The sequence below is a fragment of the Python bivittatus genome, unplaced genomic scaffold (genome assembly GCF_059951505.1).
Source record: "Python bivittatus isolate LINGU-HERP-01145 unplaced genomic scaffold, Pbiv_v1 ctg000850_np1212, whole genome shotgun sequence".
NCBI lineage: Eukaryota > Metazoa > Chordata > Lepidosauria > Squamata > Pythonidae > Python > Python bivittatus.
Genome location: NW_028277112.1, coordinates 50,981,133 through 51,125,311, shown reverse-complemented (window position 1 = coordinate 51,125,311; position 144,179 = coordinate 50,981,133). Strand labels below are relative to the sequence as shown.

General features: G+C 40.7%; 3 protein-coding genes and 1 long non-coding RNA gene across 18 annotated transcripts; 2 read left to right on the top strand and 2 right to left on the bottom strand.

Annotated features, from left to right (window-relative positions):
• The first annotated feature begins 52,977 nt into the window (after nt 1-52,977).
• LOC103066227 (cyclin-dependent kinase 4 inhibitor B) lies at nt 52,978-64,396 on the top strand. Of its 2 annotated transcripts, none has more exons than XM_025170928.2 (3): nt 52,978-53,253; nt 53,936-54,980; nt 62,952-64,396. In XM_025170928.2, exons 2-3 carry the CDS (start codon nt 54,840-54,842, stop codon nt 63,207-63,209), a joined length of 399 nt encoding a protein of 132 aa, XP_025026696.1. In that variant the 5' UTR covers nt 52,978-53,253; nt 53,936-54,839; the 3' UTR covers nt 63,210-64,396. The 2 variants fall into 2 exon arrangements, with proteins under 2 accessions (XP_025026696.1, XP_007434878.1); XM_007434816.4 differs by having other exon boundaries at nt 53,242-53,357.
• LOC112541437 (uncharacterized) lies at nt 61,580-77,207 on the bottom strand. 12 transcript variants are annotated; one of them, XR_015793685.1, is made up of 9 exons: nt 76,989-77,207; nt 73,869-73,983; nt 70,533-70,756; nt 67,087-68,496; nt 66,720-66,794; nt 63,571-63,641; nt 62,805-63,149; nt 61,940-62,178; nt 61,580-61,807 (listed from the first exon to the last, which is right to left on the bottom strand). It is a non-coding gene; the product is annotated as an uncharacterized LOC112541437 (long non-coding RNA). The 12 variants fall into 12 exon arrangements; XR_015793690.1 differs by having other exon boundaries at nt 73,919-73,983; XR_015793681.1 differs by lacking the exon at nt 76,989-77,207 and adding an exon at nt 76,205-76,974.
• Nucleotides 77,208-77,398: 191 nt separating this feature from the next.
• LOC148213839 (cyclin-dependent kinase 4 inhibitor B-like) lies at nt 77,399-94,585 on the top strand. Of its 3 annotated transcripts, none has more exons than XM_088129822.1 (3): nt 77,399-77,842; nt 84,055-84,220; nt 92,336-94,585. In XM_088129822.1, the coding sequence occupies exons 2-3, from the start codon at nt 84,056-84,058 to the stop codon at nt 92,600-92,602; spliced, it is 432 nt and encodes a 143-aa protein (XP_087985948.1). In that variant the 5' UTR covers nt 77,399-77,842; nt 84,055; the 3' UTR covers nt 92,603-94,585. The 3 variants fall into 3 exon arrangements, with proteins under 3 accessions (XP_087985948.1, XP_087985947.1, XP_087985949.1); XM_088129821.1 differs by having other exon boundaries at nt 84,055-84,223; XM_088129823.1 differs by lacking the exons at nt 77,399-77,842; nt 84,055-84,220 and adding an exon at nt 88,790-88,930.
• Nucleotides 94,586-110,460: 15,875 nt separating this feature from the next.
• On the bottom strand, nt 110,461-134,585 carry MTAP (methylthioadenosine phosphorylase). The gene is made up of 8 exons (XM_088130512.1): nt 134,413-134,585; nt 130,960-131,046; nt 129,724-129,782; nt 128,310-128,477; nt 124,201-124,303; nt 122,447-122,686; nt 113,570-113,692; nt 110,461-111,783 (listed from the first exon to the last, which is right to left on the bottom strand). The coding sequence occupies exons 1-8, from the start codon at nt 134,443-134,445 to the stop codon at nt 111,745-111,747; spliced, it is 852 nt and encodes a 283-aa protein (XP_087986638.1). The 5' UTR covers nt 134,446-134,585; the 3' UTR covers nt 110,461-111,744.
• Between the last annotated feature and the right edge of the window lie 9,594 nt (nt 134,586-144,179).

Here is a 144,179-nt window from a genome sequence, read left to right as displayed (position 1 = left end):
CATCAACCTGTTCTGCTAACCCACTGATCTCTTTCCTTCTGACCTTGGAAAATCCAACACTGGAAAGAAAGAAAAGTTGGCACAGCAGAAGTTGGAAAAAGGAGCATGTTAGGAGAAGTGTTAGCCCTACTGAATTAAAAACAACTTTTAGTTTACACAAGGTGGGAAACCTCTTGGCCTTCTTCATATTACTCAACCTCTTGGAAGTCCAACATGCTTCTAAACCAATGTAGCCAGTATCCATCCTGGAGCTGTAAAAAAAAATTCTCTCTCATTGCTTTCAATGGAAAGAAATTCCTTTAAGAAAAATATGCACAGACAGTCAGGAAGAAATGGAAGAAATGCAAGTACTCAGTCTAAAAAGGAGGGGGTGTACTCAGAAGCTCCAGCATTGGAACTTTCTAAGACTGAAAGTAGAATTGCTCTGACAGAGAGTCAGTGGTGTCTAGTTCAAGAATAAGTACTTAACAGATATTCAAGTACAGAATGCAGATGTGAATATACAGCCCTTCAGATATTGCTGAACAATAATTACCAATATGACTCACTTTGGGCTTCCAAGAGGTTGAGTAATATGAAGAAGGCCAAGAGGTTTCCCACCTTGTGTAAGCTAAAAGTGAAGAGGGAAAGACTCCATCCCCAAAACAGTGTTTGAAACATATCTTCTGAGTACACACTGTGTGGCATATCTGTGAACCCTTATCTCCTGTCCATGTTTGTTTTCAAAACATTCTTGAATTCCAGCCCCAGCCTCATTTTTAACATTGCATTCTTTCACGCATATGCCTTCCAATTATTGCAGCAAGCAATAATAAGCCTCATTAAAGAATAATTAGGTTCTAATACTTTCCAATATTTTAAAAACTGTTCCTCTCCTTCCCTGAAACAAAACATTCTTCAAAATCATTGCTCAGTTTCAATGAATAGTAACCACTAGGATTGATTGTTGTTGTTGTTCAGTCGTTAAGTCGTGTCCGACTCTTCGTGACCCCATGAACCATATTGCGCCAGGCCTTCCTGTCCTTCACTGCCTTCCTGAGTTTGCTCAGTTTCATGCTCATTGCTTCAGTGATGCTATCTAACCATCTCATCCTCTGCCGTCCTCTTCTCCTTTTGCCTTCAATCTTTCCCAGCATCAGGTCTTTTCCAAAGACTCCTCTCTTCGCATTAGGTGACCAAAGTATCTGAGCTTGAGCTTCATTATCAGTCCTTCCAATGAGCAATCAGGGTTGATTTCCTTTAAGATTGACTGGTTTGACCTCCTAGCAGTCCAGGGGACTCTTAAGAGTCTTCTCCAGCACCACAGTTCAAAGGCATCAATTCTTCGGCGCTCAGCCTTCTTTATGGTCCAGCTCACAGCCATACATTCCTACTGGAAAAACCATAGCTTTGACTATGCGGATCTTTGTCGGCAAGGTGACATCTTGCTTTTTAATATGCTATCTAGAGGATTGATATATAGGCATTATTTGCTCTTTATGGCCTGGATTTTAAACAATTGAAATGAAGCTGCATTCCTACTCCCTTTGCCCTTGGAATAAACCCTACTCTCTGGGACTGAATTCTGAACATAAACATATAGGATTGTGTTTTAAACAGCTTTTGTTTGCAGGAAGTTCAAGTCCTCTCTTGAAGCCTTAATTCCTAGAAACAGCACCACAGGAGGCCCTTAGTATATTGCTGTGGTTTCAGTAATTACACTAACAGACTTCCGGAATGCATGAAACAAAACTTTATCTTTAAGAAATGCAAAGTTATTTTTTGACCTGCTTTTTAAGTGCAGGTGTGGACAGTACAGCCCTTCAGATGTTATGTATTAGACTGTATGCTCTTTCAGCATTGACCATACTAAGTCTGATAGGAGGAAAAGTTTCATGACACTTGGAGGAACATACTTCAGGAACCAGCCCACACAATACTGTAGAAGGTTTAACTTGAATGCTACCATATATCTGAGACCATCTGTATGCAAAGCAGGTGATCTAACATTCAGCTACTATCTTTCCTTTACAGATTTTAGCTGTAAAGTACCTTATTTTGTATTTCCAGCTCTAACATATAAGTGCTTGAATCCTCTTTTCTCCAATTGTGTAGACTGTGAAAGACTGGTAGCACTCAGCTATATTCAATCCTGTTCATCTGAGACCTGATCCACTAACTGTACACAATCCTTTTACTCAGATGAATCTCCAACAGTAGACTTTAGTAAATCAGCTAAACCTAGGAAACTTTCAGCTTCTGTTTCTTATTGCTTTGAGTATCCTTTTTTTTTTTTTACTTTGTGCAATTCACTCTATTGTTTGTTTGTTTTGGCTCAGTTCTTTTACACATTCTCTCTGTGGCCCTCAACCCTTCCCTATTTTCTACAGCAAAAGTATTGAATATGTACTTCCTAGATGAACCACAATTCCCACTTACTCTAGCCAGCACTCAGTAGTGAGGGCTTTTGGGAGCTGCAATGCAGAAGTATCTGGAGAGTTCCCCATCAACCCATTTAACTTTCTGATGATGTAAGGATGGTCAGTCTTCCCCATTTAAAGTCTACAAAGGACTGGTTCATTTCACATGTCACCCAAGTGTGCAAGCCAGGATTAGGATATTTTTTGTATGCTGGAGACAAAAGTTGGGCTTCTTATTTTGTTTCCTTTTTTAGGGATGTTAAGTCCATCTGGCAACTTATATATTTCCTCCATCCCCTGGCTTTCTTTTGAACAAAACTGCACTTTGGTGATTCAGCCATTTGTCATTAAATTTGAGTAGCCCTAGAATGGCTTTGGAAGCACGGGTGGATCAGGGACCAGGGTTGGCCACACCTACCATATGACATTAAAACTGTGTCACAATTTGTGAAATACACTGATTTGGAAGGTGGGGGAAAGTGTCATTCTATAACCAAATCTTGGCCTCCAAATTCCAGAAATCTGGTAGTTGACTGCAATTACTGGTAAGGGAAGCTACGTCTCTAATTGAGTATTGGCCCAAAATAATCATGTATGTTCCCATGTGCCTCACCAAGACAAGGAAAATAATTGTCCAGATTATAGGAAAAGGAACACAATGAATCCCATGCAGTTGAGAACTGCCAACTAATACCAGATCTTTGTAAAATTCCATACATTAACTGTGAAATGGTTAAAAAAAACAATAAAAATGAATAATTTCTCTCTCCACAAGTAAAGTATTGATTGAGTTGTAATAATATAGCAACATCTAACGAAACTAATTGTTCATAAGCAGAAGAGTTCTCCAGTTCTCCAGCCCTTGCTACTCTTCTATACTGCATTTGTTAAATAAATGTTTTAATGATCAAAATACATATAGCTTCTTCATCTTTCAGCAGCAGAAGGGCATCAATAGTTGCTGGAAAAATTCCAGATCTCATCACGGTCACCAAACACCTGAAATTATACATGCCACATTACACTGATGTCCACATGCCACAGATTTCCATTTTTAAAAAATCAGTAATAATCATCTACTGTTACATACATTATGGTAATTCATATGCTGAGAGTAACTGAGCAGCTGCATCAGAAAAGGAAGCATTAGAGACAGACACAAGAATAACAGATCATTTGGTTTAATCTGTGTCCTTCTGTGGGGTTTTTTTTTTTTTTTTTTTTTGGCATATGCTGGAATGTTCAGGAAGTAAAAACATGTACTTCATTCTAGCTCATTTATTTGCTAGAATGATTAAAGGAGATTAAAGGAGAAATAATTTCATTTTCCAGATAGTATCTATTTAGGCTTGAACCTGATTTCTGAACATTTCTGAACATCTGTGTCAGATGCACTGTTTCATATTTACCATAAAAGGTAAAAATGGTTGTTGGGTGTTGATTCTTGCTGGGAATATTTCATAATTTTAGAACAAAAACTAGACCATGCACACATACATTCACAGAGCAATCTACAACTGTTATTTGTAAATTATTTTCCCATTCTGACTATTCTCTCTGAAAATCATTTGACTCAGGTGTAACAGTGTAGTTGGTATGTAACTGTGGCTGAGCAGAGAAAAGAAAAATAGTTTTTAATGGCAATCTCATATTTTGCTTAATTGCAGAAATTAATTTAGAAATTTTTAGAAAGTCTTTAGAAAGTCTTTAGAAAGTCTTTAAGATTTGCCAAACTAAATTCAGATTTTAAAATCATCCTCTAACGTGAGATTCAATATTCCTTCTGTCTTAATCCAAACTGAAATGCCATACATACTCCTTGAAACATAGGTGCCACAGAATGTTCCCAAGAATTCTCTTATCTAAGATCCAATTTATCTGTAATAACCAAATGCTAATAAACAGGACAGCATTTACAAAAAAGGGAAATGTAACTTTCAATGAAAAAACCTTGTTCAAGGAACTAGAAACTAGGAACATGATGATTATTTTATATCAAGGCCATATCAGTATTACAGGTTTTCGCATATTCTTTCCATGTTTGTTTTATTTAAAAAAAAAAAATCATTGGAAAATTCACCTGTTTTTCTTGTTCACAACTTTCCATCATTTATGTAGTCTTATATACAACACTGGATTTTGAAGAAGCAGGATAGAAAGAATACTAACACTTTCAAACTTTGGTGTTGGAGAAGACTCCTGAGGAAACCATGAATAGCCAAGCAAATGAACAAATGGATCATCAGAGAAACCAACACAGAGTTCTCACCTGAGGCACAAATGATCAGGTTCAAATAACCATACTTTGGACACATTATGCGAAGACCTAGCTCTCTGAAGAAGGCTGTAATGCTGGGAAGGGTGGAAGGAAACAGAAGAGGAAGCAAGGTGGATGGAGTCAATTACAGAAATGCGGGGTACACAATGTACCCTAAAAGACCAGGTTGGAAACAGAACTTCCTCCATCTATGTGGTTGTTCAGAGATGACACCAACTTGATGGCACATAATCAATCCTAGTCTTAATGTATTTCCTTTCCCTCCCTCAGTTTAATGTGCCTGTTTTTCTCCATTTCAGTCTGCTTTACTTTCTGAGCTGTGAACTATTTCCTCCCTTGAATTCAGCAAGAAAAATATCAAATTATTTTCACACTGATGTAAGCTTCATAGAGTAGTCTGTATTGGAACGTGTCCTCTCTTCCAATTATTAGCCAGCGTTATTACTTCTTTTCCTTTGTTTATATAGGGCTTATTGGTTTTTTTTAATTAAAGTTTCCTTCTGTTTTCATACTGTATGCTATGTGGTCTCATATATTTCAATAATAATATACCGGGTCTTGTGTGTGTATATGTGTGTACTTCACACAATCACCATCATCCTTATTTGGGTACACATACCCACAACATTAATATTAAACCATGCATGGATTTAGTTTACCACCTATACTGAGCACTGCTCCATTTAAGAAACTTTGGGGATACATTCACTGTTTTGGGGATACTTCCATCATGATCACAGCACCATAATCAGTAACTCTACTACTTCTGTCTCAGCCACTAATTAATTAGTGCCATTTCTTATGAACACTCCTTCCCTTTGCACAAAAATCCTCCCCTTACTGTCTGAAATTTAGCATGGGTGTTCCTGATTGTAACTATTACCGTGACTGAAAAGTTTTGTTTTAAAAAATTATAATAGCTCAAATCACTATTTTATGAGCTGCTATCAAATTCTTCCAGCTTCAACCTCTCATAAAGCTTTTAATTTCCTGCACATTTTATTTAATTCTGCTAGAAAACAAATAACATACGAGTTGTATTTCTCCCATGCTAACCAATGGAACAAAGTAAGTTCTTTTACAATAAATCTCACCCCAGATCCAGACAAGTATCAAAATGGAAAAAAGCTGTATTTCAGTCCACAACATTTTGGATCATTCCCAAAGCTTTAGATTCAGTCCTCAGCCAATTCTTCTGGCTCACACAACAAACACCTAATATCCATTTTACTTCACACAATGTTCCCATATTTATGCATATTCTTGGATGTATCTTTCCCAGCTATATTCTTATTTGTGAATTGTTAAGCACAGAATGACAGAATATAACAGACTTTGTGCCATGAAGGAACCTGTTTGAGTATACTGCATCGTACTACTCCCACTGAAATCTGGGTGGATTTCTTATATCTGGAGAAAACAACACGTAGTCCAGCCCTGCAAACGTTCATGAGAATATTTATTTAATACTCTTTGCATTGTCTGATGTCTATTTGTCTACAGTAACTTAGGCAGTGTACACCACAAATTCATAATTAAGACACTTGGGCAACCATATGCATGGGTAACACCCGGCACAACAAACACACTGATCAAACAGTGATCTTACTCCAGTGTGGTACCCCGTCTGCTTCATAATGTCACTGTTCTCTAGAAGGGAGCCAGCTCTGAGAGTTTTAATAAAAGTGCCTTTTGTAAGAATACAATGCACTGGCTACTGAAACATGAAAATGAAGAGCAAGCAGAGAGAAAAGAACTTCAATGGGAAGCCAAAACTCAAGCAAATATTTGCCTGTTAAACAAAATTTCTTATATAAACGCTGTTCACTTTTTAGAAAGAAAAGTTCTTCTTTTGGAAGGGTCATAAATGGGGGGAGGGATTTGGCAGGAACTGGCATCCATGGGAGGCAAGGAACCAAACATACCTCATGACGCAAACAAAATTGTTTGGGCTGATTTTCTCACGTTCCCAAACACATATACCTGTCATCTGATGCTGAATATAACTGACCACAATAGCTACAGACCAGGAAAGTTCACCTTCAGGCATTTACTACAATTGTAAGTAATATCTGATAGAGATTGATTTTTCCCAGCAAAAAAAAGGGAGGGAGGAATTGGTTGAGAATCTGTGTTTACTTTTTCCCAATGTATGCTGTGGATGAAGGATCATTCCCCTTCCCTCTTTTTTTTTTTTAAGTTTTAAAAAGTTTCAGAGCAGTGTTTCTCAACTTTGGCAACTTTAAGATGTGTGGACTTCAACCCCAGCATGGCTGGCTGGGGAATTCTGGGAGTTGAAGTCCATACATCTTAAAGTAGCCAAGGGTGAGACACACTGTTTTAGAGCATGCCCCGCAGCAGTGATGAGTTCTTGCAAGCAAAATATTTGCCCCTGCTCCTCAGCAGGTGCCTGCAATAATCCTACGACATGAATCACCTGATGTTTTCCAAAACTAGTGGAAGAACAAATAAAAGTATCTCGACCTACAATAACTCACAGGCTGCTGCTGAGAGAGTGCCGGGATGTTAGTAACAAACAAAAGCTGCAAATGATTCTTCGGTCCCCAAGTACATAAGAAAGAAGTATCCAGTCTGATCTGAGAAATATTTTTTTTCACCTTGCAAAAAACTGCATTCCTGCAGATAACATGGTTAAGCTTAAAAAGCTCTGAACTTTTACAATCTTTATTCCTAACTAGGATTGTGAGAGCAAAGTTATTTTCTAGTGGCAAAAAATAGTGGTCCAATCTATTCAGCTTGATAATGATACATGAACAGCTTTATCTGAACTTCCACACATTTGATTACCTCATCTAACACTTAACAGGTGTTCTTTATGGTGATAGCCTTTGCATAAACATTAACTCTTCTATTTTGTGGTATGCGTATGTTTTCGGCTCCTGGCTCAGGTTAGGAGCACTTTAGATCTTGCTTTTCAGTTCAGAAATTTGAGGAGGTGGAGGCTTATCTAGCTCTGCCTTGAAACTGGCAAGTTACCACACTCTCTCTCCTGCCTACCTTCCAGCTGTCACCAGCAGGCAAAGCAAAGGTAGCAAACATTGGCAGCATTTGGGGTGGGTGTGCTTATTTGTAATTTTGTGGAAACTCTCTCAAAATGTCTGCCATGGAGCTGTTGGCCAGTTCACAAAATGGCTCCCATGGTGGGCGTGGCCAGACACAAAATACCCATTTGTCAGATTGGTGACAGATGGCTTTCCTTTACCCCAACTTACTTTTTGTCTTAGATCTTATCTTAGGTCCAAAGGTATTGTTGAAATAAAGATGATGCTGGAGACTGGAAACTTCCTTTGCAACATATTGAATTGCAAAACATTTAAAAAATAAAGTTGGACACCCCAGGAGCTGTGTAGGGAGTAAGGAAGATGTCCCTGATGGAGAAAGTTGCCTAGGCAAAAGGGTTAAAGCATTGTTTAAGTCCAGAAAATCCATATAATGTTGGGAAGTATCTCAGGCAGACACCTTCCTAATTCACTGAACTATAAGGAGGAGGATGTATAGTACAACTAGACTTGCAACATATTATTATTATAGCCAGTCTCAATAAAACTCCTTCCTGTGGAATTGATTTCTTGGTCTACCTTGTGGGGCCGGCAGGCACCCTGTTGCTTCCCCTGATATTTATCAGCTGTTCTCAAGTTTAACAGTGATTTAATTTCATCCTCATACAACTAGCATACAGGTATGGATTACCTAAGACAACTTCTTACTATCTCTTGCATCTTCGCTCCTTACCTCTCCAAAATAAAGGCTAATTGTACCAATGTTTGTATTATAATACTGGCTTACCTTTCAGGGTTGTCAGAATAACAGCTAGATAGTGTTATGAAACCCTTTGAAGTTCTAGATCAGTGTTTCTCAACCTTGGCAACTTTAAGATGTGTAGACTTCAATTCTCAGAATTCCCCAGCCAGCATGCTGGCTGGGGAATTTTGGGAATTGAAGTACACACATCTTAAAGTTCCCATTAGCAGTGGTCAATATTAAGAATGATGACAATTTCACTGAATCCTGATGACACGTTTGTACCCATGTAAACCACTGACAGGTACTGTAATTAGCAAGTGATGAGTAATCAAGACTAAAACATCTCTCAGTTCAATAGTCTGATTGTATGGCTGTCAGCTTTTTTTAATCATTGTAGATAACAACTGAAAGTGATTTTATTCTGATTTCCCTTTTCGTTCACTTTCTTTCACACAAAATATTCTCCCTTTTCGTTTACTTTCTTTCACACAAAGTGATTGTAACGGACAAAGAAAACTATTGATTGGGTTCATCAAACACCAAAGGCATTATTATGCTCATGGATACCAACTTGGCTGCAGAATCTCTCTTGAGCCTGCTGTACTCCTTTGCCCCACCTGACTTAACAACCACCACCACCACAAAAATAATAATATGATAGCAAAACTCCTGCCTATGGCATCACCCCAGTATACAAGAGAGCTTCTGAATCCTGGAGGCATTCTTAGAACTTTTCCAACTCATACATTCTATGGGGTTAATTTAGTGGATTCTTATAAGCAGTGGGTTAGAAAAGATTATATATAAATATATAGATATACTGATATTTTTGCCTTCCAGTCAGTGTTGATTCCTGGCAACTGCCTGGACTAGTCCGTGCAGTTTTCTTGGCAAGATTTTTTGGAAGTGGCTTGCCATTGCCTCCTTCCTAGGGCTGAAAGAGAGTGACTGGCCCAAGGTCACCCAGCTGGCTTTGTGCCTAAAGCAGGACTAGAACTTACAATCTTCCATTTTCTAGCCTGATGCCTTAACCACAACACCAAACTGGCCTTCTTCATAATCCATACAGAGATCCATATGGCTCCCCCCCGATGATATTCCAAGAGCCACTGAAAACTGGCTGCCTCTCCAAGTCCTGGGGTGGTTGTTGAGCCTGTGTAGGATGTTTTGCTTGTTATGCATGGTTTGTCTTCTGGACGTATATGATCTATATACTGTATTTTTCCGTGTATAAGATGATACTTTTTTCTAAAATCGTTACACTAAAAATTGAAGGTCGTCTTATGCAAGGAAGTAAGCCGAGGAGAGAACTGCACGGTTTCAAAACTGCCCATACTTTGTCTCTGCCAACAGGCTTCCTCCAATCACGAGCCTTATGTAACTGACATCAGCTGATGCTGAACAAACCAAATGGAACACATCCCGTTGGAGGTAGAAAACATGTAGGCAGTGCACAGATGCAACGGATCGGTAATGTCAGAGCATTCTGAGCCCGTAAAGATGTCGGAAAATAAAAAAATAAATAAGCAAATGTCTTACTCTGCAAAATTCAAACTGAATGTAATCAGTTATGCAAAAGAGCATGGAAATAGAGCTGCAGTGAGACAGTTTGGACCTCCTCCCACTGAGTGTATCATGTAAATGTTATCTAATTACTAAATAAAAATGTGTTCTGTTTTATCTTTAAAATATTAATTTCTTAAATTTAGGTTGGAAAAGTGGGGGTCATCTTGTACATGGGGGCATCTTATTCACGGAAAAATACGGTATTTGCTTTGATTGTTTCCTGCTTTTAAACTGTAACCTGCCCAGAGTTGTTTAGAGTGGAGCAGCCTCTAAATCATATAATAAATAAATACATAGATACATAAATTCAAATGATTTAGTGAAATTAAAAATGGTGTCTGGATTCAGCCTAGTACTTTGTTAGAAAGAGTTTCCCTTTGCCTGGATGTGGGCAAGGACAAAAATAAACTTGGGTAATAGAAGCATCTAGATGTTAGTCAGGTTGGTAAAGATCTACTGCATCAGTTTTCCCTCTGGTAAATGTCTGTTTTGTGCTCTGTAGCCCCAAGCAAGTTAACCATTTTTAAAATTCCCACCAGAATTGCTGATTAGTAATTCTTGGAACAGTAGTGTAACACATCTAGAGGGCAGTAGGCTGAGGAGAGCTGAGTTTCAGGTGAGGGATCAGAGGTAAGAACTTTGACATTCACACCAGGAATGGAATAAAACAAAAACATTCAAAATTCTAGTAAGCAATAAAAGATATGCACTTTAGTAAGCAATTAAAGATGTTTTGTGTGTTATGTCATCACATAACATTTTTTTTCCTCCAGTATGTTTCCTGGTTTGGTTAAAAATATCTGTCAGGTGACAGTGTTATCAGCTCAAGGTGGGGAGATCAGAATTCCGAGTTCTTGTTGCCTTTTCTTCTTTTTATTTTTTTTCTCATAGGTACTTTCTAACATGAAAGAGCCCAAAGAATATTGATAGTGCATATGATTTTCTTATCTATCTTGGCATACAAACTTGGTGTTGCTGTTTGCATTACACCCAATTCTATTTGTCTACAATGTAGTACTGTCTTTTTAAATGGCTTTTAAAGCCACCTGTTTGAACAGAGAACACGTTGCCCTTTTGGCTACTGTTTATACCCCCAACATCCTGCAGTGAAGACTGAGCACACCACACTATGGTCATGCCATTTCTGCCCTGAGACCAATTTCTAAAACTAGCAATGCTTGGCCCAGCAACACAGGTCCTATGATAGGTAGCCAGACTCCACCAGTCACTTGATGAATGTAGGAATACTACAGGTCTTCTAATTGAAGAAAACCCTGTTCTGCAAGCCCTTAACATCTTAGCTCCCATGTTCTGGGGTGATTTGTTGTTGTTGGGGTTTTTGGGGGGGAGCTCGAGGAAAAATGGTTATATTGCTGGGGAATGGATACCAAGTGATGGCTGAATCTGAATCAATGCCTAGAGCAGTTTCTCAACCTTGGCAGCTTTAAGATGTGTGGATTTCAACTCGCAGAATTCCCCAGCCAGGAGTTGAAGTTCACGCATCTTAAAGTTGCCAAGGTTGAGAAACACTGGCCTAGAGTGATAACAGAGTGGAGAGGACCAGTAACTTGAAATCCAGTCCACAAAAAATGGCAATTCTATTGGTGGATACTGCATCTGCATGAGGAGATGGACTTTAATTGGTTTTGGAGAGAAGATCCCTCCCCTGAATGAGTAGGTTCAAATGGTGGTGGTGGTGGCTTCAGATCTGATATTATCATTGGAAGAATAAATGTTTCTGTATTCCACTTTCTACTGCTGCGCTAAGTTTAAGAGTAGAGGTAGCTGTGTAAAATGTTAAAAAAAAAAAAAAGTTAAAAACTTTTTCCCCACCTTTCCCCTTAAATCCTTCTTTGGAAAAACAAAACAAGATCTACCTCCTTTCAGTTCTAATAATTCTGCCTCCTGGTTTTGCATCTCCAGATAACTGGAATGCTGGTCAGAACCCGTCTTTCTCGAGGTTTATCTAGAAAGGGAATGAAAACCATGGCCCACAAGCCATATACATCTCTCAAACCAGGCCAGAATTGTGGCTCCATCCAATGCAGTCAGGACATTGCTAGCTACATCCTCTGCAGCCTTTGGAAGACAAACAAATTAAAATGTGCAGCTCCTGGCTGCAAGAAAGTTGCTGATCTCGATCTCGAATTAATATTAATCTCCAGTGAGGATACGACTTCCCTTCTTTGTGTTCTTTCTGCTTCCAGGCAAATTAGCATATTAATTACCTAATTAATATGCTAGAGGTCCATTTGACTGACTAGCAGATAGCACCATTAGGGTTTGGGGTTTTGTTTGTTTCTTTGGCACAGGTGTTCCACACTGACAACCAGTTTACACGTGATGCTGGATATATTGGAAAATATCACTACTTAAGGCATTCATCAGCTGGCATCTTGCATAAATCAGATAAAATAGAAGCATCAAAGCCGCAGATCCTTTTACACAAATGCTACTCATATTGGTTCCACTGTCCTAATTTTTAAATACAATGTTGAGCCTATGCAAGCCTGAATAAATTCTTTTCACCAGACTGTTATATTCCACTGAGTCCGAATGAGCTATAAATATATAGTGCTTTGTGGTGAGCTGTAGAACATATATGTAGAATGTACCTCATGTCCTAATCTATCATTTAAAGATATCCAACATTTCCATTGAAATATGATACAGTAAAGGATGAATTAGCTAATACAATTTTAAATAATTGGTTGACTTATCAAGCTTTTTACCCTGTTTGGTTAGTCCTTTGGGAACTGAAAATGACCTAAAAAGAGCTAGGAAGGGTTTCCTTTGGCTAAAAATAGGGGATTTTTTAAAAGACAGAATTAGATTATTGAGCAAACCAACATTCAGGGATGTTGTTGAATTGTCTGGCATCAGCAGTAGAGGTAACAAAGTTATGGGCAGTGGCTGCATCAGTAACCTAAGTGAACTTTTAAGAGTATAGAGAAATGCATGCCCCTTGTTCTTCTGCAGGTTCCAGTAAAACAGGGTGTGTTCTGAAATTCTTTCTGCAAGCTTACAGTTCGCTCACACTAAAATCCACTCACCACTTAATGTCTTAAAATAGATACCGGGGGGGGGGGCTGTTTGGTTTCAGGAAGAGAAGATCATAACAAGAAATTCAGTTATGGTTTTCTCTCTTCAATTCAGCAGGCAGATTGCAGCAGGAGAAGGGGAAAATTAATGAAGCAATGAAAAGCAGGTAATAGAAATCAACAAAAGAAAAATAAAAGCTAAAGTTGTTAAATGTTCTATACATGTACATGTAATATATTAATTCAACATTATTTTTCAACTTCAATTTTTTTTTGTTCCTTCCCCACTTTATTGTCATGATCCCACCTCCTTTTTCTGATTTCCGCCTTCGGTACGCTTCAGTTGTCCTGTTTCTCAATTCTCCTTCTACCAGTAAACACTGACTCTGAGCAACTGACACAGACAGGCAACAGGAACCTCCATATTTCACAGCTACGTAATGTCCTTATTTGGACCAACTAAATTTACAAATAAGAATGTTAAAACTACTGAATTCTCCAGAAGCCTTACCAGGCAAGATGATCCCAAAAGCCAGGACAAAGGAAAAGGCAGATAATTTCAAAACTTATGTCAGATGTTGAGGTCATCTGTTTAGGAACATCTCAATCTACAGGTGTCAAACTAAATCAATGATGTACTACACAGGGGCATCCAAGGGAGGGGGGTTAAAAAAGTCAAGATGGCAGCTTCAACCCCACCATGGAAGCCCCACCCCTTTTTTAATTTACATTGCCTGTAAAAAAAGGCCAGGGCTTGAATTGCACAGTTGGGACTGCCAACTTGACTTTTTGGACTCTCGTCTCACACATAGATGACCCTGGTACCGCATGTGTTCATTGGTTAGTAAGATTAATATTCTAGGTAAAGAAAAAAATCACACAATTATTTAAAATATGATGGTTGGCTTTAATTCAGATTCGGGCTAGTAAAAAGATGTAGCAATATTGCACTATCTACTAATGAAGACATAAAAGTAGCTGCCAGGTTTAGCCAACATGCAAATCAAAGACTACCATATATGGATTTCAAAAATACAGTAGTGGCAGTAGTGTGTGTGTGTGTGTACAGGCAGTCCCTGGGTTAAGAACGCCCAGTTTACAAACAACCCATAGTTAAGAAGAGAGCCTATTATAGCAAAATTCGAGTTAAATATACAATGATTCAAATTAAATACACAATGGTTTGAGTTAATTACCCAATAATACTTGTACAGTATTATACAATAGTACTGTTCCAGCTTATATACAAATCCGACTTAAGGACAGACTTTGGGAACGGAACTTGTTCTTAAACTGGGGACTACCTGTATATGTATATGTAGACTCTCTTTCCCCTTCATGGATCACTACCTTGTCGTGGCGAAGGGGCTTGCGTAACTCAGTGAAGCCATGAGCTATACTGTGCAGGGCCATCCAAGACGAACAGGTCATAACAGAGAGTTCTGACAAAATGTGGTCCACTGGAGAAGGAAATGGCAACCCGCTCCAGTATCCTTGCCAAGAAAACCCCATGGGCAATGTCAAAAGGCTAAAAGATATGACACTGGAAGATGAGCCCCTCAGGTCGGAGGGTGTCCAACATGCTACTGGGGAAGAGCGGAAGGCAATTCCAAGTAGCTCCAGAAAGAGTGAAGCAGCTGGGCCAAAGCCGAAAGGACGTTCAGCTGTGGATGTATCTGGAAGCGAAAAGAAGGTCCGATGCTGTAAAAAACAATATTGTATAGGTACCTGGAATGTAAGATCTATGAACCAAGGCAAGCTGGATGTGGTCAAACATGAGATGACAAGATTGAACATCGACATCTTGGGAGTCAGTGAATTAAAATGGACGGGAATGGGTGAATTTAATTCAGGTGACCATTATATCTACTACTGTGGACAAGAAACTCTTAGAAGAAATGGAGTAGCACTCATAGTCAATAAGAGAGTGGGAAAGACAGTAATGGGGTACAACCTCAAAAACGACAGAATGATCTCAGTGCAAATCCAAGACAAACCATTCAACATCACAGTAATCCAAGTCTATCCCCCAACCACTGATGCCGAAGAAGCTGAAGTTGACCGCTTCTATGAAGACCTACACCACCACCTAGAACTAGCACCAAAAAAAGATGTCCTTTTCATCATAGGGGATTGGAATGCTAAAGTAGGAAGCCAAGGAATAATCGAAATAACAGGCAAGTTTGGCCTTGGAGTACAAAATGAAGCAGGGCAACGGCTAATAGAGTTCTGTCAAGAGAGCAAGCTGGTCACAGCAAACACTCTTTTCCAACAACACAAGAGACGACTCTACACATGGACATCACCAGATGGTCAATACCGAAACCAGATTGATTACATACTTTGCAGCCAAAGATGGAGAAGCTCTATACAGACAGCAAAAACAAGACTAGGAGCTGACTGTGGCTCAGATCATGAGCTGCTTACTGCAAAAGTTAGGCTTAAATTGAAGAACGTAGGGAAAACCACTAGACCACTCCGGTATGACTTAGATCATATTCCTTGTGAGTACAAAGTGAAGGTGATGAATAGATGTAGGGGATTAGATTTGGTAGACAGAGTACCTGAAGAACTATGGACAGAGGTCCGTAACATTGTACAGGAGGCAGCAACTAAAACCATCCCAAAGAAAAAGAAATGCAAGAAAGCAAAACGGCTGTCTGATGAGGCTTTACAAATAGCTGTGGAAAGAAGGAATGCGAAAAGCAAGGGTGAAAGGGAAAGATATAAACAACTGAATGCAGATTTCCAGAGAATAGCAAGGAAAGATAAGAAGATCTTTTTAAATAAACAATGCAAAGAAATTGAGGAAAACAATAGAATGGGGAAGACTAGAGATCTCTTCAAGAAATCTGGAGATATCAAAGCAACGTTTAGTGCAAAGATGGGCATGATAAAGGACAAAAAAGGCAGGGACCTAACAGAAGCAGAAGAGATTAAGAAGATGTGGCAAGAATACACAGAAGAACTATACAAGAAAGATCTTAATGTCCCTGATGTCCATGCTGGTGTGGTCACTGACCTTGAGCCAGACATCCTAGAGATTGAAGTCAAGTGGGCCTTAGGAAGCATTACTAACAACAAAGCTAGCAGAGATGACAGTATTCCAGCTGAGTTATTTAAAATACTAAAAGACGATGGTGTTAAAGTGCTGCACTCAATATGCCGGCAAGTTTGGAAAATGCAACAGTGGCCACGGGATTGGAAAAGGTCAGTTTATGTTCCAATTCCAAAGAAGGGCAATGCCAAAGAATGCTCAAACTATCGCACTATTGCGCTCATTTCACATGCTAGCAAAGTTATGCTCAAAATCCTACAAGCTAGGCTACAGCAGTATATGAACCAAGAACTTCCAGATGTACAAGCTGGGTTTCGAAGAGGCAGAGGAACTAGAGATCAAATCGCCAACATTCGCTGGATCATGGAGAAAGCACGAGAGTTCCAGAAGAACATCTACTTCTGCTTCATTGATTATGCAAAAGCCTTTGATTGTGTGGATCACAACAAACTGTGGCAAATTCTTAAAGAGATGGGGGTATCAGACCATCTTACCTGTCTTCTGAGAAATCTGTATGCCAGCCAAGAAGCAACAGTTAGAACCAGTCATGGAACAACCAATTGATTCAAAATAGGGAAAGGAGTACAACAAGGCTGTATACTGTCACCCTGCTTATTTAACCTATATGCAGAGTACATCATGAGAAATGCCAGGCTGGAAGAATCATAAGCCAGAATTAAGATTGCAGGGAGAAACATCAACAACCTCAGATATGCAGGCGATACCACCCTAATGGCAGAAAGTGAAGAAGAACTAAAGAGGCTCTTGATGAGGGTGAAAGAGGAGAGTGCGAAAGCTGGCTTGAAACTCAACATTAAAAAAACTAAGATCATGGCATCTGGACCCATCAGTTCCTGGCAAATAGAAGGGGTAGAAATGGAAGCAGTAACAGACTTCATTTATTTGGGCTCCGAGATCACTGCAGACAGAGACTGCAGCCATGAAATTAAAAGATGCTTGCTCCTTGGGAGGAAAGCTATGGCAAACCTAGACAGCATATTGAAAAGCAGAGACATAAGCTATGGTTTTCCCAGTAGTAATGCATGGCTGTGAGAGCTGTACCATAAAGAAGGCTGAGCATCGAAGAATTGATGCCTTTGAACTGTGGTACTGGAGAAGACTCTTAAGAGTCCCCTGGACTGCTAGGAGGTCAAACCAGTCAATCTTAAAGGAAATCAACCCTGATTGCTCATTGGAAGGATTGATAATGAAGCTCAAGCTCAGATACTTTGGTCACCTAATGTGAAGGAAAAGACCCTGATGCTGGGAAAGATTGAAGGCAAAAGGAGAAGAGGATGGCAGAGGATGAGATGGTTAGACAGCATCACTGAAGCAATGAGCATGAAACTGAGTAAACTTAGGGAGGCAGTGAAGGACAGGAAGGCCTGGCGTGATATGGTTCATGGAGTCACAAAGAGTCGGACACAACTTAATGACTGAACAACAACAGACTCTCTTTGCTGCCGTCTAGTGTCCCCCAGATTCCTGCAACCCAGATGTTAGTCCTATCAAGTCCCAAGTAAACATGGATGGCTTCAGCTTATATCTTTGGCTCCAGAGCACAAGACAAATCCAACACAGTGAACCAGACTGAACTAGGACTGTCATGAGCAGTGTTTCTCAACCTTGGCAACTTGAAAATCCGTAGACTTCAATTCCCAGAATTCCCCAGTCAGCATGGGTTGGGGCCAGAAAAAAACAGAATTTGAAAGGGGCTAACTCCATAAGCTCTCTGATTATTTCCCTGAAACTGGGCAAGTTTCCTGTGTCAGCAGACTTTATAGCATTGTTTAAAAAAAACTCTTAAAAAATTATAACTGTGGTCTACTTTCCAATTGCCCTCTCTATTAACAAGGAACTTCAATTGCTCAAATCTCACAATTGACTGAGACCTGAGCTGAAGCAACAGCCTTGACTGAGGCTGAACGAAAGTACCAAATGGGGTCTGAAGTTTAGTGCAAGACTTCCTCCTAAGTAGGAACCAGTTATATCCCAGCAGCACAATCCTAGGCAAATTTACCCAGCAGTCATGGTCTTTGAATACAGCAGAAGTAAAATCTGACAAAACAAACATGGGATCGTTCTGTACATGTCGCTGAAACTAATGGAATATGTGTGTAGGTTAACTGTGGATTAGATGAAAGTCCTCTGAATTAAACTTTCTATCTGAGGAGCAGAATGTTAAAGAGAGAATGCTTTCAGAGAAATGTGAACCATATTATTCATTGTTCTTTCAAAATCTTTTCAGCAAGTCTCCTTTAGCTAAACAAATGGATCTTGAATGTCTTCATGAATTGCAAGTACTACAGCTGGGCTGACTGCTACCTTCATGCGTGATTGGATGCAAAGATGTCTGATGATCAGGGCTCGCCCAGTTGTATTTTTATCAGTGACTCAGCAGAGGGCAGCAGCCTTCTAGAAATCACGTAAGGCTGGAAAAATGCAAAGCAGTCGTTTTTGTTTTCTCATTTGCTTTTCAAAAATGCTGGCTAAATAGTTGTCTACCAAGCTCAGCAGCAGACAACACACTGAACACATAATGGTTCCACCAAGCAAAACTATAAAAGCATTGCCACTAAAGAAACAATTACCTGTGGTTAAATGACAATCAGGTTCTGGCTGTCCAACAAGGTCAGCCAGGGACAGAAAACAGTGGTCCATTGACTAGAACAGGTTTCTGAGTTCAAAGTTTTGGTTTGGATACAGCCAGTAGAATTTCTCTCCAAGCCAGTTTTTGGACCTCGGCTGTCATTCCAGCAAACCCTATACCTACCCTTCCGTTTTTGTTGTTTGTCGCCCACGCAAGGACTACATGACTGCACAATCTGGAACTCTGTTTTTGTGGTTGAAATCAAACATGCCTTCAGATTCCTCTGTACAAAAGACTGGAAGATTAGACTGTGCTTCTCTTAGGATACTTTTTTGTTTCAACCTGCATTTATTACTTTTCTGAGTAAGTTTTCATTTACTATCTAACCTTCCCTCCCCTAATTAACCCAGATTGTTGGTTAATTAGCTTTGTTGCCAGAACTGGCTCACTGAGAGGAAGATGCAGAGGTTTCTAGGAATGCAAAAATACTTTCCAAAAATATATGTCAGGAAGCAAAAAAACACATCTATGTGAAGACTGGATGTATGCAGTTGCAGCGCTGAACAGAAAAACAGGAAGAAAAATCAACAATACAATGCAATACTTAAAAAAAAATCCACATGATATTGATAATACTGAGCCAGTTCTTGGTTCCATGTTGACTTTTTTTTTTTGTTTTGCCTTTTTGGGAGGGGCCTCTTTGTTCTTCCAGCTACTGCTCACACTTTCATATACAAGCATTTTGTGTCCTGAGGATTCTTCTTCCAGGAAATGGATCACCTGACTGTACCTTGCATGTTATGACCTAGTAATGGTGTGCAGTATTCAGATCTGAAACGGGCAAATTAACTCCCCTTTAATTTGTCTCCCTCCCCACCTTTTTGAACAGGGCAAATTAAAGGGATTGGACAATTTGGTCTAACACTATTTATAAGAAGCTTCTGTGTGAAAAAATAGACAAGGTAAATAATAATGAACCTTATGTTAAAGTACCAAGAAAAGCTAATGAATATAATGGACTGCCATTTAGCTCTCAAAAAGAATCAGTTGTTCTTAGTCCTGCCTTGAACCTTAAAATGTTAGTAGAGCCTAGAGAACCTACACTTACTGACTTTGACTTCTATGAGAAAGGCTGGCCAGAGCTTCTGTTTGGGTTCTTTGGCTCAATGTTACAAGTTCATGCCTGATCCAGCCAATGCTTTGGTTCAGGTTGCTTTTTCCTCTTCTTTGTCTGGGTCTAGTCTGCTCTTTCTCAAGCACAGCCTTTGCCCCTTTATCCAGCTCTGTTGACACATGTTCCTGACAGCAAATCCTGCCAGATGTTATCTCCCAAATCCCTTAGTCCAACCTACAATCCTATAGCAGCCTGGAAGAATATGTAAGTTGGGAGTGTAAAGAAACAGTGTAATTTGGGGCTTGGTGTACTGGTTGTCATGGAGAATGTTGGCCAGGCTAAACTGTGGCCTGGGATTGTCAGTGGTTGACATCTGGTCTGCAGAAATGGTTGGGAAGTTGCCCTATGGCCACAAAGGCTCCTGGCAAATGGAAGGGTTGGCACGTGTTACAGTTTGCTGCCAGGCCTTGGCGTCACCAAAGACTCACAACCAAGATGAGAGTTGGGAAGTGATGGTAAGTGGGCTCTACTAGAATAAGAGCAGAAAGGGCCTCCTTGCCACATGACTCCAGTGACAGAAGATTCAGTGGGATATGGAATACCAAGTGGTTTGTAATTTTGGCAGATGATGGTGAGGAACAGTAAGTGAGAGATACTTATGAGTGTTGAGGAGGCTGGCAGGCCTGGGGAAGTGGCCTTCATCAGATAGCTGGATGCCAAGGAAAGGCGAGTGTAGTTGAGAGGTATGAATATTGGAAGGCCTGGGATGGGTGGGTGGGTGGCTTGGACTGGGCAGCTCACTTCTGCTGGCCAGGCTGTAGGGGGCATTGTGGGAAGTGGACCAAGGATCGGGGCAGAATGGAGATTAAAATTCAACCTCTGCAGGTGTCCAGCAATCTAGTGCCAGTCCCCTCTTCTGACCCTTCAGCCTTATTCCTGGGCCCCACCAGGCAGGATTGCTGGTGACCTTGACCTAAGGCTACTGCCGGTAAAATCAGGTCCATTTGTAACATACTTGCATTCATCTGTGACTTGGCCATGAATGAGTGAACCTGGCACATATCTCTAAAACCTGGTGAAGTAAGAATAAGGACATGATTATGTGAGATTTGCACTCCTGGCTTTTGGGTTCTTCAGCAGTTGGGATTTCAAAACAGAAGAGGGAAGGTGCCAATGACCCTCTGACACAACGTAGATGTGACCAGAGATGTGAATGCCTGGCATGCTAGGCCCAAGCAAGACGGATTCAGTTCCCCTTGCATTCCCTTGCAATAGAAATATTTTACACTTTTTTCTCCAGTCAATTATTCATTCCCCACATCTTGCAGACCATAAGTTGGGGTGGGTGGGTGTTTGAATAGAAATCTAAATTACCTCATGACCATCTAAAATGGAGCCTTTGGGTGACCAAAAAAGTCAAGATAAAATCCAAGATAATCCAGCCTCACTAAATCTCCACTGAGCTGAACGTTTCTTTGCAAGTGGATTGTTCTGCACAGTCTTGGAGCCTGGTCTAATTAAAGATAAAATATTTCTATGGCATTGTTTCGTTAAGAGTATACTTTAGTGTACCCATGGATATTACAATGTGAGATGAATTCTGTACAAAGGGTTACGAGTGGGAAACAGAACTATATAATGCAGTCTGAAGATTATTAACAGAATAATTTTGTCCAAACATCCTAGTGCAGTGTTTCTCAACCCTGGCCGCTTTAAGCCGTATGAACTTCAACTCCCAGAATTCCCCAGCTAGCATGGCTGGCTGGGGAATTCTGGGAATTGAACTTCACACGCCTTAAAGCGGCCAAGGTTGAGAAGCACTGTCTCAGTGCATGTATCCACTTTTACAGAATGTAAGGAATTACACTCTACACAATATGAATACACCCACATACACAGAGAGATGTGTGTATGTGTGTGTATAAATGAAATCTTCATGAGGAAACTGTGAGTATGTTGCAAATACTGGAAAAGTACTCATCTCCAAAGTTAAGTTACCCAAGTAACAGAAGTATCCTGTCACTGCCAGCTCTTAAGAGAAAAGGTTACATTCCACTTTAGCCTGGCCAGCAACTGACTTCCACTACCAGTCAAAGCAAAAGAATATATTATTCATGTTTGGCTACAGCTGTGTGTCAAAGGGAACATTTAAAAAAAAAAAAATTCAGTATTCCACATTTCTTTGCTAGGATCTCTGGAAACAAACCTGGCATTTTCTTGCCATGGGGCTGCCCGATGGTCAGGCCAATGTTGCCATTCCCCTGCTAGCGCTGCTGTTGTTCCAGCTGATATCCTCAGGATCCCTCCCCAGGCCTCACCCCCCTCCTCTGACAAGCTTTCCTGGTCACATCTGAGCAAAATTAATTTTGCACGTTACTGCACGTGAGCAGAATTAATCCTGACATGGCCTCTGGGGAACCATTGGAAATGGAAAAGACCATTTTTGAACCATTCTGAGCTGCTGCCAAGCACTGCTGAAGTTCGTCTCGGATATTCCGTTCCATTCTCACCCACCCTCGTTATTTATATTTTGCCAGTGTTCTAGGATGTCCTGCTTAGTCCTCCATGAGTCACTCTGGAATCCACCTCCATCTTTGTAGGGAGTGAAATGTCTTGGATATTTAAAAAAAAATCCTCTGCAAATGATTCTGTAATTATTTTCCCTCAAACCAGCTAATACCTTCTTTGTGAGGATGATGCAATACAGGATATTGTATATCCTTTGTGAAAATCCAACATTCAGAAATCTTTTTCTTTCTACATATAAATAAAACTTTTAAATGCTTCTCTATGGCTTCAGAGAAGCAGTAATCCATTAAAATTATTTATGCACCCCCCCAAAAAAGAAGTTATGACACAACTTCCATACTAGTGTCACAAACTTGGTGGCACCCCACTTTGGGATAATGTCTAATTACAACACTGGTATAGAAATGTTATAAATCAATATTTACAATTTGGCTTCTATTCACCTACTCTTTCTTTTGCCTTTCAGCCCCAATTTTTTCCTCTGTGGATCAAGCTATATACCAGCTATCTGGAGAATAGATAGATAATACTCAGAATAGATAAACTCAGATGTGAACTTTTTAAATGGTATGATTTTATTTATTTCAGGATAATTTATTGACCTAACAGGATAATTGACCTAACAAGATATTGACCTAACAGGATAATTCAGGATAATTTATTGATCTAACAGAAAAGTCTATATTACATCACTTAGCTTGCATTTTGCCTACAGGACTGACCTCCATTTCAATATCAAACTATTTTTTAAAAGTAACTCACTTTCTGAGTTACTATAAGCAATGTGCATTCCATTTTAGATTAGTATTATACTAGGTATAGATTAGGATTATTGGGTTACATTTTCTGGCAACATCAAACATGTTCGACATTTATTTATTTATTTGTTTGTTTGTTTGTTTTCTATGGCCGCCCATCTCAACCAAGTGACTCTGGGCGGCAAACAATTCTAAAACAAAACAATTCAAAACAATTCAAAAATACATATATACAGCAGCCAAGAAAATTATCATAATTATCATAATTATCAATATAGCCATGAGACAGGGCCCTTAACACATGCGGGGCCCCAGGCCCAAGCACACAGCCGGGTCTTTAAAGCCCTATGAAAGGCCAACAGGGTCGGGGCCATCCTAATCTCTGAAGGGAGGATGTTCCGAAGGGCAGGGACTACAGTAGAGAAGGCACGTCTCCTGGTCCCCACCAGTTGGCTGATGGAACCCGCAGCATGCCCATCCTGCGGGACCAGATTGGACGGGTAGAAAATACTGGAAAAAGACGGTCCCTCAGGTAACCCGGTCCCAAGCCACGGCTTTAAAGGTGGCAACCAGCACCTTGAATTACACCCGGAAACACACCAGCAACCAATGCAGCTCACACAGTAGTAGTGTTATACATGTCATATATCCGACACCATTTACTACCCGCGCAGCAGCATTCTGTACCAGTTGAAGCTTCCAAATGCTCTTCAAGCATTCTAATTGTGATGTTTTCCTGACTCAGCCGCCTTTTCTTTTAATCCTTCTGTCTTGTACTATCAACATAATTTTACCCGAAAAAGAAATTCTGAACAGAACAACATGGTTATTTATAAGTATGGGGACATATTTATTATATTTTCCTACTCAGGCTTATTGGCCTTTTCCAATAGCCTATATTCAGAGATACATGCATATATTATATGTAAAACAGATTTGCATGGATTTCTTTGAGACTCATTATTGTACTATACTGACCTTTAAGTAAAACTATGTAATTAAAACAGATCTATAATGAGCACATATTGCTAACTATTTAAAATACAAGTAACTATTGTTTGTAAAATGCCAAAGGTATTACAGAGCAAAGAAGTACTTCATGTGATTCCACCAGTGCTCAATTGCGGTCAGTTTCCAAGAAGGTCCAGTGAATTTTATGTTGCTTTTTTTTTATGTTTACTTGGCCGCGCATTGATGAATAATGCTTGGAATCATTAACTGAGGTCTCCTCTGCATTTCCCTCAGGCTATTCACGAGTGGGTTTTTCCACTGGTGATCCACAATACAGAAAAATCCCTTCCCGAGATGGTTGCCTGCCATCCTTTTTATTCTTTCTTGGTGCTAAGAAATGCCTTTCTATTGTTTAATCCCTATTAATTTAATATATACTGCACTGCACAGACTAAACTTATCTTACTATTTTTAATTCCATTTTTAAACAGTCATATTGGCATCTATTGCTTTTGATATCTTAGTCATCACTTTTATTTTCAACTATTTCTCTAGTGCTCTAGGTTTTCATTATAGTAAGCTAGCTTTTATAAATTGTATTCTATTATACACTGAATTTCATCGTCCGGGGCTCTGACTATAAGAAAATTAACAAAGTGGTTGGTTGAATAATCAGGTAAACAGATATAGACCTATGTGATCATGTCAGTCCTGGCTCACACGAAATTGAAAGAATGACAAGACAAAGAAGGAAATTTTAAAATTCTTCTCTATGTATATTCTGAGAGTCACTAAACTGAACTAGATGAGTATTTGGTTGCTCCAGCTTTGCCCCAGACAAAATCCAATTTAAAATAAAGGAACCCTTTATTTTCAACATTCACTGACATCACCAACAGCAGTATAGTATTATGGGTGAGAAATTAATCGGTGTGCTCTGCTCCCCCATTCTGTATATACAGCAAAATGTCTGAAAAAGCCTACACCTGTGCAACTCAAACCATGTCATCACAGGTCCTTGATCTGGAAAAGTCTATAATTCTTATTGAGAAAACTCACACGCAAACGATGTTTGGAGATTCCTTCACATCTTCTATCAAATGCAATTACAAAGTGAAAACAAGGCCAGTAGCCACAGCTGGGCTCAGTCTCACTCCCCCTGCAACTCATGCAGACAACTGAACAATTCCTGTCTTGCGCAAAATCTGATGTTCCTTGAGTGTTGAATCCAGTCAGAACATTCCTGTCCAAGACGTGTCACCCTGACAACACAACCAACGACTAAACAGAATGCGCAACTCATCACCCACAGTCAGTACTGTGTCAATTAACTCAGAGTAGTTATCCCCATGCCATGAAATTCCACTAGGGGTGAACCCTTGGATTGAGGGCTCATTAGACAAAGTACCAGTTTGTCAAGCTATTTGGCTTTTCTAATCCAATAGGGCTCAACACTTAACTCATGGGTTGAAGGCAGCCTTCTGAGGCTTTTGCGAGCCCTAGAACTACTTCCTTATTTGCAGCTAAAAATCAGTGGCGCCACTAAATTTCAACAATACAGTTTGTGGCTGAATCTCAGCAGTGGACTTTTTGCTTCTAAATTCTAACAGCCCATTTAAAGTTGGGCTCGCTAGGGCTTGCTAGGAAGCAAAAACATCCAGGGAGAAGGCCACTGTCTGTTAGGAAAGTGATCCTCAGCTCAGACAAGCCTTAATCCAAAAATGTTGCCTGTCCTGCCCTAAGTAACCATTAATTTTGCTTCCATCTCTCTCTCTCTCTCTCTCTTTTTCTGTCCCTCTCTCCCTCCCTCCCTCCCTCCAAATTGAGGGAAGAGAAAGAGTGAGATAAATAAAGTGTGGCCTGCTAAGTGTTTTTGACAACTTCCCTGTTTTTATTAACCGCCAAGTAAAAGAGTTATTTACCCTTCATACATTGTAACTTGATGCACACAGCCTTGGGGTAAAAAATAAGTTCTTGACATTTGTAGCTACCAGCTTGAAAACTGGTCATGCTCATAACTGTTAGGTAGGAAGTCAGAATTAAATACTGAGTACCCTGAAGCTCCCCAGTCCCTACATCCCATTTTTTCCAGGCACTTGGTCAAGCATACAAGTGAACCAGCATTTAGAATCCACATATTGTGGATACTCATTAGGACTTAAAACTTCCTAATTGAGGATCTATTTTCTTTTTCACACCTTTAAAAGCTAGCATAACATTTGGGGGTCAGGGGAACGGCAGGGACATTGGGACCGGAAAATCTCACGAGACACCTTGGAAAGGATATGAAAGAACCATTAACAAGGATACCATTAAGGAGAGACTTGGAGAAATGATTGCACAGTCCAGAGATAGAAGGAAGTGTGAGAAAGAAACTCAAAATAACCCCGGCTTGATGTGTTCAGTGTAAGAAGAGAGAGAGAAAAACCTGGACAGACTTTCATGATTCTGTTATTATACCTTAGAACAATAAAGTAGCATTCCTAGAATTCCTGCTGTGTCTGTTTCTAAGCCTGGCCTATCATAAAGGCTGACAGAATGCCTTCTTCTCCCCTTACCCTAGCCCCCACCCCCCATATTTTAATATACATTTAATATTAAAAAAATAACATTGCCATTTTACTTGCTCTTATTTTAAGAATTTCTTCTTTTACTTTCACTGTGTTTCATGTGTATCATTTTGAGATGTTTTAATATAAAAATGCTGTACAGCATAGAGATAAGTAATTAGATATAATTAAACTGAACATGCTGAAGGCACAAAAGGAAGGTAGCAAGATTCTCTGGTACTAAATGCATCACTACAATTATTTTGCTTTATCAAGCAACAATATTAAAATGGCCAGCTTCCTTACTTTATTGTTTCAACAGCCATTTTATTGTTTTACCTATAAAGGCACTCTTTTGCACAGCTTTGAATTTTCAGAAGTCATTCCACTCTGCAAAATTTTAAATATGAAATATATAGATGATGATGATGATTCCTTAAAGCTCGCTGTTTTGAATATCTGCTGTTGTATGTTTATCCCAAGGACTCAATCCAAAAATAATTTATTAACATAATGAACTTTGTTTTTTAAAAAGCAAGTCTATAATTCGAAGACCATATTTTGTCAGCTTCTTTCTCCTTTGTACAAACAAAGTTCATCAGAATTGTTCAACAAACTTTGCCTTCTTTCCTGGAAGAATGTCTCTTTTATTTGAGTTACCTTTGCACACAGTTTTCAAACTTCTGTCCGTGAATCTTACTCTAGGATATTATCCTGCATTAAAATATTTGAATTAGATTTAAACAACAGACTATTTTATGGATCAGTCCACACATTTAAGAATACTCATGGGTTCAGAGCTTCAAAGAAGCTACATATGGGCATATTTCAGGAGCACATATTTCATATTTCATTTCCAGCCACATCTGTTCTCCCTACAGCTTCTTTGTATCAATACCAAAGTCTGCAAACAAATCTCAGTAGACACAGTATTAGTTTGCTTTCAGACATTCACATCAATGCTGAGAACATTATAAGGGGTAATACATCTCCTCTCTATGTGTACATTTTTTGAAAACTTGAGAACTTTTATCTCTTGCAAAACAGAGAATGAAATGTAATTTGCACATACAAATGAGGTGGCATTGATCAAATACCACAAATAGTACGTTATATCCATCTCCATGCCTTCTTAAACTTAATGTTTTGGAACGGAATCAGTGATTTTCAGCTGCAAGTGATCAAAAAAAGTACTCCTCCATTCATCTGCAGTAAGACCAATGAAAGGGAATTGTGTTGTTATCAGGAGTCTGGCCTTCCTTTTCCACGGAAAAAATCAACAGCTGATGAATCAGTCTGTGCATCAAAACTAAGTCCTATATTTGTGCGTCACTGGTGATTCAACAATTTGCCAGCTGCTAGGCTTATCTTGGTACAAGATACAAATCTAATATTCAAATATTTCCATTCTATAAAATATGACTATGCATCAGTTTACAAATACAATTACTAAACAGAAGGTCCTTTAAAAAGTATAGTTGTATATTACTCTGTGCTCCAATTTCATTCATTAACATAGGTCATAAATGTCCAAATCTATGTCAAAGGGATTTTGCTTCTTATGCTATTGTTGCAGCAACCAAGAGGAGCATGGCATTAGCAGTCTTCCCCAGAGCTCTGGATCCAGGACAAAAAGCAAGCTGATGAAGAAATATCAACTTTGCAAACTGAATCTTGTGATACAACTAGAGTTGAAACTTGCACTGCTAGATTCAGTTCTAGCAAACTTCAAGTGCGTCCATTTGCAAACTTTCAAAATATTCAGGTTGTACCAAATTACTTCCTCCTTACCAGCTCCATTTCAAAACAGTTAAAAAAAACCTCCATTCCAGCTGTTTTAGCTCTTCCGCTATATTCAACTGTCACCTGCAATGCTTTTCCCCTTTATTTGGTATTTGTATGATCCACAAGCCAGAAAAACACTGATCTAGAATGCGACAACCAACTGACAGTCATATATAGCTGCAAAAATATCAACATGCATTGAAAATCCTGAGTGAGGGAAAACAAAACTGATCACTTCCTTCTACTTCCATGCTTCCATGACTGGCATAGATCCATTTACATCTGTACATCTGTTTTGAGATCCAGGCTCTATTTGGTGTGCAAATGTTTTGAGATCCAAGCATTTGGTGTGCAAATGCTTCTTCCACTCTCTGCCCCACAACTCAGGAAAAAGCTCACTGTCCACTCCCTCCCTCAGTAGCACATCAGAGGATGGGGCTGGTATGCAAAACGAACGTGGCAACTTCATGGCAGTTCAGTATCTGAAAACTAACCTGTTGGCCAGTTATTTCTCAGACATGGCAAAAAAAGAGTCCACCCATCTGGGAAAATAATCTGGGTGTCTATGCCACTTTCACATGTGCACACACACCCTGCTAAAGGGCATCTTTAAAATGGCTTCTCTCCCTAGCACTGAAAAATGCAATAGTGACACCAGCAACTCAAGCTCAAATTGCTATATTAGACTTCCTTGCGAATCTGGACCTTTTCAGCAGCATCCACGGGGGGAGCAAAGGTCAGAAAAGTCAAGAAGGCAGAGTGATTGAAGCCCCATTCCTTTTGTACCTGTGTCAGTGTTGCATGCACATACAAAAGGATGGGGCTTTGAACACACTGCTGTGACCACCATCTTGACTTTTTAAAACCCCAGCCCAGCACCCCATGAATACCACTGGGCCATTTCTTCAACCCAGCCTCCACTGGCAATGCTGGAAATTAAATGACAAAAGCCTCACAACATGTAATGGGCTGTGAAAATAAACTTGGGAGACGGGAGGAGGAGGAGCCACAGCCTAGGCAACAGTCGGAGAAAAGATTTCCACAGAAAGAATGGTGGGGGGGGGGGGAGAAACCGTATCAGAAGGGATCCTCCCTAGTTTTCTGGAAAGTAAAAGTAAAAGAGGGGAGAAATGCTTTCAGACTTGCAAGATTCTGTTACTGTAACCTTACAATAAAGGTAGTGTTAGTACTCATGGTTCTGGTTTCCTGTCTGGACTACCTCGAAGGGCTGACACACTCCACATGTCAAATTCATCAGTATTACACAGATCTACATGTATATTGCATTTTGTAGTGAATCCATTACCTTGTCTTAGAATATACAACATCTGCTTCAATCAACCCTCCTAACATCATTTCTCTTCAATAACGGGGGGGGGGGAGTCCCCCTTGATTACCATTATAAGGCTTCTTTCAGGCAACTGTGGTTTCTGAGCACTGCCAAATACAATGTCTGGCATTCTCATTACATGCACAGGAAAGGTGCACAAATCTTATTATTAATTATTAATGAGGGAGAGTAAGACTGCTTGCTTCCACGCTTACCATCTTTTATATTTTATGTGTTATTGGTTTTACTGTAATTTCTTTCTTTGATTGTTGTAGCCACCCAGAGTTGTTGGGAGTCAGATGGCATACAAGTTTAATAGATGATGATGATGATGATGATGATGATGATGATGATGATGATGATGATGATGATGATGATGGAGGAAGAGAAGGAGAAGGAGAAGGAGGACGAGCAGCAACAGCAGAAGTAGCAGAAGCAGAAGCAGAAGAAGGAGCAGCAGCAGAAGGAGCAGAAGGAGCAGTAGCAGAAGAAGGAGCAGCAGCAGCAGCAGAAGACGCAGATGATGATAATTAAGCTGTTTCTTTACTTTGGGTATTGAGAAACTGACCAGAGGGTTTGTTTTCTAAGATTATGCACTAGAAAATGAGAAACCAAGAGGACAGTGATAAAAAGGGGAAACTCTAATCTCTGTTTCTCATACAGAGCTGATAAACAGGAAATATATATATATATATATATTTTTAAAAAGGGAAGACAAAAAAATCTCTTCAAATTAAGAAACCCAGCCCCATTATCACTTAATTTCAAACCTATTATTCTGGGGACCCCTTCCAAAGCTCTATACTGGCCATTTATTCTGACCACTATTCAGGAAATCTTAGAAAAACTTATTATTATTATTATTATTATTATTATTATTATTATTATTATTTTTAAATGAAGTTATAAAGCTTGCAGACCAGCCTTCCCCAAGCTGCAGAGGTTCAGGTTGCATTGGACGGGCAAACCCTCACTCACTCAGGCAGGCCCTTCCTTGCTAGATGGACAAAACATACATCCCAGATGCTTGAGAAAACAGGCAGCATAACCCAACCCAGCTTCATGTGCAAGCAGGTCGCCAGGTAAGAGAGTTCACTGACAACTTTAACACATGCAAAAGGCAAGCAAAAAGAAGAAGAAAAGGGGATTCTGGGTCAGATTAAAAGCCCAAATGGTAGGGGGGAAGAGAAGGGAGAAGCTTCTTCTGGCCCCCACCCTGGAGGGAATTAAAACCTTTGAGCCAAGACAAACAGAGCAGAATAGTTGGGAAGTTACCTGGAAAAGGTCCAAGGAGGAAGAACAGCTGGAAGGAGGAGAAAGCCAGATTGCTGGAAAAAGCAAGATGGAGACTGGCAACAGCCATATGGTCTTGGTGAGCTAGTTTCCAAGCGAAGCAGAGCGCTAAGCAAAGCTTAAGTGGAAAGAACCTGATAGAAGCACAGTTGAACTTATTCCACTGCTTCAGTGAGAAGGGTTGAGACTGAAAGCCAAGAAAAACTTCAGGAAGCAAAATATAAGGCCTGTTTAGGATGGAAGGAGGCAGAAACTCTAGGTGGACGGAGTTGGATGCCTGGGACTCTGGTAGGAGCAGAGCTGGCTCTGGGATGAAAATGAGACAAGGCATCAAACTCTGATCAATAAGTCTCTAGGGCAGTGTTTCTCAACCTCAGCAACTTTAAGATGTGTGGACTTCAACTCCCAATTCTGGGAGTTGAAGTCCACACATCTTAAAGTTGCTGAGGTTGAGAAACACTGCTCTAGGGAATCAGCAGCTAAAAAGAGGTGCTTCTAAAACTTTGACTCCCATTGTAAATTAGGAGAGTCGGGGGGTAGTCAGGACCAGCTAGCTGGAGAAGTGAGCTGAGACTAATCCCTCCTCTCTGACAAAGCATGAATTCTGGGTCAGAATCTGGGTTCAGATTATTTGTTTTCAGGTCTCCTTTATGGATTCTGATATTTGGAAAGGGTCTGCTAACTGTTTCAAAGAATTTGCCCCCATTTTCTGTATCAGCAGTTTAATGTCCTTTGTACTAACCCAAGTCTGTATGTTTGATACGGTCTTAAGCTACGTGAGCTCAGATCTCACTCATCAGATCTGTGCCCATTCTCCCCGTAGCATTCTATGGGACACTGTTGTTTGAGATGCTAATTGTATTTCCATCCCATTGTACAGGCATTTAGTTTTCTCAAACTAAAAGAAAAAGTTACATTTCCTTTTTCTTATTTTTAATAAAGCTCATATTTAAATTGTAAGATTGCTCCTTTATTTTCATCTCCTCAAAAGGAAACAGGACTGCTGTTCTCTGTCCACATACCTTAACGCTACTAGGCCAAGAGGATTGGATGATAAGGATGATCTACCTTTGTTATTATTATGCTCAGTTTATAGGAACATTGCTCCATCTCTCACACAAGCTGGTCTTAAGGTAGAGGAGACTGGTCACCTGATTGCACCTGCCACTTACAAGCGGACTGCATATAAATGTAGAGTTTGTATGGGCAAGTATAATGAAATAGGGGGCTCATTTATGCAAAATACAGTGGGTTAAAAAATGATAGTCACATAAATGTATTGGAAATATATATGCACCTGAATAATATTTGCATTAGATAAATATATAGATTTGTAACAATTTACTGTTATAACGGTATTCTATGCTAAGTTTTTATCTGTTTTGTTGTATTTTTGTCACTTTTTTGTAATGGCAGTTTTTTAAAAAAGAGAGAGGGGAAAAATGGTGGAAGAGGCTGGTCAAGGCATTTTCCTCCTCCAAGAAGATGGGTGATGGCAGTGGGAAAGTATTAGGTAATCCATAATCAGAAGTTGAGCCGTGCACATAGGCAGGGGGTAAGTGGGGTCAAAGGGTGTGCCCAGGAAAGCCAAGATCATTCTATCCATGCTCTGTCCTCTGGCCAATCCTCACTGCATAGATCTACTGGATTTATGGCTCTTATGCTGCCTGGGAAATTCTGGCATTTGTAGTTCACATATGTCTTAAATGAGCAAGGCTGGGGGAAGAGTGGTCTAGATCTTCAAACTGTCCAGATCCTTATGAAATTAAATGAAGTGATTTCTTTTCTATTCTAAGTAGCTAGCACATAAACAAAAGTAAAAGTGGGTTTCCAAGAATGAAAATGATGCATTAATTCTAAGAACTGTATTTCTCAGAATCACAACTATTTTTTTTCCTAGAAACCCATGTGCTATCTGTTCTTTAATATAGCTTAATTAAGTTTTCCTGCAAGTGTTATTTGCATTCACTCACATTTTTAACCATAATACTTAATTCACTGGCATCTTCTGAACTATGAAACACACCTGTGAATTCCAGTGGGCATGTAGCCATGATAGAGGCAGAGAAGCTGCCAGGTGCAGTGGGGCCCTGGGCAAATTGCCTTATGGGAACCCCACCTCTAAACATAATGGATATACTATTTCCAGTTTTTCCTTCTCTCAGTTCCTTCCAGATGAAAAGCCAAAACAGAGAGAGAGAGAGAGAGAGGTAGTGGTAATAGTGCTGCTCTGGAAGGATTTGATTTGATTTGGGGGTACTTTAATCTGTGAGATCCTGGAACTGCATTTGGTGGTGTAAGCATAGAGGCTCCATCGTCTAAAGGCACTGCAGGCATAAACCATGAGCTCTAGCAGGTAAGCAACCAGTTGCTGGCTGTGAGACAGTGCAGGTAGCAATCCGTACTTCCACAATGCCCTCCCACGGCTGCCTGGGATGTGTCTTCCCCTCTCCAGTGTATTTTCTGCTCTGTCAGTCTAGGGCTTGCTTGGCCCTGGGCATGGGAAAAGGAATCCTGTCTATCGGCAGAAACCACAGCTTCTCATCCTTACTTACTCGCTCTCTTTCACATCCATTTCTCTGCTCTGCCCCTTGATTTGCTCGCTCCCCACTCTGTACCCACTCTGACTCTGCATGCCCCTCAACTCATTTCTTCACCAACTATATTCCCTTCTGTGTCTTTCATTCAGGAAAGATAATTGCCAGCTCTGCTTTGCCTTAACCAGCTTGCAATGCCCGTCTCAGCTCAGCATTAGCGCACTGCATCTAGTGTTGCGTACAAGTCAGGACAGCTACCAGAGGCAGCTAATAAGAACAGTGCACAGACTCCTACACGCTCACACGCTCACTGCCATAGTTGCCATCCTGGCGTGGGAATTGTGCTTTGTCCCTTCAATACTGCAGCGTCCTATTGGAGGAAGAATGTCTCCAGTTGACTCTGGAATTCACCAAGCTCACTCATTCTCTTGGGCAAAATTCCTAATCCAGCCACCACCATTTTTTAAGACTGTTCTCCATTTTTCCAAACAGGCTACTGACATTTGTTGACTTCTTGGCTTTAATCCCTTCTAAAATATTAAGGAACCTAAGGTGGTGACAAAAGAGAGGAAAGAGATCAGTTCAGCTGACGCGGGTATTTGTTTTTTAATAGAAAGGAAATGATCCACGTCATAGTTTGGGGGACTTCCTAGTTCTACAGTAGAAACCTTGTGCCTGGAAGGCAGAGCTAATTATATCAGCATAACTGCCAATGGGCAACACTGTACATGCCACCAAATAAAAGAGAGCAGCATAGAAAATGCTTTCCAATTCAGGCCTTATTTTATGTAGCTTTAATTTTATATAAAGCATTAAAACATATGCTTGCCTAGAGAAATATCCCATGGAAGGTTCCCACAAAGTAGGTTGAATGGGGCTCAGGCCTCCAATGGGCACCTTCTATCCAACTTTGGCTAAACTCCAAAATTAAGCAAGGTCAGCCTTATTAGTTCAATTGGAAGCCACCTGAGAACGCCAGTGGTACTGACTGGAAAAGGGCAATGACAAGCCATTTCTATAATGCTGCCTCCCCTCCCCAAATTGCCTGGATGCAGTCATCAGGAGCTAAGTTCAACACAAAGGTGTCTTTACTTTTTTTGTGGATAGGGAAAGCATCTTTGTTCAATATACAGGCAATCCTCGTTATTTGCAGGTTCCGTATTTGAGAATTCTCCTGCTTGTTAAAATTGATTTGTAAGCCCCAAATCAATACTCAGGACACTTTCACAGTTATTCGCGGACACGTGCAGAGCAGTGAAAATTTTGAGAGGCCGCTCTGCCTTCTCTCAGTGATCTTGCTGGTTAAAATGGCCATCAAAAGTAAGATTTTTTTTACAAAACTTTAAATGTTTAATCTTTTTTTTTTTCAGGACTTTGTCAGAATTATATATACATTATATACTACATTAAATAAGGTATCTTTAAACAGAAACACACATAAAACAAGGTTATGTGTTGACCAGTTGATGAAAATGTTGTGACCAGAGGCTCATAGGAACTTAACCCTGTACAAGTAGTTCTTAACAACGGTAATTAGGACCACAATTTCTGTCACTAAATGATGCGGTCATAAAGCATGATGTTACCTGACCACATTGCTTAACAGCAGCAATCCCAGAAATCCCCATTGCTGTCATTAAGCAAGGATCGTGGGTTGTTAAGTGAGTCCCAGGTGGCTTGCAAGCAGGCTGGCAAGCAGGTACGTGGCTGCTGCTGGGTATGGGAGGGTGTGCAGGTGGCTAGTGTGGTGCGAGAACAGCAAGGTTTGGGGTGCTGCTGCTGGGTGGGGGAGAATACAAGCAACTTAGGGGAGCGGCTTGCGACCTTCCCTGCCAGCTTCCCCATTGACTTTGCTTGTGGGAAGCCAGTAGGGAAAGTTGCAAATGGTGACCTCGTGACCATGGGATGTTGCAATTGTCATAAGTGCGAGCTGGTTGCCAAGCACCCAGATTGTGATCATGTGACTGCAGGGGTGCTGGGATGACCAGAACTTTGAGGATCGGTCATAAGTATCACTTGTTCAGCACCATCATAACTCTGAACGGTTGCTGAATGAGCGGTCATTAAACGAGGACCACCTGTATTTCCCTAGGAGCAATAGTTCAGCATTCAGTGTTCATGGTGACTTTATAGAACGTAACTACCACGAATATCACATGTTCAGCTCATGAGTTCAGCTAAGAGGTAAGGCTCTGATTGACGGTTTCACTGCAGATATGAAAGAAGCTCTATCAACAACAAAGATTAAGAAAGGACAGATATTGGGTTGGCATTGTAAGAAATTTGAGGGCTCTCTGACTCTCATGATTTGGTCATGTTTCTTTATGGCTCCCTTTTGGTCTCATAGTAATACATATGTTAGCCCAGCTTGGGGGTGCAACATAATTGTTAAAGACATAAATGTTATGTTGAATTATATTCCAGAAATATGGAATTTGACATTTCATGAAGAACTGTCTGTAGCTAAGAGAATTATACACACAGAGAGAGGAGTTTCTCTCTCTCTGCCTGGCAGCCAAGCAGCTCCAGGGTTTAAGTCCTGTGTCACTTTTTCCAGCTCTTATAAGGTATTTGACTTTTTACCATCCCTTTCTCAGCTTTGGGTATTGATCACATCTACAAAGTATTCTGATAACAGTCTCAGGTCTTAGACTCTGCTACCAGCCTTGCCAACTTCAGCCATCATAGATGGCACATCAAAGCCTCTTCATTTGGATGACATCCCTTTGGACCAAATTAAAGCCAATGGAAGTCAGTTCTTCCTGAGCAAACATGAGAAACTGACTGCACAGAATTAGGCCTGCTGTTCCTGGAATCTAAGATGTCTCACTTTGGGATTCCAGACACAGACATCCAATAGCAATCATCATCACTCAGGATATGGCATCCCATCCATGCTTCCCCCATATGCAGGCATGTTTTCTATTGGGGGGGGTCTTCACTCCAACTATTGCAACTGCTGGCCAAGCATTAGTATTTTTGCCTTAGACCAGTGTTGTCCAAACTTGTCTACTTTAAGATGAGTGGACTTCAACTCCCAGAATTCCCCAGGCAGCATGGCTGGCTGGCGAAAGGTTATAGAAGCAGGCAGTGGAACAAACATGTTGCTCTGTAGATACTGCTGGTGTACAATCCTTAGTCACGTTGGCTGGATCTGCAGGGAATTAGTTCAGTCATTTCTGGAAGGCTACAGGATCCCCACTCTTGGTCAACAGACAACAGCATTCAGTAAGCACCATGCCATTTTCTCCCATACTCCTCACAAATACACCCTCTCACCTATGTATATCAGTGTTCAGGGCCTTCATCTTCCAGCTGCTGCCTACTATTTGTTTTTCTGAATTATAGCTTTGTCAAATAATGCTAAGACCTAATAGGTGGATTGGCATACCACACTACAGGTAAATCAAACAGAAAGATGATAATCTCCCTGATGCTCTGCAGGACTTTCTCTTGCAGGATCCAAGCTGAGACTTGTTTGCACAACTCAGAAGGAAAACTGAATCCCTGGCAGCCACATGGACCAGAATGCATCTGTCTGCCATCCTGCTCCAGGAATACCCTGCACCTTTGACTACTGCACTTAATGCCAGGTAGTTAAGCAAAATATTCATGGCTTTCTTTAACAGTTCTGTTGCCAGGAAACATAATACTTGCGTCCCAGATGACAGCAAGACGCTGCCTAAAAGGCAAAGGGAACTGATTGGCGACTCCACTCAGGTAGGTTTCTCTTTTCAAGCTTTTCCCCAGCCCAGTTGCTGATCAAGACCTGTACCTCACATTGGCTCAGTTTGCACAATATGTTTAACGTAGTTAAATTAATCATGCTTGCAACCCAATATTCTAAGTTTGAACCACAGAGTTCATAAACTAAGCACCAGATTTGCACAACATACTAGGCAGGTTTCTGGAACAGTGTGTCATGTAAACATGAGCACTGGATGTCTTCAATCAGAATGTCTTGTCCCATCCTAATTTGGCTTAGGTGGTGACAGGAAGGGAGTTGGAAAAGGAAAACAGGGAAATAAATCCTGCAGGATGGATCCTAGAAGGGCAGTCCTGTCAGGCACAGACAGCAAAGTCTTCTGGGTTGCCATGTGAGGAGGTGGGTTCAAAAGACTTGTTGAACAATGGAAGGGGCAGGATTATTGGCCATGAAGTACTCTACCACATTAGTACATAGTCCCTGAATTGATGTGTTGTCTTTCCTCCAGCAAGTCTAAATAGCAGGAATAGGCTCAACGATCCTTGGGCTATCGGACAGAAGGAATGGCAGATGCCCTGTCATGTACATGATTGTCCTCTGCTGCAGTGGCTGGGTGATTGGAAACCTATTGTGTGATGGTTTCAGGGAGAGTTATGATCCTAAGTGCTCTCTTTCTTCTTCATTTCACATTATTATAGGTGTCTTTTTGCATTTACACACATGTAAAAGTTGAATAGGGGCATGGCATGATCTCCCTTCTTCTGTTGCAGCAGGATCTTCTAATTCCAGCCTTCTGAATCGCAACTGCTCCTAGGACACAGTGGGGTCCCTCTGCTTTACATGAGGTGTAGTGTGATGCAAAAGGGGAGGAGAGGGGCACCACTAAAAATCAGTGTTGTTTGTTGCAGTGACATCTCCTCATCACATAGGTCTTACTGCAGGCACCTTGTCTAATACATGGTCTGTTGCACAGATTTAATTTACATCAAAGGCAGAACTACAATTTTTATGGCTTTTTTATGGTTGCATTTTGTTCTCAGTAGGACATAACAGTGTTCTGACAACATAGCAATGGTGTTTAAGAAAATTCAGGAAGAAACGTAGAGCACGTTTCCAATTGCTAGCAACGGTTGAAAAATAGAAAAGTGACTCTTAGTCTTGTTCTTGTTGTGAATAAATTAATTTCTCATTGGCTGAACTCATTCTACTACATCCTTTTCCATCACTTTCTCTCTCCCTCTTCCTTGAAAGAGAGAATGGAAGAAATTAAGTGCTTCCCATACTTTCTGCCCTTCTGTTTGCCATGCCAGTTTTTTTTCTCAAAAGAAACTTGGGGCTTGCCAGAGAGAGAAAAGAAGAAAAATTAAGCATTCTTAGTCTTTTTCCCCATTAATTTTCCACTGAAACCTACTGTCGTGCTATGCCTGTGTAAAAAAACAAAAGCTTTTGAACAACCCAAAATGTTCCCCTCTCAGCATTATTTAAACATTGTTAAGAACCCTGCCCTTACCCTCCTAACCACCTTTGATATGAGCTAAAGCAGTGCTTCTCAACCTTGGCCACTTTAAGATGGGTAGACTTCAACTCCCAGAATTCCCTAGACAGCATGGCTGGCTGGGGAATTCTGGGAATTGAAGTCCACCCATCTTAAAGTGGCCAAGGTTGAGAAGCACTGAGTCACTGAAGAGGACATAATATTCACACATATCATAGTAAATCCTATTCTACTCACTAGAGGAAAAAAAGAAAGGCAAATATGAGCCAAGGATAAGCTTTCAGTCACTTATTATGACAAAAGAAGCCATTGCTCTAAGCATGAGCAGAGTGACTATCCCTCAGTAAAAAATAATTGCATCGGTCTACTTAAAAATAAAGGATGAATTTCAAGATTTTTTTTTTTTAAAAAGGTGACACGCAATCTAGCATTTCTCATTTTAGCAATTAAAACACTAATAATTGCCTTACTACTGGCAATTACAAGGTGGCAGTTTCATTTTTAGTAATAAAATCAACTTCAAGTAGTATTTGAGTAGAATTCCTGGTAATTTAACATGTTCATATAATTTTCGTAGAACAAAAAATCAGAAGTGGTTTGATATTTTTTTTGTCCCCTGGGATTTTTTTAAAAATTTCTTGAAAAAGATCCTGGTGACCTTCCATCCTAGTAGTAACCATATCTGCCCTGCTTCACTCTTCTAGATCAACTAAGGTCTGCTAGATATCTAAGCAAGTTCACTCAGAACTGTTGCACTAGTTAAGTGGGTCCTGCTTCCCATCCAATGCCTTGGATCGCAGCTGTAGAAATGAAATGCTATAGTGGACATTCACAACTTCTCTGTTTCAGGTAAAACAAAAGTTAGCAATCAGCTGAGAACTACAACTCTACAGAACATTCCCCCCCACACACAAAAAAAAAACTCAATTCAATTTATAAATTAGGTTTCATCATATTTCACACTTCATTTTATCTTTATTATTTCATTATTCCTCTTTCAAAAGAGTATATTTTATCTGCATAACCATCCTTAAAGGAAATATATCAAGAGGTACTGCTTGGTTCAAGATTCCCAAGCAAGATTTATAGCAGTGTAGTTATCTGAATCTGAATCTCTAAGGTCCCCATCCCGTAATCATTACATCAGAATGAGTACTAGCTCAGGGGAGGAACATCTGATTCACATGCAGATGGCACCATTATCTCCTAAAAAGACCTGCCTGAAACCAACAAAATCATATTGGGCTATACAAACAGATAGCCAGAACTCAACCAAATGTAGCATCTAATGGTCCAGATTGGGATCTACTCTGTTGTTTCACACTGCCTGGGCTCAGACATAGTACTAAGCCATGTTTTATAGAACAATGGTTTGTTGAATAATCTCCCATTGGCTAAGTGTTTGCAAAACTCAACACCGTTCTTCCCTAATCTTGGCATCCTTCAGATGTATGGACCAACTCCAGAATCCTCAGAAATAGCAAGGCTGGACTAGAGATTGTGGGCATTGACCACTAAATCTCTGGAGAGTATCAGAATGAACAAAGCTGCACTGTCATAAGCAAGGTTTACTAATCAGAAACCACATGTGAATTTCACTGGTTTAACATGTGAATCAGACTACTACTTTATTCTCCTTTAGTGTATTTTTACATCCTGTCCATAAAATATTACATCATCAATTCCATGAACTGTAGAGGAACAAGAGGAATTGTAACCACTAACTGAGTTGATTCCAGCTGAAAAATACCAATGACACACTGCTCTTTCAAATTTTAGGGTTGTATATATCCACATGAGTCAGCAGGAATGGAGCTGTCCTTGGTACTTTTTTTTTTAACCCAAACCCTTTTCCTGCAATATGCAGACTTTTATCAAGAGGAATATTACCTTGAGGCATAAAAGTTCTGCTTATGTGCAGAGAGATCTGAATCAGTTGCATTAAAAAGACTCCTGCAAACTCTGAGCACCCACCCGCAAAGAAGCTGCTTGTTGCTATGTCCCTCTCTGACTCATCTCCGCATCATTATTTCCTCCTACTCAGCTCTCACCGGGCTGTGTAAAGCTGCCACATCTGGTCTTCAGGAATTGTTGCTTTTTCTCCCAGTGCAAAGTTTCTAAAGGATTTGTCCACCACGTGCAATGCCACCCTCTGGCCTCCTTCCAGTTAGGAAGGGAATGGGGTGGGGATAGCTGATTTCTACAAAGTGAAAAAACAGTAACCAACTCAAGTGTGTTTTTATCTGTAAGCTTACAAAGAAAAAACGTTGGTGCCTCAGCAATCAGTGTTTTCCAAAGCACTTGCCCAATTCCTAACTTTAGATTCCTAAAGAATAGGAATTTTCTTTAAATTTTCCATGGACCCTGGTTAATTGGCAGTCTATTCTCTCTTTGCACTAATATTTTTCTAACCTGCTATCAACTCCAAGTTGAACAGGGTAGTGTTGGGCGGAGGGGGAATCAATGAGGAAATGTGGAAATGTTGACAGTCAAAACTCCCAGCAAAGGGTGTGTGGGGAAGTCAGCTGCTGAGTTTACTCAGTGATGATATAAAGTTATTTTGTATACGCTCAGGAGTGTTCTCTTCTGCTAAAAAGAGTGAATGAAAAGCCTGAAGAAGCTACATTTTCTAAAGGAAGTATCTGGACTCAGCACCAGAAAAGTTAGCTTTGAGGAAGCATGCATTTCTGATCTTTATTCAGCTTCTGCTTCCAGACATTTTTTCCCTCTCTCTCTCTCTTACTTCCAGGATTAAGTTCCCAACATATTTTTTTTTAAATGCTTCCTGGTCATCATTGGCAAATATATAAAATTATTTAGAAAATTGCTTTAAAAACTGTTACAGTAGATGTATTTCTGCATATAACATTAGATCTTCAGATTTTCAATAAACTGGAAGCCTAAACCCTAACCCTGGGAAAATTCTTATATCACATCTCTGGTATGAGACAGTGATTTATACTTTGAATTTTATTTAGCTGTTCCATGATGGTATCCTCCCTTATTATATTCCTTTGCCCAGACATACTTTACATTGTTCTTATCTTCACAACAGATTCTGTGCCAAGAATCTTGTATGTCATTGTTGAAAACCAGAAAAACAAGATCTTTTATGTATCTTCTAGCCTACCTTATGTAAGAAAACAAATCTTAAGTAACAAAACAAAAAAATGTAGAATAAGCTCCAATTCTGGAGGCTCTGAGTGACTTATAATAAACCAATACAGAGTAAGATACAGTCTCCTACTTGCGAACTTTCATGTTGCGAACTTTCACTGATACGAACAAGATGGACCTGGACGTCAGAACCGGAAGCCGGGCTGGAAGTCGGAACCAGAAGTTGGGAGAAGGCAGGAAAGCCCCCTTCTCCCACCATTGGAGTTAGAGTTCCCAGAAAGGGTTAGTTTATGCGGTGCACTCCGTTGCCGGGTGAGGCAGGAGAAGGGGTGGGGGCAGAGGACAAGGGAGAGGGGGCAGAGGTCTCCTGCCTCACCCAGCAACGGAGCACGCCGTACCCCACCAGCTCATCCTTCACCCAAGGAGCCACCGCTGCCTCTCCTGCCTTGCCCGGCAACAGAGCATACCATGCACCACTGGCTCATCCTTTGCTCTCCTCTCCTCCACTACCACTCCCTCTCCTGCCTCACCTGACAACGCATTGGCAGTAGAAGATAGGGCTCCTCTGCCCATACCACGGCCCTGCCTCCTGCCTCCTGCCTCCTCTTTTTTTTACTTTTTACTTGGTTGGACAAAACGGACTTACGAACAGTCTCTTGAAACATAACCTGTTTGTAAGTAGGGGGCTGTCTGTAAAGCCTTCCACTTGGGGATGTGTGATAATCAGCTGGTCCCAAATATACTCCCAAAGAGCCATATTTTATTTCTTTATTTTATCAAGTTTATATAGCTGCCCATCTCACAGAAGGTGACTGTGGGTGGCATACAACAAAACCAACCATTAAAATCGAACATAAAAACTAATTAAAACAAATAAATAATCAACCTAAGTATTTTCACAGCTCTTTGAAATTCTTGTAAGTACAAGGTGGTCCAAATATCCAGGGATAGGCTGTTCAGGCAACAGCTACAAGTCCAAGTAGATCCTCCAGGTTACAAGCCTTCAGGGGAATGCAACTCCATCCAGAGCTAAAGATGGTCTATCCTCAAAATCCATTGGCTTTCAACTCCAAAGACATTCCATCTTGCTGGGATTAAGTCTAAGCCTGTTTTTCTCTATCTAAACCCAAAGCCTCCAAACCCCAGGTTAGGACCTCCACTGCATCTCCTGCCCTGCTCAAAGACATTAAGTAGGTATCATCTGCGTGCTGATGATACCTCAACCAGTGCCAAAGATCTCATGAAGAGTTTAAACAGCAGGGGCAGAAAGGGCAAGTCCAACAGAACTCCACAGCAGAGTGTCCAAGAACTCAACCTTTCTTCCCCAATGACTGGAATTGGTGCAACTGGCCATTCAAGAAGAACCATTGCAAAACAGTGCCACTGCCAATTCTCAGCCAGCCCAGAATGATACTATGGTTGATGGCGGTAGTAGTAGTCACAGTATCCTTATTTCAATTATCAACCAGCATTAAATAACATTCAATGATGAAATCTTCTCATTGCAATAGCTGTCTAGTCTATATACTGTGTGAAATGACTCAAGTTTTAAGTTACTAGTCAGACTATAAAACTGTAATATCCATACTGTTAAGAATGTAAAGATAAGAGTGTGAAGACAAGGAGTATAGTTCAATGTAGATTTATATAATTTGGATGTTAATATATAAAACTATGGAATAATAACTAAAAATAATTACAAATAGCTCACACAAAATAGTTGATGGTATTAAAGGCAGTCAAGAGCTCCCCCATCCTGACCCTGCCAAAAAATTTCTTCAAGAGCAATCAATGCAGTTTCTGTCCTAAAGCCCAGCCTCATTCCCAACTGAAAAGGGTCTACATAATCTGTTTCATCCAAGGTTCTCTGTAACTATAGCTCAACTACCTGAAAGGGAAAGTTGGAAGCAGATTATAATTATCCAAGATAGCAAGGTCAAGCAATGGCTTCTAAAGGAGGCTCAGTCTCCTCCTGTACCCAACCTCCACTCACCACCCTGGTAGCATTCACTATCCAAGCAGTGCAAGGATCTAGTCTACAGATGGCAGAGCCAACAGCACAGAGAACCCTGTCCACTTCCTCAGGTTCCAGACTCTAACCAATCTGAGATAATCTCACAAGACAAGCCTCTGTTATCTCAGCTGGATTTGCCCAGTTGACATCCAGCTGCAAACAAATGTAAGCAGTTTTATCATCTAAATGATGCACAAATTTGTCCTAATCTTCTGGTCCAGCTTTCCCTAATAGAGACCAAGTAGCTTCAAACAATACTTTTGGGCAGTTATCCATGGATGCAATAAGAACAGAGAAATAAGACCACTGCACCACTCTTACTACTATGGTGTAAGGTCAAACTTGGGCTCTTATCCAGGTTCAGTCACATTTATTTTTAGTTCTATTTCATTGCTCCAGGTGTCTCTTCTGCTGTCTTGTTGCCCAGAGCTCCTTCATAAACCAGGAGCTTCCCTAGATTAGTGAACAGATAGAGGTTCCCAGGAGCAATCCTGCCAAATGTCACTGCCATTCCTTTATTTCAGAATCAACTAATCATTCAGCAAGAGGTTTGGGAAAAACCTCAGGTATCTTTTGGAAATCCACGGGACATATTACACACCTGGCAGATGCTACCAAATACAGGTAGTCCTTGTTTAGTGACTGCCTCTTCTAGTGACCATTCACAGTTACAACAGTGATAAAAACATAACTTTGTGACCAATCCTTGCATTTATGATCTTCACAGGTCTGTAAAACAAAGGAAAGCTGATGTAAGATCATAAGCACAAACATGGTTTCACTTAGCAAACACTTCACTTAATGACCAAGTTGCAGGTCCCAATTGTGGTCGCTAAGCAAGGACTACCTGTAGGTTCATCCTTCCTGCAGAGATCTATGGTACCAGTTAACTCCATGGAAACCAGTGACTGATCTGACCATGATGAAGGACTGATGAAAACTTTCAGCTCGTGACTCAGCTGCTTCAACAGAAATCAGATGGCTTTCTTTGTAGGTCACATTTGTGATCACTTGGGACAAGCCCATAATGCAAAGCCCCATTATTTGGTTCCTGAAATAGGTGGGCAGGGGGACATTTCACTCCTCTGGATCCCAGTGCTGCATCCTTTCAGTGTTCTCCCCTGGTATGACACTTTACAACTTGGAGTTTAGCCATCCGCCAATCCTCCACACAGCTCTTGTCTTCTGCAGCCACCATGGACCTGTAACTCCAGGTCTTCTGAGCTCAATCTACTCACCAACTACTGACTACTGCCAGCTGGCATATGTGGCATTTGGGCCCCTGTGGTACTCCATACATATTTCTTCTGGAAACTCACACAAATGACTGCTGTAAGAAACACAACTGGAAAGAGATGGTACTGAAGTCTATCTGATACATAGTTTCTCTCAGACATATCAGCTACATAAGGATAAGGTTGCTATTAAAATTAAGGAATTATGATACCCCTTTGCTGGCACAGTTTTAAAGTCAGTGAGTTTAAACAAACTATGCTGCCAGAAGGGAAAACAATATGAAGAGGTTGAGGTATATTGAGAAAAATAAAAGTTGGAGTCCTATGCACATTACCTGGGAGTAAATCTCACTGAACTCCAAATCTCACTGGACTCAATAGGACTTATTTAAGTGTAGTATACATAAAACTGTCACAGCTGGTGACAGCTTCTAACTAATTTGACTGAACTTGCAAGTTAATCAAGATTAATACTTAGATGGGAGCTGCTTGGAAATTCCAGAGCTTTGGTTAGATGGGGAAGTAAAAAATAAAATAAAAATCCTGGAAGACAGCAATGGCAAGCCATTTCTCTAAGACTGCCAAAAACTTGCAGAGGAGTCAAACTAAATAATTAGAAGTTAAACTAAGCCTGGGCGCATCTTTACTTTAGGTACATGATGCAGTCATTTAGCCAACCTTGGCTGATCTTGGCTAAAATAAGCAGGGTTGGACTTGGTTGGAATATACTATATATGACAGACTTCCAGAAAATTCCAGAGCTGTAAGCTAGAGGTTGTAAAAATATCTTGGTTGTAAAAATATCCATGAAGTCATGTATCCACAAAGTCATCAAGAGTCAGGCTTGACTCCAGGGAGTCTTTACCTTCACACATTCCATTAATTATATCCTATATGAGGATATTATCAGGATGAAAAGTCCTATATCACCAATCAAGATACAGTTTAGGGAGCAAAACAGCTGTTCTAGCTAGATATCCATTCAAGGAAATGAATGGGTAGCCCATGTGGCTCCCCCTCAACTCCCTCTCTCCATCATGACATATGGAGATAAATATATTTCCATCATAATAAGGAAATAATTCATGTCAATAAGTATGTTATGGGGAGGGCTGAGTTACTTCACTCCGTGTTACTCCAAAAGTGCTTTACTCCAATTGTGCACAGACAAGCAAAATAGCAAATAGAAGAAAACCAGATGAATAGAGCCCTCACAGCAGAAGCTACCATCTCTCATCACTTTCAGATACCCAATGTCTGAAGCATTGGGGCAATTAAAGTTGAAGCTGAACACCTCTGGAATTAGGGGAAAGGGGTCCATTTTGACTATGGCTGTCCTTGGCTAATAGAGAAGCAGTAATAAAACATAAACCGAGTTCCCATTTTGTACTAAACCAGTTTTGCTAACCACATTTTTAAATAAACCCCATTTAGGTGGGCTGGACCATCACCCTACAATACAAACAAGCAAACCACAATATGACCTAGGATTGTGTATAAATTTAACCCCAAGAAAAATACGTAACGCAGTCACAAGATGCCCAGTATCTTTCGGTGTCAGCTTGGCTAGGTGCCTCCAACAAGGGTCTCAAAGGTTAGCTACACTGATCTTCCTTTACTTCCTTGAAAGATAAGAGCCAGGTGACATACAGTGCAGCAAACTGGAAATACACATACAGATGTTGTCAAGGCAATGCCCACTAATCCACTATGGGGAACCTCAGACAACATATACTATCTGCATATGCACACGTACTGTCCTAATACTAGACCTTTAAACAGATATTATGCCTGCTAGATCAGCTGCAGGGCTTTTTATGGCATAGAATTAAATACTGTTTCCTGTCAATTGCTCAGCATAACGTCAGTCTGGTTGTTCTAAGGTTCAGAAGTCCAAAGATTGAAAAGTCAGCAAAGCTGCTGTCAGGTGCATTTCCACACGGAGAGGCATCAGGTGACTATACTTCCAAAGGAAAATAAGGATTTACAGAACCGAAAGCACCTGTCTGGCAGCGCCATTTCCACAGCAACGGGCACCTCATCACAGGAGCCATCTAATAGCCTTCCCTACTACTCACAAATCAGATGTGACTAGTACATTTTCCCTGTCTCCACTCACACCTGGAGACCCATGTAGAGGCAAGAAGACCCTCTACTGGCATGCCTACCCTAGCACTTCACAAAGGTGAGTCAGCTGCTGCTTGGCAGAATTGCCACAGAAGGTGCAGCTGCCACAGCTGTACTTCTATCTTATGCTGAGTCAACAGAAATGGACTTGCCAACTGCCGGTTTATTCATCCTCAGGAAGAGAACGCTGAGTCAAGGGCATTGTGGTTGGTTTTTCAGGGACTGGCAAAGCACCCACATAGGGCATGAGGTTAATTTGCACACACAGCATATGCTGCTATAACGTTCCAGTTAGTTTTTCTTCTGTGCTTTGTTGTTGGGTGTCACATTCATCACAAGACCAGACAATCTGAAAAATGACATTCTCCCAAATAAGCTTACCTGGTCTTTAAGATCTGTGGGGAAAGTTCTTGGCTCAGTCTTGCCACTGGAGGTGTATTTGGCAGGGACATAAACAAGGGCCTTCTTAATACCTGCATTCCCATGACACATTTGTTTACTAGCTCAGTTTTCTGGGTTCACAGGCTAGGTTCACACAACATACTAGGTTAAAATGTGGTTCAATATGTCATGCAAATACAGGCAGTGGCTACTATTAGGATCTGGAACTCTCTGCCAACTCAGGCCAGGTCCTTCTTCTTAGCCTCTTATAAGCAAGCAAAGACAATTGCTTTATTTATGTTCAATTATAATTCTGCTTTTTAATTTTAGAAGGAAATGCCCCAAAGGCAAAATATGTTTTGTTTCAAATCTGAAATAAACATATTCTGGCTTAGAAGTTCAGCCAAACCATCCTGGACAGGTCATGCTTGGCCAAACCAAAACTGAGAACATTGTTTATGAAGACCCTTCTGGAGGAGCCTCATGGGTCAAGTAGGGCAAGACTAGTGTCCCTCAGTCCTCTCCTCTCATAGCCTCTACACCGGCTTACTCACCAATTTTCACAGGACCTTCCTTTCCCTAAACTACTATCGCACCCTTGAATTCAAGTGTAACATACTGAACCATCTCCTCTGCCTCTCCCAATCAAAGATAAGACTGGGTGGGCCAGTTGGGTATGCTGTGACTGAATTCTAGTGGCAGTGGCTATGTAGAGGTGGGGAAAGGCAGGCACTGGGAAGACTGGAGGAGGGGCAGGCAGGGCAGTTGGCTATCCCAAGGTTAAATTTAAGGGTACTGGCCCACCTGCCCTAATGTGAGAAATTCTGGGGAAAGTAATAGGCAATTAAGCATTAACAAGAGATAAAGTGAAGTCTACTGATAGCATATCTTATAAACAGCAATTCAGTAGCAAAATACCTGAAAAGCAGCTTTGCAGATCATTCAAAAAGTTTCCACCTTAATGAACTCACTATGAATGAGGGCTGGAAATTGCTCTGGCGGGTTCCACTTTTTGTATTTACCCTAAGACTAGTATTAAAGATATCATACTGAAGTTTATGAAATTCTTGCTTCTTTGACCTTGCCCAGCTTGACACCTTGTCCTCTACCTTCACAGCACTTTCTTTTCCCTAGCTCTCCTCTAGTGCTGCTGCTTTTCCTTTTTTCCTGCTCTCCCCACTCAGAAACTTTTTGCCCAAACATGTGTTTCAGTTTGGGCATGGATGCCTGAAAGTGACTATTCTGAGCTGCATTGGTTGCCGGGGTGCTCCGAGGTGCAATTCAAGGTACTGGTTGTCACCTTTAAAGCCCTGCATGTCTTGGGACTGGGTTACCTGAGGGACCATCTTTTCTCAATAATTTCTACCGGTCTGATTCAGTCCGGTAGGTTGGCATGCTTCAGGTCCCATCAGCCAAGGAATGTCAACTGGTGGGGACCGGGAGGCATCCTTCTCAGCAGTAGCTCCTGCCCTTTGGAACATTCTCCCTTCAGAGATTAGGATGGCCCGACCCTGTTGGCCCTTTGTAAGGCTTTAAAGACCCGGCTATGTGCCAGGGCCTGGGGCCCCGCGTGTGTTAAGGGCCCTGTCTCCTGGCTATACTGATAATTATTATGATAATTTTCTCAGCTGCCATATATATTTGTTTTTGTATTGGTTTTAATTGGTTTTATTTTCTTAGAATTGTTTGCCACCCAGAGTCATTTGGTTGTGATGGGCGGCTATAGAAAATAAATAAATAAATAAATAAATAAATAAATAAATAAATAAATGTTCGTGCATGGAACGTTTTGCATATTCCTATTTATGTTTATTATTGCTAGCGAACTTAACCACCATTTTGGAGAGAGACACAGGACATAAATCTAACAAATGCTATTTCAAGCTTCCTTCAGCTATGTAATGTACTTGCATGTCACCCTTACTCAGCTCTGTAGATGTTAGATAAGATACCTTCACAGCCAGTCTTCCAAGTTGCAATCCTCAAGGAAACCCTAATTGTTATGCCACTATCTTAGCTTCAAGAGTTAGGCTCTAAAACAGGGAGCAATTTTTATCTGAGGGGAAAAAGAGAAAAGGAAATTTGCAGCCTTGGTTAGCAAATCCTACCACTCCTTAATAAACTACATCGCTAATACGATCAACTACAGCTCATCACCAAGAAGGTGTAATTCCTTTTAATAAACAAAACACAGGAGATTCAGTAATAACACTGGTCTACTCTGCAGGGTTGTCACAACCCACTCAAGTGACCCACGCTGCCCCAAGCATGGTCATAACAACATTGGATTACTTTACTGAATTGATATGACTCAGTTTCTCTACTGCTACCTCCTTTTTGTAAAAAGTATACTGCCAGGGTTACTTTTCAAGTGTTTAGAAACTGAGGAAAAGCACCACTTTTAAAAAGAGCTGAGTTTAAAATATTACATACCCCAGTGTCTGTTTCTACTCTTCATAGATATCCTGCACCCATTCAAAACACCACCAAAAGCCATAGCAATAGAAACAGATTTCTAGATTTTTCTGGGTTGTTTTTTTTTAATGAAGTAGCAGCCACTACTTACTAAGGAAAAATAATTCATAAAGTTGGCTCTCTAAGCAGGGTATATGTGTATATCTATATCTATATCTATATCTATATCTATATCTATATCTATCATTGTTAGGGCTGGTCATTCATTGACTAAAGCATCAAGAAGCAAAACCAGGCCTTTCTTATAAAACAAATAGGAAAAAGAAACTTATCACATCTTGTATCTCAACTTCTAGAAGTGCTGGACACTTGCTCTATTTTTTGTTTTGTTTTTAATAAAAGCTGGGAATTGGGGGATTGTGGCTTATCCAGGGAGGGTGTAAATGCCCCTCTTACTGATGCCTATGAAAAGGGTCAAACTCACTCTCACTCTTTTCCTCTTCTCTCCTCCATATTTTATTCATTTTGTTACTTCTAGATAAGGAACCTGCGGCCTCCCTGATATTGCTGATTGACAACTCCGTATAGCCCTGGTAGCATAACCAATAGAGAAGGATGTTGGAAATTTTAATTCACAACATCTGGAAAGCCACAGTTTCCTATTCTGCCAATCTTATGCCCGCCGAGATATGTTAGATCAGTTTTTCTCAACCTTGGCAACCTTAAGATCTGTGGAATTCTGGGAGTTGAAGTCTACAGATCTTAAAGTTGCCAAGGTTGAGAAACACTGTGTTAGATTCTCAACATTCCCAAGCCATATTTATTATTGGCATAATAAACTTTGCAACAAACTTACCTGAAGAGGAGCAATGGGTAAAGAAGCCTGCCAGGGCAATGAAAAGGCAAGAAAAACGAAACAGCCACATAAATACTGAGGAGTTACTGGAGTGAGAAGTTAGGCTTCTCTATTCACTCCAGCTGCAGTAGTACATGACTCCAGTTTTCCCACTCATTCTTGTACATGTTTAACTTGGTTAATTTTCTGGGTTTGCATAAAACCTCAAGTCATGTTTTGTGACTTGAAACCAAATGGCCTGAGTTCATACTACATACGATGCCATGGAAATACCAACCAAAGATAAAGCTAACCAGGCTTAGCATGTTACATGAATGCAGCTGCTTAACTACATGACGTGGCTAAATGCATCACGTGAGGTTCCCAGTCAGCTCAATGGCTTACCTCCTGCATGCTTGTGCTTGTAACTTTATTATTCTCGCTCAATCAAGAAAAGCTCTATTCCTTCGTTAGCGTTTCTGAGTTCCTTGGGGGAATCCATGCTCTTCTCCCAGTGAACACTGAAGGAGAATTTGGGAGATCAAGCTAAAAGCCCCCCACACAAAAACACTCTCCCAGGGAAACTAAAACTGCAGGTTAGCCATAAAGCATTTAAAAGGCCAGGAATTACCGATAAGGTAGGAAAAGATACTGGAAGTCGAATAGAGCTTTGGGAAGGTAAAAGAAAGTAACTCCCTAGAAAGAAAGAAGTGATGTTCTTTGTCCTTTCAAAACCCCATTGTCTTTGCAGCCCAACCCCATTGCCCATCCTAACACCCCAATTGCCTCACTGACCTTACTAGACACATGATATGTAATATCCAATCAAATACTTGCTATTATCTATACCCAATCAAATACCTTGCTGCTATATCCAATCACAGGTATGCTCTAATTTGTGTAACCCTATAAAGAAGGGCTGTAACCCCTCCCTTCTTTAAGTCTGTCTTTGCCTCCAGCACTATCAATAAGCCAGTCTGTGCTTCATTGTAATGTTTTCTGGTCTCCTGTTCAAACATACCCCTAGGAAATTTTTCCTACACTAAACACAAAAATATAAGTACACTGATCAAAACCAAGTTGACAGTTCTTTCCTATCTAGCCCATAGATTTTTATTTATTTATTTATTTATCTAATTTACATGGTCATCCATCTATCCAAGGAACTCTGGGCACCGAACAAACAAAAATAGAAAACTACATTAAAACAAAAACAAAAAAAACCCCAACTAAAACTGCATCAAGACTCAGTAAAATCACAAAACCACTAGAATGATACACCCATGCCAGAGCTCCCACACTAACATCCCAACCCTGATGCCTGGTGCAACTCCACCTTTGAGGCCCACGTCTGCTTGTGTCGTATTTCACAGAGCCCACAAAATACTTGGTCACTTGTATTCAATACACAACTGAGTACCAGAAACAGACAGCTGCTTCTTCACTGCTAATAATAATAGAGAAGTCCAAATCTTGACAGCTTCTCTGGAAGGAAAGGTATAAGGTCACAAGCAGTGTGCAAAAAAAAAAAACAAAAAAACCCACGCCCTACAGGTATCATAAACAGTTTCTCCCTTCCTCCCAGCACCCCTGCTCAAGAACACTGGTTTTGTGCCATGCTCTTGAAAAGGTAGAAAAAGAGTAAGCAGTGGAGAAAGGCTAATCAAACCAGATAAAACATAGCAAAATGTGATTTAGCAGCTGCCTGGCAATTTATGAGCTGGGATCCCCTTGACTGTCTTACACAGAAGGTAAAAAATAGCAAGCATGTGCTAATTTGGCCCCATCAGACTGTCCTGTGTATCAAAAAGATAATTCTGTGCAGGACATGTTTAAAAGATGAACATGGAGCGAAGGAGCTCTTAACCCCTATTTAAAAGGGTTTTATGGGGGGGGGGGGTGTTGATGACAGTCAGGCTTCATGAAACTCAGCAAAGCAATCAATTTGGATGTATCCTTCCCCTTGCACTCTGCTTAACAGAGAGAGAGCAGGGGGTGGGGGGGTGGGGAACAGTGATTCCATACCACTCCCTTTCTACCCCTGCCCACTCTCGGCACAATCACCATCCCAGGAAATTATCTCTAAAAGAAACATAGCCTTCAGCAAAAATGAAAATAAATAAAAATGTTCCCCATAAATTGCAGCCTAAAGAGTCCTAATCAGTGGTTATGTGGTATATTTATAGGCATCTGACTGCACAAGACAGACTGGTCTCTTCAGAATATGAAGTTCAGGATGGCAAGTCTGGACTTGTCCTGAGGTTCTCTTTCATAGAAGATGCAAGTCGAAACTCGGTAAGCCTGGAGTGAAGCAAGCCCCGTGCCTTGTGCCTTGGAAAGAAACATTCAGATTCAGCCTTCAGAGATGGTGACGTCATTGGAAAAGTGAGTTGGTTAATATCCTTGTTCCCACAGTTGGCCATCAAACTCCCCTTTCTATTCTAAGGAATCCAAGGACGTCTCCATAGAACTGGCTGGCTGTTGCAATGGTAATGTTGGCTTTTTCTTATATGGGTGGCTCTGGTAATATATGGCTTTTTCTACAAACTGCCTCTGTTTGTGCTCCAATGGGTGGACTGAAGGGTGGGGAAGGCATCTGGGAACTGGTTGCGGCTGCCCTATTTGCTCTCTGAACTACATGCTTTGTGGTACTTCGGGTGTTCCTGCTGCAAAGCGCAGGAGATCGGCCAGCTGAACTGGGATGTGTTTCTGAGGGAGCTATCTATGTTTACAACAGGCTCCTTCAAATGCAAAGCATAAATGTGTCAGGCCATTCCCGCATACACAAAACAGAATTTGCTTAATGTACTTTGCCCAAACAAACAAACAAAACCATATTAGGGCTTCAAGTCATGAATTGGTTTATCCAATATACCAAGACCCAGCCTGGGTTCTCAGTCACTCTGAGTCTGTTCTAACAGCCTGTGTGAACTCAGCCATAGCATGTTAAAAAAAATACTACTAATAAAAGCTTGCTATTTAACCTATGCGAAGTAGCATCAAATCGTCTATATGCTCCTAGCTTACCTGTCCCGTAATGAAATGGGTCTTTGCTATTCCTTTTCAGCTTAAAGTCGGACTGAATGAATTTACCCCTTGAGAGTCGGGCATCAAATTGCATGTAGCATTTGGGGACAAAGGAACCAGGGCGTGAGCGTACATCCGCGGGCACACACACAAACATACGCAGGTAAGTCAGAGCCTTCTACGACGAGTTGCTCGCAGGGCGGAGTGGTGGACTGTACCATTTCAGACCGTAAGGGAGCGCGCGCTCTAGCTGGGCAGAAACTAAGCCTGCAACAACCGCACAGCTGAAGTCTGAAGAAACAACGGATTTACTTCTGAGGAAATGTGCCAAGGGAAACGTATGAAGTAGCGCTGACAGAGACAGGTCTTCCTTCACGCAGGGCCCTTTTCACAGCCGCGCTCAGAACCACCGTCCGACAGAAGCGGAAGCAGAAGCAGAAGCCAGAATTCTACGCCGCGTCCCGCGCGCGGGCCCGAGCGGTTCTCAAAACAGACCGAAGGGGAGGAATTCCAGCGTTCCTCGCGGAGTTCGGCAAGCGGGCGCCGGCATTGCAGAGCGCATGCGCCCCCCTCAGTTGGCTGGTTGTTCCCTCAGCTACCAAGCGAGGGCGCTACAGTAGAGCTGCTGAGCACTAAAGCCGGGCCGGCGAGGCGCGAGCCGATTAAATTCCGCGGCTGAGGAGAAGTGTGAACATCCACCCCGCCCTCGCTGTTGTCCTGAAGGGAGGAAAGGCGATCGGTGAAAGAAAACAGCCCAAGAAGGCGGCGAGCTCCTAGAAAAGGAAATTGCCCGAGGGGGACGACCGGCAGGAAAAGAGGAAACCACCGCCTGGGTCGTGAATCCTAGCAGGGCTGGTGTCCGGCGTGCACAAGAGGACGCACCGGCCAGCAGATGCTGCCGCCAGCTCGTGAGCGTTCGCCGTAGAGGTTCCGCTGGGTCGAGCATGGATCGAAGCGGAGACCGCGATCGGGCGAATCAGCTGACCAGCGCTGCTGCCCGCGGGGATCTGGAGTCGGTCGGGAGGCTGCTGGAGAGCGGGGCAGACCCCAACGCCACCAACGCCTTCGGCCGGAGCCCGATCCAGGTGGGAGCTTCTTGGACCGAAAGATCAGAGGTTGACTGGGGAGAGGGGAGGAGGCGGCTGCGCTTTTCGCGGGGGGCTCAGCCCGCTGGGCTTCAGTCGCCTCTTGGCTTTGAGGGTCTACCGTCAAGCCGTGTGGGAGCGAGGCCTGGCCTTCGTGGCGTCTGTTTCCACCTTGGTTGCTCTTACAAAAAAGGCAGTTCTGCACCCTGATCAGGACATCAGACGCCTCGACATTGACTCAGACGTTTCTCCGGCTCAGCGAAACTGATTTGCCCAGGCTAAGCCTAAAGAGCTGCGGCCCAGGAGGGACTCTGAGGAGTCTGTCGAATTCCTCTTTCTCCCCGGCTTAACCCTCTCCCATCTCTCCCTGACACACACACACGCGCGCGCGCGCAGTCCCCCGGGAGGAAAGCAACTGCAAAAACAGCGAGAGGTTTAGTTCACCTTACGCGGAGACCTAAACTGTAGTGGGTTACTTTGTAAGTTTGGTGTGTTCTGTAGGGCCCCCAGATCTGGGCTTCAAAAATCCGGATGACCGCGAGAAGGCAGGGATGACATGGAGTTTTTTGTAGCATTTTGCTGCCATTCAATAGTCATCCGGATTTTGGAATTAATTCAGTAACTATTGGGATTTGTGCTGCATCAGAAGCTCTGAAAGCACATTATATGCAGTTCTGAAATAGATGAAGCAGAAGCAGGTTCTGTTTAGGACTGAAAGTTTTTATTTTTATATGGAATTTTATTGTTTGTCTTCTTTTCTTGAGGGAAGACAATGAGACATTTGGTAATGCCAAATCTCTGCTTCAAAATTTAGGAAAAACTTTTGTCTGAGCCTTAAGCAGGGGAGAGACTACATCCACACACTTAAATCAACACTGTTCACGTTATGTATATATTCATTCTCTTATGAATTCAAATAAGAGAACAAAGGGCAAGAATTACAAAGAGCACAAAATATTAAACACTTTTCTGCCCTCACCCATTTTACCAAATAATGTTTAAAAATATTTCACAGGATAGATATACCAATCTGAGCTACTTTAGTCTAATCCATTTTTTGCCATAGCTCAATTGATCAGATTATATTTTAAAAGAGGAATGTGTGCGTGTGCAGTAAAAGAAAGGAAATAAAATAGAGGGGCAAAATGTATATATCAGAAGCCAAAAGCATATATTTAATATTGTCATAGGCCAGAAAAAAAATAGTACATTTTTTTCAAAGGATCATATTGGAGGATAAATTTCCTTCTCAGGGCTGGGTGGGCTGATTTCTTAAATGTGGTTTGAGTTCGAACCTTGTAAAACTCGTGTCGTATTCATCTCCTGTGTAAAACTGCGGCAAGTAGATTTAACATGCGAGCGCATGACAAGGCAAATCGTGGCTCGGAGATGCATGCTGTGACACGTGATCCATAAAAAGTTGAGGAGCCTTAAATGGGGTGGTTGTGTCTGCTTATTGATGCCGATTGGGAACCGAAAGTCGTAGGCTTACTGTTTCTTGTTCAGGTACGCCTGAACTCTGAATAAACAAGATGGGAGCTCCTCAGGTGGAAATAACCTATTAAACTTAAACGGAAATTATTTCCGAGAAATTGTGTGTATGCTGGTCTCTATCCTTCCAAGTTTAATACGTTTCAGGCCTTCACGATTCTACTCCACCTCCGTTTCCCCGATTGTGCTCCATGCTTTAAATTGGACCAAAACACATATACAGGCAATAGATATCGCTCTGCAAAAGATACGGTGCAAAAGATACACAATTACCCCCTCCCGCAAAAAAATAAATAAAATTATGCTGGTTTGATTTTAAGAATTCGAGGCAATCAGAGAAATGTATGCATCCCAAAAGGAATGGAAGAAACACTCCAGTAAGAGTTTTAAATAAAGTTATTCCCCCGAGCAGCTTTCCCCAACTTCAAAGCTTTGAAATGCATTCACGAATTTGCAGCCAAAGGCAGGTTAGGGACGGCGATCTTGGGAGTAACTGCAAGCGGTCTGGGTCTGGAAGAGCTGCTGGCCAGTTATTCAGTTTTTGTTTGTTTTTATTCGGCTGTCGAGGAACAGTGTTCTTGCATCAAGAAATGTATTCCCATTTTCCAATTCCGTTTGTCCGGTAAGCGTAAACTTCACTAGGCGAATTAAATACGTGCCTAAATTTCTCCCTTCGAAGGTAATGGGGCTTAATGCTTCACTTCGATTAGATCGTGTCTCGTATTTTCATCTACATGTTTATATAACGGCCTCGTCGATGTGAATAGACCGTTACCAGATAAACAGCGTACACCGGCAGGATAGACAGAGTACCGAGGATACTGCGAGCAAAACAACACGTGGTTTTGTGAGGCTGTATTTAAAAGCGACGAGTATCATACGTGGAATGGTATCGTGCTGTGCTTGCAGTAAGGCAGGGTGTCCATTGTTTCGCTCCGCGCGTGTAATCCGCTTCAGCCTCTCTTAACTAGTGCCCTCCGAACTCATCGGGCTGTAATTCCAGTTGCCCCCAGTTGGGGTCACCATTTTGGGATTAACCTAGTAGTTCTGCTGAACCTTACACTACGGGGAGGGAGGTCCCGAGAGGAGCCAACATTTCCTTCTTTCCCGTTTCTGCGCGTGGCTTTGCGGCTTTGTTAATGCCCCCTGGCCGGCCGAGTCCGCTTCCTTGCCGTGGTTTCATCGAAGTCCAAGGCTACGCCGCCCGCACGGCCGTCGCGCAGTCCCTCCGTAGGGGGACCAGCGTTCTAACGCTCGGTAAAACGACCGGGTGGCTCGAGTTCAGAGGGGTCTTGGGCGGTTCAGCTTCCCAGCGGTCTTCACAAACCTCTTAACAAAATGTATCTGCCTGCCCGCCCGCCGGCCCTTTGCTCTCTGGGTTTAGAAAGGCTGTAACGTGCCCTTATAACATGCAGTATCTGACTATCCAGACCTTCTGTAGACATGTCATCTTTTATAACATTAAATGTCAACATTTGGTCCTGATAAGGGTGGCTCTGTGCCCAGTCCCATGTCATACTCTACCTGCGGCCAATTAGTCTGATCTTTGTTTACTCATAATGTTCTTGCTGCTTTCTCATCTCTACTCTCCACACCTTTCCATCCAAGCTGTCAAACTGACACCCACTTCTTCACTACACTCTACCCAGTTCTCTTGAAAAGGCCTTCTCCATGATGACAGTTCTGTGGCCACTTATTTTTCCTGTTCTTCTCCTGGATCAGGGACAATTTTTCCTGAAGTGAAGCAACACATTACAGCACATTAGGCGGCAGAATAATTCACAGTCTCTGGATTACTAGCATTAGAAAAACAACAAAAAAAGAAACAACAGCAAGTGAAATAACTATAACCACTCTTCCATATTAGCAAACCCTAGCAGAATCCAGTGCTTGCTAAGAGGTGTTTTTGTGAACATAAGTAGTCCCCAGGTTAAGAATGCCCGGATTACAGATGACCCATGGTTAAGAACAGAGCCTATTGTAGCAAAATTTGAGTTAAATACACAATGATTTGAGTTAAATACACAATGATTCAAGTTAAATACACAATAGTTCAAGTTCATTACACAATACTACTTATACAGTATTATACAACAATACTGTTCCGGCTTACATACAGATTCAGTGTAAGAACAGACCTTGGGAACGGAACTCGTTCTTAAACTGGGGATTATCTGTATATCCTACACTCCCAACCTATATGCATCACTAAGGGTGGCTAACAACAATTTAAAGCAGGACAAGATTCAATTTATTTAAATGAGAAATAAAAACAAAACTAAAAAATATGTTTACCTAGTAAATACTGTAAAGTAAGAGCAGGTCCAGCTGATAAAGTCTTTAAGTAACATTTTGCATAATCTGTGAAGTGTATGTCCTCCCAAAGAGAACATTTTTGTCCATTCAGTAAAATATCAGCCGGAATGGCCTCTTGAGGCAGGGAGTTCCATAGTTCAGATGGGGCCTCTGAAAAGCTATTTCTTTTGTCACACCAAGAATTCCTCTGCCACAGCTGTGATCCAGAGAAAGGGGTTAGGGAGTGAATAACCTGGGAAGAGGAAGTCCCTAACCCATCTGGCATTACCTATATTCCTTAGGGCTTTAAAGATCATCACCAATACTTTGAATTGTGCTTGAAAGCAGACTGACAGTTTGTACAATCCTTTCAGGATCTGTATTATATGGGGCACGTGCCCATCAACAATTTCTGCATTCTGCATTTTGGAACAATTGTGGTTTCTGAATACTCTGCAGAAGTAACTCCAAATAAAGCATGTTGCAATAATCTGATTAGATAGAACTAGGAGCCTTTCCCACTTGCAGCTAAGCACAGCACAAACATAGTCCGACAACAACTTTTCTTCTGATGTGTCCCCATGACCTTGCCTACATCCCCAACTGTAAATGAGACAAATTTAAGCAGTCCTTGCTATATTGATATTTTCTCCCTTAAGCCAACAAGGATAGGTATGAAATGTGTAAATCCTGTTAGGCTTGTATTGTCGAAGGCTTTGGCTTTGGCTGTTAGGCTTCTTTGCACCCATTACCACGGAGGAGATCAGGTGAGTGCAGTGATGTGAAAGAGAGGGGATGAGTGGATAGTATCTTCACTCAGTAGTGGGGAAAGACTCTAAGGCAGTGTTTCTCAGCCTTGGCAACTTTCAGGTCGGTGGACTTCTACTCCCAGAATTCCCCAGCCAGCCATTCCCCATGCTGGCTAGGGAATTCTGGGAGGTAAAGTTCACACATCTTAAAGTTGCCAAGGTTGAGAAACACTACTCTAAGGCATGCATTTGTGTGTGTGCCTTAAAGTCAATTTTAACCCCTGACAACTGCCTGGACAAGTCCTTGCAGTCTTCTTGGCAACATTTTCAGGAGTGGCTTGTGGCTGCCCTCTTGCTAAATCTGAGAAACAGAGATTGACTCCCAGTTACCCAGCTAGCTTTGCACCTAAAGCAGGACTAAAGCTCCACAATCTGCCATTTTCTAGCCTGTTGCCTTTAACCACTGGCTCTTTTCAAGGCATGCATCACCTAGACCAAATCTGATCTCATCAAGAATGGAATGGATGCCTTTGGTACACCAGCATAAACTGAACAAAGGGAATTCTTGCTACAGCTGCCATGCTAACCTGAATCTAGAAGGACCTCTAGACTGCAAGCCAGATTCATTAGGGCAGGAGAGTATGATCCATTCAAACGTATGGAAATCCTATTCCAGAACCAATCTGCCTTCTTAACAGTGTCTTCAAAGTGTCTTGAATGTCTCACTTTATTAATTTCCTTGAGCCCATTGCCAGTTCAGAACATTAACCACTTCCCAAGTCGTTAAAGAAAAAGAAATGATGTTTCTTATCTACAAATTGATGACAATGTATCCCAGTTCTCTAGTGATTATGAATTTCTAGCCTAATGCTGAATTGCCCTGAGTCCTTGCTATCCTGTGTGTGTGTATGTACTTATTTAATTTATATTGAAATTATATTAATTCTGGAATAGTACAGAAAATTACCTTTGTAAATTATGGCCTGCAGGCAACATGAGGCCAGTATCATGAGGACGACAGATAAAGGATTAGACAGTCCATTCCAGTGTGTGTGTGTGTGTGTGTGTCCCTGCATTTCCATCCATCCTACCATTCCTCCAGGAAAAGCTCTAAAAATCTACCACCTTTTCATGACTTCTAAATCAGCTGCCTAATGCTAAGGCAAGAGCTGGCTAGGATTCCAAATAATGTGTCCATATGTAAATTAGACTGAAAAAGAAATGAGACTCACCTACTGTATATTGTGGATGGTGTACTTTAACTTCTGTAAAGCAACCGAATCACAAGCATTTGAATGACAGAGCTTGTTTAGACTGAACTTCAGAAAGAAATGTGTAGCTACCAGATCTTCTCAGTGGTAATTAAGAATAAGTTGGAGCTTATTTGAGTTATTTGTTTGGATTAGGCTAAGGGTGTACTTAACCATGAGGCTGCCCAGTGTCAGTTCAATACTTTCACTACTACACCACACTGGTTCTTTTCAAAAAAGTTTTCCATCAAAGAAGGCTGCCATGAACCAATCACATCCATCAGAAAAAGGAATGATATGCTTTCTTTCAAACTGCTAGGTGTAATATTTTACTGACAGATCATTTTTTGATAATTTGTCAACTGTTATATGATACATTCATGATTGACTGAGAAAGAAATCTCTTTGTTTTCAAATAAGCTTATTATAATAGCGTATTGGTGTATGCTATGCTATGCTATGCTATGCTATGCTATGCTATGCTATGCTATGCTATGCTATGCTATGCTATGCTATGCTATGCATTACTCTACTCTACTTAGTAGACCTAGAATTGGAGCTGAATTGAAATAATTCTAAATATTCTTAATTGAAAAATAAATATATTTATCCAAAAGGAAGAGAAGCCTGAATTTAAAGTAACCCCCACCACCACTACCACAAAAGAAAGCCTAGACAGAGAAGATCTCAGCTGCCCCAATATCGTATTTTCACCAATTGTAAGATGACTGTCTCATTTTAAAGATAAGTTACTTTGGAGGAAAAGAAAAACAGAAAAGAACTGTCCCCAGAAAATGCAGAAATGAGGGAAGAGAAAAGAGGCCAGAGTAAAATGGGGGTGCATGTTTTATTTCTGGAAGTTTTAACTCATGACAAAAGCCAGGGAGAAAAAACACTGACTTCTGTGCAAATAAATAGTTGCACGTTCAGACAAGCCAGGAGGGAGCTGGGGAGACATCCTTTTCTCTTGCAGGATCTGAGTTTTAGGTTTCTGGCTCAGTTTGGTGTCAACGCTAGACACCCTGCAATCCTTGGTTTTCTTCTGGCAGTGGGGAGAGAAGAGGAAGAAATGTGGCTCAAAGTTCCTTATTGGCAGTATCTCGTGCCATTTTCACACCAATGATGTAAGGCATTAACCAATCTTTCTTGTGTCAACATCACCAATTTGTCTTACCTCTCATGTAAAGACCCGTTGGCCAGATTTGCAGGTCCACAGATGTTGATTGGTTTTCTCCGCTGACTTTGTTGCTGTCCCATTAGCACATCATTAGCCCGTGGGAAAATACAACACACAGGATGTGGATCTGAAGTCAAGGCATAGTTCCACAATTTGAGGACCCCTCATGAACTTTTCTAGGCTGATTGTCAACTTCTCCTCCAACACTCCATTTGGGCAAATTGCAATGTGATGTTCTGAAATTCAGAAATGTGGAAAGATGAATCTGCCATAAATGTGTAGTTATGAATAAAACAAATTATCTGAGTAGCACCAAAGATATTCATTCTGACAGGCACCATTAAACATGATATCAGGGCAAAAAAAACCCTAACAGATCTCACCATGACTGTGCAGTTAGCTCAGTTTTAAAGAAAGGCATAACTGAAATTGATTACCCACCAGGCAACCTTGTTTTCTATTTCACCTGGAAAAGTATTCTGGTGACCTGGGCTGGAGATGAAATGAGACCAAAAGGAAAGATGGAGGTTAACACAGCATTATGGTGCTGCTGTAATTGCTAGTGGACACAGGACCTCAGTCTCCTGTGTTTGACCTAATTTCAGTGGCCACCTGCAAGTGAATCTCCAGAATGGTCCACCCCACCCAAAGGCCATGAAGTCCTTGCACCTGAAAAGCTTCTTTCACCTCACAGCTCAAAGAGTGCTGCTTCCTCTCTTCTCAATTTCTTACTCTGTCCTATCCCATCACCTATTTTAAGACAAAAGGTACAGCTCCAGATTCTCTCTGTTTTAAAGACTAGCATTACGCTCTGGGGACTGTATGGATGTGTGAAGATAGAGGGAGAGTAAAAAAACAAAACCTTGAAATCAGAGCAGCTCCAATTAAGACTAGGATATAGCAGTCCAGAAAAGGTGGCTGTTGCCAAGATGTGAGCTGAAGTTTTATAGAGGACAAGCATTAAAGCTGCCCAACCAAAGATTCAGCTTTTACTTCTTCTGTCCTCCAGGTTATGATGATGGGAAGTTCTAAAATGGCGGAGTTGCTGCTGCAGAGAGGAGCAGATCCCAACCGGCCAGACCCCTCCACAGGTGCAACGCCAGCACATGACGTGGCCTGGGGGGGATTCCTGGACACTTTGAAGATCTTGTACCAGTGGGGGGCTCGCTTTGATCAAGTGGACAAATGGGGCCGCTGCCCACTAGACCTGGCAAAAGAGAATGGGCAAAATCACGTGGTTGATTACTTACAAGAATTATCTGGTTGAAATGTTTCAACGGAGTACATGAAGAATCAGTGTAAAGAATGGGGCGGGAAATGCCCCTGAAAAGGAATACAAAGAACAGCAATAAAGACTATGCTGGTCTGAAATTGTTGGACAGGCCTGGTACAACATTAATGCTAGATCTCCTTTTTTCTCAAGACTTGTGGAAAGACTAGAATGCACAAGCTCTTTCAGACTGAAACTGGGGTTTTCTATTTTTTCATGCTACCCTCATAAAAAACGCTGCCTGCACATAGAGAATTGGTCAGTTGGGACAGTTGTGTGCTCTCTCTTCCGTTTTGCCAGTCTTATACTGTATGTGCTAGGAGTTTCTCCCCACCCCCCAAACGGAGCTGTGACTCACCATAGAACTCTCCTCTACCTCCAGCATTGTAGAGCGTGGTTCTGATTGTCTTCTATTCATTTGTATGGCTTCTGTTCAAAATAAATAAATTATTCCTATTTGGGGAAGAGAGGGCTTGAGAGGTGGAAAGAGATTCAGATGAAGCACCCTTTCAAAGCTGCCTGGGAAGGTAATGCTCCCACACACCCTGACAAGGCTTCAGCCATGTGGAATAAATGGCCAGAAAAGGCTCTTCAAGGCTCAAGGGCAACGCAGCTTCCCAAGCCGAGTCCTGCCATCTTCTCACAAGCAGAAGAGAATGCTATCAACTCTGTGGTGCAAAATACTTCATGGAAGTGAGTCCAAGCCACTTCCCACAGGCCTACTTTCAGGGATGCTTGCAGAGAAGGGTCAAAAAAGGCAATTGCAACCATATCATCAAAGGCCTGTCCCTTTTTTACATGTGTCATATGTGCGCAACACACACAAAAATGAAGCAGGGCTTTGACATGCAATTATGGCTTCCATCCTGACTTTTTTTTAACCTACTCCCAAAATGTCCCCATTCCCTTCTTAACGGTAAGAGCTTTAGCTGGCAGCAAATGGGTAAAAGTAGCAAATTCAGGGTTACAGGGGGGTTAGGACATTTTTAATGTATGTTTCTGTTTTAATTATTCATGGATTTTAGCCATTGTTGGAGGGATTGGTGTTTTTTCCTTTTTTGTTATTGTGAGCCGCCCAGAGTCACCCGTTGGGGGAGATGGGCGGCATACAAGTTTAACAATAAATAAATAAATAAATAAATAAATAAATTTAATGTAATTTAATTTAATTTAAATAAATAAATAAATCTCCCCCCCCCCCCAATCTGGAACAGCAGGAAAGCCACTGCTAGAAAGCACCATATGCAAGTGGTATATAAGTAACAAGCCCCAACCCCATCTGGGATATTACTAGTAAAAGAACCTTGATTGGAATAGGCAACTTCAAACTTTCCACTTTCGCTACTACTGCTACATCATCACCATCACCACTATTTTCTTTATTCCTTAAGCCAAAATAATTTTTTTCTTGCCAGGAAGATACAGGGGAAAGTAGTGTATTCTCCTTCTGTTGGTTAATTTTAGGACTGTGCAAGATTCAGTATTCAAAGGCAACAGAAGTACTTTTGAGCACATAAGAGTACTCTTAACTCCTGAAGGTAGCTGCCTCTTGTCCTAGGATTTTGGCAGCTGTTCTCTGCAGATGCTATGCAATCCCAAAGTAAGACCACTTCGGATTAAGGAGTTACAGATAACTGCTACGTGAACAGCCCGGTATGTTCCAGAGCACTTTTTTGCCTTCTAATCTGAAGCACTGCACAGCCTTGGTAAATTATAAATCAGAGAGTATAATGTGCTGTATAAATAAATGGCCATGCTGGCTGAGAATTTTGGGAACTGTAGTCCTAGAGAGTATGGGGAAGGCTGGATTATACCTTGCCAGTGGAAAATAATGATGCCATTTTCTGCATCATCTTAAACTGCAGTTAACAGACTCTCTCTTTGGAAATCTCAGTGCTTTCTGGATGAATTATTCTATTTTAAATTTTCTAGAGAGGAGTGAGGCAAAAGCTGATCAGTAGATAATCTCTGATTGCTTCAAAATGAAAATAATAACAGTAGGTTTAGAAAGCCAAATAGGATTAAGACTATGTCACATGCTGTCATTTCCCCAAGAAACTGAAGAGTCATCCTAGGATGAGGAGAAGGATTGAGATAAACCAATCCAAGTGAGACGCAGAGAATCATAGCCCTAGCAACAGCCTCAGAGGGCCTCAGGTCTGATGTGTGACTCAGACCTTGGACTGGAGTCTCTTCCACCCTCAGGAACGCCTCTGCTTCTGTATGACAAGTAAGGAAGTGGAGGAAGGCACAGCTGCACAGAGGAGCATTTGGCACAGGAGGGGCTACCCGAAAGTAGGCAAGTGCTGGAAATCAGAACTGATCCGTGCCACTGTGCTGAAGTGAAAACATAGAGCTTCCTCAATTTTAGCCCACGTAATGCACACCAGCATTAGACTGACTCTTACGACAGCCCAGCCTTCTGGGTGTGCCTTGAGCCAAACTCAGCTCCTGTTGAGTTGTTGCCAAGAAACCTACATGGACAATATGAAAATGTTTTCCTCTGCTTTCTTCAGGGATGTTGTTCAACTTTCCAAACTAATCAATAGCCTTGGGATTTCTCTGATGTTCTTCCATCCAACTATTAACTAGGTCTGACCCTGCTTAGCTTTTTAAGATCAGCTTAGAAAAGCTAGGTGTTGCCTCCAGCCCCATACTTTGCTTTAAATCAATTAACCTACAGTGCTGACTCTTTTGATATTCAGTCCTTGCCCTAAATTTTACTCAGAAACAATAGCCCTGCCATGATTGAGATGACAACACATTACCTTGGCCTATAGAATTTGGCTATGACTATGCATTTACTTCCTAGACTGATAATTGCAAAATTGCTAATTAACAGTCTCTAAACTGAGGGGCCAGTACCTATCTGAATGGGCACCCACTTACCTGTTTGCCAGGTTCTCTAATCACAAGAATGTCTACCTATCTCAATGCAAATGCCAGAATGAAGAAATCTTTTCCAGAAGTTTCTTTTAAATTTCTTGTCCATTTATACATTTATACCCATTCTTTCTGCTTATATAAACACTCAAGCCAACTTAGATTGCTCAAAGCAGACTTACACCCTTCTCTTCAATCTTATAGGGAATAGCCATGATTAAAATTGCTCTAACAGCCATTCTAAAACCAAAACTACAGCTTCTGAATTTTAACATGCATACACACACATGCATACACACTGTAAAACTGGTACCCACATGAGCAAGCTGCCACACGTCTATGACTTTAAACCTCATAAAAGGCCCTCTTGGCTTTGCCTAGATAAACTACTTCGCAACAGAAGTTTTAGCTGGACAGACTTTCCCATTCCTATCAGACATTTGCTGCAGATTGTCATTTCTCTGTTTTCATTAATAAGAAGAAACAACTAATTTACAGCAGGATCCCCTCATAACAACTTACTACTCCACTAAGTGGTCTTTATATGGCATATATGAGGGGTAAAAGGTAGGATGTCTTTAATAAGTGTATATGGCTATCAAAGTTCCTAACTCAGAAACTAACCTGATCATTAGATGAAAAAGACTGTCCACATCTGCCACGGCACATGATTTGGTATATCGTTTTTAAAAGTCAGCACTGAAATAAAAAACAGGAATGGAAGATGTCAGTAAGAAGTATTAGGAGGGTTGAAAATGCCAAGGCAGGGATTTTCCTGTAAGAAATGCTACATGCCAGTAAAAAAAAAAAAAAGTAGCCTGTGAGTACGAAGTTGATAAAGTTAGAAAGAAAAGGAAAAGAAATTAGCACAATCAGTAATAATTACAATTACAATTGTCCCAGAATAAAGAACAAGGATTTCACTTTCTGAATAATTAATAAATAATTGGAAATAATAAATAATTGGAAAAATACTAAAGTTACAAAGTACCTTCTGGCTTTCCAGCTGTTTATTATAAATTCCAGACAGGGGACTCCTGAGTTTTTTATTGTCTTGCAAATGTCAGCTTCTTGAACTTCTTGTATTTCTTGTGATGTTAAGGAGGCCAGATATTAAGAGTCTTAAACCTAAAATAAAACAGAACCTGAAATGCAAAAACCAAATAAAATGAAGATTCTCCTTAGATATCTGGTAATATTAAAGAAGAAGGCAAGAAACCCTGACATGGACATGTATAGATACCCATCACATTATTCAGGCAAAAAGTAGTGTTACACCAAGTGCAGAAAAGGAGTAAGAAGTAGTAGGCCAAAGAAATGAAAGAGATGATTCACTTAAAGGCCTCTTCACTTTACTATATACTTTCGCTGAATCAATGAATACACAATAAATATTCCATTTCACATTTGTGTATTCCTCAACAGCTTGCCAAAAAGCAAAAGCTGGTCTACACACCCCCTGCCCAATATAAATCTGCCCTGCACTTCACAAATTTTGCTTACTGACACTTCTACCCTTTCAATCAGAATTCTGCCACACATTTTCCTGGATAGTGTTTACCAGGAAAGTAAACTTTCCTTTTACTTACCAAATCAATCCCCTTACCGTTTTTGCTTTTACTCTCGCACCCCTTCCCTTAGTATAGCATGTTTCTCAGTGTGAAACATGACCAGCAGGGGGTCAGAAGACAATGGATGGCCCCAAAGTGCCTTTCTCACACTGCTTTTCAGGTAGGTTAACCAGTTCAGTGCAAAAGTATGTTGCATGCAAAGGAATGCCCTGCATGTTCAAGCCCTGCATGAAGTTTGAGTATACTTTTGGGGAAGTTTAGCACTCTGGCATTTACGTTTCAGAAAAGGGGTAATCCTATCTGGATTCTTTCAAAGCTCTGACCATCTGATGTAATGCTTACTCCGCAGAGGAACTTCTACAAAGGGGAGAGGACAGTGAAGGCTGTGAATGTGTGGCTGTACTGGAAGAAAGGATGCCAAAAGTAATCTTTTTTTGCAAACTGAAGCATTTTAAGAGTAGTTGAAGAACAGCTGATTTATGGTAAAGAAATACCTTTCCCTTTGACTTTGATAAAATAAGTGTCTGTCTTGAAAATAAAAGCCAGATTTCAGGAATTTGCAAAAGTAACTTCCTCCTTCCCATTAAAATATGTATTTAAATTTTATTGAGGATTTTTGGGTTGCTTATTTCCAATGAAACAGTTTTATGTTATGAAGTTGTAAGATTCTTTTATATGATATATTGATTAAGATTTAATTATTAAAATAAATGGTGTATTTATCTTGCCCAATCACTTAGCTCAGTGAAATCATTAGCTTTATTCATGGAAGGGTTGCAAAAATTCATTTTATTCTTGCAGAGGGTGATGGTGTTGCAAAGTTTGAGAACCTGTAATATAGAAGAAGACATTTTTCACCAGGTGCAGAAACAGCTTTCACTCACGTTAAACAAGTTGCACAAACTACATATATATTTTAATATTTCTGCAGTTGCACCATCAACATCCACAGCTTTACCATTTTTCAACATTATCACAACATTTATCATTGCCTTTTCATCATCTTTTCTATATTTGGGGGTACAAAAAACTACAAATGTTAATTCACTAAAACAGTATCTCCAAAGCTTGCTTCCTCTTGATACAATATGGGGATTCTTCTTTCCCTAGTCAACAACAGGATGAGCTTAAACATGATAGCGTCATTCTAACAAGTTTACTCAGAAGGAAACCCATCACAGCTGTAAGCAAACTTGAAAGGCACATAAATATAAAGGATTATGAAAGGAGAGAGTAGTGGAGAACCTTTGATCCTCCGCATAAGGTTGGATTCCAGCTCAAATCAGCCCTGCTGAACAGAGCTAATTGTTAGGGACATAGGGAAGGGCACAGGTTATCCAAAAGCAACTGTCTCCTTTCACATGCTTCTAATGATTCTTTCTGCCTTTCTGTTATTTTTCTCCATTGTCTCTAGAGAGTTTCAGCCAAAACCCATGAAGCACCATATATATGAAGGGTAAAACTCTAAACAATAAATGTAATTAATGGACAACTGCAGAAAAACGTGTCTGGGCAGAGTCTGAAAAACAAAGCCACTTCAACTTCAATTCAGTCACCAAAATAGGATGTTCCACTGAGTCATAACCAAACTAAAAAAAAAAAACCAGCAACATTTCTCTTCCCCAGCCAGGGACCACATTTTGGAAGGAATTGGCAGTAGTTCTGAAGACAGATCTTCTAGAGCAGTGTTTTTCAACCCCAATAACTTTAAGATCTGTGGACTTCAACTCCAAATTCCCCAACCAGCCACATCTTAAAGTTGCCGAGGCTGAGAAACACTGCTCTAGGGCAAAGGGCTGTGGCAGAGACCCTTGTAGACAGAGAGGTGGGGAGCTGACTAGTGAGTGACAGAAAGCAAACACTGGATTTTCCAAAGGTGCAGAGAATCTTTCTTTTCCCTGTCTCTTGACAGGGTTTGAAAACAAAAGCACAAACAGATTCTTTGGAGCCTCAGCAGTCCAAACCAAGAACTCAAAGTAATGTTCAAAATAAAATGCCTAACCAAGGAGATAAACTCTTCTGGAATAGCCATCGTAGACTGCTCTCTTGCTCTCTCAGCAACCATCACAAACAAACCTCAGTTGTGGCCATATAAGCTGTCAGACCTACAAGGTAGACCTCATAGACCTAAAATGGCTACAGTAACGGAATCTTCCAAGTCTGAATGCGCTTCCCCTCCTCTGTTTCATCTTCATACGAATTAGGGAGGTGCCCATTTGAGATATTTTCATAAATCTCTTTCTTTGTATGGGCTTAAGCCTTGCTTCTCTGTTTGTTGCATTGGTAACAGATCCTCCATTCAGACTATCTTCTCTACTCACTACAGAAGCAGCTCCTCACTTGTGTAGTCTCTGGCTTCCTTTCTTCCCGCCTGAGGAAGAATTTCCAATTTGAGGAACCAGCTCTCTTTAATGCCTGAGTAATGAGTTGAGTCAAGACCAGACAGTGTATAAAGGTAATCCAGTAGGAGATTTCTCTGTAAGTTTCTCTTTGTTGTCCTCTGGCATCTGTCATCTCTATCTCCTTCTTCTCCAACCCCCTACACCAGTGTTGTCCAAACTTGGCCACTTTAAGATGAGTGGACTTCAACTCCCAGAATTCCCCAGCCAGAAGTCCACTCATCTTAAAGTGGCCAAGTTTGGACAACACTGCCCTACACCTCTTCCTTCAATTAGAGCAGTCTTTCTGTTCAGCAAACACTGAGTTTGTGAATACTCATACTCTGCTGCTGTGGTTTACTCAAAAGAAGGCTGGTGATTTTCCTTTCCAAAAAAAATATTATTATTACTATCATCATCATCATCATCATCATCATCATCATCATGATATAAAAATTAAGCACTGTCAAAATAGACCTCAACAGTACCTTTGCTATGGAACTGCCTTCCCAGAAAGGCTTCTCGGGTCCAAATCTTGAGTGCTGGGGCACTAGATATAGACATCTCAAATAACTCCATTGTCGTGATTTAGGCCTCAGGTTTAAAAACTGCCAGCTGTGCGGTAAATTTTATGAACCACTGTTTTCATCTCAGTGGGAAATGGAAGTATTCTATCTGTGCACATGAATGTTTCTGGGAACAGGAATCTGACCTGAACAAGAATTAGAGAAACAAGTTTTTAAATATAACAGAAAGATTTATTTACAGGAAATGCATCATAGGGATAAGCAAAGACTAGCACTTAGCTAGAGACATCCTATCAAGTGGACAATCAAAGATTGGGTGCTCCGAGCACGTGTGCAAAAAGAAGCAACCAGACACCAGAAGTCTCTTAGAGAAAGAGCAGGCAGAAAGGTAGACAAAGAGGGGGCACAGAAAAATCCTTAGCACCCTACCAACACCCCAATGTCCCCTTGTAGTCAGAAGGTTCTGAGGTGCTGAAGAGTCACTTCCATGAATTCACACTTTCAACAATATCACGACAGGCAAACAAGACTTCGCCCATGGGCACCAATGCACCTACAGATGATTCTTCCACCCCTCCCCATCTGACTGTATTTATGATTCTTTTAAAAAAGACTCCCCCTGAAAAGATACCCTTGCAGCAAAGCACAACCTTCTAATCTTTATTTCCTCCCGATATAGGCTAGACAAGGCAACCTTAGAAAACAAAAATGGTGAATGATTGTAGCTCAATAGTATGTTTGGAAATGGGCCACCTATCCCTAAAATAAAAGCATTTGGACAAGGTGGGAAGGAGTGAGGAGCAAGGTTACTGATTTGCCTTCTGGTTAATTAGGTGTTTTGTGACTGATTACACCTATCATATGAATTGGCAAACTGCCATGTCAGTTCCTAGCGATTTGTCCATGAAGTTCATTGAAACAATATGGAAAGATCCCATTATCTTTATCCAGGATGCTTCTTCGACTTCCCAATCGAATCTATGGCTCTGGGATTTTCTGATAGGTCTCCCATACAGTACAATTCCCAACCATCTCCAGTTCCAATTAACTTTTTGATATTAATAAAAGTCAGTTGTGGATCGCTACTATCTGTGGGATATGTTAAGAGTAGTTGTGTTTTTAAAAAGTACAACAAAGTTTTCTATTTCTCTCTTTGATTATTAGTTCTTGTTTGCTTTTATCTGTATGCTTTTTATAACTTAATAAAGTTCTTATAAAAAAAAGTGGGAAAGTTGCAAATTTATTAGAGCATGTTGCATGTCATGCTATGTACATTTCGTAAACTTGGAGCCATCACTGAGAAATTACTCACTGCTGTTGAAGGTGATTTGGCCTCTAATAGAAGCAGTAAGCCAGGACAAAATTACACTGATCAACCTCGGAGTACAATGTTACCTATGGGAAAGATGTGATCCAGTTGTATCTTTTCAACTCCATGCAGAACTCTTTAGTACTAAGTTTCCTTCTGTTGCAGAGAACGTGTTTGTGATCTTCATTACCAGTTAAAACCGGGCTGCATAATTTTTGGTAATCAGAGTGACGCAGCAATTTTGAAATGAGAGCAAGAGAGTCACGGTGGACAGGAATAAGATTTTCTATTTGTCCTGGATTATGAGGGTGGATTGCTGTTACCTTCAAAATGTATTATACTAATTAACCTTGGACCAATGGCCCTTGTGAGAATGCATTAGTTAAATGTGGAGGTTGGAAGAGATGAAAAGAATAATTACAATCCCTTAAGCATAATGCTACTGAAATCCCAAGTTTGTCTAGCTCAAATTAATGTTGTTATTTTAGAACCTGCTAAAGATCCTGAGCCAGTTCAAAAACTGAACAACAAGCAAACCTTATGGTTTAGTTGTAACTAACCAATTGTGTGTGTTTTTGAGAATAGAGGTACTATAGCAATTAAAATGCCCCACTAAACCTAAAATGAATTCATATCCTGCATACTCTTGAAGCTCAATCATTATCTGCTAGGCTAGCCAACCTCACAGAGTTATTGAGAGGATAAAATGAAGGAAACATATATTAATAATTTCCACATGTCAAAATATTTTCTGAATATTTTATTCCCAAAGGCGCCTTTATTTATCTGTTTGTCTGAATACACATTAAATTTATAAATTTATACAGCTTTGTCTCTTAAACAAATAACTCTGGGTGGCTAACAAAACAATAATTGAGTTACATCCATGCTATAACATATTGTTAATGAAACCAGATAGAAAAAAAAAATAGCATAAAATGCAGAGAACAAGAGGATGTGCAAAATGTTTCAGATTTGCACTAAGTCTGAACCACCCTATTTCATAGGGAAAACAGTTGTTTCAATCATCTTTTAAATGTTTTTAGTTGAAAAACAATGTTTAATCTCTAAACAGAACTGCTTCAAACTTAACAACTTCCAAAATAATATAAAAAATTTTTTTCTTCTCATTGGAAATGGAGGTTTCAACTTTTAAATGGTTCAAATTCAAAATATTTTGCATATCCCCACAGATCACTCTGGCTACAAAATTATCTAAATTTCAGTATTTAGAAGAGATTAAATGTTAAGAGATAACTTTAGTAAGATAAATATTTAAAAGTTTCAATACAATGGGTAATCTTTATAAATAAAAGATCCTTCTCTAATCTATTGATCTCCACATGTGATGGAACCACATTTTCCAAAATTCCTATCTATAATGGCCACTGATCTTCCTGACTGAAAAACAAGTCCCATATTCCCAAACATATCCAGAAGACAATAAACTGGGAAAGGTTGAATAGAAACGAAGATAAGTATATCCAAATGCTATTAAGAGAACACCTATACTTTGCTAATCTTTTTTGTCCATTATCAGGGGAAGCTCTGATAGCATTATAAATTCTATACATTCACCCTTCTAGGATCATGTTAAATTAACTGGGTATCCTCAGCAGAATGTATAACAACCTGCAAGTATGTTATGGTTTACTATCATGATGCTATTTCGATGCCTTAAGGGTGCAACTCTAAGTACAGAAAGTGATATATAAAAAAGGTTGAAGAAACAATGACATCTTACAGCCCTCTGCCACTAACACTGATAAATCAACAAAGCACTAATATACCAGCCATTCAACTTTCAAATAGCAGATCTAGAGGAACAATATATTAAAATTTCTCAGATCAATCACATTTTCTACTTCCATTTTATTACCATAAATGCGTAATTATCACAAATTCTTGTGCAATAAGAAGTAACTAAATACCTTTTTCTGATCCTATCTCAGGGAAAAGTTAAATAGGTATTAGAAATAAATACTTACTTTTAAAAAAAATAAGGACACTGTATTTTACTGTTATGGATAATGCAAACCTTTCAATCCTTCTTGCCTATCAGAAGCCTCGAGCATATCTAAGGCAGACGACATGAGAATATTTCTAGGAGAAAGCACAATAAACTTACTCTCAAGTTGCTTAAACAGTTAAAATGTTATTCTCTCAAAATAGTCACTCCGGTACTGTACTGCAGGGTTTCTCAACCTTGGCAACTTTTAAGACTTACGGACCACACATCTTAAAATTGCCAAGGTTGAGAAACCCTGATGTACTGTATACATAAAGGCAGGTCCCAGAGATACATTGTTAACAATGATCATGGTGACAGAGGCAAGGTAAAATATTAATCAACTTTAGTGTCATCTTCCCAGTATTACTGTTTTCCTAAGGAATGATTAAAGAATGAATATTTTCTATAATCTGAGTAACCAGATTAGTTGCTGTAATGGGTATTAATAGAACAGGTGAAAAGGGAATTTTGCCTTTAATCATAGCAAAATGACTGCACACACATCTGCGTATATGATCTATCTACTCTATCTTCTTTTCTGGTGGAAAAGTGAGGTAATTAAGTAAGAACAAATGAAAGGAAAGTTGGAGTAACCTGAATCAGGCAAGACTCAGTGCTGTACAACTAGAGACAGGCTGAGGCCTACACTCACATTAATATTAAGATGGCTGAATGAGAACTGATATCTTTATGCAGTGTAATCACTTCCTTGTACGAGACTCAAACCCCATGCCAAACCTCTTCTTTTCTTTTTCTCTTCCTCACAGACCCTGCCCCCCCTCACATTTTAATTAAAGAAAGAAGTTTTAGTTCTACTTTAATCTATACAAGTATTAATCAGCAGAAAGCTCCAGAAACTTCTTCTGCACCAGGACTTTTCCTGAAAGCACATAATAAAAGATGCACGTATAGGCCGTGTGCAGGCTCTCTTGCACCCATACACTTTTAAATTTTTTGGGCGCAGGGAATGTTTCTTTACTGATTTAGTTATAAGTTTTATATCCACACGGACTGGTGCACAGCAAACAAAAATGCAGACAGCCCCCCCCATAATAATTTAAGATAAAAATCAGAACACACAGTCGTAAGCAAACATACTATGAGCTAAAGGCCCATTAGAATAAAACAATCTTTCTAAATGCAAGGAGAGTTGGAGCCAGCCAATGTTCTGGAAGCTAAGTATTTGAGAGAGAGGAATATCAAGAACAATGAACATCCAGAAGGGGGAGGGTTCTCAGCTAGCCTCAGCTGGCCTCTTCCAGATGACCAGACTATACAGACCGAATTAAGCTTAAGAAAGCAGTCCCTCGTGTAACTGGTGGTGCCGTGCTGTATAGGGTTTTGTAGAAGATAAACAGCACTTTGACTCGGGCCCAGAAAACAATTGACAGCCATTGTGATAATTTAAGAATATATATAATTCTGCAGTAGCTGATTTCCCCAGCTAGCAGCCTGGCTACCGTTTCCTACCACCGGGGCTACCAGTTGCAGCTTCCCATTTGTTTTCAAAGGCAAACTCACCTAAAAGGGGTATTGTCGAGCCATGAGGTTATACAACAAATTTCTCTATCATTTTCATTGACTTACTCTGTAAAGTACCATAAGTAGTATACCAACAATTTTATCATTTCTAAAGCTTAACTTCACATGTAGTACAATAAATAAATGTGGCACAGGATCCTCCCCTTGGAAATATATTTTTAATTCTCGCAAAGAAAAAGGAATGTGGTGGCAGTAAACCAATAATGAATAAAAAGAAATCTTTGGGAACACAGCAGAAAGACTTTAAAGCCACTTAAAGTGTAACTTTAACATGCAGACAAATAAAGGTAAGATAATGGCCTCAAAAGAGTGAGAATTTTTGAAGATGAAGTGGGAAGAAGGATTTGAGAACGTCGTGTCCTGGGATAGAGAAAATGTTTTTGATAATAAGTTGTAACCTGTCGAGATTACATCATACCTCTCTCATAGAAAGGATTTTGATTACAGATATACGCTGTTAAATGACAGGCGAAGTGATGCCCTGTCTGGATTATCATTCAGAAATTCATATTCTCAGTCATTATTCTAGAAATAATGTCAATGTAAATCAGTCAATCTGTGGTTTGGTTAAGGGTTATTATTAGTGTAACTGTTTTGTTATTGTTACAGAGTCACAGATACGTAAGGAAGGGCTTGGCCCTCCACTAGAAAGATAATTAAATATATTTGGTGCGATCATGCCAGAGTTTATTGCCATCGCCTAAGTAGGAACACCTCTGAGGCGCACACCAAGCCGGGTGAAATAAATCCAAAGACCAAGAAGCCTCTCACTTCTATCTGAAAGCAAAACGGTCAGAAGAGATCGGACACCCGCGGCCTCGGATGTTCTTGAGATTCACCCCGTTCTAAATGCCCGGAACGGCGCCGGAACGGAAATGTCAATAACCAGAAAGTATGTTCTCTTTGTCTTTCATTCCCTCGGTTCTCAAAATTCACCGCAGCTACAGAGAAGGTTTAGGATCTATCGGACCCTAAATCCGATTCATCCCTTAGTTCACCCCAGACTAAGAAGCGGCTTCTTTCTTCCCTGATCAGTAATGGACGAGGCCTGGAGATCCTTTTGTGCGATGACAACTCAGGCCTTACCTCGTCCGGTCGTAGCAGATCGATAGCGCCACTAAGTAAGCAGGGAGAGCAGACTTCCAGCGGGAGGAGAAATAAATTAACACACCTCAAACGACCTGGCCGATCTCCAATCGGCTAAAAGGTCGCCGGTCGCAGATCTTCAGCAAACGCAACTCTCGTCCCTGGCAAACCGAATATACAACCGTCTCTTTCACCACGTTTTTCCACCCTTCAAAGTTTTCTTCTGAAATGCTGACTTTTGCTTTCTATTCTCCTTCTGAGAAGGGGGATTATAAATGGATGCCGTTTATCCAAATCTGGGACCGTAAAGGGACTTCGTTTTGCTGCTTTCCTGGCAAAACATTGGGCAGAGCCGGCTCGGGAGAAATAGTCCCGAATGCGGAAATGAGAGCTTGCAAATTAAAGACACACACACACACACACGCACAGAGAGAGAGAGAGAGAGAGAGATCTGCAAAAAAGCTATTACCGACACTTCGCTCGGCGCGCGACAGACCGCTAAGCGTAATTTTAGTTCCGCCTCTTCTATACTACTGCATTGGACCATTTGGCTTGAGTAGGAGAGGGAGGCGGCAGATTCAAACGAGCATTTTTAACTTGGTTCTTTTCCCCCGTCGCTAAAAAAGCGAGAGAACGCCTCCTCCCGGCGAAGGCTCGGCGTTCCAGTCGAAGAGGCCGAAGAACGTGGTAAAAGCGACTGAGCAAAACAAAGCAGAGCGAGCGAGCCCTGGGCAAAGAGCCTCGCTCCCCCCCACCCCACTTCCTCCTCCTCCTGCAGTTGGAGGAGGAGAAAGGGGCGATGTGCGAGGGGCGGTTCTTGCCCTCACATCCCAAGGCTCTGCCGCGCGTGCTGCCGTCTCTTTCCAGCGACATCTTTTAATACCTGGGAGCTGTTTAGCCCGCGGGGGAGGGAAGGAGGGAAGGGGAAAAGAAGAGGCGGTTGCTCTGCGACTCCCGGCTCGGGGACCTTCTTGGCCCGGTGCCCTCGGCGCCAAACCTGTCACTGCGAGACTCTGGAGGAGCTCCGAGAACGGCCCCCTCCCCCTGCTCCGGATGCCGTGACGAGAATCTCCAGGGCATAAAGGCAGATCTCCGCCACGCGTGCTCGCCAGCCGCCCCCCAGCCGAAGACCTCGCGTTGGCGGCAGGCATGGGCGGCCGGGTCAAGTGTCTTGTGCGATGCGCCCGACGCAAGAAGTTGCCTCGTTTCCTGAAGTCCGTCTTGCTGAAAATCATCGGCGATGTGGTGAGGAGCAGACCTTTGCCCCACTCTCTGGTGCTGGTGGTGAGGAACCGGCGGAGCTCGGCCCTCCGCCCTCGACAGGTAAAGAAATGGGGAGACCTCCCCTCTGCTAACGCCGTCCGGGAGGCGCGCTACGTCCTTATGCCCACCTAGAATGCGTTGCCGAGTGAGCGCGAATTTCCGAATTCATGTTCTACCTCTTTCCCTTTTTAAAGAGATTTTCCCGTTCGGAGGCACTTCCCCCTTTTTATTTATTTATGATATATTTTTATCTATATATCTACATATCTACTTATCTGTACATTGTCTCTCATTTGAAAGAGCGTTTGTTAGCGACTTGGTTTCAAAAGAAGAAAGACCCTACTATTTCCTTCTCCTAATAGTTCGGGGTTCTTTTCCAGGTTGTTTCACTGAAATGGCCACATTCTGAAATACACACAAACGCATACTGTACACAGAACTTGTAAAAAGGCTGCTTAAATTTAGGCAAATCCTGCAAAATGGCTTCATTGATTTAAGCAACTGATTTCACAAAAACCACAGCCATATTAGAAAGATGAATTTACTAATTTAGAGACATCATGTGGGGCAACAAAGGGATAAGAAACAAAATCACAAAAAATTACAGTGCAACCTTTCCCCGTGTGGCTTTCAGAGGCCTGTAAAAAACCCTCTCCTACTCCTTGCTGTTGCTAGATGAGTAGGCCTTTCCATATTAAAGCAAGCTGACTTCATTCTCTTTGTGGCTGGGTTTCACCCAATTTAGCCTGATTATTATGGATGATAGTTCTACCAGAGCTTCTCCCCATCTTAAAGCGACTTTGTATATTTGTGCCAGGATGCAAAATAAAGGGAGCCAACTATGCAAATCTGAAAGAAGCTCAAAACTTTCACTAGAAAGTCCATGCTTGTGATAAGATAGGATCGCTTCTGAAGCCTCCTGTCTACGCTCCATTTTCGATGGGTCTGGAAAAGACTTGCAACATCAGTCTCGTGCTTTTTCTTTCTCTATGCCAAATTTATCTTTTTATCTTGCCTATATAATTAAATCCATAACTACTAATCTAAATTATATCGTATCTTTAACTTTCATTTCGCAGTTAGTGTTTGTCAGGCTTTTTGAAAAGAGAAAAAGAAAATCCCTGATACAGTTTATTACTCTAAATTTCCAAATATAATTTATATGATTTTTTAAAAAAAGTATACGTTATTTATGTTTGGACGATGGTTATTTTAAATATTTTTCTAAAATCTCACCTAGCCTTTGAGGTCTCCTATTTAATCTGGCCTTTTGGGAATCCAGTGAACTGGCAGGTGGATTTTTCTGCAAAGACAATCTGGCAAATTGACAAGAGGATGAATAGGTTAAAATAAAGCAGATTGGAAAATAAGCATTGAAGGACTAATGAAACCCTGAGAGAGAAATGTTGTCCAGTGTAACTGACAAGACCGCGTTAGAGAAGAGTTCGAGCAAAAGGCTTTTCTAAATAGCATTTCTTAGTGCACAGTCCAGGTCTATGACAATGTCAAGGTCATGTCTCTTCTTTCTTAATATTATTCCTCAGACAATTTTCAAGAATCCCATAATCTTGGTAATGCATGGCACAATAATCCAGCAATTCAACTTCAGGCACTCACCCCTAATATTTACCCTTAATTGAATAGCTGCAGTCATACTTACCATTTACTGAACATTTCTCTTGCACTTTATGGGCCCAAGCCTGCTGCATATTTTTATTTTACCTAATAAACAAAGACAAGCTTAAAAAAATAACCTAAACATTAAAAAAAAATATTCTATTTTTCTTTGGCACATTCTGATACATGTTTCAGTTTCCCCTTGAAATAAAAGAAAATTTAAATCTGACTTGAGACCTCTTTTCTATATTTCTTTATTTTTTATAAGAAAATGTTTAAACTGAAACAACAGGAAGCAGGACCTTCCCAATGAAGGAACGAAGATACGTTAATCAAGAGACATGTTTAAACATTTCCGAGTGCTTTCAGTCTAGTGCAGCTATTTGTATCAAATGCATGTTTTGAAAAAATTGATTATGTAACAGCACAGTCCTGTATAGATTTACTCTGAACTAAGATTGGTGCTGTTCAGTGGACTTTTTTACAATTAAATGTACTGCAGGCCCAAGAATATTGCACCAGTCTTTCATCCAAAAAACCCACCATGAGTAGGTTTTGTCGAAATAAATTAAAAATGTGTTATGGCCCCACCCTGGACATCCTTACTTAGAATTAAATTCCTAAAATTTAATAAGGCTTATTCTCAACTAATCCTCAGCTACAACTGCAATTTTTTGCACTCTTACTTGAGAGTAAAGGCCACTTAATATAATTGGATTCCTTTTAAGTAAACAAGAACAACGGTAGCTGTGTTAAGCTTTGAAGTGCAATGAGAGTTCTTCCTTGCTTTTGCTACAGAACAGTGTGATCTTATATATGTCTGTTCAGATGCAAATTTCCTTAATCTGAGTAGATCTTAGTCCTAAATGAGTGGATAGATGATCACAACTCAACTCGGCTTCTTTACAGTATGATCCTCCTATTACTTTTGGGAATAATATTTCCAAATATTATAATATATATTCTGGCATAATATTTCATTTGAATTGAAAACATTTTCTCTCTGTCAAGCCTGCAAAACTGGGCAAACCTTAATTAACTGTTGTTTTACAGAGCAATTGCAGATACTGTTGTTGTTGTTTTATATCCTGTACCTAAGTCATTTTTTTTCCCTCTGATAAGTAAGAAAAAAAATCTTTGGTAAGCAAACAAAAGCAAAAACAAAAAAGACTATTCCTCATATGGTGTGTACATACTCAACAGTTAGACATGCTAATGGCCCAGGATGACTTCTGGGTTGAATATAGTCTCCGTCCTTAAGGTGTGGTCCAGAAAGAAAATGCACCCCAGTGCCTCTGAGAATATGAACGTGTCATTGGCTCTTCCAGGTCCCAATCCAGCATTTCAATAGTCCAAAGTCTCATTGGCCTTATTCACACAGCAGGCTTAACCAGGTCTGGTAAGGGCCTAGCAGATGTATTTGCAAAATATACTAAGTTTAGTTAGTGTTAGCTTTGATTAGGGAGGGTGCTTGAACGTATGTGTGTGTATATGGACACGTGGGGACGTGTGTGAGGGTGTGTGTGGGGTGTATACACACCTGTTGTACAAATCCAACCCATTTGATTGGTTCAGGGCACTGTGTAAACACAGAAAATAGTTTTAATTCAGTAACCAAGGTAAGGATGTCAATTGGAAGAAGCCATTGGGGCGCAAAAAGTATTTCAGTGCCTCCTCTTCCAATGCACCTTTAGTGAGAATAGATTTTGTGGACATGTGTCTCCCCTCCTCCATCAAAATGAATGCAGGTGCTCTTATTGGTGAGAGAGAGATTTGCAAGGCATATAAGCTCTTCTTGAAGAGAGGGCAGGCAGATCATTAGGATGAGGGAAGGAAGGGAGAGCAAAGACCTCAGCAAAACTGCAAATTCATTTTCAGCTGAGACATAAGTATACAGTATGGTCTCAAGGTGTGGGGGAACGGACAGCCTCCCTTTGGGTAGCCATGTGTCCTTGGTGGGAATAATCTCCATTTTGCTGTGAAGAAGAATTTCCTGTCAAAGAATAACAAAATGAGCACCCACAATTGCACATCCATCTTGCTGACTTTCCTCAATTGTGACGTGATAAAAAGCTTCATTAGTCCCACTGGAACTGTGTCTGCCCCCATTATCTGCTGCTCCCGGAGGATCATTTCAGATGCCTTTGGCAATTGGAGATCTCAGCCCCATGGCCCAACCCTAATGCCAAGAGAGACGCATGGACAGGTGTGAATGTGAGTGTTTTAGTTTTTAGAGAGAAAGCTGTAGCTCCACCACGAAGCACCTATTTGATGTGCATAGAATGCTGCTTTTCTAGGTAGGACTGAAAAGACTGCTACCTAACAGCCCCAGAGAAAGCCCTCTGCCAGTCAATGGTAAGGTCCACGTGAGAGGCCAGCCAGAAATGCAGTGCAGTCTGGCCAGTTAATTCACTGTGTGTCATAACAATTCCGTTAACCCAGGTTTCTTGTGTATATACAGAACCAGTATTGAGAATTAGCAGACTAGATGAACCTGTATCTGAGTAAGTGATTGAATTAGCCAACTCAGGTCAAGACATTTGGGGGGGAAGGGGGTGCCTTTGAGTCAGTCTTGACTCCTGGTGACTGCCTGGACAAGTCCCTGCAGTTTTCTTGGCAAGATTTTGGAAGTGGTTTGCCATTGCTGCTACCTAGGGCTGAGAGAGAGTGACGGGCCCAAGGTCACCCAGCTGGCTTTGTGCCCAAGGCAGGACTAGAACTCACAGCATTCTAGCCTGATGCCTTAACCGCTACAGCAAACTGGCTCTCAGTCTCTGAGAGAACCAGTATCCGAGTCAGTGGCTGAGTTAAGCAATTCAGGTCAAGACTAGCAGGTGCATTTTCACAAGGGGCTACGCTGGCTGGGGAGTCAGTTCACGGTTTTGTGTGAACTGAAGAAAAAAAAAAAGGTCATTCAATCCCTAGGTTAAGCGTGTTATGAAAATACAGCCCAGTGAGGCAATTTCCTCATTGTCACCCTTTGTCACCCTGTGGGTGTCCACACGCTGGTGGGTATTTCCTGAATTTAGCCGGCGGGTGTTCCGTTAGTTTTAAGCTCGTCCCATTACCCCGGAATGGGCGAAAGGCAGCTGACTTCGTTCATTCAAAGTCCCTCCGGGTGAGTTAGACGGCGGCGCCCGCGGCTTTTTTAACATGGCTGCTGCCCTGCAGAGGAACGTCGCGCACGTTTGTTTGTTTGTTTGCTTGCAAAAGCTGGTGAGCCACCTGCTCGCCCAATTCTCGGCGACTTCAAAAAAGAAAGTGGCGGTCGTCATTCCCCTCTCAGAAAAATGAAGCGTAGAGGGCTTTGAAGAAAGAAGAGCACGCATGCCCTATGAAAGAAAAGGGAAGTTAGGCAAGCTTATCCGTTAAAGCCAGGGCGTCCTCGCTTCTTGTTTCAGAGAGGTCAAAACAGGACGCCGTTTTCGTCCTTAAAAAAAAAAAAAAGAAAAATTGGAGATTGGGATGGCGAAGGAGGCCATGGAATAAATCTAGAAGAATAAATGGTGCCAAGAGGAAAGGGGATTTCCCTGAAAATACATCACTGAGGTTTATTCCTGCAGTGTATAATTCAGTTGGTGGCTTGACTCAGTTTCTCTATATGTAAAGAGGGGTAGGCTTTGCACTGTTCCCCCTGCGGCCTTGGCAGAAGAAAGTGCAGAAACCAGCCCCGCCCTTCCCTCCTCCCCCTCGGGATCGCTCCCAGTGTCTCCTTGCACTGACAGATGGAGCCTCGTCCCCTTGATTCTTCGGTGGTCGCGCAGGCCGACGATAGTCCACGCTTTGGAGGTATCTCTGCTATATGCAATCTCCCCCAACCTGGCGCCCTCCACAAGGTTTGGGACCCCAATACCCGGCCCCGCCCCAAACAACTTTCGTGGGGATTTGGGTGGTCACTCAGACTGCCTTCCCCAACCTGGCGCTTTCTAGATGCGCCTGGAGTCCCCCGGTGGTGGTCCTGCCTAGAAATGGAAACACCGTAGTCCCAGCACCCTTGGGCGTCTGAACGCCCCTTCCCATGATCAAGACCGAGCCAGAAGTGATTACCCACTCCCAGGAATGGAGGTGCCCAGGGCGTTAAATTCGGATCGAAAGAAGTCCTCGGCCTTCTTAGGTGGAGCGTTTGAGCGGGTGGGGCGGGAAGGCTGCTGCGCGGATCTGCCGGAACCGCTCGTCGGTCTCGGTCCGGGTGAAGCGGCCCAGGATGATGCTGGTTCGGCCTTGTGAGCGCCGCCGCTCTCCCTCGCTCCCCCCGCAGTCTTCAAGTTCTCGGCCTTCGGAAAGAGGGCGCGATCCACCCAGATCAAGGGCTGAAAAGCTCAAGAGCGTCCTTCCGAAGTCGTGGGGCTCGAACCTGAAGACCGCCAACTGCTGCTGATTCGTCTTCTGCTGCCAGGCCCGGCCATCCGGAGGAGGCCTTCCCACGTCCCGATCTTAAGAGATTTCCTCTGTCCCTTCTCCTGCAGCAGAGGCTGAAGCAAACTCGGTGTAAAGGAAGGCCTTTTCTTTCCAGAATTGCCCTGTGCTGGAAAGAGGCCTTGTGCTTCACGTGTGTACATGTACACTAATCTGTTTGCTAGCAGTAGAATAGATGAATTGTTGTTCTTGTTATTACTATTATCTTCATCACCACTTCATAATTCCACTTCTTCTAGGATGCTGAAGAACTTGTCCAAATGTCCCCAGCTGACAAGCGCCCACAGGCACCCACGGTCAGAGGGGCATTTCAGCTGCAGGCTAAAGCTGCAGACCATGGTCCTTGCAGATCCTCAGAGGAGCCTCCTGGCTTCCAGCAGATTGGCCTGTCCACGGTTTGATAAGGTGGTAAGCCTTGCTATATTTTTGCTCATGGGCTTCTTGGGAGTATCAGGATGGAAAAGAACAACTAATTTCACTTATGCAAAGCTTGCTTTGCAAGCCACCAAGGTGGCTTTAGACAACAGGCTTTGCCAAACCCCAACACACCACTTTATGGCTTGATGAAATGTGTGTGGGAACCCAGCTGAGGCTGGATTGGCCTGATCTAACAGCCTGCATTAAAGTGGGAGGACAGCAGAAAGTTAGCCAACTGAGTAATGCAAATGAATCCAACTCAAGGGCTTGTGATCTGGGAACATGTATGAAGCATAGGGGAATCCTAGGCTGACATCCTTCCACACTTACCTGGGAGTAAATCAAATTGGATTCAGTGGGCCTTTCTTTTAAGTAGGCATGCACTGGGTTGGTGTATAAGACATACACCCATTCTCTCTTTTCCAAGCTCCTATGGTTGTCCCCTATGCACTTCAGTCATATTGAACTGCAAAGTCTGTCATCCCCACTAGAGATGGTGGGAGTTGCACTCTAACTTACTTAGAAATCTAACCTTCCTTTTAAGAGGGCCAGAGCTTCTGGATCAGGACTCCAGATCCAGCATCTCTGTAAATCTATTTTAATTAAATAACCAGTGTGGTTATGGTGCTGGGCTGGGAACAGGGAGACCCAAGTTCTAGTTCTCCTTTAGCATAGAAGCTGGCTGGGTAACTTTGGGCCAGTTACTCTCTCTCAGCCTTAGTCTGGGAAGTCAGAAAACATTTATTCACCAAACCACCTTGGACCAGTGTAGTAGGTTATGGTCCACAACTTTCAATGAAGAGGATTTTATCCTGCCGTTCATTGACTCAGACTGATTCCATTCCATTTTAACCAGTTGTTGGGAGCCTGCCTGGAAGTGAGCTTGCTTTGACTTCAATGAGCTGAAACTGCTGACCAGGTTCACAAGGCACAAAGAACCCAGCTTTCTTGAATAAACACAATTGATGGAATTAACACAATATTCTAGACCAAAACAAAAGAAACATGTTCTGGAAGTTTTGGTTCCTAACATTTCGCCAGCACCTGTGACCGGCATCTTCAGAGGACAGGAGCACAGAGAGAACCGCTCCTGTCTGTGCTCCTGTCCTCTGAAGATGCCGGTCACAGATGCTGGCGAAACATTAGGAATCAAAACTTCCAGAACACGGCCACACAGCCCAGAAGACCCACATCAGCCATCGTATTCTGTCCATGAAAGCCTTCGACAAAACATGTTATGGTTTAGCATGTGCAAACTAGCTAGGCCAAAAAGTCAATTCAGAGGCATACCAAAGCAATCCAGATTAAACCAACAACTTGAAATGGGTATCTCTGTGTTTGTTTGTGCCTATTTCGAAATGCTATTTGTTCCACTGGTTCTGCTTGTTTAAGTGAAAGCATGGGATCAGAATTAATTATCTAACACTTTCTCAAAGGCCCCAGTTTTTGTTGTTGTGATGATCAATGGCAAACATTCAAATTATGCTTCTGAGAAAAAGCTTTGAAAAATGACCTGAAAGCAGCTCAGTCTGTCTTTCTCTCACACACATGTTCTAGCCCCAGTATTACACGTACAGCACACTTGCTAAGGGAAAACAAGATGCAATTTCAGATTCATATGTGTGCAAATGTGTTCCTGCTTCTTTATGGAGATGGTTCTCTTGCCCCCCCCCCCAACATTGCTAGTAAAATAAGGGGGTCTTCTGAATCAGGCATTTTGTTGTTGTTGTTGTTAATTGCTGTTGGAAAGGAATTATGTGAAAGGGCTGAGACTCTGTCCCTCTGTCTGTTGGTCAGCAGGATAACACTCCAAAAACAGAACAGAACTGGACCAAATAGGACATGAGGGAGAAGCCAGCCAAAGAAAGATTGAACTGGAAAATGTGCCAGATCCAGGACTGCTGAGAAAAAAAACCTCTCCCCCACCTCCACCCCCCCAAATTAAAAATCTCACAGGGGAAAGGCAATTGGGCAACAGCAAATGTTGCTGCTCTTCCATTCTAAGTTGGCTCCCTTCCAGTCATAAGAGCCAGAATAACACTCTTCTTAAAAGCTAAAACAAAACAAAACACCAAAATATACTCTGCATGCTTTTCCTACATTATTTTATTACTATACTTATTATTTTTTGTGGTTGGGTTCATATTTTAATACTGTTTTTGCATTTGTATATGTTTGCATAATAAAATCATTAAAACTTAAAAAGTACTTAGTAAGAATTAATTACTAGTAAAGTTGCTAATACTTACTAAAAAGTACTTAAAAGCTGCACTTAGTTCATTCAGAAAACAAGGAAGAGTCCTGTAGTATCTTAGAGACTGACCCGTTTATGACTGCGAGGGTTTCTATGGATTGCAGTCTATTTCATCATACGCATGTCCTGAGAAAAGTTCAGGCCAACGTTAGTTCTTCAACACCATTAAGACTGAGCTCGGGAAAATTTCAAGAGCTGGAGTTTTGACAAAGTCATGTTCTAAACACAAAGATTGACTTGAAAGTCTGTCTCACTCCACATGCTAAGTCTGTGGCTTGTGGGGGGGGGGGGGGGGAGGGTAAGTTGAACATTGTTATTGTGATTTGTGAATCATGACTGACAGTTTCACATGTTATATAAAGCTAGCCAATTTTGACTTGTACAAAATCATATTAATCATGGTTAAGTAAAGCATACTCGGATGTATTACATGAACGGGGCCATTGAGTTCAAGGCAGTCTACTTCCAGTTCGTTTGGACTGTCACTCATGCAGCTTTCCATGGGCTTCCTTTTACATACTTCTAAATGGCTGAATATGCAGAAAGCATAGAAGAGAAGACAACTTGTTACTCTCTTCCACCACCAGATAGAGTATCTTACTTCTCTAGAGTATCTTACTTTTCTTCTATTAGAAGAGTATCTTACTATTGAACAAAAACAATTATTGAGCAGAAAGACAGGAGAGGCCATTTCGCCTTTTTCTTCCCACAAAATTTCCACCTAAAAATCTCCCTCAGTTGATCTTCAAATGTAGCTTGACTGCTAACAACACATCAAGACTAACCAACGTTATTAAAAGGCATAAGATTTTGGCAGCTGCAGCTCACGTTGTTATTCATCATAAGCTTAATCAAAGCTTATGCCTTTTAATAACATTGATTAGTCAGGAAAGGTGCTACCAGACTCCTGATTTTTAGACTAACATGGCTCTTCTCTTACAATACTAACAACACAGGAGCCCAAAATGTTAAAAAGTTAGCAACTGTAGTCTGGACTGATTGTCCTCCTCCTTATGTCATTGCTCCACACAGACATACATTCTTTGGCAAACCAATTATATCAGCATAAGAGTGACTACTGAGCATATTTTCCGCCCCTCCCAGGGGCACCTGACTGCTTGTTCACCAGACTGGTGGATTGGGCGGATTGGGCGGGGGTCCAATCCAGCCCTGCATATCTTGGATTCTTTGATTTCCTAACCAGAAGCAGAAGAGAACAGCTTCTCAGAGAAGGACAGCAGCATTTGGGACAGGTGGAACCCGGCTTTGGGATCTCATCAGTGCATCAGCACACAGGCTTAGGAAGTCTCTAAGTGTCCTAACCTAACCTGACCTCATTTTGGGGGTCAAGGAGATAGATCAGATTTCCTCTGCCAAGGAACCAGCATTTCCAGGCATCTCCACCTCTTTGGGACTCTTCAAAGCAGCTCCTTGCTTCCAGCGGTGGAGATAGGTACAATTATTGGAGGAAGTGACTTGTCCCCGCCCCTGTAACAACCCTGATTTGACTTTTTTCTTGGAAAGAAGCATCCTTGAACTTGACTGTTTTTTCTTCCGAGCATCAGTTTTAGACACATCACCACTGTAAGAAACATTGCCTGTTGAAAGCGAACCAGGGGTTCTTAACCCTGGAATTGGTCCTCAAATATGGGACGGATCGGCCACATTAGCATCAGGCACTCGGCTAACAGGGCAACTTGGCTATCCATGGCTCACAAGCTTACAGCACCCCAGCCAATGTGGTTTGTTTGTGGTTTCGTGTGTTGTGCGAACCCAGGCATTTGGGTTCATTTAATGAAGCGTACTGTGAGAACGGTCACCTATAGTTGCTGAGCACATCTAACAACGGTTTATTTGTTCATCGGGAAGCAAGCTGGAACCGCCTCCATATTTATAGGATTAGGAAGAAGGGGGGCCTGCGAGGATCTGAGTTCACCTGCTGGGGGGGGGGGGGAGGAGCTCAATTTTTACAGACCCTCCATTCTAAGTGCAAGAGCACATGTGGGCTTGTGAAGAGCAGCCTTGCTGCGGTTTCCTGAACTGCAAAATGAAAAGGTGGGGAGGGGGAGGGCATTCTTCAACTTTCTCAGTAACCCCGTCACCACCTCGTCCAGCCCTCCGTCAATATTCCTCCTTCTCTTTCTAAGGCAATGCTGGTGCTTAAGGGGGCGTGGATGTAAGAGTTCAGCCAATCAGATATGCGGGGTGCAAAATCCGGGCGCGGGGGGGGGGAGCCGCTGCTTTTCTTGGCGGGTAGAGGGGAGAGCAGCAGGGCTCGCATGGCCGGTCCCGGAGGTCGCCAGATGGAGGCGGCGGGCAGAAGGAATCCGTCTGACCGGCTAAGCCGAGCTGCAGCGGAAGGGAACATAGAGAACATGCGAATGCTGCTGGACGGTGGCGCCGACCCCAACGGGCTTAATTTGTATGGCAGGAGCGCGATTCAGGTAGAGGCGGGCACGGCTGGCGGGCGGGCGGGCTGGCTGGCTCTCGCTTCGGCTGTTGTTGGGGGCGAGCTCGCGCTTCCCTTTTCTCCGGAGAGTGTCTTCTCCGAAGGGAGGCAGGCGCTCGTGGGCATCCGCGGGAAAGCTTTCGGAAACGTCGGGGAGCGAGAGAAAATGGATGCCAGCGGTAGCGGGGCTTGACAGAAATGTCGGCCAAGGGCAGTTGCCCGGCTCTCTCGGTCTAGAGCCGCTGCGCGCACCTCGGTCGGAACGAGGATGGGTTTTGCTTCCTGTTGCTTTAAGGAAGGGGGAATCTACATTTAAAAGCTGGGAAGGAGCCGTCGTCTGAACAAAATTAGGCTTCCAGCGGTCTGTCTCCCCCCACCCCCAAGTTTGGGGGGGTGAAAGGGAAGAAAAGCCACCCGAAAAGGTTTCTCGGTTGCGCAGCAGCTCCAGAGGACCTTGGATGAGGCGGATTATCTGGAACCCTTTCAGCCAGGATTCAGGCACCGGTATGGGACGGAAATTGCACTGGTCGAGCTTTTGGATGATCTCTGGCGAGGGCTGTCTGCCGCTTTCGATACCATATTCTTCTGGATCGGCTCAGAGGATGGGGGGTGGGCAGCACGGCGTTGTGCTGGTTCGCCTCCTTTCTCCAAGGTCGGTTCCGGCGGTGACTGGGGAGGAGACTTCCCGTCCTCGGCCCCTACTTTGTGGGGTTCGGTGTTCTCTCCAGTCCTATTCAACATCGACCTGAGGCTGCTCATGTAGATGTTATTATTTGTTAATTTGTTACTATTTTTTCAGTTGCTGACAGCTCTATTTTTGCTCATCTGTTTTCAATAATTTTCTTTTGAGCACCGTGTGTCCCAAAATGCAGGAAATATATTTTCGGTAGTGTCATGCAAGTCAGGGTGGTGCGGAGAAATTCAAGGAGAGATCAGTTAGGGTGGAAACGATCCCAGTTTAATTTCCTGGCATTTCTTGAGTAGAAAATGGCTGAAATCCTGCAAATGTAAAGCAGTGGATATCTTATTATATAGTCGTCAGTTCACATTCACCAGATTTTAGAAAATGCATGTGTGTGTGTGTGGGGGGGGGGGAGCTGGGGGTTCCAATCCATCGCTTGTTCTCGCATTCCTTTGTCTTTCCACTACAATTTCTTCCATCATTTTCCCCGACCATAAATATATACAGTATCTGAAAATTATGTCTTTGCCATAAATCCTCCTATGGGAGGAAGGCAACTTCTGATATTCTTAAATTTAAAAGGTTGTTCAGATTGAGAAGGAAATCATTTTTGCCATTCAGTCTGCTCGATCAAAAGCCCAGCAGAATAGAAATGAAAGGGTTCAATTGAATCAAATGTATGGATTAAAACAGAGCACCATGGATTGGATAGGAAATAATTATTTAATGCTTAGATGTTAGCCATTCTGTTCCATTGCTATTGCTCTACTCAGTTATTTTAAGATTTTGAAATCAGTAGATAAGGCAGAAAGGGTTATTGTTATTTTATAAAATTTGGATGCTGTCCAGCTCCAACCTACTCTTAAAGTTAAAGCTAGAGCACATTTTGCTTTGAATATTCATGAGGAGAAAGGACGAAACACACATGTAATTTCTCTAGTTGCCTAGTATGTCTCGGTTTCTGTTTGGTTAGCATTTTATGTAAGTGAATAGTGAATTTTAGTCATATTTAATGTTACACTTATTTTTTAAAAAAATCAAATCAAGTCTATTATCAAGACTTGATAATACCCTTCTCTTCCCCCTGCACTCCAGAAGACTCTCTCTGGTTTGGAGGGCAGGAGGGGTGTTCAGTGTGTTGTCCAGGCAACCTGCTCCTCCAGACATATTTATTACCCTCTGAGTTTTGGAGGACTTTTGGATAGGAGAAGCTGTCAATCAAATCCCAAGTGCGCACAGATGAGGTTATCCTTCCTGAGCATCCTTGACAGCTTTGTCCTGGGATGTGCTGCGGGAATACTTTAGCACTACAAATTGACGCTTCAGAGGGAAGTAAACCAATTGCAGATTTGGAGATGGGCTGCAACTCCCATAATCCATGACTATTGGAAACATTGGTTTATAGTCCAAAATGTCTTCAGGGTAATAAGAATCCCATCACTCTATCTGTTTGCTCAGAAGTAAGTCCCAATGACTCACCCATGTGTGTGAACTGCAGGAAGCGAAGGCTCCCAAGTTTGGGTTACTTGGGAAGTATCAAAATATCTTGTGGTTATTGCCTTCTTGAACAAGTGACAGTATAGGTCTTAAGGGCCTGGTGGTTTCATTGACATAGTCATGCAGGTTTTTGGCCACAGCCCCAGTTTTTCTGGTGGTCTCCCATCTGTGTATTAACTAATTCACTCCTACTTGGCTGTTTGAGGTCAGCCACAGTTGATCTGATGTTGCTGCTTGCCTATTTACTTGGAAGAAATTCCACAGAATCAGGGTGGGGTGGGGTGGGGTGGGGTGGGGTGGGTTTCAATCTGTGCTTCTGTGTGCCCAGGGTTAGGTGTATAGTATCCCTGACACTGGAATCTCTTGCCGTACCATTGTCTTGTTCTTTAATAATATTTTATTGGAATTTTAAAGTTACAAAGTTAAAAGTTAGAAATGAAAAAGAAAATTGAAAATACAAATTATAAAGAAAAGGAAAAGAAAAAGTGAGATAAAGTAAAAGAAAAAGAAAAAAGATATGAAAAATAGATAACTTCCAGTCTATCTCTGGTCTTAGGAATAATAAGAGTATCATAAGTGCTAGTTTTTAATGCATTAAGTAGGAATAATTCTTTGTCAAAACATATCCCATTACATTTATAATCTAATCTTCAAATCCCCATGTAAGCTTCACCCCACCTGCATTTTGCAAATAGTCCACCAATGGTTTCCATTCTTTAAAGTAATAATTATTTGAGTTTTCTTTTAATAAGCAAGCCAGTTTATCATTTTCTGCCATTTCCATCAGTTTTAACAACCATTCTTGTATTGTTGGTAGTGTCTGGGTTTTCCAGCCGTACCATCGTCTTGTGATGTCTTTGGGTTGTGATTCCTGTTGTAAGGGCCGTGTGAGTTTGGGTCAGTGCTGAGAACATCTTATGGCCAAGCTCCTGCTCCTGAAGTTCTGGACTTGCTTGTTATTCCAAAGATTCTTCTGGCAAAATTATGGGTCTCTCCCCCCACCCCAGATAGCACTGGAAGAACAGTAGAGAGGCCGCAATTTCATAATTAAGGACTGATTCTAGAAAGAGGTTCAATTCTCAGTTGTTCCGATTAAATCCACATGAGAGTCTATTTTGCTTAGTTAAGCTTGAATTCGGATCCAGACAACAAGCCCAATCCATGCGTGGGGTGCTGTCTCAGGGGCTGCCTGACAACACCTCTTCCTTCTTTCTCTTCCAGGTCATGAAGTTGGGAAACCCCAAAGTGGCGGAGCTGTTACTGCACAGGGGAGCAAATCCCAATCTGCCGGACCCTTCCACTGGCTCCCTGCCGGTCCACGACGCGGCCCGCGAGGGGTTTCTGGACACCCTGCAGGTGTTGCTCTCCGGCGGAGCTCGCCTCGATTTGCCCGACCACAGCGGCCGCCTCCCTCTTCATGTGGCTGCAGAAAATGGGCAGAGCCACGTGGTCCGTTTCCTTGCCCGGCGCCAGAGCGACAACGCCTAGAAGCGGAGGGCGCGGGGCGCTGCCCGGTCGGGGACTCCCGGTCTCGGCCTTCTGACCATTCCAACCGGCGCGCTTATCCGCTGCGCTGGCTCCTTTGCGTTCGCTGGCTAGCGAACATTTGGGTGGATCGCTGCCTCTCCGAATCAGCGGAGAGGCAACTAAACGCGAGCGGGTTCAGTTCACCGGGAGAGTGGAGTAATTAATCCAGGGTCGCCCACTTAATTGCAAGTTAGTCGCGCTGGCTGGCTTCCGACGTCTCCAGAAGAAGATGCCCTGTCCAGAGGTTGTTGTCCGCTGACTTGGATAAGAAAACGTTCTTTCTTATCCAAAAAGCCCCTGGCTTCCCCTGTCAATTCTTTTCTTCCTTCTTCTTTTCTTCCTTCTTTTATCTGTCCATCTATTCCTCCATGGCTGCAAATGGTTTAAAAGGAAATTTGGATTAAAAGTGGAGGGGTGGGGAGGGCGATGCCCAGTTTATAAGCTTGATTCTATTGGGCAGAATAAAGGATGCTTCAGAACACACAGCAAGTGTGAGGATTGTATTTGAGCACAAGAGGGTCCCCTGTAAGGTTGTGAACTATAATCACTTACCTAGGCCCATAGATAATTCCCAGATAGATAGACAAGTCCACATCAGCATTGTAACAAATTACATTTATGCGCAGTGATATTAAAGTCTGCAAAAAACCCTGATCAATACCTCAGTGCTGATCTCTCAAAGTCCAGAGAACCCAATTACAAATATGACATTAAAGTGCACATCTACATAGGCTTAAGCCTCACTGAACACAATGGCTGGGTTTCCCAGACATACTTACCTATGAACTTAACTGATTTATTCAATCCAAATTTCTGAGTTTGTACAACACAAGGCACTTAAATTTAAACTAATAAGCTAAAAGTGGTTGCCTAGTTTGTGGTTCAGTAGATCAATATACTGTAGTAAAAGATAATTATATCCCAGTAAATATTAATAAAACTGTAGTGATAAATTCACATATCTTGCTAAGCCATAATATGATGTTTTGTTTTAGTTGAAATGAGTTAATCTACTCATTGTGGCTTAGCAGCATGAGAATATATTCAAAAAGCCAAGTTTTTACAATGTCATTCGATCCTAAATCTGAGAAAATACAGACATTTGAAATCTAACAATGTTGACTACTGAAGGCCTTTTGATTATATTCAAAATATGTAAAATATATTTTGAATATAAACATGGTGCTACCCAAAATGGACTTTTTAAACCACCATCACATTATTTCACTGTACTATTATAGAAACCCAGTTTCAATTCCCAGAATCATGTGAACTCAGAAAATTAAGTTGAGTAATCTATGATTAAATTAGCATAAGTATGTTCTGCAAACCCAGCCACTAAATATATAGTAATTCAGATATATGTGGATACAAGCAGAATGATGACTTTGAGAATATATCCCTCCTATCACTACATGCACAAACTGAAACTTGGTAATGTTAGCTTTTTCCAAGTCATAATCTAATAAAAAAATTGCACCAAATGCTGCTCCAGCCATACATTAACTACTTTATTTGAGCTCAAGCCATGTGCTCACTTGTCCCCAATTTACTAATATCTTACTATTGTTATATCCCCATGGTGTTGCCTTCATCATGTTTTAAACTCTATTTTTTTTTCTATGCAAGCTACTTGAGTCTTTTTGATTGTTGTGCCATAGAAACATGCTTAACAAATAAAATAAATAAATGAGCCAGCCTTAAGTTGTGTTACTTGTATTGATGTTAAGGTTTTCCCTGTACTCCAGAGGACAGCCACAAGATGTGTAAAATCTGTTAAGTTTTATAATTCATTCTCATTGAAGACAAGTCAATAATCTAGTAGCAGCCCAGGCAGAAGATCTACAAAGGGAACAGCAAATTTCATGCTAAGGATGGTCTTCTGCTGAATCAAGCAAGGATGGGTAGCATTACAACTTGATAATGGGGAAAATATTTCAATCAACACAGAGTGTCATGAACTAGTCTACCTGCCCAATCTATGTATGCTGGATTTTACATGTACTAGATTTCTAATGAAACCTAGGCCTTAGCAGAGCAAGTTGGAGCTATGCCACAAAGTACAGTACACACTATTGAAATGTTCTTGCTGGCACAGGTGCACCGGAGCTCACCACAGAACAGATGAGATGATGTAAATATTCCAGAATAACATGATGCACCGCTCATTATTTTGGGTGAGAATAGAATAGCTACAAAATGATAATCCTATTGAAATGTCTTCTTGAAAGTATCCTTCTTGAAAGGGGCTTTGGCACATCACATCAGCAACATGTGATGTGGAAATCAGATCCTTCACATGATGAACTATCAGTCAAAGCAGGCTGCTGAGTCTGATTCCACAGTAACTGCTCATGAAGACACCACATGCATAAAAAGCAAAGATAAAGAGTGTTTTGTGTAGATACATTTGGGTTATTTATCTTTGGCTCTCTGCAACCCTTAGGGGAAAAAACACCTGACAGTAGTTTTTCAGGGGCATCCTCAAGGGGGGTTAAACAAGTCAAGATGGCAGCTGTGACCACACAAAGCCCCACCCCTTGTTTACGTGTGTTGCATGTAACACAGGTAAGTAAGCGGTGAGGCTTCAATTGCATGGTCATAGTTGCCATCTTGACTTTTTTGACCACCCTGCACATGCCCCTGTCTCCTTTACAGTCAAAAGACTATCACAAAGGGTGTCTTCAACATGATTTTCATTTACCTGACTTTCAGTCAGAATTGCCTAAATAAAAAATGAATACTGTTTCTATGTATGGTGAGAATTATACAGCTGCATGAGAAGTGGTAAAAGTTTGACAGGCAAAGTAATTCTTGCCACCATGTCAGGCAGTGGAAGGTTTTGTGCTGGTTTCTTCTTAAAAGTGGTGAGTCCTCTTAATCCTTGAGTCGGCAACAAACAACACCAAGGTAATGGTGATACAGCCTTGGAAACTGCACAGACCTTCAGGCTGCCTTTGGGCAGGCTTGGATAAGGGGGGGAGGGGAGCAGGGAATGCCATTTTAACTTTGAACCCCAAAGGATGCATTAAGTCTATCTCAGCTATGGGCTGGGGATGTAATGAAGTCATTGTCATGGGGACATAGCAGAAAAAGGGTGTTGCCAGGACATGACAGTGCAAAATTTTCACAGAGCCAGTTTGGTGTACTGGTTAAGGCACCAGGCTAGAAACCAGGAGACTGTGAGGCATGACTGGGTGACTTTGGGCCAGTCACTCTCTCTCAGCCCAACTCACCTCACAGGGTGGTGGTTGTGGGGAAAATAGGAGGAGGAAGGAGTATTGGTATGCTTGCTGCCTTAAGTTGTATATGGAAAAAAAAAAGTGGGATAAAAATCTAAAAAAAAAATTATCTGCAAATGAGGGAAGGCTCCTTAGTGATACTTCCTACACAGATGTCAGAATTTTGAGTGCCTTTCTCAAGATTCTGAAATACCCACAACGGAGGGATGGCTGGTGAAGATGACAGAATTAGCAGAGATTGCAGGACTTGTTTGATTAGAGAAAGGACAATAACTACATTTATTAGTGACTAGAAACCTCTTATGGACTTTTTGCTGAAAAAAATAAATAAAAATAAACTTGTGATTTATGGGTATGATGATTAGAAAGAGTAGATTATGGAAAGAAGGAAATTGTGTTTTAACCTTAGAAAGAGAGAGTAAAATATAAATGTCCTTGTGACTGCTGTTAAGAAGACCAGAGGCTGCTTCTTTACAATGTTTTCTTTTCTTTTCTTCTTTCCTTTCTTTCTCTTTTCTATTTCTTTCTTTGCATTTTTTTCAATTATTTTTTTACTTTCCCCTTCTCTTTCAAAATCTGTATTGTTTTCATTCTTTTAAAATTTCTTTAATTAAAAATTATTTTTTTTAAAAAAACCCTAAGTGTTTTTTTCCACTGCTGAGCTACCCACAATAGATAAATAGCACAGTGCTTAAACCAGCATGACATTTGCTGTCCCTATTGAAAGAGGACAAGGGAGAAAATTAGTTGGCAGGGCATGTCTCTGCCCTGCTTAGCTACCAGAGGCAGTGGCCCATGGAAAAAAAAATGTTTACATATGCATTCATTTAACCATGATTTACCTAATTTGCCTAGTTAAGTGTTGCCACCACATGGTAAACTCTAAATTAATCACATGGGATTGCTTTGCACAAAAGGCTATGAATAAGTTAGTTTGTGAATAAGGTGAACATCCACCAACTTATTCAGGGCGCTTTTAACATCTCACCTCCCATAGCAGGTTTCCAAATTAATGATTCTCTCCAGAGCTATTTTAAAATTCACTATATTTTAAAAGGGATCTTAAAAATTACAACATCTTGAGGTTCATTCACACTACGCTCATCCAAAGGTGCTGCGCTAAGAGAACCATAAATCCGCCCCGCTTCTAGGATGAAGATTTACTCCACTGAATTCGATTGGATTTACTCCCCCAGACTGTTTTCTATTTTCATAGGCACCGCTGAGTGCTTGAAATCATTCAGTACAGGTTCCTTCCCTCGATTCTTTATCTCACTTTAATTTTTAACTGCATTTTTATTTTGGCTTCCCCGGAATAACAAGATCTACTAAAGAAGAAAATAGATAGATCTTGTCTCCTTAATCACCCAGTAAGCGTTTAGGATAAATTTCCTCCGGCCCCTTCTTTTGCTGATGAATGAGCCCCTCCCAACCATTGCTGTGTTGCAACACTGTCGCTTAAAATTAGGAGAAAAGAGGCATCGTACATTTATTACCAATTTCAGGATTTAAGATTCGGCTTGCTTTTAAGTGTATGAGCTGGGGGGGGGGAGGGTACTTCTTGTTAGCGTACATTTGCCTACCAATGACTCTTTTCCCCAAACTGTAGCTGAGGAATTGGGCGCCGCTCCCTTGAGAAGAGGCGGGGAGGGGGCGTGCCTTCTCCAGAAAAGGCGAGAGAAGGCCACCGGAGTGGAGAGCTCGGGATGGGCGGGGCGAGGAAGAAGGGAAGGGACCGAAAGCAAAACCCTTTCGGCCGGATAACGTTGAGAGGTGTTGGAGGCAGGAAGGAAGGAAGGAAGGAAGGAAGGAAGGAAGGAAGGAAGGAAGTTACTTCAAACCTGCCCGTATCAGCAAAACTGGTTTATCCCGCGCTTTCCCTCATAGATCCTTCATTGTAGTCACTGACCAGTCCGCAACACCCGTGCCATACATACAAGTCTCATTAATTTAGGTAAGCATCTCGATCAAACTGCTGCGCATCTCACACATTGCATACCAAAATTGGGCCACGCGTAGAGAAAGAGAGCCCGAAAGTAATAGCTGCAAACAAAACTGGGGGATTTGATTAGGGGGGAGGTGATGAAACAGGGTAGGAAGGCACGTCTGGAGGTTTCAGCGGCTCCTTCTCCGCGTGGGCCGGTCCGTATTCAAGGGGGACGTCCTTCCATCTCCATCTGAACCTGCTGATGGGAGAGCACTGAAGCATGTCAAAGGTATGGCCCTCCTGAGTTGGCAGGCGGGATTTTGACTTCGTATGGAAAGGGTGCAAGGACTCTTTAAAAATACATCTCTAGGAAGGGAGGTCAGATCTGTTTGAATATCGATGCTTGCGTCTTCACTCCTTTGTGGCTTACTTGTTTGTAGGAATGTAACCCAACCAATCTAATGGCAGATTCTCTAAAATGCAGCATCTTCTCTCCCTCCACCCCCTGTTCTTTTCTCTTCTCACACTTTAACCAATTCCTACATATGTTCCCTGCAACCACAAGAGCAAGCCAGTTTATAATAGTTCTGCAAAACTATACTGGGAAATTTCTTATTTTGTGGGCTTATCCTTTCTTTTAGAGAGTACAGTATACTCAAAAGGTGGTTTTAGAAAAGTATTTATAGAAACAAGGTAACAATAAAATATGCATGAGAGGTATAACACAGCCCCTCCCCCCCCAAGTATACAAAGAGAGTCAGAGGAGGTCAGTGAAGTAAGCGGCATTCAGATATGCCTACTAAAAATTAAGTTGCACTGCATCCATTGAGGCTTGCTCTCAAATAAATTGGGTACATCTCAAGCCTTCCTTTCCTAGATCAGTCCAAGGAACCTTCTTTCCTTCTAGGTCTAGATACAGCTGCTGGTGGACCTGCCTGCCTTTCCGGTGGCCAGCTGAGCACCTTGCTGGTGGGGTGCATATAGTTGTTTTCCCATGGCTTAAATAAATGACTTGCAGAAGGAGATACTTTACTTTCCCCTCTTCCCAGTGACTGGTTCTTCTCTATCACTAACCACGGAAAAATAGCAGTCTGCATCAGGATAGCTTAACACTTCTCATTTCCCATGGCCATTTATAGCTGGCAACCAATGATTTTAAGGTCATCGGTCCCATCTTCCCACCTGTCAGCACCAGGATAACCAGTGTGACCCTGCCCCCAGCCAGACTACCAATATGGCCTTCAGGACTAGCAATGTGGTCAATCCCTCATTTAGAGATACTATATTGTGGCATTGACTAGAGACAGAAGCCCAAATAGGGAGCAGTTCATTTTTTCCCCTCGTCTTACCCTTTCTCTTTCTCCCCCTTCCATTAGAGTGTGGGATATGGACAAATAACTCTTTCCAGAGAATTGAATTTGTTATTTGCTGAAAGCTTGTAAAGTGTAGTCTGAGGACCTGAGGTTGCCTACCCCTCTAAAACTCTTGGTGGTCACCATTCAGACTGACTTTTCAGAACACCATGAATCTCTGTGGAGGGAAAATAAGTTGTCACATCTTTATAATGTGTGTGATTGGATGATTCAGCCACTCCTGTTGCACAATACTCCGCCTTGAGTATAGGATTTTTTTCCAATTTTAAATCAGTAAGTAAGTCCCTTGATTGACAGAAGGATGTGGAACTTTGCAAAAGGAACATTGTATTGAGAGTCAAGAGGGCTGAGAAAATTATAATTTGGGGAAGGATAGCAGAGGGGCCTGATGGCATCTGAAGATGGTGGGCCATAGAGAAGAACCTGGAAAAAATAGCATACTCTGTCAATGAAATCTGAAGGGGGGGGAGGGGGAGGCTCAAAAAAGGCAAGACGGTGGAAGTGTGGGTTGTATTGTACTTTTAAATGTGCGTCAGTGACATACAAAAGGGGTGGGGCTTGCATTGTGAGGCTGCTTCTGCAATCATGGCCTTTTTTGACCCTCCTCCTGTGGATGCTGCTGTACTTTAATAACTGGAGTACAGACAGTTTAGGAATATTGACTCCTAAATAACAGAAAAAGAAATTATGAAGAATTAATAAACTTGTAATTGATAATTACTGTTGGTCCCAAATATTCTGTTACTATACAAGTTCAAGATGGACAGAAGGGAAAATGTGACTTGTCTGTCTCCCAAAGACTAACCATAGTAAAATGTTCTAAACTTGGCCTTCATATTTTTTCTAAAATGTAAGAATTTACATGGAACCTGGTCTGCACCTCATGGTTTTGGGAGAGCAATAGGGCAAACAGAGAAAGCCTGTAGGGTTGCTTTCTTGAATTATTTCTAACCCTCTGCTATAGCCTAGAGCTTAGTCTCTGCCTCATACAAATGCAGAGGTTAGGGAGGTACACAAGACAGGAAAGCATGCTGTCAAGACCATTCAAAATCCAAGAAATTGTTTAAACCATGTTTTTCAAACTTGGCAACTTAAAGATGTGAGAATTTCAACTCCTAGAATCCCCCAGCCAGCCTGGGAATTGAAGTCCTCACATCTTTAAGTTGCCAAGTTTGAAAAACACTGGTTTAAACCATATTTAAGAAGCTGCTCCTTTGCTTTATAAGAGTTTTATAGAGTGGCTTGTGAAGGGAAGCAAAATATAAAACACTATGGAGGAGGCGGCGGAAGAGGAAGAGTAGGCTGTATGCTTTAGAGGAACTAGCCCTTTGCAATGACAAAATGATCAAGAAACCCAAAGCACCACTCACACTTCACACACTAAAAACCTGCTTGCTAGAATGATCCCATCAGCCCTGTTTACCTATTGGTAAACACAGAGCTATGTTAGGCTATGGGCAGATCTGGCCCCCTGAAAAGTCCCCTCAGCCCAATTTTACCTATTGCTTTAGGCAATTAGGCACCATCAAAAGCCCTCTCTTAAGCCTTCTATTCCTGAGGGTAAAAGGAAGACATCAGGAATCTGCTTACAACAAGAACTGTTTCTCCCACCCAGCAGCAACTCAGTTACAGAGACAAGCAGTCCTGGTTTCTTTGGTTGGGTGCCCATAGATCACTTCCCCCTAGCCTGCCTCTGCCTGCTGCTGTACTTAGGGATCTCCCACTTTTCATATATTAGAACAATAAAGTAGAAGACTTCAAAGAAGAGCTCCACTGCTTTATTTGAGGGAGTGAAGGGGGTGTTTTGCACAATTTTGCTTTAAAACTATTCTGAAATACAGCTTCACGTTCAGCTGCAGCTGCCCCAGTTTTCTGTACTGCAGAAGATAAACAGGAATGCCCAACTAGGTTTTAGCTGCTTATCTGCCAGTTTCTATGTATTTATCAGTTTCAATCATTCTTCCATCCCCCCCCCCCCAAAGTAGTTTCCCAGCAGCTGGTCAGTTTCACTTCTCCTCTGGGGGTGCTTGACAGCTGGCAGGGTGGCCTCCCTCATCTATGGCTGTGTTCCCTTACATATCTTGATTTCACTCAGTTTCATCGGGAAGATGCCCAAATGCAGACTGGAAGAAGGGCAGACAAGCCAGCCTAAAGAACTCCAAGCAGAGTCCTGAAGTGAGACTTACCCCTGTTCTTGTGATGGTGCTCTGATGGGTGAATGTTTCCCCCACTGGCTGGGTGGACACCAGCAGTGCCTGAAGGGGAAAACAAACCTTTTGCCAATAATGAGTAGCCAACTCACTAATCAGGAGACCACCCTTGACAGCAACACAGAACAACCACAGTGGAGTTAGGATCTAGGATCAGCACTGGCAGCAGGGAGAACAAATGAATGATACATGGGTCTTGCTTCATGCTATACTCAAGGATGGCTAGATTATATTTTAACTCAGTCATTGGGACAGGCCGTTCGAGAAGGAGCAGATTGAGGCATCTGCCGTTCATGATCCCCCTTGTTTTCTGTCAGTCATATGAAAAACCATCCAGAATAACATGGTCCTGTCTCCCTCTTCATCATCTACTTTAATTTTTCTGTTTTCTTGTTGTCTAAATATCCCTGTAGTGACAGGGCATTTGGATGTTTTTGGAACTTCCCTTTCCTCATCATTAGATTTCCTTGTAAGTGTATGTGTGTTGGCCTTTTTCAAGATCTAGTCATTTCTTCAAGACTACTGCTACTCTGGAAAATCTCCCCACCCCACCCCGCAGATATCAGACATGCCCCAACCCTGCTGGCTTTTCTCAAGGCCTTGAAGACCTGGTTTTGCCATCGAACCTGGGGCCCTGGTAAGGTGGGTGCCTCTTTCTTAGCTGTATTCATTGGGGATGTCTGTTATGTTTGTTGCTTGGATGCTATTTTATGTTATTTATAGTTTTGTTTACTGTTTTTATTTTTTTTTTAATGGTTAGCCACCCAGAGTCAGATGGGTGAGATGGGTGGCCATGTAAATGTAAGAAATGAATAAATAAAATAAATACTACTGCTGCTTTATGCCATTTTACCTCTGTAATTATCAGAATTAACCCCTAAACTTTGAAAATCAGAAGCAACAAGGAGCTGCAGACATGCATTTTTAAGCTTCCTCTATTGTTTCTGCTTTGTGTCCACCCCAGCTTTTCTATTCTCCCTGTATTAGGTGGTTTGGGGAGTGGTTTCCCCTTAACACCTTTTTTCCAATATATTTTTCTACTTCTGAAAATCTTAGTCTTCTCTCAGGCACAGGGGCTGAGTGTATACATTGACTACGAATTTGATAATTATTGTTTCCTGAATAACCCACAACTGGTTGGGTTCACTGTTCATGTTACATTATAAAACTATGGTTTAGATATCATAATGGTTGAGTTCACAAAATACATGAAGCCAAAATCAAGGAAACAATATTATGGTTTAGTATAGTTTGTGAACAAGTTATTCAGTTTGAGCTCTGAGGAGCCTTGCATTTTGGCTATATAGCCATCATAAACAGGACTTGAATTTGCCATTCACATAGAACTAATGATGTGGGATTAATGATAAATTAATTGAAAATGTACTCCTTAAAAACAATAATTTTCAAACTTTGTATCTGCAAGAAATACATTTCATATTAGTCTAATTCATATAGTGTTAATCCATGGCTTGTTTTGTCTTGGTTTATTGAATAAACCAGAATTGGTTAATTTCCATAATATATTAATTCATAAATCATGCTTTACAAATCAAACCAGCATACTAAATCTATATCAAGCAACCACATTATGACTTAACTCCAACTCAGTATTTGATTTGTTTGCTCTAGAAACGTGCTTTCCTAAAAATTCTGGGGTATGTTCTAAGCATCCACATGGTTTTTGCAGGATGGTGGTATCTCTTTGCCCCAGATGAACTAATTATGGCCCCTAAACACACCTCACATTCTCCTACAGTGATACCAAAGACATTCTTAGGTAATCGTGACAACATAGAAATGATGACACACACGCTGTACTGTCATGATACAAAATCCACCTTTTTGTATATGTGTCCAAACACATGTAAGATGCAAGAATGTAAGTCATGGGATTTGTATTATGACATCGTGATGTGTGCTTCATCTCTTTTCCCCTGGGCCCATTAGAGTGGTCCATTGTAGAAGAAAATTGGTAATGATGGATTTTATTTCAAATAAGGTGCTCACCTGCTCTTTAAAGATCTCTTTGTGAACATTGCAAAGGACCCTTGTGCTCTCTAGAATCCCAATTGACATTTCCTGCTTCAGAAATAATCTCATCCATTTCTTCCTTTGAGATAAACCACATCTATGTAATAAATAAGAAGTGATTAATGAAGTTAGCCAAGAAGAGATTCTTCCTATTCATGAACAAGAACATTTATTTATTTATCTCTGTATGTTTATAGCCTTCCACCCTGCTAAAAGAAGTTAACTTTTACAGGGCACATGAAATCTGCACTAATTATAGAAATGATGTCAAAAGGGGATTCACAAGCTTCAGTGCATTGAGCAACATTCCTTCCATCAAAGGGTAACAAGAACAATAGTTAGGGAAAACCCAGACCCAACTGTATTAACGTGCATGAGCTCTGGAGTTTACAGAAAAGCTATTCAGTAAGAATTTAACCCCTCCTCCAAAATAAAAACATTGGCATTTGTAAATGATTTGATCTGAGAATATTTTTTTCGTTAAAAGCTTTTTTTGAAGTATTTGTGGGTCATAGTTAAAAATTTATCATCAAGAGAATACTGACCCCAAGTGGTAATGGAAATCAGTGCAGAGACCAAGACCTCTAACTCCCCATGCATCCCCTTCAGGTTCAGAATCCTGATTGATTCTGCAATATGACAGCAGTGCAACTGTTTCCTCTAGAAATTATAACAATGCATGCCATATGGCTCTATTCCTCTAAATTTCTTGTCTAGAGAATTTTAATAGCTGCAGTAATTGACAATGATGACCAATCAACCAAATGAAGATAGTGGTATGCACATGACTAGACCAAATAGTAGACATTGAACCCCGGGCACATTATTCTCTGCATATGTATTGGCCTATTGAACTTTAGTATCTCACTGGATCCTTCCCATATCACTTGATATAGTTGAGGTTGTCCTATTTTTGGAGTGGGGTCAGGAGATGTATGGCACATTTTTCTTAATATGGTACAGAACACAGACACAAAGACTGTATTTGTTTTTCCCACACAAAACTCTTTTATTGTACAAAATTAAACTCCTACCTTACTCTACTATCTTCCTATTACTATAAATTTACAGCTATTTTTATTCTATACGTTTCTATCTCTGTGTTCCATCTCTGTCTTCCTATTCCTATATTTGTAGCACTATGTTTTTGTAACTTTCTTAGCCCTTTGAATCTTTCCCTTTCCCCTGGTCTTCAGCTCTTGTAGCCAGTCTCAGTCCATTTTTCATATGAAAACCTTTTCCATTCCTTTATAGACTTCCAAATAGGTTAGGGTTAGGGGCTTGGTTCAGTTTGCAGCTTTCATGGATTTTCAGCCTCTCTTCCTCCCCCATCTCTCAGCTCTGCCTTTCAGTGGTCTTACAGCTCCAAGAATTTACATTTTTCTCTTGGTGCCTGAAGACTACTGCTGAGGTGCTTGCCTTTGGTTGGACTCTTCTCTTTCCTGAGTCTCTGCTGTCTTCTTGGTGTAACTCTTTCTTAACACACCTACACACATGCTTGCTTTTGGTTCCCTTTTTAGTAAACAAACTCTCAGATTAAGCAGAGGGTGGGGCTGTTGTAACCCTCCTTCCCAGATAGCACCAAAACTGGCTCCTGGAGGGAAAAATGCCTGCTCACTCCAGGTGGTAAATTCCCTCTGCCACATGCATGTCCCTGGAAGGCTACAAAAATCCACCTGGAGCTCCTGCTTTGAGGCTGTGTGGTTAGATTGTTACTCTGCAGAGTGAAAGGTTTGCGTTCTGTTCTTTCCAATACAAGTGCATTGCTATAGGCATTGCTCTGTGGAAGCTATCTTTCTATCCCATGTAGTTGGAGCCCAATCATCCTCCCTTTTATTTTCCATTAACTGAAAATCCAGCCTCATCCCTTTCCCCCATTGACTATAGCAACCTTCTTCCAACTTGGTTGTGTCCAGATAGAGTTCTCCAATAATGGCCATGTTGGTTGGACATTCTGGGAATTTTAGCTCCCATAGAGTTGGAAAGTGCTCAGTTGGAAGAGTTGGAATTTAGGATGTATTGAATCATCCAAATTAGCACAGGGTACTTGTGGCTTCATTTCCAGGAACCCAGTATTTTATTCAGGAATTGAACAACTCCATCCAAATAAGCAAAAAGCTGCAAGGATAGAAAAATGAATATCATTAGTCGTCTTTATCCCATAACATCACTGTATGTTTTCCTCCTTAACCCAATTCTCTACCAATAGTTTTACAAGAATGAGACATGTATATTTTTAATGTTCTGTGTGAGTTGGCCAGAGTTCCCCCATTGGGGGGAGATGGGTGGGGGAGAAATTTAATAAAATAAATAAATAATAAATATTAATATTTGTGAACTGTGTTTTCTTTTAAAAGAATACCTGGGGGATAAATAATATTCTGTCTTTACATATATGATTCTGAAGTCCCTAGTAGACAATAAACAAACTGAAATTGCCTAATGAACCTGAAGGAAAAGGAGACAAATTAACAAAAACCAGGTTGTTGTCTTTTCCATGGTATGGAGTCAATATATGGGTACAATAAAGGACACTGTTTATGTTAGCAAGTGCTATTATCAGTGGAAAGGGTGGGCTTGGAACCTCCTTAGAATAACAAAATGTAGAGCCGCCGAGTCCGCCCGTAGTAAGATCACCTCATGTTACCAGATTCTATATTCCTGGTGTAAAGGTCATGATATAATTTACACTGCTCTGGAAGTCCTATGTATCATTTCAGAGGGTATATAACCTGTAACTTTGTGGGTTTTCAGGCTCTTCTGCATTCTTTTTACAAGGAGCCCAGTAATTTATTGGCACTGGCATGCCAATAAAAGTTGCTTTGTTGCATCTCTCCAAATGCTTGGTTCTTTACTTACTGTAGGTGGGCATTTTCCCCTTGACAACTTGGTATCAGTTTCTCCCTTTATCTTTTGTCTTTTCCTGAACCAGTTTAGATATTTGTTTGGTGCAGGGTTGATTCTAGACATTTTGATGCCCTAGGCAAAGTCATATTCTGGCACCCCCTATAGTTTGGCTCATCTTCCAATTTTGTTAGGAACTTCAAAAAGGTGTCCTCTTGTTTCTTTTTTCTTCGAGTTTTTGAGCTTTAGGCTTACAATTTTCAGCCCCGGACAATTTATTTTCTTTTCCCAGACATTTTCACCCTATTTATTGCTTTTTTGTGGCTTACAATGTCTGGTTGGTGTGCTGTTCACTACCACTCGGCCAACTTCGTGGGTGTTTTCAAAAAGCGTAGAAAGAAAAAGTTCTAAAGCAATGAGGAAAGATGATCAGATTTTATACTATACTCATATTGTGTATTTCGGAAGTCATCAGTTTGGCACCTCCTAAAACTAACCTGTTCTAGGCCTAGGCAGTCACCTAGGGCACCAAATTTTAGGGGATGCCAAAATTGAAGACTTTATGTAGATGTATCAGCATGTGTGACTGATGGGGGGCAGAGGGTAGCTGGCAATGCTATTGTTACTCCTTTTCTGTATGGAAGGAAAATTGCCATCAGGAGTGTTAGCTCAGATTGCTGCGGTTTATGCTCTACATTGGGCTTGTCAGCTAGCCCACGGGAAACAGGTTAATATATACACAAATTTTTGATGCACACTTGGCATTGTTCAGGACTATGGGCCATTGTGGAAGGAAAGAGAGTATTTGACTCAGCAGGCACTCTGATTAAGAACACAGGAGTAGTATCAGCGCTCCTGGATTCTTTACACCTGCCTTCTGCCTTTAGCTAATTCAGTTGTTAGGATAGTGGGACACTCTAATCTTTCTAGCAATGAGCAAGCTGATACACCCGCCAAGCAAGCTGCCCTGACCAAGCCCAAGGTAGCTGTCAATTGTTTTGTGCTTTTCCCTTCTACATTGCAAGAGATCACTGATCTTCAGTCACTAGTGGAAAAGGGGGAAAAGACATTTGATTGCGGTGTGGCTCTGGATGGCTTCCTGTATGGCATCATTAATGCATGCAATGGGGTTGGGAAGCAATGAAGCTTCAGATTCAGTCCTTTGATGTACACCAGGATTAAATCAGCCATTATGGCTGTGACTTCTACTTGTGCACCATGCCTAATAAATAACGCAGGAGGTGGTTTGAGACCTTCTCTACATGGATTGGGCTACCCTGCAAGGGCCTTCTGGGGACTACAAATGGATTTTATGGAATTGTCACCATCAAGAAGTTACAAATATGTTAGTGATTGTATGTTTTCTAAATGGATGGAAGCCTTTCCTACAAGGAAGGCTGATGCCATCTCAGTAGCTAAGATTTTATTACATCACCTAGTATCTAGATATGGGATCCATGCTTCTTATCCTTTATCCTTTGTCAGTAATGTCATTTCTGCTTTAGGAAAACCTCCATGAGCTTTCTGCCCACAGTCCAGTCCTCCGATGGAACAAATGGGGCCTTGAAAAATAAATTGGCTACAGTCACCCAACACTGTAATTCATTCTGGCCAGATGCTCTGTCGTTAGCCTTAATGAGTATGCATAATTCACCAAGTAGAACCTTAGGGTTAACGTTGCATGAGGCTATTATGGGTTGACCTATGCACACTCCACTGGGTATTTCAGTAACAAAATTAGATTCAGCAATGGATGATGAAACTCTTTCTAACTGCAAGCTTTGATTTCTATCCTTCAACAGCAGGATAAAAGTACTGCAGCTGTATACAGTGTGATGGACAGTAAAGGGCGAGAGGGGTTATTAAAATACACCAGTGGAAAACTTCTTTAAAACCCAGGTGAAAAGGTCTTATTGACTACTCCAACAACTGTTAAGTATGCTGGCCTTGCATGGTGAATACATCAGTCTCATTTAAAGAATATTCTCACTCTTAGTAACCTTTCCCAGGCATAGTACTGGGAAATACTTTCCCAGGCATAGTATATTTACTAGGTGAAGAAGGACTAGTAACCATGAAGTGAGACTAACCATCATTTGGTGTTTGTGGCTGCTGGATTCACTGCTAAGGTGACCTGGACAGAATGTTTTTCCAGTTGTGCCTGCTTTTGGTCTACAGCACAAAGACTGAGATTTTGGGGGCAGGGGTGGGGAGTTGAGGAAAGAATTTGTGGTTAGCATCTTTAAATGTAATCTCAGCTGTTAGTAATAAACCAACTGTTGGGCATGTTCTCATTAGCCACCCAGGCCATCCTAGCATGCTCATTGCTGCCAATGCAACCCCAACAACCTGGACAGATAGGACAGTTCCTAAGCTATGGTAGAAGGATGGTGATAAACGGAATCCTTCTGTCCAACTTCAGTTTGCCACCTCCCCATCTGGAAACTACCCTCTACTTGTGTATCCACCAAAACCATACCAGGGAAGCCATCCTGGTGGTACCTGTGGGAACTGCTGATGATTGTGACAATATTACAGGCATTACACCTGCTGGAACTATTGTGGCAAGGGGCCCTAATATAACAGAGAAAATGCCTGTTGAATAATATGCTTGTTTTGGCATTTAATATTCCATTGGGAGGTTTGGATTCTGGACTGTTTGTTAATACTACAGAGCCCTGTAGTCCTGAGAATTACACTCATACGGTACAAGGAGATGCTATCGATGTTTTATATGGGCAGCAGCCTGTGAAAATATGACTGGCAAGGTAATTAATTTGGACAAATGGCATGTCAATGACCACTTCCAGAAGCTGAAAGCCCCAGACTGGCTTCCTGGTCATCATTACAAGGAATAAAGGAATTAAAATCAGCTCTTTAAACCTCCTACTTCAAGTTCAAAATCAAATCATAGTGGTAGAAGCAAAAAGACAGAAAGTTTCTAGACACCTTGCAAATAATTAGATCATGCCCTCCAACAAAACGTATCTGTCTTGGCAGCCTGCTGCAAGGGGAGAAAGAGAATGTAAAAGAGAGTAGTAAAAAGAGAAATTAGGGTGCCTCACTTAAAAATGCCTGCAGGATGAATCAGGTCAAAATATTAAAAACTTCAATGACTATAGACCATGTTTGAGCAAACTGTATTCTTAAGCCTCCTTCAGTAAAAACTGGGTTTTCTTTTAAAAAAAAACCAAAGCAAAACATTATATTTCCTACCAAAATAGGAATTGTTTGTTTCTTAGTAAAATGTATATTGCCAGAAGCTGTTACAGTTACAGTCAATCTTTATTGATTAGCCTTCTGGCCATTTCAATTTCATAAAAACAATCTAATACCATATTAAATATAAAATCCAATATACAGTTAAAATTATAATTATAAAACCAGGAACTGTCTTTAACTCAGTTCGTCATCTTTACAATTTATGACATTAGTTGCTCTAAATTCCTCTCTAATTTTTATTGCCTTATTAATGAACTTAGTGATACTCTAACCACATGTTGATTGTAGCCTGACAATAATCGGTCCAATATAAAATCACAGGATATATAAGGTCTAACTGTAATATACTGCTTTATATACTTCTGTCTTATTTGTTCATACAGATGACATTCAAAGATTATATGGACTAAATTTTCCACTCTACTTTTACCACAAAAACAAAGTCTCTCCTGATATGGTATGCCTGCGTACCGGCCCGTTACTTCCTGAGTTTCCAGCTGGTTAAATCTTAATCGTGTAAAGATTTTGCGATACATTAAGGGAGTTGGGACTGTCAAATACTTTTCTATACCAAAAATAGTCTTATTTCTGGCTAAGCCAACCGACTTCATAGCAGATAAGATTTCAATATCTTGTTGAGCACTAATATCTTGTGCTCTTTGTCTAATGATTTTAACTGCCTGGTCTCCAAGGGGTTGAAGTAAAAGGGGGGAGAGGCCCATAGTAGTTGTAGCTTTATACAAAAGTCCAACCCAATTGGTGATGCCAGAAGCTGAAAATAACATTTGGCATCTTTATCAGGGTAGAGATGGAAGTAAGAAAGCTTTTGGATTCCGTTTCCTCTCTGAGCTGCATAGTTCAAAGAAGTTTTAATTTCACATCCTTAATAGTTTTTCTGCTCATTTAGAGCAACTAAAGAATACCAAGGTGTAAGTACATCTAGAGTTTCAACCAGAGAGACACAGAAGAGGTTACACTGAGTTTTATTTGAGAAAAGCAGCAGTACATTCTTTCTTAAACAGAAAAGGGGGTATTTTAACATATACAACTAAGGCATAATTTACACGGATACAACAGTACAATGTGTATTGTAAACATTCAGCAGCAGCATTCCAAAGAACGTGAATATGTTCTTCAGAGATGTTGCAGTTGTTCATCACTCTTCATGTTTCAAAATATTTAGGAAAAAGCTAGACAAGTAAATGGTATATTGGAGGCGTCAGTAAAAGGTGGTTGCAGAACTGGAAGGATTTCTTCTGAAGTAACATAGTGGCCTTGGGAAATGGAGAGGAGCTACAAAAGCCAGAAGGGCACCAGAAAACTTCTAACGGAAATGGAATTGCTCAACCCCTCACTATTAGCAATTGGGGGAATACATGATTCAGTTCTTTGTGGTCTTAAAATGTCTTTATTTTTTATTATACAAAACTCAAGTATCCTGCTTTCTGTTCTCCAGAAAACCACAAAGCAATTCAATTAAAATATATATATATATAACCAGTCAACATATCTGCTGCACAACTCATTAAAAAATATAAAAAGAAAATGAATCAATCCAGCAACTCATAAAGTCCAGCATACTGAACTGAAGACACAAAGGAAGACGGTTTTGACATTCACGATAAAAGCAAAGGTTTTCTTGACAATTGGCCAAATACATAAAAACCATATCATGTCAGTTTGAAAAATCTCAGCCAGGAGATCTTTAAAACAAAAAAGTACAACCTGTAATTGCTCTTATTTTTAAAAAGTCAGTAATTTTCTATTAAAAAGCATCATAAAAATGCATTTAATCTACATTCAAAACCATTTCTTTGCATTATAAAAATGCCACTGAAAGGCAATCTACCACTGAAACCGTTCTGGTGATATGAAGATTTCTACCCCACTTCATGTGGGGGTAATTAAGGGCACATAAACATACCTTGTTATGGCTTTGCCATTTTTAGATTGAGTTATGATCTAGTATTTGAACTAGAACTGTAACCCTTTTTTTACCTCTCTCACGTCTATGGAGCACGAATATCAAGTATTTGCTATTATGTTCATAGTCTGTGAAATGTCAGTTTTTAGAATTAATTACTGTTCCGTCTGCTATGAATATTCTATTCTTCAGCCTCTGCAAGATCTCATTCCAAAACAAGCAGCAAATTAGCAGATGGGAGTGAAAAATGTTGCATCTATTAACGGCATTCTTTAAAAGTAAACATGTCTATTTTGTGATCTTGAAGTACTATATCTTGCTAGGTTTTTAATGTTTCGGTAGCATAACGGACAACTGCACAGTATTCTGAAACACAAAAATCAGAACATAAGAAAAAAAACTGTATTAAGAAACAACCCTTTAAGGCTTGTAATTGTTATATGTACAGAAGTTACCACCTGTCTAAGTAAAAGTGCTGCAAAATAGCAACAGATTTTTGGTAAAATATAACATCCAGATCATGTACACGACAGACAGAATATATTACTAACAAAAAGAGTTGTCAGGTGCCAACATGAGTTAAGAGCCTTAATTCCTTTCAGCAGAGGACTTGAAGGCTTTGCTGTTTGAATCCTGCTTCATACGCTGTGGTATTTGCGTTTTACAGCATTATTAGCGTGAAACAGAAACAAGTAAGGAAAGAGATCCACTAAAGTAAGATGTGTTTTCTCCTTACAAGAGACTATGTTTTGTGCTCTAGATCCACATTCCTTCTTACTTAGGGGATGGAGAGAAGAACTAATCACATTTGCTACTCTCTCTCTTCTAGAATACAGATGGGAAACTTGTGGTTTCCCACGTGTTGCTGAAGCACATCTTGGCATGCCTTACCATTGGTTGGAGCTGCTAGGGCTAAAAGCTCAGCAACACAGGAGAACCACAGATTCCCTGTTTTTGTGCTAGAAAATGCAGAGTTTAAAATTTACACCAATTTACTCTTAGTTTGTGCATATGCTACAAATAAAGCCAGGTAGAAAGATAACTGCCCAGCAAAGGGCACAGATGACCTGGAACTCATCTCATCAGTTTTAATGTGGGCTTACCAGCTACACGATATAGCTTGATTCCAGCTTTTATAGCTATTTCCATGATCCAAATCTTCCTGGTGATTCCTCCACTGTTGTAAGTGCCATCACAAAAGAGTTATCAAACCCTTTCTAGATAGCACCTAGTCCATGGAATGTCCTCCTTGGGTCTGTAGTTCTGGTGCCTATTTACTTGCCCAGACTTTTACCACTGCTCTGAAATTCTACTTTCTGCTTTAGTGTTCAAGCAAAGTTCTTAATTATGATGTGAACACATGGGTGTCCATGCATGTATGCATGGGTGTAAATATCTAAAACATTCAGAATTCTTAAAACACTTTCTGGAAAGTTAGAACACTAATATATTTCACATCAGGCATTTTTGAAGATGGCCCAAATGTTTTGCCAAAATGCATAAACCAGAAGTCCAAGAACTGGTAGGAGTGAGATGGTTGGATCATACAACATCTTTTTAGAAGTTGGACTCCAGATGATCACCTGAATACGTAAGGGTAGCTTCTGGCTGACAACACAAGGAAGTTACTGCTGGTCAGTGCGCTGCTGAGCCCTATTCACCTTAAAGGTTCAGAATCTTGTAAAAAAATTACTATTTGTATATACCTGCCTGCAAATTAATAATTCAACCCTTACTCACTGCTCAGCTTCAAAAGCTGTTAAACTGATGAGTATAAAAGAGAATATTTCTTGGACAGCAGATCCAACCGTCTCACTCCAAGTCTTTAGGAAAGCCTGCATGATGTTCTGCTCCCAAAGAACATTTAATTTGGCTGTTCTGAATTTTAACTGTAGCTGTAAGTTTATTTTAATATTGTCCAGATGGCATCTTCAATGTGTTGGGATTTCTAGATTTTATCAATGTTAGCTATTTCATTACTGCAATGTCTTAATATTACTCTACCAACTGTACTTAGGTTTTATTGCATTAGAGTTTTTCAGTGTGAGCTCTATTGTAGGGAGGGGGGGCTTCTCCCATTAAAGTATCCTGGAAATATTTTTTAAAAACAAACATATACATAAATAATAAATTAAATAGAACATCAAATTACTTTTAAGTTCTGATGGGTTTCTGCCCAGTCCATGGATCCAATCAGAGGTATGGCAGTAAGCAACAGGCTAGTTGCTTTATTTGCATTCTCCTTCAACGTCTTTAGAACTTTGTCCACTGAGACCTACAGGAACAAGACCATCATTAGGCTCTCTTCATTCATGTATGTGTTGTCTTGTATGAGTGGGTAGCCACAGACACTGAAATTAAAACTAACCAACTAATTTAATTAGTCTGTCTGTCTGTCTATCTTCTATCTATCTCTACCTGATAATACAGCAAGTGTTTTTGGACTAATGGAAACACTCAGGCTTTGATCTTATACACATTTACACAAGAGTAAATCCCAATGAACAAACACATCTGAGTAATACATATACAGGACAGTAATGTCACACAGTAGGTATGCTCACATATAATTTCAACGAAAGAAATTCAGAAAAGTTTTCGGATAGATGCAGGCTAATGATCTTTATCACGGTAACGAATAACTTCATGGACTTCCACAGCAAGCTCCCTCTAAGGGGAAAAACTGCCTGATACATCAAATACATTTAATAGGACTTAAAAAAAAAAGGCAATAGCCATAGTGAAAAAACTAAATAGCATTAAGACCAGCTAAAATGTGAGAAACCTTTATTTTCAGTATCTGAAACTTCTCTCTCTGCTCTTCATGAAAAAGCCCCCCCCCCAATACTATATGTATGTACCTATGTACATAAACACACATACCAGTAACTGGTAAAAGACAGTCAGCATCATACAGTGGTTAGCATGTTGGACTAGGAGCAAGCAGAGCCAGGTTCAAGCCTACCCTCAGGCACAAGAGCTTACTGGGTGACTTTGGGCCAGTCACTCTCTCTCAGCCCAACCTACCTCAAAGGGTTGTTGCTGTGGGGATAAAATAGGAGGGAATACCACATATATCACCTTGAGCTCCTGAACGAAAGGTAGGATATTAGTCAAATTTTAAAAATTAAAATGAGCTTTTTGCTAATTATTCAATATACTTTGAGTCTTTAAATCTACTTTTAAATTTATAACCCCCACCACCAAAATGAAAACCACTAAGAGAAGTACTTATCTGTTGGAAAAGAAAATCTCTCTCTTATAATATAAGAAAGTTAAAAATGAATGAAAGGGAAGATTACTTTTAAAAAAGATTAATTTCTTATAAAACTGCATTGTAAAATCCTAAACGAATTAACAATTGACTCAGACCTTTCATGGGAACGCCGCTTGCTTTCTACTAAACAGTGTTGATACAGACAGTCCTCGACTTACAAACTTTCGAGTTACAAACTTTCAGTGATACGAACAAACCTGTCCACAACTCCAACCTAGAAGGTCTTGGAAGGCAGGAGAAGGCAGGAAAGGATTAGTTTGTTGTGTTGTAAGGCATGTAGGTACTTGGTTGGACTTACGAACAAAATGGACTTACAAACAGCCTCTTGGAACGTAACCCATTTGTAAGAAGAGGACTGTCTGAAATTGGTTGGATTTACAAAACAAAATATAGTAATTTGATAGACTGTGTACTTGGCTATAACTATGGAAACACTGATGTGAAGCATGCCAGCAATTACAGTTTCAGAGACATTAGAGGGAGTGAAGTTTGTGTTTATCTCTCTTTCTGTTTAACACCTATACTTTTAAATAATGATGACAGTAAGGCAGTGAGAATGGAGATTAGAAGAGGTTCTTCAGAACAACCGTTAAGAGATGGAAGATTAAGAAGATAAAAGAATTCCTTTAAGACCTTTTTTGATTTGATGGACAACTTAGCCCTAGTGGATGTATGGAGACAGAAAAATGGTGATTCCAAAGAATATATTTATTTTTCAGAAAGACATCTTTTTCAAGAATAGATATGATTTGGACCTCAAAAAATTTGGCTACTAAGATTTCTAAAGCTGAGATTTTACCAAAGGCTTTTTCTGACCATAATCCCGTGAGCTTGATTTTTAAAAGGAAACCTACTTCTTTCAGATGGAGATTAGATGAAATGTTATTACAAAAAGAGTTGATAGTGGAAGATTGCTAAAAGAAATTTACAGAATTCTTTGAAAACAATTTAAGTAAGGGTACTGATTTAAGAATGGTTTGGGACACAAGCTTTAATTAGAGGTTATTTTATACAACATAATACTGAATTTAAAAAGAGGACTCAAGAGAAACACAGGTTATTTTAGATGAGATAAAAAGAAAAGAGGAAGAATTAAAGAAATCGCCAGGAAAGAAAAGCATTTCACATCAAATTAAACTTTTACAGCAACAGTTGTCTATGTTACCAATAAGAGAAATGGAAATAAAGATGAACTACGCTAAGCAAAAGAATTTTGAATTTGCGAACAAACCAGGGAAATGGTTAGAGTATAAATTAAGACAGAAAAGAAGATGATTTTCAAGAGGGAGATATTGTATTAACGGATAATGTGGCTATACAAAAAACTTTTTATTAGTATTACTCTAACTTATATAAAGGACATGATATTCCCTTGGAAAAAATAGATTACCAAAAAAAAAAAAAATACCAAGGCTTACAGAAAACCAGATTATGAATGGACCTATAACGATAAGGGAAGTTTCTGAAGCTAGAAAAAAGATTAAACCAGGAAAAGTACCAGGACCAGATGGACTGCCAGGTTTTTATTATAAATGTTTTGAGGATGAACTTTTACAACACTTCCGAAATGTGATGAATACTACAGGGAGGAAACATGCCAAAGACTTTGAAAGAGGATAATATAGCATTAATACCTAAAGAGAGGCAAGATCTAACTTTAACAAGACATTATAGACCAGTATCATTATTGAATAATGATTATAAGTTGTTTACAATGATTTTAGCAAACAGATTGAAAATAATTTGCAAGAATTTAGTTATGAAGATCAATGCAGATTTTTACCTAAAAGACAGTTAAAAGACAATGTCAGAATGGGGTTGGATATAATAGAATACCTGGAACAGCATAATGAAAAACAAGTTGCATTAATTTTCTTAGATGCAGAGAAAGCTTTTGACAATTTAAATTTGCCCTTTTTATTTAAAGTTCTGGAAGATAAGAACTTTGGATAGAACTTTATAAAATGGATAAAAATGATTTATATTTCACAGACAGCACAAATTATTGTTAATGGTGATTTAACAAAACCTTGTGAGATACAAAAAGGAACAAGACAAGGTTGCCCATTATCCCCTCTTCTGTTTATTTTGGTTCTTGAGGTTTTGAATAGAGACATAAGACGAGAGGATAATGGGTGTAAAAATTAAAAAAGAGACTTACAAGTTGAGAGCTTTTGCAGATGATCTGGTGCTGGTTTTGGAATATCCTTTAAAGGGGATTGAACTACTAATGAGAAAATTAAAAGAATTTGGTGCATTAGCTGGTTTTAAGATTGATAAACAAAAGACAAACATGTTAACAAAAAATATGACACAAGGTCTTGATGAAGAAAATAGGTTTCATGATTGAGAAAAAGGTAAAATATTTGGGTGTTACTTTGACAAATATGAATTGTATGTTATTTCAAAATAATTATGTTAAGACATGGAATGAAGTTAAAAAAGATATGTTAAGATGGGACAAATTACAAATGTCACTGTTGGGGAGAATTTCTGTGATTAAGATGTATGTTTTGCCTAGAATGTTATTTTTGTTTCAGACAATACCTGTTTTGACAACTGATGTACCAATTAAACGGTGGCAGAAAGATACATCTAAATTTATCTGGCTGTGGAAAAAACGAGTCAAATATAAGGTCTTACAAGATGCTAGAAAAAGAGGAGATTTGGGGTTACCTGATCTGAAATTATACTTTGCAGCTTGCTGTTTAGTTTGGTTGAAAGAGTGGGTGATGCTGAGAAATAGATTATTGGAGCTAGAAGGACACAATTTGAGGTTTGGTGGCATGGTTATTTATGCCACCAAAAATAGCTAAAGTTAATGTTGGCTTTAAAAATCATTTTGTTAGACTGGCCATAAGGAGAATATGTAATAGATATAAATCCAGATTGTGTCCAAAAATACCTCTGTGGCTCTCACCACAAGAGGCATATTATAGAAGAGAAATGATAACTAAACATAAATGATTAACTTATAGTGATATATTAGAATTTTCTCAGAGAGAATTCAAAATGAAATCAAGAGATGACTTGACATTAGAAGGATATACGTGTCAATGGTTTTCCTATGTACAATTATTAGAAAGATTTAAAGTAGATAAAAGGACTTTTGGTTTTGAATATTCTAAGACTGAATTTGAAACAATTATATGCAAATGATGAACACGTTATTGCTAAAATGTATAAACTTTTATTGAGATTTGAAACAGAAGAAGAACAAATAAAAGAATGTATGATAAAATGGGCCAAAAATTTTGGTTATGACATACAAATGGAACAATGGGAGAATATGTGGATGAAAGGACTGAAATTTATATTATGTTATAATCCTAAGGAGAATTTTTATGTATCATTGGTATTTGTCACCAGAAAAATTTTCTAAAATCTATAAAGGTACTTCGAATGTATGTTGGAAATGTGAACAACAAGAGGGGACTTTTTATCATGCTTGGTAGACATGTAAAAAAGCTAAAAAAATTTGGATCCAAATACATACATTAATTCAGAAGAATTTAAAGATTAATATAAAATTGAAGCCAGAGATTTTTGGGACTGATTGACAAAGAGTTGGAGAAAACTCATGGAACTTTGTTTTTATACATAACAGCAGCGAGACTTTTATATGCACAACAGTGGAAGGATCTGACATTACACACAATTGAAGAGTGGATCGTGAAGATGATGGAGCTTGCTGATGGCTAAATTGACAGCTTTGATCAGAGGAAAGACACTGATTAAGTTCAAAACAAACACAATATGAAGTTTAATACAGTAAGAGAAATACACAGGAAAAATGTGAATGTTTTTTGTACGTAAAGGCTCAAAAAGCCCTGGGATTAGAAAAAGAAGATTTAAAAAATGAATAGTAGAGCAAAATTAAACCTGACTGACTTTTCTATTTCTCCTCTATGCTCAGATAGAATATTGCTTCCTGAAAGCAATAATCACTATTTAAAATGAAACACAAAGTCCTTCCATAGGCAAGTGGTCACATTGTCCTTATCTATATGATTAACACCATTTTCTGATTAACATAATTTTCAGACATTAGACTTAGCTGTGATCTCCCTGGCAAAATACACTGAAAGATAGGAAGGGATCCTTTCTTTTAGCCCAATTGTTAATGAAGGACTTCTGCTTCCTTTTTTTCAAAGCTTCACATACAATATAATGAAGATTTTATCTGTAACATGATTTACCATAGTTGAATTTTAAAGTTTTATCCCTAAGTTTTTTGCACAAATAAATCCCATGGACATATGCTGTATTTAGATTCTGGACTCACATCTGACTCATATAAATTAATTGAATGGGGTCAGTAAGCATAATCACCCTTACGATTTTTCAATTATAGATGTCTCGGGTGGAACTGATTAGATGTCCACTTACAGTTTTAGTATGTTTAAGGTCTTTACTATATTTCGTTTAACAATCCTACAAAATAGGTCAATATTATCACTATACTACAAGTATACTACAAGTATGAGATTGACAATAACTTGTCCCTGTCACTATACCAGTGAAACTATTTCAAAATAAATAGCTGGGTTAACTTTTTGCAGCAAATGATAGCATGTTAAAGACGCCACCCCTTACACATGTGAAACTTTAAAGACTAAGAGATTTATTATGACAAGACTTTATAGAATAGAATCTACTTCATCAGTGAACTGCAGATGCATATACCCACGAAAGGTTCGTAGGAAAACAAAATGTAGAAAATATGGGTAGTGATCATCATATTATTAACTGTGGATATGGACAAAAAGTTAGATAACTCAAATTTCCTATGCTGAGTAATACATACCTAGGAGAAATAACTGAACTGCTTTATGAGTTGCAATTCACCAGTTTTATATTTCCCTTCAAATTTAATTCCAGCTATGAAAAAGACTGATCTCCTAAAATTATCCACAGCTGTTTGAGAGAGCTGGGAGCTACACTAGAGTTTTAGTGCGTAGAATACTCCTGTTCTAGCCAGCCTGGTCATTCCATTTCCATATTTTCCATTTCTGTGCCCCTAACAGTAGGCATGTGTTCTTCAGCCATTACGCCAATTTTCCTTTGGATGTCTTGACTGCTTTTTTTTAAAAAATTCCTCCTCCCACCTACAGGTATTTTTCTTTCTGGACTTTTTGGACTTTTGTGAACAGAAGGATTCTAAGCCTGCTGATATCTCCCTCTTGTATGTGACACGGGCAATACTATTTGGCTACAAATGCACCTACATTTGGAGAATGAGCTAGCACAGGAGTTAATAACCTGAGGCACTGCAAATATTGCTGAACTACAATTCCCAGCATCTATCACCATTAACCATACTAGCAAGAACTGCTGTAAAACATCTGGAGTTCTACAGACCATCTACCCCTGAGCAAGCAATTAGAATATCTAGGAAAGTATCCCTCAAGTAGCAAGACTCATTGGGAAACACTATGTTCAAAATATAGTAACTTCTATTTGATAGTGAATTCCCTTTACACACCCAACCACAGAAGCTCATTGAATGATATGGGGGTCATTCATTATCTCTCATCCCAACACATCTCACAGGTTTATTATAGTGGTGATAAAATTGAGGGAAGGAATGTTATTGAATTTACCTGGAATATAAGAAAGCAAAGGTTTTCCTCACCAAGTAATTACTGTGAACCGGTAAGCGTATCTGTCTTACACTTGCTGATAAAAATAGAAGCTGTTGTTGAAACCAAAGGAATAAACATGAAGTGCAAATGGATGGAGATGGTGCTACTGCTGCAAAGTTGTCTTTAAAAATTAGCTTGAAGATTAACTGCTCCCAGGAGGGGCTGTTCACCTGGGGGATTTGAATGCTATTTAATAATGCCTAAACAAGGCCTCTCCCTCTCTTCTCTTGCCTATTCTGCTATCCTCTCATTATCCTCCAGGTTTGTTCTTTTCTTTCCTGGTACAATTATCCTTTCTTCAATTTCTTCCTCTCATTTTGATCACGTTTCTGTGTATGTGTTTGTTTAAGTGTATGAGAGCGATCTGTGTATTATTTATCTATGAAATTTACCTGACTGCCTGAAACCAACTGGATTCTAGGCAGCTTCCAGAATGTATGTACTAAAAGCAGACTACAAAGTCAGAATATAAGAATTCAAACAGTAACTAAGAATAAGAAAGTAAAATGGCATTGTTATATACAGATAATCTCCAAAGGCCTTCTGGAACAATCGTGTTTCATCTACTTCCAAAGAACATGAGGATGGGGCCATACATGCTTCAGGTAGCAAGTTATTCCAGAGCAAGGGAGCTGCTATTGAGGACGCCTCCTGTCCATGCAACAAGATTATTGTATATGAAAAGATGGAAAAGTAATGCGATACCTAGAGTGGAAGACTGAATTATAAAATTAACTCAACTTGCAGAAATGGCGAAGCTGACCAGTCTGATCAGGGAAAAAACAGACTTTTTTGAAAGACTAGGAACCTTATATGGACTACTTGTGGAAAGAAGAAAAGACTGTATTGATGATTTCTGGCTTTGGGGATTAAAAAGGGCCAAAGAGGATGGGGAAAAGAATAAGATAGTAATTACTTGATAGAAAGAAGGAGAGAAGGCATAACTATATGTTTTCTTCTCTCTTCATTCCTTTTCTATTTTCTTTTTCTTACTACTCTATTTTTTCTTTGTTTAGTATACTTCTACTGTATCAAATTTTTTATATATATATATATAGAGAGAGAGAGAGACAGACAGACAGACAGAGAGCACGCGCACACACACCTATTGCCCAGTCACCTTAAGGCAGTGTTGTCCAAACTTTGCCACTTTAAGATGAGTGGACTTCAACTCCCAGAATTCCCCAGCCAGCATGGACAACACTGCCTTAAGCTGTACCTCCTAGTAGGTGAGGATTCTTATGGGCAGAAGCTATTGAGGAAAGGCAATCCCTAAGCCACCCAGGCCTCGTGCCATTTGGGCTTTAGAGGTAGCAACCAGCACCTTGAATTGCACTTGGAAACTTACTAGTAACCAGCACAGCTTGTGCAGCAGGCATGTAACATGGCAGTTCTGCAACTGACCACTAGGCACGTATGTCACTGCGTTCTGGACCGGCTGAAGGGCAGCCCCATGTAGAGCAAGGTACAGTAATTTAACTGAGAGATAACAAGGGCATGAGTGACCATCTTCAATGCATCTTATACCAGGTAAGGCCAGAACTGGCACACCAGGTGAGGCTGTGCAAAAGCCAGTCGAAGATGGTACAGTCCTGGAATCAGTCAACCACTCGGATGGGTTGAGTCTGAGCGTGGCTTTCCCTTTCCAGACCTTGACAGCCTCCGGACTGTGTGAGAGGGATGGAATCACTGGTATATGCAGGTGAAGATAAATGAGGTGATTGATTTTAATTAGTAGCTTTTAATCCCATTAATTTTTCGTCTGGCCCTGCCCTTTTTTGGCTGTGTGGCTTGTAGCAAGCATACATACATGCATATATGTATATATATTTACAAGTGTGTTATATGCACCCATTTCTTCTCACATGCAGGAAGCTAGAGTTGGCAACCCTAGGTTGACAAGCGGGGAAGAAACTCAGCCCCACACAGATTTCTGTCAGTTTGTAATTTTTTCATCCCCCATGAGGGGGATTCATGTAAAAACAATATGCAGAAAACGTATAGCTCAGGCAAGCAGGCTATCAATTTGGCAAATAGCATTGTTCCAGTTTTAGCGTATATGCTACTGAAGCACATATCCCCAAAGAAAACAGGAATTTTCACTCACTGTTTCTTCATGTTCTTTCCAGCAGTCGTAATCTGTTGCCATGGCAATACTCGCATAGCAGATTCCCGCCTCCTTTGCCAGGATCACTTCTGGGACTGTCGTCATATTGATAACATCAGCCCCCCAGCTGCGAAACATCAAGCTTTCTGCTCGAGAACTAAAACGTGGTCCCTCAACTGTAATTACTGTCCCCTTTGAGTGACACTTGATTCCAAGCTTTTTAGCAACATCCAGGAGAACCTGAAAATATCAAGGAAGATGAAACCTCTGCTTATCCCTCTGGGGGCTGTTATTTAAGCCCGCTCCAAATATCAACGAATAACCCATGCAGCATATCAATGTCACCATCTCCATTATCTCAATTTTCCCTGGAACTGCAACCATGTTCAAGTGTATAAAAGCACAGCTTGAAAACATAAAAAATACAGAACCCAATAGACTAATGCTCCTCTTTAAAAAAAAAAAAAAAAAAAGTTATTACTTTATTTGCCTCAGGAATACATTGGGTTTTCTGTCAGGCCATTAACCACATTTGATCTGTAAGTGGTATGCTAGGAAGTGGAATAATCAAGTGGATAGATGGGGCGAAGAAAAAACTGAAGTTGATTTAACTTATATTTAATTGAAATGTAAACATGATTATTCCCCATTCTTTTGAAGTCTTCCATTTCTGTTGTATTGAGAATTATAGTTGTATCATATTGTTTGGAAGGATTCTGGGGACATACGGAAGGCTCTAGGGGCCACTTATGGTCATGGAGGTTCAGGTGACATAACCCCTGATTTAGACAACCAGTATTTATAACTTTATAGTTTTTTTTAAGCAAATGCAATTCTTGTTGCATTTTTACAATGCAATTATTCTTACCCTCTAGTTAGAAAAATGCTTGTAAATCATATTCCAGCATGCTGAGAATCTAAAAGTGGATTGATATATCCATGGTTTACTTTATAGCAGGTATTGGCATAAGCCAGGATAAGGCAACCCCCCACTCCCAGCAATTTTGATGAAATTTGGATTCTTAGGCAGGGAAGGTTAAAATATCTGTTCTCTCCCTACTTGCTTCTCCCCTCCTGACCTGTATCATGGCCATTACTAATTTTTCTGCAAGGCTGTTTCTTCAAGGCTGAGTGATCAGCATTCTCTCAGTGTTGAAATAATAATGTTGGACGCTTTAGTTTCTGTATGGAGAATGTCCTGTAGTCACTCAGCCCCTCACTTCTTAAGACTCATTCTTGCAAGGCTCAGGATCACAGAGTCCTTTTAGTACAGGACAGCATATGCAACGTTTTGGCTTCTGCCCCAATGGTCTTCAATGTTGCACCAAGAGTCTTCTGGATTTTGCAGAAACAGGGTAGCAGCTGCAATGTTGGTAAATCAGCAAAGGATAGGCAAGTAGGGAAGGGACAGGAAGGACTGTAGCCAAAAGCCTTGGAGGACCTTACATTACCTAGAGGTTAGAGAGTGCCCAATTATCTCACTGCTATAATTTTTGTCATGACAGACAACTAAAGGGAGGAATACTTTCAGTGCATTTTTTAACTGTGTGCAAGAATGTAAGATAAAACATCCTAGTGCCATTACGTATGTAAGGGAAAGCCAGGGCTAGGTTTTATGTGTTCTTTAGTATCCATCTAGCTGCATTTGTTAATAACTGAATGGTAGGAAAATGGGAATGGTGGGAAAATTCTATTCAATCACAGATTGGATCCTAGATATATAAACTGTCTTCAGTAAGATAAGGTCTACGAACTTTTCTAGTTTTGGCACAGAAAGGTTCCGCCATAGAAACGTGGCACACTCCTGGAAGGCAGGAATAAGTCCCGTCATAGAAAGTGAGATGCCTTTTTGTTGTCCTAAGGAAAAAAAAAACACTAATCAGAGAAAACAACATAAGGATTGCCAGTATGCCATAATGTAAATGCTGGCAGCACCAATGTTACTCTTCATTTATTCATTCTGCAATTTTTAACAACTCAAGCCCTTATACTACATGAAAGCTTTCACAGCAACTATTGCACTGTACAAGGGAACAAATAATGTTGGTCTGCTAAAGTATACTTTGTTAGAAGAAACAATATTGCCATAGGCAAATGAAACCAGATCACTGATAGAAACCAGACGCTGATAGAAATAAAAGATTTTTTAAAAATCAGAAGCCTACATCCTCCCAATTAGGAAAATTGTAATGATTGCTCTGCTTCTTCCCATACATTTTACTGGATAACCACATTAACAGGATTACAGTTTGTTCTAGGGAAAAAAAATGAAACATATTTGGACAGACATTTGGAAAGAAGCCTTAAACAGAAAAGAGACCATACTCTTAATGCTAAACTATGATTCATCTAGAAGACCAGATGTAAAAGGATGGGAAGGAATAAAATACTTCTCAATTTGTAAACCAGAACTGGCAAGAAAAGCATATAGACTGTGTCATACCTTAAAAATGCATAAAGAATGCTATTTTGTCAGCAAAATTCAGCTGATGTATTTGTGAACACACATAGCAAATGCATTATAAAAAAAAAAAAAAAAAAGAGGGAGTATAGCTAAATGTGGCCTTTATGCAATCCTGCCAGACTTTACAACTTCAACTCTCACCAACCCTGTCAGCGCTGCCAAGGGCAAAGAATGTGGAAAGCTGTAATCCAAAACATCTGGAAGGCATCAGATGGCCGTTCATAATGCAATTTGTAGGGAATGAACGGGAACGTATGTCACTACTGCCAATAAAAAATGGCTTTCTCCTGGGAAATGATTCTACTAAATGAGTAAGACACACATTTCAATCACTTTGCTGCAAAGTTCTGAGCTACTCCTGGCCATACAAGAAATTTGCAGGCTTGCAACAGGGTAAAAGAATACCCCAGTGGGATTGTAACGCCCAGCATTCTTGGCCAATGGCCATGCTGGCTAAGAATTCTGTGAACTGCAGTTCTAACATGGGGTGGGCATCAGGGAGGGCATCAAAGGAGGACAAGGAACATGACTGGGGGAGTGAAGATTTTGCCACACTTGCTTACAGAGAGGTAAGGAAACTAATGTGATACGTTTATTTTATTAATGAAGCTGCAAAAAACTTGCTGTGACAATAAACAAATTTGACTACAACTACTCTTGGATCACAATCGTCTTCAGAAGCTAGTATTTACACTGGAAATCAATTAGCTCAGGTCATGGCCTGATCCTCAAGAGGCTGAAGCTATGTTTAAATCAGTTCACACTGCTTGCATGTGCTCAGGAACTCTGCTTGGACAGGTGTTGCACTGATGTGTAACTTTAAATTAGAACCCATCAACTTCAATCAAAATTTAGCCTTTGCAGCAGTTGAGGAAAGAATATCATAAATGTAACTTCTAGAAATGGGATTAAAAATGTATTAATATGAAGCCTAACCACTATAAACAGTTCTGCCAGCTACTTTAAAACCTGGGAAATCTATCCCAATCCATGCATTCCTTCCAACCCAAGTCTCAGCCAACTTCACCTTAAATACACAGAGTTGTCTGAAAGAAATGTATTAGTTATATGTTCATGAATGTCACCTTTTCAAACTAATCTCTACCGCCAATTTTTCTTCCCCATTGTGCCTGCAAAATTTACTTACTGGTGTGGTGAAGACAGCTACCATTCAAAGTAATTCCAAATGAACAACCCAAATCTGGAAATCTGACTTGGCCATTAACATCATCCTTCATCCATTTCTGACCTATCAAAACATCCTGCTGATTATCTTATCCATTGTTCCTCCAAAGTGCTAGCTTCTTTTCCATGCTGCTTGGGGAACATGGGACTTAGGTGCAACACAATTGGAGGGCACCAGGTTAAAGAAGGCTAACCTAGTAAATCTTGATACAAGTCTGTTTGCATACCTCTAATTTAAACTCTATTCCTAACCCTAAAGCTTGTTTTTCTTCCTTTGTACTGCTTCTCTGATTTTGTTCACAATCACAATTTAAAATAATTTTACTTAGTCAGATTGTTCAACTACTGCACCTTGAATTCCTTTTCACCATTGACTGTTGAAACTGTTGACACGGACTGTTTCTTTCAGTTGACTAAACCAGTAGTTCTCAGTTGTCAGAAGTTACCTAAATAACCCTAATTTTAAGTTTTAAAAACTTATTACAAATTATAAGACTGATAAAAGGGCTGTAAAATATAAATATCCTTCTTAGAAAAAGTGCTCCTTCTGTTACTCTCGTGTTGGGATTCAGATTCTTTGATAGAGTGCCTGGTGGAACTAGATACAAAAGCTTAAGAACCGCTGGATTGCTAAAAATTACATATTACTCTATAAAGGGAAGGAAGAGAGATGGACTAATTTATTTGACCAGTGGTAGTTGGAAACTCAGCTGTTTGTTTCCCTACTTCAGAGCAAATAGCCATGCATTGAGAGGAAACTTGCCTTACTCTGCAATTTGCCTGATTAGGGGTGAGTGGTGGCAGAAGAAGAGTTTGTGAACAGTAGAAGTCAATTCCACTGAATTCCTAGAACATCTGCAGTGAGACACGTGTCCTCCATTGTGATAAGGATTGTTTTTGGATGCCAGCTGCCTCAGTGGCTTTCAGAAGAGACAATGCAGAAAATATGACAGATGGATTTAGATCTGTGAACTGCAGGGTCTGTGGGCAATGGCAGATCAAATCAGACACTGAGCACTGACTGTGGAGCTGGGCTTTTATAATAGCACAGCTCGTTTTATAAGAACATTTAAGGTCCATTCCCGTTTCCTTAAAAAGATACCATCATAGTTTCTACAGAATAATAAATGAAATTTGGCAACTCAATAAAATGCACCTTTCATTTTGTTTTTTCCTTCTTTCTGTTGCTTTCTCCTAACAGTAATTCCTTTTGTGCAGAAGTAAAGGGAGGAAAAAGAGATCAAGAGCTGGTACAGTGTAACTTAATCCACTGATCAAAATACATAACCTGTATTGTGACTCAAATGCTGGTGTAATCTAGCTGAGAAAACAGTTTTCTGAGAAAATGTAGGAAACCTTTTCTTCCTGTGTATCACACACATTAAAGCTAAGCCGAAAGAGGCCTCTGACACATTTTCTTTATGATTCACTTAATTATCATGCACTATATGTCATACTCTTTATACATTACATCTCTGAAAATCGGTAAATTAAAGAGAGTCAGTGCAAGGTCAGAAAAATTTCCCGTCCTCCTCTAGGCTTGCAAGAAAAGAAGAGGATCTTGTCAATTTCCCAATTACTTTGGACATACATGCAAAATATCTTGATGCTTTTTAAGCCTTCCATCCTCTCCCCCTCTATTCTCCATTCTGCTCCCTCCTCCTAGCCGCAGATGTCTCCTGCTTCCCCACCCTTGCTGTACCTTCCCTTTTTGCAAACGTGGCAGAAGAGCTGGGGGAATCTCACCAGAATAAGCCTATCCAAGACATGTTATTCTCTAAGGAGGACAAGAAGGTAATCTTCCACCCGACTGACAGAAGACAAAAAGGCAGGCAGTGCAATCTTCTTTCAACACTGCAAAAGGACAGAAGTCTTCCAATACGCAGACAGTGGGACAGGGGTTATTTTTCTGGGGTGGGGTATGCAGGATAGGTGACACGGAGTACTGCACAGCAGTTTCTTAATCCCATGCCGTTGCTCCTTCTCTTCCTGCACCTACTGCTTCATGAGAGGTTGGCTCTCTTATTGGAATAAAACAACATGCTTGCCATTACTGATTAAAGATAGTGCTTAATGCATTTTATACAAGTTGATTTTTGGAATTATATCAAAGTATCTGGGCAAGAATGCTGTGGAAACAGAACCTCTTGCCAGTTAAAGACCTAATTCTTTAGTTAGTTCTAGCTCCACACAGAACCTCATTTTCTCCCTTACCGGTCTATGAACTGGTCAATTATAACAAGATCTCCTGGCTGAATCTCTTCTCTTAATGAACCACAGGCAGTAGTCACTAGCAGATGAGTGCAACCTTCTTCCTTTAGTGCCCACATATTGGCACGGAAATTTATATTTGTTGGCATAATAGAATGATGTCTCCCATGCCTAGGGAAAGAAAAGAGGGAAGGAATCTGGTAAAGCTAAAAAAACAAAAAACAAAAATGGAGAATAATAAATGGACAAGCTACTTGGGCAGATACATCTGCATTGCAAGCAGGAATCAATACAATAAATCATGCTTTGCTCTGACCCATTTAAGCCAAGGATGCTCAATCTTTTTCAGGTTGAAGGTTCATATCTGGCCTTTTTGAGTGCCAGGCCAATAGACACATTCAGAAAGTTAGGTGGGAACAGAAAATATGTATTTTATTTCATTTCATTTAAATGCAATTACATTGAAACTGTATCATTATTCCCTTTAGGGAAATGGTTCCTCAGAGCACTTTTCTGAGGAGCTCTGAGATTCATTGGAAGGTCAAATACAGCCCTGGAGCTACAGATAATTTACTCCCGCCTTATGCAAATGTGAACTGAGGAGAATATTGGACACCAATACCAGAGTGAGAAGAAGCCACACTGGGATCTAAGCATGGTGGCCCCTAGTCAGAGTCCCTGAGGTCACTTGTTACTGCTTGATGCTACGGCTACAACTTGAAGCACAGGAAAAAGCTTTTTGACTAAACAAGAAAGCAAGGAAAAGCTTCTAGAATGTATCATTACGACTGGCCAATCCAGAATCTTCAGACTGTCTATGTTACCCACCTTGTAGACCAGATGAACTTTCTCTAGGTCAGACCTCAGCTGCAGGTCATGAGGTTCTTGGTTTATATCTTAGGTTTTTTTTTAAATGTGTTTGGATTAGGAGCCTTTATCATGCTTATGCCCACAAGGGACTTTTTAGGGTCGTTGGTTTCTCTATTCCAAATCACAGTTCATTAGGCAAGGAAGCTCATGAGAAAATGAAAAAGTGCAAGTTAAGAGACTCAATCAATTCAATAAAGTATATAATCCTATATTTGGAGGAATTTCATGAGTATTTGATATAATCCTCAACCTAGCCATGGGCAATCCATGGTGATTATGCCATCTCCTGTGGATGTTGCTACCTCCCACCACCCACGCTGTGCCTTTCATCAGCTGCTGATCACCTGATTGATGGGCCTCTAAGGAACAAGAAGAGGAGATGATGGCACAAGGAAACTCTACCAGCGCTCCTCAGTTACCTGCCAAATAGCTGTCAATGCAATTTGCATCTTTAGCAGGGTTGAAGGTTTGGCTTGATTATGACAAATGTTACATCACATTTTCTAATGCGAATCTAATTCACATTTTTTAAAGGAATTTCACATACCTGGACAGAAGCACACAGTCAACATTTTTTATCTTTCCTGAAATCAGTGCATCTGATGGCTGGAATTAAAAACAACATATACACAAACAAATACTACAGAAGCATCATAAAATTCCACCAACAAATTAAAATATCTGATTTGCCACTAATGCATGATCAAAGTGGAAATTCCCTTCGACAATGCAAAGTAGAAATACATTATGCGCTGGAATCCTACACATGAAATCATATGTAGAAATAAAAATAGGTTTGATGGACTTTGCTGTCAGCTGAAATTTGATATACAAAAGAGAACTGCAAAGTCACATTGTGCATTCTTTAGAACATTACAATTACAGGATCAATAGCAGCAGGCCACCACCAAGTAATCGCTATTCTGGGATGTGACTACATAACAGCTGCTTGGACTTCTTAGTGAATGCTATAGGACTAATTCAAAGTACAGAACATCTCTGGAAGAGCAGTTTTGCATCATCAGCAAGCAGCAGGATGCGGACTAGCTCTGATTCTACGAGAAATATTTGTAAGTAATGAAGACGACAGTGACTAATAAATCTAACACCTACTCATATGAAATCACACTTCGTGAATACATCTGTGCCACTAAATAAACACAGTACAGTATGTACAAGCCTTCCATATGTAAACTTCAAAAGGAGAAGATTTGAATTCTGGAATCCACAGCCAGCTGCCACAGAATCAGAGCCATTTGCCGGGAGATCACAAATTAACTTGGGCACACAAAAACATATGCTGGACATCATTCAGAGAACTATACAGCACTGCTGTATGAGGACTTTCTCATCTTTCTCCAACCCATCCAAGTGTTAATCAAGCTATTTTAAAAATCCAGTCAAGCTACTAAGGTACTGGGTGTTTCCCCACAGAAACACACAAGAAAGGCCATTCTTGGAAACACGGCTCTTTCCCATGGGCTTTCCCTAGCACACTATACAGGCAGTCCCCGGTTTAAGAACGAGTTCCATTCCCAAGGTCTGTCCTTAAGTCAGATTTGTATGTAAGCTGGAACAGTATTATTGTATAATACTGTATAAGTAGTATTGTGTAATGATCTCAAACCATTGTGTACTTAACTTGAATAACTGTATATTTAACTCGAATTTTATTACAATAGACTCCATTCTTAACTATGGGTCATCCGTAAGCCGGGCGTTCTTAACCCAGAGACGGGTTGTTTACACACAAAACAAAAATGGCTTAGTTACCTATACATACCTTTCCATATGGCGTATCAATGTATTTCTCTGCTCGACCTTCTAGTATCTCAGGATCATCCAGACCTGTCCCTCCAATAATTCCAATCTTCCAGAGGAGAAATGCAGATTGGAAGACAAGATATCGTAAAAGGATAAACTTTTCATGAATGTACAGCTAACATCATAATATTGTTGTTGCTTTATTGAAATATGGCACATGAAACAGAGTCAACTTATTTTGACAAGGCTAGATAGCACAATCTCTTTAACCTTAGGCAACTTCCTTAACCACAACGGAGGGCAGATGAGCAAGTACTAGAAACAGATGGTTATCAAGAGTTTCTACAGGGTATTCATCCCAAAATAGGCAGTGAACCAGACCTCACTTACCTTGTAAGCTGCCAGAAGTCCAGAAGAATTCTGCGTCATACTAATTTAACAACACTGAGAGGAACAGGCTTGCCCCCTTGTCTCCATTCTCGGTTCTAGATTGCCCAATCAGCCCATGTAGTTAGCAACACTTGTAAAGTTTTCATCTGATGAATAGGAAATCTCAAAAAACTGCAGTACTTCTAAAAGCCTCTAATGCAGCCTAACCCAGACACATTCCAGACATGTAAAGTTAAATTCCCAGATTTCCCAAGCCAACAGGAGCCCACACATCATAAAAGCATCAAGGTTGGGGAAAGTTGATATAATATTAGAGAAGTAGTTTTTGAATCTTTCTACTATAACAGATGAAGTGGGCAACCCCAGTCCACAGCACTTCATCTGTGGCTCTCAGGACCCTGGCAGAATAAACAGGGGTCAACTCTTTTGACTGGTTGAGGCTACAGGAAGAAATTTAACAGGCGAAATGTACCCTATCTCCCCAAACCAGGCCTATTTGTCACATGGGAGGTTTTAGGGGTAAAATGGGTGTCTTAAACCTTGCCCCTTAACTGCTACTCAAGAATGCTAAAAACACAAAACAAAACAAACCTTTAAAAAATCAAGGCCAAAGTATTTCAACCCTGCCCATTTCTGTGACATCACTGGCCACATATCTGCAACCCCCAAGCCAAAAACATTGCCCACCCTGAGGTAAGGAGGTTATTTTCCCATCACCTTGTCTGTCACTGAATCTCTGCATGTTGCAGGGATTCTCCAACAGCCATGCTTCTCCAGTGGAGTAGACCTATAGTGCCCTAATTTTCACTTGTGAATTTACTTAGACACGTAACCTTCTGCTGATGCATGTAGTAAGGAAAGATAAAGAGCAGTAAGTAAGCTACTTTTAAGGAAGGATAGCCTACTTTTTTCTGGTCCCTGTGAAGAACTCTAAGAATGGCAAGATTCCCTAAAACACAGTTTGAAAATCAAATTATTAACTAAGCCACTGAATGTGATATACAGTTTTTTTTTTAAAGAAAAGCCTTATTTCATATTGATCCTACAGATGTTTTTAAAATATCATGTTTCATTTTTAACTGCACAGCTTTTATGACATTAGATTATAATTAGAATGTTGCTTTCATTAGGGTAGAAGGCAAGGTCTTTGATATTTGCCATGGATTCTGTAGGACAACTTATCACATCATGGGAACCTGATAGTTAATGTGTTGTTGCATGAGAATGGTTGAACAAGAAAGCCCCAGAGCAAGAGGAACAGGAGAGAAGAATTATGTGAACTCTGGTTCAAAATTCCCATATTCAATCTACTGATAGGACACAAGCTTGGCAAGGTAGTTATTTTTATATCATGTAAAACTGAACCAGGTGTAAGCAACTTTACTATGGCTTCTAACTCACAGAAACATTTTATAAGGTCACTGACTTACAAGCTCCCAGAGAATACCATATAAGACAGACACCCTGCATTTAGACTAATGGGTGATAAGCCGTGAAGGTACCAATAGAGGAGAATATGTGTAGCTCAGGGTTGAATGTTTGCAAGAAAAGAACCAAGCTCAGAGATGCCCAAGGACTCCACAAGCCATGAAGGCCAATTTTAGTCCATATAAACTACAGTCTTATAAGGACATGGGTTGACAAACTTGTTTCACTCTATCTTCTCCCATCCCTCCTTCATCCTATGGATGATTTGAGCTGACAAAGCTGCACAGTTTGGCAAGGTGGACTACTGTCACTGCACGCTTTGGAGAAACCTCTGAGAGTCTCTGAAACTGTGTCCTTTGACTTCCTTATAACAGAAGCCAGGCAAGTGGATTTTGGCTGCTATAAACCAAATGTTTGCCTAACTAAATACATTTTTGCCTGAAAATGAAAGAATAACAGGGAAGGAACTATGTTGGTTTCCTTGGTAAAGAGGTCCAAAGCATACTGAGCTTTGGAAGTTGTAAGTGAATTTTTGCTAGTAGCAACATGAAAAGCTAGGCAAGGTTGAACCTGGTTAGCACTTAGATCAGGAACCATCAGAAGTACCAAGTCTGTAGGTCAGATTGGAAAGTTAAAATATATACATATCTCAGAACAGGCAAGCATTTTCATGGCATTCCCCCCCCCCCCAAAAATAACATATCCATGTCCATTAAATCATCAGCAGATGAACACACTTGGGCACGTTCAGGTACGGGCACTAGTTTTTGTTAAGTTTTCATGTATCTGTATAGTGTTATTTTTGTTTTCATTATCATGTTTTGTGCATCAGCAGAAAGACGGGATGAAAATTCAATCAATCTCACAGGTAGGGCTTTGTTTATACTGTATTCATTTCCAAGGTATCAGAAGAATCTTGGAAGCCCCCAGGGGCTCCCCAGCTTCAAACTTTAGGATGGGGAGAAAGTGGGAGATCTGCACCTTGCATTGTGCTTGGGGTAAAGTGGCAGTCCCGTGATCTAGCTCCTAGCTCTTCATCTGAAATGGGATAAAAACCAGCATTATGGCTGATCTGCAGAAGCAAATTTTCGAAGGGGTGGGGAGTCAGAGAATAAAGTCGAGCAAGCCAAGCAAAATACGACAAGGGTTAAATCATGGTGGCAAGCTTAGAAGCCCCTTTCGAGAACCAGATCTGCTGGAATATCTCAGCCTCCGGGACCGACGCGCTCTTCCCTCTCCAGCCCGCAGCTGCAAACATTTTTACAACTCACACCTGCGCGCCCTTCCTCTGCAGTAAATCTTCCTGCGTGCAGCGAGGCTTCCTGCCGGGGGACCGAAGCTCGGTTTGCAGCCCGGAGAGCGGAAGCTTACAGGACCCCCGCCCCGCCCGAGAACCCAGGCGCCGGCGCCGCCGCCGCCACCGCAGACAAGGCCGCCCAAAGGTGCGCCGAGTCAGTCTTCGGAGCCGGAGCGGCAGCGCGCCAATGCCTCTCCCTCGTGCTGAGGCCCCGCGGGCGCCTCTTCTCCGGAGAGCCGCGAGCGCGCCGAGGAAGCTGCCCCTGGGGGAGAGGCTCCCCCAAACTGGGGGAGCGAGGGGAGCGTGGGAGGGAGGGAGCGGGTTCCCGCTTGGCGGAACGGCGGCAAGGCGCCTTACCTTCACGGCCGAGCAGGCGGCGGCTGCAGCCATGTTCCTCCGAAGAAAGAGGAAGGAGGCGGTCCCGCCTTCTCCGCCCAGGGATTGTCCCTCGGGCCGGGAGCCTGAAATGGAAATTCCCACAGTCTCCGTCGCGCGATATCGTTGCACGAGTTAGGGTTTCCTTTCCTCGATTGCGGGGAGCGCGCGGAGGATTCACGGCGCTTTATTTTACCGATTTATTCGATTTGCGTAGCCGCCCCGCTCGGCGCGCGACTCAGGGCGCCGAGGCAGTCTCCGGCCCAACACGGATTTAAAGCCGCAAAAGTAGGAAAACCGATTTGAAAAACGTCGTTATGGATCCTCGTGATCCAGGGGAGCATAGCCTGGCTTGGATTTTCTACTGAGCTCTTCGGATTCTGATTAAAGCAGCAGTCTTGGTTCCAGAGGAAGAAAGATTTCTCTCACAAATACGCATATTATATCGGGGGGTTTGGAAGTACTCCAGACAGCTCAGGGTATCGTCTGTGGTCCTGAAAGACCAAGGAAAAAATAGAGCTGCGTATATAAGCAAGGAAAAGTTGTGACGTTGCACGGTGCTAATGGACATCTCAGATAGCCTAACATAGTATTCTAATTTTGTGGTATGAGGAGCCTGTTCTTAAATTAGCTTTGTTTTATCACTGATTTTGTTTTGTTATTGAAAAGGGAATGATTTCTGTCCTTGAAAGAAAAAGGCTTAGCACAAAATCAGACATGGTTAGCACTTGAATGGGAGGTAATCGGAAATCCCATGGTTGTACCAAGAAGTCAGAAACATTCCAGAAGAACTCAGTAGCAGCCCATCCCCATATTGTTGAAAGATAATAATTCATTGTATGTGAATTTTTGATGGAACAGCTAGGTGGCAACACTAACCTTGACTGATCTCAGAAGCTAAGGAGGATTGGATCTGGTCAGTATTTGGATGGGAGACTACTGGGAAATAACTCTCCAATGTATGAGCATCCTGTCTTTTTTGCAAATCAACCCAAACAACTGAACAATATCTGTTCCCCATCACTTCAAAATACAGGACATGAAATAAAGGGTATAGACTGCTGAAAGGCAATTTTTTATTGAATGTTAGAAAAACTTCCTTATGGCATAAACAGCCTGGCAATAGAACCAATTATCTAGAGAAGTGATAGACTTTGCTTCATCAGAGGTGTTCAAGCAGAGGCTAGGCGGCAGGAAACTTTTAGGATGATATGGACTAATGCCTACATTCTTGACTCCTGCATAGTTTAGAAATTTTTTAATATTGCTGACCAAAGGTTTATCCCCTGATTCATCAAGATAACCCAGGGATTCCCACCCTGAAGACTTTGACAGCTTTCCAGTTATCTAATTTGCCATGATTGTTTTAAGGTCACTGCCTTGGGGTACTGAGTTGTGTTATCACATACAAACAGAATACATCAATGTGCTTTGCTCATTTTCAGGAGTGACATGACCGTATCCATAACATCTTTGTAAGTGGTACAAGGGCCAAAGGAACCTTAGTAAGGGTGGTTTATCTGTAATCCTTTTTGTTACTTACATCAGTTGACACTGTGGGCATAATAAGGAATAACAGTTATTTCTAGCTGTATGTAGCCAATAGAATCTTTCCTAGGCTTGATATAGAGTCTGGTCCCTGTCTAGATGTCCAGTCAAGGGATTCTCATGGGCCAACTGGAGAATTTTCTCTCTGAATTTTTGTGGGACATCTATCTGTTTGAGCTTCTCCTCTATTAAGAGATGAACTGTAACTCAATGTAATACCTTGTCCTTTAGCTCAAATATAAATAATTTTTCAGTCTTTTTTTTTCTTCCTTATTTGTCTTTCAACAACCTTTGAAGGTGCGGTCCTTTCTCTGTACTGGGCCAATGTCTACAACCCACAGGAGAGAGAGGTCTCCTACTTTCAGTGAGCGCCATGGCGAACTGACGTCCCTAGAAGAGAGGAATGACATTTCAGCTGAAAATGGCGTCCAGCTGCTGGATCCAGACCGCTGAAATCTCTCTGGAAAAAGGAGAAATCTCAAGATTACCTACACATACTCTGGACAGCTGTTTTCTGTGAACAGACAGCAGGAGCCGATGTTTTTGCAGTCAGCTTACTAACGGCTGGGAGTTGTGCGATTCCATCAAGTTTATAGTCAATAATGTAGCCTTTATGGACTCAGGTTTCAACCAAGGCTCACCTCTTAATCATTTTGGATTTTACTTTTTTTTTTTACTGCTTTTTAAAGATTGAGAATCTTCAGAATGCAAGTTTTATTGAATTGGGTGTTTTCTTCAATCCTTTAAGAAAGAAGCCTTATGAGTTTAAAGATTTGCAAAAAAAACCCACCCTTTTTTGGGAACATATAGCAAAAGGGTGAGTAGAGTATTGATTTTAGAACGTTTTAAATGGATTAAGGGCTCAGAAAGACTTGAATAAATTAAGAATTAAGTTAATTAAAAGAATCCTTCCTGTGGGAAATTGGCTATGTTTATACTTGGAAACAACTGATAAGATATTAAGATTGCTTTGAAGGTTGGCCACTAGAAGGAAATAAATGCACCAATGGATACATTAAAAGAGATTTATGAACTTTGGGCTCAGGATTTAATTTCAGAGTTATCTGCTATCATAGATATTAATGATGTTATGGTAGGGGAACGGGTTTCATCAGAAAATACTGAAATTGATTTGAATATGGATTTTAAAATGACAGGTTATAAAAAGGAGATGGAAAAAGATGAAATATTGGACATACAAAAGATGAAATACTGGATATACAAATGAAAAGACATAAAATGCTAAACCTGAAGAGCAGTGTGGATAACCTTTTATATGGGATTTACAAAAGGGACTTGTTAAAGTTGTTAATGATTTTGTGAGAAAAGTGAACATGAAAATAAAGCAGATGTTAGGACATTATCCGAAGAGATTAAAGATTGCTGGGAGAAAGGGGAAAGAATATAACGTTGGTTTATTTGATCAAGGTTAAAATAGATGGGTTGGTATCTCTGGTAATTTTTAATGGATTTTTGCTGACTAGGACTGGATGACAATATTTGCAGGTTTATTTATCTATAAGAGATGAGATATGGGAAAGAGTTCATTTGCTGCATTTTAAGTTTATTTGCTTAAGATTAACATAGTATATAATAATGCTGTTATTTCTGGTAATTTTTATTTGATTTTTAATGACTGGGTTTGAATGATAAAGATAGAAAGTGAGATATAAATGTAAAAGGAAGGATTTTTAGATTTAGTTTGTAATAGATATGTTATTTCTGATAACTCTGAATTAACTTTTGCTGATTAGGATGGAGTGATGATGTTTTAAAGATTTGTTTATAGAGAATGGGGTAGGATATGGGATGAAGAGATTGTTATATTTCAAGAGATGGTGATAAGTTGTTAATGTTATTTATACTTGCTGCAATGAAGGGAGCAATTGCCTTCTGTTTTTTCCTTTTTCTGCACTTTTTTATTTTTATATTTTTATCTTTTGTAGTTTGTATTAGTTTTATCTGTATAATATAATCTTTAATAAAATTATTATAAAAAAGGAGAGAGAGGTCTCCTGTAGGTTGACCCCTATTTTGTGAATGCCTATATTCTCTATTAAGTCAGGATGAGAAAGAAGAATGTCAAGTCACATATTCTCATGTGATATTTCAAGGACGTCTGCCAACTCTGCTTGACGTCTTGGATTTGGGACTTAGATTCTAGACCTTTGGGGTCATCTCCTGCAGTTGTCCTCACTTGATTCCTCCATACCCACACAAGTTGGGTTTCTGGACCATTCTGTGGGCTCTACTCTCCCCAAAAGTAAAATGCCACAACATTTTAAAGCTTATCTTTGGCTTCATCAAAATCTGGGAGGCAAGAGGAATGCCTTCTCATCCTTGGTAGTGAATTTCCTCTCCCACGGTTCTCCCCTTCATGTATGTCTGCCTGCCTTCAACATTTTCACTGGCCACCTTTTATAGAAGGTTGAATTATGTCCTTTTCCCACCAGTCCAAAAAAAGAAAAAGGCATGGAACAGAGCACCTTATCCTATATATTTCTGCTTTTAAAAAAGGACTGTCAAACTGAGTTGTTGCTTCTACTTACAAATTCCATTTCTGTGCAACTGTCTGAATGGTGGAAGGACATGGTGCACCAAAAACTCACATTAATCTGGAGCCCCAATCTGGAATGGGATCTTGTGTTCAAGGAAAGGAAGTTTAGATCTCTCACATGGGCTCCACTTACTACTGACCCATTGATGGAAACTATCGCTTTTAAAATCCCTATGTGGGAAGGTGGGGGCTTTCAGGAGGGGAGAAGGTAAGAAAGGAAGATTGTCTTTACCTTCTTCACATGAGCCGTATCAGATCCAAATCAGATCTCCCACACTTATTTTTGAGTAATTTTAAAACAAATGATTGCCTGCTTTTTCTTTAATGTATGTAATGTAATGATAATGTATCTCAGACTTTGGGAGATCATCTTCTCTCATTAAAGAAATATGCATTGCCCAAGGAATCCACTAGATGGCCCCCTCTGCAAGTTCTGGCACATTGGCAGTATTCGAACTTCAGAATGAAACTGAATGCTAGCAAAGTTGCAGGCGTAGGTTTTAATGGGACAGGAAAACCTGGGCGATATTTGAACCTCTGGGAAAACCTTTCTGTGTGGTGGCTAGGCGTCGACAGTGACTTGATGGCGCATAACCATCAACCAGAAATGCATTGGTTTAATCTCCTCCTCCTCTTTTCTCTCCACAATCACAACTCTCTGAGATAGGCTGGGCTGAGGAAGAGTGATGGGCCCAAAATCACCCAGTAAGATACTGTGGCTCTTGGTAGACTAGAACCTGGGTCTCTCTGGTGTCAGTCCAACATGTTTAATCCTATATTGCATTTTACCATGCAAACAAAGATTGCCTTCTTCACTAAGCTCTGAATAAAATATAGCAGCCGTTTTTACTTCAATTAGGAGCAAAAAAAACCCCAAACACCCTAAAAAATTAAAGTAAGCAAGTCAGTGTGCCAATGTTGAGCATCTTTTAATCTGAGGACAGTTTTTATTGGATCACATTCAAATAATTCAGCTTCCTAGATCTCATCCATCACTTTTTGGATGCCAAATATGACTTGCTTAACAGAGGAGTGAGGAACGCGTAACCTTCTAGACATTGCTAAAAGTTTCAGTAGCATTGCCGCTGGTGAGAGATGCTGGTCTCTGTAGTGCAAAAAACCCAGCAGGGTTCAGGTTTCCTGGGGTGTCAGGTTCAAATCCAAAGTCAACTATGGACACTCCCCGAATGACTTTCAGTCTGTCACTGCCTCAGAGGGTTGTTACGAGAACAAAGTGGGAGGACGGAATATAATATATATTGCCTTTAATTCCTGGATGAAAGCTAGGCTATAATTTCAACAAACAAATAACAGATTATTGGAGCTTGTCATGGTAAACTTAAAAAAAAAATTGCATCGTGTATTCCCTAAAAGATGTGCCTACAAACTTTCAGTCTCTGTGCTTCCAGTCTAGAAAAAGGATCAATGATTTCATGAACATCTTCAAATGGCTTGGTTTCGCCACTAGTGTGCTGCATATATGGGATCTGGCATATAGCCATTCTTGTTTTGATACAGTATGTAACACTACGGGATTAGTGCTAAGGGATTTATAAATTTGTGGGAGAGTTATGTACCAAACAGGATATTTTTAATGAGATTCATATTTTCAGTGCTTGCAGGTATCTATAAACTAGAATTTTCTCTTTTAGGAGTTTGTAGTGTTTATACATCTTATAGTCCGAGATCTCCAGTGAACCAGACTTCTTCCTCCTTACCTACCTAACAGTAGGTCATAATGCATGCAAAATTATCTGATGTTTTATAATTCTAGAAGTATTAACTTCCTGAATAAAAGTGCAATATGCAGTCTTATTTAAATATGCTTGCCAGGACAGAAAACAATGTATTATATTTCTATGTAAATACAGTTTATTTTCCTGAAGGTGGCACCAAATTTATATATTACTGTACTATAAATGAAACCAGTACAATTTACATTTATTAGCACATTAACTTAACTGTACTAGATAGCATCCCCTAATTTTTTTAAAAAATTGTTCTTCATATCTTTGCCTAGCTTCCATTAGAATGTATACTTGTAGGGTTTTCCCCAACCTGGTGCCTTCTAAATATATGGGCAGGAATTCTGGGAATTGTAGTCCCAACTTAATGGAAGTCACCACAGTAGGTAGAATGTAGTTCATAAATGTAATCCTATGTACTCTTGGAAATAAGCCACAGCAAACATAGTGGGACTTATTTCTGCCCAGAGTCACTGGGAGTCAGGGGCCATATAAATTTAATAAATTATTGTTGGTCACACACTCAGCCAGATGTTTAGACTGGATTTGGCATTTTATCCACCTATCAAGTCCTTCCCAAGGACCTGGGATAGGCAGATGTTGTTTGATGGTATTATTCTGCTCCAAGTATTGCAGTGTCCACTATTCAGACTTTTTTGTCTTTCTTATCAACAATTGTTAAGTCTGGGGTGTTGTGTGGCAGGGGCTTATCTGTTTAATCTAAAGATCCAGAGCACTTTAGCTTTTTCATTTTCTATTACTTTGTCTGATTTGTGGTCCCACCAGTTCTTGCTTGCAGGCAAATGGTATTTCTTGCAAATATTCCAATGCGCCAATGTTGCTACTTTGTCATGCCATTGTTTGTAGTCAGTCTGTGCGATCTTCTTGCAGCAGCTAACTAGGTGGTCCACTGTTTCTTCAGCTTCTTTGCAGAGGCAGCATTGCTGTCTGTTGCTGTCTTCTCAATTCTGGCTTTGTAGGCATTTGTTCTTAAGGCTTGGTCTTGTGCAGCCAGAATTAGTCCCTCTGTCTCTTTCTTCAACTTTCCTGCTCTTAGCCATTGCCAGGTCTTGTTGTCATCTGCTTTGTCTGCTAGTTTTTTTTGTCTATTGGCCAAGTAATTCTTTGCTTTGCCATGTCTCTTTTCTAATCTTCATTTGGTCTTTCTTGTAGGCCAGTTTGGTCTCTTCAGTATTCAGTAAGCCTTCATAGTGTACTAGCTTCAGTGCATCTTCTTCACTGTCCTTCAGATATTCTTCTAATACCCTTTTTTCTTCTTCAACTGTCTGGTGTACTTGCAACATTCCACGCCCACTTATGCTCCTTGGTAAGTAGAGTCTGTCAACATCACTGCATGATTCACTGTCGTTATTTTTCTGGTCTTCCTATCCAGGGCTCCTAGTTCTGCTTGAGTCTAGTCCCCTATTCTAGCTGTGTATCTAATGACTGGTATTGCCCAGGTGTTAATTGTCTTGATGGTATTTCCTCTACTGAGTTTGGACTTTAAGATCTTCTTCACTCTCATGATGTATTCACTCCTAACCTACTTCTTGACTTCAGTGTGCTTGATGTTGTCAGCTTGAAGGATGCCCAGGTATTTGTAGTGATCTTCTTCATCCAGACTCTTGATGTTATTTCCATGAAGCATCTTGATTCCTTCAGTTTTCACTATTTTTCCTCTGTTGATGGTAAAGGCAGCACATTGGTCCAGTCCAAACTCCATTGCAATATCTTGGCTGTATATTTGGACAGCATTGAACACCAGTTCTGTTTCAGATGGCGTTTTTCCATACAACTTCAGATTGCCCATGTAAAGGAGATGGGATAACCTGGCAGATGTTTTTGATGTTTGATTGCCATGGCCTGATTTGTTCAGCATTGTTGACAGAGGAATCAATGCAATGACAAGCAGTAATGGTGATAGTGAGTTTCCTTGAAAGATTCCTCTTTTGATATTAACCTCTCCCAGTCTATCACCATTGACCAGCAACTGTGTCTTCCACTGTGCCATTGATTTTTGCACAAAGCTTCTGGTGTTTCTACTGACTCCTGTTATTTCTAGGCACTTGATTATCCAATCCTGTGGCAGGGAGTCAAATGCCTTCTTGTAATCAATCCAAGCTACATCCAAGTCAACTTCTGTTGCAGTTTTCCAAAATCATCTTGTCAATTGGGAGCTGGTCTTTTGTTCCTCTGCTGTTTGGGTGGTTTCCTTTCTGCTCAGGTGGAAAGAGCTTGTTTTCAACTAGATGCTGTTGGACTGCATCAGCTACAACACCAGTTAGCAATTTGAAAGTTGTTGGTTAGCAGGTAATTGGCCTGTAGTTGTCTGGTGCTACCCCTTTTGTTGGATCTTTCATTATCAGGTAGGTTTTGCCAGATGTTAACAAATCTTCAATTTTATCTCCTTGCAGTATGTTGTTAAACTGCTTGGCAATGAGTGGATGCAGACCAGTCAGATGTTTCAACCAAAAACCATGCAGTTCATCTTCCCCTGGTGCTGACCAATTTTTGCTCTTCCCTGCCCTTTTCTCCACCATTTCTGCTGTTATTACAAATTATTTCATTTCAGCTTCTTTTTTATTGAATCACCTCCTTGATTCAAGCTGCATTCTTGTTGTATTTCTTTGGATTGTCCCAGAACTGCACTGTTTCTTCTTTGTCAGGTGTTGACTGGTTCATTGCAGTTTCTCCATTGATGGATTGGCAGGAACATTTCTGATTCAACTGAAATTGGAGATTCTGCCTATAGTGTGCAAATCGAGCTTCATATCTGCTGATCTTTTTGGCTATGGCTGTTATCTGCTGCTTTATTATTTCCAGTGCTTCTTTGATTTTCCTTGTTTCTAGGTGATATTTCTTAATCAGGTATTATTTGGTCTTCTTGTTCTTCAGCTTCTTTTCTTTCATCTGTTCTAGCTTGCTTGCATCTGATCTTAGCATGGTGATCTTATTTTCCAACTTGATCTTCCATTTTGGAGGTGCACTGTTTGGCTTTTTTTCTTGTTTGTTGATTTTGCATCCAAGGTCTTCAGTTATAACTGCAGCCATGCTGTACATTAGTTGGTTTGTTTTTTTGCAGTGAGCTGGTGCTTATATTTGATATTACATTATTGACATCTTTTAATACTTTGCTAGCTGTTTCTTTGTAACAAGCTTCAACACAGGCAACCTTATTGTGTTGTTTTTGTTTTAGATGCTCAGTTATTTGTTTCAATTCCTTGTTTTTTTAGTTAGAGGGCTTTGTTCTTTCTGAGGAGAAGGTAGAGGAGAGGGTGCCCAGTTTGGGAATGAAAACGATTCATTAACTATGTTGGCTTCCTCTACTGCCAACTCCCCCTGGTTTGCCTCTACAATCTGAGCTACTTCTGGTAGGGCTTTGATTTCTTTGCCCTGGGATAGACCTTTGCAGTTCTTCCAATTCTATTTCTGTGAATACTTTATTTCATATTATAAATTGATGTTGATCTGATAGCCTTTGTTCTGTTATTTCTGATTCTGGATGTTGTTCTTTCCAGAACTGGTGCATTCTTTTCAGATATCCTCTTCTTGTTGGATTTGATTTGTATAGCAGATCAATATTTCTTCATTTTTAGTCTTTGTATATTTGTGACGGGTAAACAACTTTTCTTCCAGTAGTCCTGTAGCTGCTGGCCCTGGTTGCTTAGCCAACAGTCCTGACTCCTGTAACCAGATGTCCAGGAACTAGAACACCTAGCATGGTCCTTGTTGACTCAGGCAACGACTGATCCAGCATAGGTTTCAGTAAGTTACGTCTCACCATATTGTTTATGGGAGAGACTCTCTGTCTGGCTCCTCTGATGAGACCTGTCCAGTATGGTTGAACCTCTGGCATAGCTGTCATCCTCCTCGGAGGATGCAAGTCCCACAGTCACGTC

Coding starts and splice junctions, on each gene's coding strand:
- LOC148213839 (XM_088129821.1), top strand. CDS start 84,056: ATGCTGAAGAACTTGTCCAAATGTCCCCAGCTGACAAGCGCCCACAGG. Junction 84,224..92,335: donor GTCCACGGTTTGATAAGGTG/GTAAGCCTTGCT, acceptor TTTCTCTTCCAG/GTCATGAAGTTGGGAAACCC.
- LOC103066227 (XM_025170928.2), top strand. CDS start 54,840: ATGGATCGAAGCGGAGACCGCGATCGGGCGAATCAGCTGACCAGCGCT. Junction 54,981..62,951: donor TCGGCCGGAGCCCGATCCAG/GTGGGAGCTTCT, acceptor TCTGTCCTCCAG/GTTATGATGATGGGAAGTTC.
- MTAP (XM_088130512.1), bottom strand. CDS start 134,445: ATGGCTGCAGCCGCCGCCTGCTCGGCCGTGAAG. Junction 131,047..134,412: donor CCGCCTGCTCGGCCGTGAAG/GTAAGGCGCCTT, acceptor CTCCTCTGGAAG/ATTGGAATTATTGGAGGGAC. Junction 113,693..122,446: donor GGAAAGAACATGAAGAAACA/GTGAGTGAAAAT, acceptor TTGTTCCTGTAG/GTCTCAGTGGACAAAGTTCT.